The sequence below is a fragment of the Salmo trutta genome, chromosome 26, assembly GCF_901001165.1.
Source record: "Salmo trutta chromosome 26, fSalTru1.1, whole genome shotgun sequence".
In the NCBI taxonomy this organism is placed as follows: Eukaryota; Metazoa; Chordata; class Actinopteri; order Salmoniformes; family Salmonidae; genus Salmo; species Salmo trutta.
The window spans coordinates 2149197-2264316 of NC_042982.1; the positions used below are offsets into that span (position 1 = coordinate 2149197).

At 42.0% G+C, this 115120-nt stretch overlaps 1 protein-coding gene across 1 annotated transcript; it reads left to right on the plus strand.

Annotated features, from left to right (window-relative positions):
* The first annotated feature begins 8570 nt into the window (after nucleotides 1–8570).
* LOC115162875 (segment polarity protein dishevelled homolog DVL-3) lies at nucleotides 8571–74211 on the plus strand. Its single transcript, XM_029714349.1, has 15 exons — nucleotides 8571–9107; nucleotides 46326–46395; nucleotides 55198–55325; nucleotides 58044–58198; nucleotides 65811–65934; nucleotides 66526–66619; nucleotides 66742–66811; nucleotides 68939–69078; nucleotides 69833–69909; nucleotides 70575–70642; nucleotides 70858–70998; nucleotides 71542–71673; nucleotides 71783–71950; nucleotides 72175–72390; nucleotides 72555–74211. Exons 1-15 carry the CDS (start codon nucleotides 8947–8949, stop codon nucleotides 72968–72970), a joined length of 2160 nt encoding a protein of 719 aa, XP_029570209.1. The 5' UTR covers nucleotides 8571–8946; the 3' UTR covers nucleotides 72971–74211.
* Nucleotides 74212–115120: the final 40909 nt, after the last annotated feature.

The window sequence follows — 115120 nt, forward strand, 5'->3', positions numbered from 1 at the left end:
ACAAGGTAGGGGTGGTATACAGAAGAAAGCCCAATTTGGTAACAAACCAAATCCATATTATTGGAAGAACAGCTCAAATAAGCAAAGAGAAACGACAGTTCATCTTTACTTTAAGACATGAAGGTCAGTCAATGCGGAACATTTCAAGAACTTTGAAAGTGCAGTCGCAAAAACCATCAAGCGCTATGATGAAGCTGGCTTATGAGGACCGCCAGGAATGGAAGACCCAGAGTTACCTCTGCTGCAGAGGATAAGTTCATTAGAGTTACCAGCCTCAGAAATGGCAAAGAAACCACTACTAAAGGACACCAATAGGAAAAAGAGACTTGCTTGGGCCAAGAAACACGAGCAATGGACATTAGACTGTGGAAATTTGTCCTTTGGTCTGTAGTCCAAGTTGGAGATTTTTGGTTCCAAACGCTGTGTCTTTGTGATACACGGTGTCGGTGAACGGATGATCTCCACATGTGTATTTCCCACCGTAAAGCATGGAGGAGGAGGTGTTGTGGTGTGGGGGTGCTTTGCTGGTGACACTGTCTGATTTATTTAGAATTCAAGGAACGCTTAACCAGCATGGCTACCACAGTATTCTTCAGCGATACACCATCCCATCTGGTTTGTAATGTAGAAAATAGTAAAAATAAAGAAACACCCTTGAATGAGTAGGTATTCTAAAACTTTTGACCCTTAGTGTACTTGGTATTCACATCTCAAAAAATATAAATTAACTTACCACAATTAATTTCAATAGAAAGTTAGCAAAAATAGATTCTGAAACCATGGAGAAGTACATTTTTTATTTTTTTATTTCACCTTTATTTAACCAGGTAGGCAAGTTGAGAACAAGTTTTCATTTACAATTGCGACCTGGCCAAGATAAAGCGAAGCAGTTCGACACATACAACAACACAGAGTTACACATGGAGTAAAACAAACATACAGTAAATAATATAGTAGAAAAATAAGTCTATATACAATGTGAGCAAATGAGGTGAGATTAGGGAGGTAAAGGCAAAACAAGGCCATTGTGGTGAAGTAAATACAATGTAGCAAGTAAAACACTGGAATGGTAGATTTGGTAGATTTGCAGTGGAAGAAAGTGCAAGTAGAAATAGAAATAATGGGGTGCAAAGGAGCAAAATAAATAAATACAGTAGGGGAAGAGGTCGTTGTTTGGGCTAAATTATAGATGGGCTATGTACAGGTGCAGTGATCTGTGAGCTGCCCTGACAGCTAAATACTTGTCTATTTATGGAAAAATCATATTGATTAACTCTTTGGTCACAGTTTACTTACTAATGGCACTGCCTACTCCAGATGATTTTTTTAAATCATATGAGCAAAAAATATTTAATTTTATTTGGAATGCTAAGACAGACAAAATATGAGTTTGGGGGGCTAAAATTATTAAATAATTAAGCTTTAAACTTCTCACTAAAAGCTTCACTCATACAAATTATACTTAAAACAAAAACGGTTCTCCAGCAGATTATTATTAAGGCTCATCCTTTGTTCAAAAATGGCCTTTTTGCCTTTATACGGATTACAACTTCTAATTTCTGACAAATGTAAAATAAAACTTTGTTTTAAAGTATCGCCCTTTCTTAAACAAGCCATACAAAGCTGGTTACAATTTCAGTTTAATCCTCCATAAAAGATAGAACAAATATTACAACAAATGTTGTAAACTCAAATACACTGATTTAATAAAAAAATATACTTTATGGATTTTGTTTTGCAAATTGTATTATATTTATTAATGATATTATGAATAGAAATGGAGGAGTTATCGAAAATATATGGTAATATCTGCTCAATCCAAATTTACAACCAACTGATAGCAGCACTACCACAAAAATGGAGGAGGCAAGTGCAAAAGGGAGAAGGTAGGGAACTTGTTTGCCTGCCATATATTAAAGATAGAAATTGGCTGAAAGGAACTGGCATAAATAGAAAAGGAGGTTGCAAAACAAATGGGAGGAGATTTTCGATGTACCAATTCCATGGCATATGGTACAAAAAAAACGACACTTGATTTAACACTTAAGGTTGTTCAATTATAATATAAAATTCTGGCCACAAACAGAATGCTATATACAGTTGAAGTCGGAAGTTTACATACACTTATGTTGGAGTCATTAAAACTCATTTTTCAACTACTCCACAAATTTCTTCTTAACAAACTATAGTTTTGGCAAGTCGGTTAGGACATCTACTTTGTGCATGACACAAGTCATTTTTCCAACAATTGTTTACAGAGATTATTTCACTTATATTTCACTATCACAATTCCAGTGGGTCAGAAGTTTACATACACTAAGTTGACTGTGCCTTTAAACAGCTTGGAATATTCCAGAAAATTATGTCATGGCTTTAGAAGCTTCTGATAGGCTAATTGACATCATTTGAGTCAGTTGGAGGTGTACCTGTGGATGTATTTCAAGACCTACCTTCAAACTCAGTGCCTCTTTGCTTGACATCATGGGAAAATCAAAAGAAATCAGCCAAGACCTCAGAAAAAAACTTGTAGACCTCCACAAGTCTGGATCATCCTTGGGAGAAATGTTCAAATGCCTTAAGGTACCACATTCATCTGTATAAACACCATGGGACCACGCAGCCGTCATACCACTCAGGAAGGAGACGTGTTCTGTCTCCTAGAGATGAACGTACTTTGGTGCGAAAAGTGCAAATCAATCCCAGAACAACAGCAAAGGACCTTGTGAAGATGCTGGAGGAAACAGGTACACAAGTATCTATATCCACAGTAAAACAAGTCCAATATCGACATAACCTGAAAGGCCGCTCAGCAAGGAAGAAGCCACTGCTCTAAAATTGCCATAAAAAAAGCCAGACTACGGTTTGCAACTGCACATGGGGACAAAGATCGTACTTTTTGGAGAAATGTCCTCTGATCTCATGAAACAGAAATACACTGCTCAAAAAAATAAAGGGGACACTTAAACAACACAATGTAACTCCAAGTCAATCACACTTCTGTGAAATCAAACTGTCCACTTAGGAAGCAACACTGATTGACAATAAATTTCACATGCTGTTGTGCAAATGGAGTAGACAACAGGTGGAAATTATAGGCAATTAGCAAGACACCCCCAATAAAGGAGTGGTTCTACAGGTGGGGACCACAGACCACTTCTCAGTTCCTATGCTTCCTGGCTGATGTTTTGGTCACTTTTGAATGCTGGCGGTGCTTTCACTCTAGTGGTAGCATGAGACGGAGTCTACAACCCACACAAGTGGCTCAGGTAGTGCAGCTCATCCAGGATGGCACATCAATGCGAGCTGTGGCAAGAAGGTTTGCTGTGTCTGTCAGCGTAGTGTCCAGAGCATGGAGACGCTACCAGGAGACAGGCCAGTACATCAGGAGACGTGGAGGAGGCCGTAGGAGGGCAACAAGCCAGCAGCAGGACCGCTACCTCCGCCTTTGTGCAAGGAGGAGCAGGAGAAGCACTGCCAGAGCCCTGCAAAATGACCTCCAGCAGGCCAAAAATGTGCATGTGTCTGCTCAAACGGTCAGAAACAGACTCCATGAGGGTGGTATGAGGGCCCGACGTCCACAGGGGGGGGTTGTGCTTACAGCCCAACACCGTGCAGGACGTTTGGCATTTGCCAGAGAACACCAAGATTGGCAAATTCGCCACTGGCGCCCTGTGCTCTTCACAGATGAAAGCAGGTTCACACTGAGCACGTGACAGACGTGACAGAGTCTGGAGACACCGTGGAGAACGTTCTGCTGCCTGCAACATCCTCCAGCATGACCGGTTTGGCGGTGGGTCAGTCATGGTGTGGGGTGGCATTTCTTTGGGGGGCCGCACAGCCCTCCATGTGCTCGCCAGAGGTAACCTGACTGCCATTAGGTACCGAGATGAGATCCTCAGACCCCTTGTGAGACCATATGCTGGTGCGGTTGGCCCTGGGTTCCTCCTAATGCAAGACAATGCTAGACCTCATGTGGCTGGAGTGTGTCAGCAGATCCTGCAAGAGGAAGGCTTTGATGCTATGGACTGGCCCGCCTGTTCCCCAGACCTGAATCCAATTGAGCACATCTGGGATATCATGTCTCACTCCATCCACCAACGCCACGTTGCACCACAGACTGTCCAGGAGTTGGCGGATGCTTTAGTCCAGGTCTGGGAGGAGATCCCTCAGGAGACCATCCGCCACCTCATCAGGAGCATGCCCAGGCATTGTAGGGAGGTCATACAGGCACGTGGAGGCCACACACACTACTGAGCCTCATTTTGACTTGTTTTAAGGACATTACATCAAAGTTGGATCAGCCTGTAGTGTGGTTTTCCACTTTAATTTTGTGTGACTCCAAATCCAGACCTCCATGGGTTGATAAATTGGATTTCCATTCATTATTTTTGTGTGATTTTGTTGTCAGCACATTCAACTATGTAAAGAAAAAAGTATTTAATAAGATTATTTCTTTCATTCAGATCTAGGATGTGTTGTTTAAGTGTTCCGTTTATTTTTTTGAGCAGTATATAACTGTTTGGCCATAATGACCATCGTTATGTTTGGAGGAAAAAGAGGGACGCTTGCAAGCCGAAGAACACCATCCCAACCGTGAAACACGGGGGTGGCAGCATCAGGTTGTGGGGTTGCTTTGCTGCAGGAGGGACTTGTGCACTTCACAAAATAGATGGCATCATAAGGTAGGAAAATTATGTGGATATATTGAAGCAACATCTCAAGACATCAGTCAGGAAGTTAAACCTTGGTCGCAAATGGGTCTTCCAAATGGACATTGACCCCAAGCATACTTCCAAAGTTGTATAGAAAATTTGAAAATATCCTTTAGAAAATAGCAAGGAGCAAGGAGGCCTACAAACCTGACTCAGTTACACCAGCTCTGTCAGGAGGAATGGGACAAAATTCATTGAATTTATTGTGGGAAGCTTGTGGAAGGCTACCCTAAACTTTGACCCAAGTTAAACAATTTAAAGGAAATGCTACCAAATACTAATTGAGTGTATGTAAACTTCTGACCCACTGGGAATGTGATGAAATAAATAAACTTTGACCCAAGTTAAACAATTTAAAGGAAATGCTACCAAATACTAATTGAGTGTATGTAAACGTAAACTTCTGACCCACTGGGAATGTGATGAAATAAATAAAAGCTGAAATAAATCATTATCTCTACTTTTATTCTGACATTTCAAATTCTTAAAATAAAGTGGTGATCCTAACTGACCTTAGACAGGGGATTTTTACTAGGATTAAATGTCAGGAATTGTGAAAAACTGAGTTTAAATGTATTTGGCTAAGGTGTATGTAAACTTCCGACTTCAACTGTATATGCTTAATTTAGAGTTATTAATGTAACTTTAGTTGTTCTACAAACATTGGGATATATTTTTTAAATGTTTAATACATTATAAGGCTGCATGATGCGAATCTAATGATGATTTGAAAAAAAGTATCTTGAAAGGCATGAGCTCTGCTTTGTTTTTTTGCGCAGGCTGTACACATTTCGTCAGTCTCTCATTCACAATTTGAGAAGCCCTTGATAATGCCTCGAATTTCCCCATGGCATCCGGGTTGTGTGGCCATAATGCACCCTAAACAAACCATGCCTGCCAGCTCCGAGGCTCTCCATCACGTGATCGGGCCTTTCTCACAGGCTACAATTGAAGACGGACACATCCGGCACGGAACTGCGCGTCTCCTTATCCAATTCCGAGGTGCATAGTTTAGATACTGGAAGAACTGTCCACATTTTACTTTTCGTCAGCCAACAAGATGAATAGGCCTAACGAACAGCAAAAGCACTAGCCTATGTCAATCTACTATCCCCCATAGTACAAAAACGTACCTATTCTATTCTGTGCGAGAAATAAATATTCCAAGCATAGTCTGGGACAGTTGTGGGATACGATAGATCCCAAATGAATACAACCACTAGAATCAAACAAACTTTTTTATTTAATGAGGTTGATACAACAGTTCAGAAAGTGTAGCTTAACATTTTTATAAACTATTAGGCTTTTGCTTCACATTATAAGCACAGCAATGCGCACACGGCAGTAGGCTATAAGCACACATGTTGCGTTAGCGAAAAAAACATTATCAAAAGTGACCGTGACCGCAAATGCAATTTTCCATGTAATGCTTTTATTATAAAGGTGCATTTTATGGTGAAAATTATCTTCCCCAAACTTGAAACTCATGCGCTGCTTATGTATGCCAGTTAGGCTCTACACCCCTTGTAAAGCTGATTAATGTGCTTAATTTTTTATTAAGAAGTTGTTAGGCCACTTTAGTTGTGATTCTAACCTTAACAAAACATATAGGCCTATGGGCTAGGCTACATGAGGTGTGCAACTATGATTCGAAAAAGTCAAACAAAAATGTATTGTTTCTTGCCTTTTGCTGGGCATCATTCACAAATTATATAATTCACAAGTAATATGCTAATATTGTCCAACGCATTGTCACACATCAGACTATTCTTGATGTAATCTTGTCTTTACATATACTAAATAATATGTGTGAAATTCGTTTTGATTTAGAATAAACCAAGAATTGGGACCACACAGCCACTCCACTGAATAGCAGACTAATGATTGCTTTGCAATGCTTGCAGTTTGCCACTGATTCCTTCCAAACCACTCATTGTTGAATTTGCGATTTCCAACTTGTTGTGTAATGTTTATGTCCAATGGTCGATGAGCACCAATACGTTTTATCTATAATTTCTCTTCATTATTTCTCTTGGTATGACAAGGATTAAAAAGGATTTGCCAGTAGATTGTCGACTTGATTCATGATGATGATTGCTAGCTAAGATTTTGAAAGTATCAGTCCAATTTTTTTATTTTTTTATTTATTATTTCACCTTTCATTTAACCAGGTAAGCTAGTTGAGAACAAGTTCTCATTTACAACTGTGACCTGGCCAAGATGAAGCAAAGCAGTGCGACACAAACAACAGCACATAGTTACACAATCAAAGCTACTGTAAATATGTGATTTGACATCATTTTATCTGTGGCAAATGACCTTGAGCCTTCTTGAATGGGCACTTCTAATGTAACTCTATGCAGCACCCAAGGGGCTTGAATTTTCGAGCTCTACCCTGGTGGTGACATAGTGTCCCCATGAGTGACTGAACACTGAGCCAATCACGGTGCAATGCCCTGTATTTTCTGCTGGCTTGCCCCACCACCACAGAAAGCACTGCGCTAGGCTGAAACACCTGCATTTTGGAGCTGCCTTACTCAAGAAAACAAAAAAGAGTCCATGTTTGTATGCGGCTCAATGATATGTTTTTTTTATACATTGTTTGCAAACTGATATGTGACACGTATTAACGTGCAGAACAGGAAGGCCATGTTTTTTGTTGCAAGAATTGTGGGGCTCTGCCTTGAATGATGGGTGGCCAACCCTCAACTGCCTATCAACTGCCTTAGTCAATTCTTGATTCTCTGTTTTTTCCGGAATCTTCTAGCTTGGATGGTGGAGGGAACAAAGGGAATGAGTACAGAAGTTATCCAGCCTGCTGACTAAGAAATGTAAATGGACTATGCTTTGCTATCTCTCTATATATGTCTGCCTGACTGCTGAGGGGCAACATAGTCAATGTACTTGCTAGGCTAAGCCTAACTTAGTGAAGACCTTAGGTAATGGTTATTCATGATCGTCTCTGTCTTTACAGTTCCTGAAATATGTCAATGACCTGATGCATGGCCTCTACAGGAGTGCTTAGCCACCCACTCAGTTACCAGTGACCTATTCTGCCACATCCCAGGGAAAGGAGAGAGGAGAACCACCACCTCGTCAAATGTTGTGCACAAATTTGTTTACATCCTTGTTAGTGAGCATTTCTCCTTTGCCAAGATAATCCAACCACCTGACAGGTGTGGCATATCAAGAAGCTGATTAAACAGCATGATCATTACACAGGTGCACCGTGTGCTGAGGACAATAAAAGGCCACTCTAAAATGTGCAGTTTTGTTACAGATGTCTCAAGTTTTGAGGAAGCGTGCAATTGGCATGCTGACTGCAGGAATGTCCACCAGAGCTGTTGCCAGGTAATTGAAAGTTAGTTTCTCGACACAACGTCGTTTTAGAGAATTTGGGAGTATGTCAAATATATATGTGGCCTCACAACCACAGACCACATGTAACAACGCCACCCCAGGACCTCCACATCCGGCTTCTTCAACTGTGAGATTGTCTGAGGGGGTGCTGAGGTGTATTTATGTATATAATGAAGCCCTTTTGTAGGGAAACACTCATTCGAATTGGATGGGCCTGGCTCCCCATGTGGCTGAGCCATCGTGTGAAAACCATAGATTAGGACCTAATGAATTTATTTCAATTGACTGATTTCTTTATATGAACTGTACAGGTCATATAAAGAAATCAGTCAATTGAAATAAATTGTAAAATCTTTGAAATTGTTGCATGTTGCGTTTATATTTTTGATCTATCCGTATTTTCTTAAATCTTCAAGAGTTCAATCATATTGTCTTGCACCAATTTTTTTGTTAATTTCATTCCCAGTCCTCTAGAGGGAGTTTCATTGTAAAGTCGATAGAAGGGGCTATTCTTACACATCGGCGGACAGCTGTTACAACGTGCAGGAAAAGCACTCTCTGACGCTACATAGAGCGCAATCTGAGGCTCATAACAGGCGCAAATTAACCCAAATCCATTATTGTGTAATGAGAGACTGCAACGAACAAAAACAATACCAAGTTGTAACTGTAGATGTCATTTTATTTTAAACGTATTTTATTTGGACACATCAGTCCGCGTCGTGCGAGGATCGTTTAAAGCGCAGCAGAGCGAAGAGTTGACAACAGCCGAGATACAGGCAAGAGGAGACGCTGTGGAAGACCCAGCGCCAGGGAGGCAGAGTGTGGACCCGGGGCTGGATGTACCCGGCCTTACCCTCCCCAGAGGCTCGCCATGGGGGATACCAAAATTATATATCATTTGGACGACCAGGAAACTCCGTACCTGGTCAAGCTGCCCATCGCTGCCGACAGGGTTACTCTTGCAGACTTCAAAAATGTCCTCAATAAACCCAACTATACGTTTTTCTTCAAATCCATGGACGATGATTTCGGGTAAGACTTTTGTGCAAAATAGGCAAAGTAACTTATTTTGCTGCTCTTCTATGTACATATGGGGCGTAGAAGTGGTGTGTTTATCTTTCATGTGATTTATACAGTTGCAAAGATATGATTTTACATTCACGTACTGATTCTCTGCGCCCTGCCTTGCTCTTGTCAATGTCACTTGATAGCCTAGGACTTTAAGGGCGCCTTTACGCATTGCTGAAAATAGCTTTCCCACCAGTGTTTTGAATAGGTTAGAAATATGTTATCTGATCAAATGGAATACATTGTAGTTTCTTTCATGTTGCAAGAACGTCCATTTTGGAAATGGAGGACTCCGGTTATTGGCAGCACTGGCGAGAGGGGTGGGGGCAGTGGTGCGGTTGGAAGTCCGATTTTTTTTTTTTAAGGAATGACCGAGTTGTTCCAAATTGGTGCTTTTCAATTTGTCACATAGCAGGAATTCAGGCTCTCCAAACTCAACCCCCACTAAAAAAAAAACTATGCTTTGGGGAGGTTAGAGGGTGGAAAACCTGTCAGTCGACTGAGTTACTAAAGCGCAAGGCTTTGCGTTTTCTCAGAAGCGCGGCCGGCTGTTCAGATCATTTTCGAGCATAATAAGTTTCTAAGTAGTAAGGAAACGTTGTGCTTGTGTCCAATAAAATGCTTGGCAGAGTATGAACTTGATAGTGTCCATTCCCACTGCCTTTATTTTTTCTTGGGACCACGGAGAAGTTTGACGTGTCAGGCTCTTTTGTGAAAATGAGGTTTAATTTCCTTGCCGTCATACATTTAACCGTCGTTACAGTGTGTGTGAGAGAGCTTAGCTTGAATGTGTCGGAGAGCGATAAAATAAATGTGATCTGTGCTGACGGCAATGTGGCTATTGTAAGGCGCGTTCATTAGGACTTACAGATGTGTGCATGTGATGTTACTATGCGGCCTTGGACTATTTACGGTGAGAGAAAGCAAAAAATCACTCTTAGGATGTTCTTCTAAGCACCTATCGCTTTTTGCATACAACAGAATTGTAGCAGAAATACAAAGTTCAATAATACAAATCAAATGTTATTTGTCACATGCTTCGTAAACAACAGGTATAGACTAACATTGGAATACTTACTTACGGGTCCTTTTCCAACAGTGCAGAGTTAAAGTTAATAGTGACGAGGAATAAATACACATTGAATAGTAACAAATGACATGGCTATAAATACAGTGAGTACCAATACCGAGTCGACGTGCAGGGGTACGAGGTAATTGAGGTAGTTATGTACATATACAGTGTATTCTGAAAGTATTCAGACCCCTTCACTTTTCCACATTTTGTTACGTTACAGCCTTATTCTAAAATGTATTAAATACATTTTTCCTCATCAATCTACACACAATACCCCATAATGACAAAGCGAAAACAGGTTTTTAGACATTTTAGCAAATGTATGAAAATAAATACCTTATTTACATGAGTATTCAGACCATTTGCTATGAGACTCGAAATTGACCTCAGGTGCATGCTGTTTCCATTTAACATCCTTGAGATGGGTTCCATCTGTGGTAAATTCAATTGATTGGACATGATTTGGAAAGGAACACACCTGTCTATATAACGTCCCACAGTTGACAGTGCATGTCAGAGCAAAAACCAAGCCATGAGGTTTAGGAATTGTCCGTAGATCTCCGAGACAGGATTGTGTCCAGGCATACATCTGGGGAGGGGTACCAAAACATTTTTGCAGCACTGAAGGTCCCCAAGAACACAGTGGCTTCCATCATTCTTAAGTGGAAAAAGTTTGGAACCACCAAGACTCTTCCTAGAGCTGGCCACTCGGCCAAACTGAGCAATCGGGGGAGAAGGGCCTTGGTCAGGGAGGAGACCAATGGTCACTCTGACAAAGCTCCAGAGTTCCTCTGTGGAGATGGGAGAACCTCCCAGAAGGACAACCATCTCTGCAGCACTCCACCAATCAGGCCTTTATGGTAGAGTGGCCAGATGGAAGCCACTCCTCAGTAAAAGGCACATGACAGCCGCTTGGTGGCACCCTCTCCTCCGACAGGGTTGTTTTGGGTCGGCCTCTGGAATCAGTTCAAATGCCCTGGGAGGTGCAGACAAAGTCCAGTGTGTGTGCATAGAGTCAGTGCAAGAGAATTAATGCAAAGAAGGGTCAATGTAGGTAGTCTGGGTAGCTATTTAATTAGATATTTAGCAGTCTTGTTTAGCAGTCTTATGGCTTGGGGGTAGAAGCTGTTCAGGGTCCTGTTGGTTCCAGACTTGGTGCCGTAGCAAAGAGAACAGTCTATGGTTGGGTGGCTGGAGTCTTTTTTTTTTTTTTTTTTTTTTTTTTATTATTATAAAAAAAAAAAAAAAATTGGGCCTTCCTCTGACACCGCCTGGTATAGAGTTCCTAGATGGTAGGTAGTGATGTACTGGGCCATACTCACCACCCTCTGTAGCGCCTTGCGGTCGGAGGTCGAGCAGTTGCCATACCAGGCGGTGATGCAACCAGTCAGGATGCTCTCAATGGTGCAGCTGTAGAACTTTTTGTGGATCTGGGGACCCATGCCAAATCTTTTCAGTCTCCTGAGGGGGAATAGGTGTTGTTGTGGCCTCTTCACGACTGTTTTGGTGTGTTTGGACTGTGATAGTTCGTTGGTGATGTGGACACCAAGGAACTTGAAGCTCTCAACCTGCTCCACTACAGCCCTGTCGATGGGGGTGTGCTCGGTCCTCTTTTTCTTGTAGTCCACAATTATCTCCTTTGTCTTGATCACATTGAGAGAGGTTGTTATCCTGGCACCACACGGCCAGGTCTCTGACCTCTAGGCTGTCTCATTGTCGGTGATCAGGCCTACCACTGATATGTCTTTGGAAAATGTAATGATGGTGTTGGAGTCATGCTTGGCCATGCAGTCATAGGTTAACAGGAGGGACCTGAGCACGCACCCCTGAGGGGCCCCCGTGTTGAGGATCAGCGTGGCATATGTGTTGTTACCTACCCTTACCACCTGGGGGCTGGCCGTCAGGAAGTCCAGGATCCAGTTGCAGAGGGAGGTGTTTAGTCCCAGGGTCCTTAGCTTATTGATGAACTTTGAGGGCACTATGGGGTTGAACGCTGAGCTGTAGTCAATGAATAGCATTCTCATGTAGGTGTTCCTTTTTATTCAGGTGGGAAAGGGCAGTGTGGAGTGCAATAGAGATTGGTATTGCAGACTGCGTGAATAAACACATAATAGCACAATTAGTTAGGAGCCCGTAAAACAGCAGCCATTTCCTCCGGCGCCATCATAGACATCACTGTGATGTATTATGGTTACCTTGTTAGCATTTAAACATGAAATCCAAGTCTTAAACGTTGCTATGTTTCAGAAATAGCAACGAAAAATGTGTAATTTGCTTGTCACATTGTTACTTACCTTACACTGTGGTCGAAAAGTAAAGATACCTTAATAGAAAATGACTCACTTAAAATACTACTTCAGTAGAAGTGTTTGGTTTTAAACATACTTATCAAAAGTAAATATAATTGCTAAAATGTACTTAAGAATTTAAATGCATAAATCATTCAAAATTCCTTATATTAACCAAACGGCACTATTTTCTGTTTTAATTTACGGATAGCCAGGGGCACACTCCAGCACTCAGACAATTTAAAAACGAAGCATGTGTATTTCGTGATTCCGCCAGATCAGAGGCAGTAGGATGACCAGTGGTGTTCTCTTGATAAGTGCTTGAATTGGACAATTTTCATGTCCTGCGAAACATTCAAAATGTAACAAGTACTTTTGGGTGTCAGGGAAAATGTTTAGAGTAAAATGTAGATTACTTCACTACATTCCAAAATAAAGTACAAATATCCCCCAAAATTACTTAAGTAAAAATACTTTAAAAAGTACTACTTAAGTAATTTATGCCCCTGACCTTAGAGACCACAAAGTCAGCAAATTTCCACTCCATTCATATGCAGATCCATTTGATTCATAAACTGGCTTGTCTGGCTGTCATGTTTTTAGTTTAACCTGCCCTTCCCTTATCTACACTGAACTAATATCATTTCAGTAGTCCTCTATTATGATTAATCTCACATAGATCATTAGTACACCCTTGTGGTTGAATATATATGTATCTATTGTAGGTCCCAGGATACAACAATGATTAATGTTGAACTAATACCATCAAGGGATACCGAGCAATTTACAACAATGAACACCTTATGAAACGGCTGTGAAAACCAACCTTGCAATATTTCAGATTTAAATATTTAAACTTGGATCTTTTTTTGGTACAGTTGTCATTTAATTTATTTTCACAGATGGTGTGTTGAAAAGAGAGAAAGTGGGTGGGAGGTTCTGCCTGTCACTTGTTTTCAACAGGCAGCCAGTCTTGTAATTGGGACTTGATAAGGGAGAGTGCAAAGTCCAGGCACTGCTGCTCTCTTGGTTCTGAGTGTCTTTTGGTTCTGAGTGTTTGCAGTGCTCGTGTTTTTAGTTAATCTGTGTGTCTCAAATATTACACTACCGTTCAAAAGTTTGGGGTCACTTAGAAATGTCCTTGTTTTTGAAAGAAGCAAAATTGTGTCCATTTAAACTAACATCAAATTGATCAGAACTACAGTGTAGACAATGTTAATGGTGTAAATGACTATTGTAGCTGGAAACTGCTTTTACATTTTTTTTTAATGGAATATCTACATAGGCGTACAGAGGCCCATTATCAACAAGCATCACGCCTGTGTTCCAATGGCACGTTGTGTTAGCTAATCCAAGTTTATCATTTTATAAGGCTACTTGATCATTAGAAAACCCTTTTGCAATTATGTTAGCACAGCTGAAAACTGTTCTGATTTAAAAAAGCTATAAAACTGGCCTAAACACTGTTTAAACACTGTTTCCCATGCTTGTTCAATGAACCATAAACAATTAATGAACATGCACCTGTGGAACAGTCGTTAAGACACTAACAGCTTACAGACGGTAGGCAATTAAGGTCACAGTTCTGAAAACGTAGGACACTAAAGAGGCCTTTCTACTGACTCTGAAAAACACCAAAAGAAAGATGCCCAGGGTCCCTGATCATCTGCGTGAACGTGCCTTAGGCATGCTGCAAGGAGGCATGAGGACTGCAGATGTGGCCAGGGCAATAAATTGCAATGTCCGTACTGTGAGATGCCTAAGACGGCGCTACAGGGAGATGGGACGGGCAGCTAATCGTCCTCGCAGTGGCAGACCACGTGTAACAACACTTGCACAGGATCGGTACATCCGAACGTCACACCTGCGGGACAGGTACAGGATGGCAACAACAACTGCCCGAGTTACACCAGGAATGCACTATCCCTCCATCAGTGCTCAGACTGTCCACAATAGGCTGAGTGAGGCTGGACTGAGGGCTTGTAGGCCTGTTGTAAGGCAGTTCTTCACCAGACATCACCGGCAACAACGTCGCCTATGGGCACAAACCCACCGTCGCTGGACCAGACAGGACTGGCAAAAAGTGCTCTTCACTGACGAGTCACGGTTTTGTCTTACCAGGGGTGATGGTCGGATTCACGTTTATCGTCGAAGGAATGAGCGTTACACCGAGGCCTGTACTCTGGAGCGGAATCGAGGTGGATGGTCCGTCATGGTCTGGGGCGGTGTGTCACAGCATCATCGGACTGAACTTGTCATTGCATGCAATCTCAACGCTGTGCGTTACAGGGGAGACATCCTCCTCCCTCATGGTACCCTTCCTGCCAGCTCATCCTGACATGACCCTGCAGCATGACAGTGCCACCAGCCATACTGCTCATTCTGTGCATAATTTCCTGTAAGACAGGAATGTTAGTGTTCTGCCATGGCCAGCGACGAGCCCGGATTTCAATCCCATTGAGCACGTCTGGGACCTGTTGAGGGCTAGGGCCATTCCACCCCAGAAATGTCTTGGAACTTGCAGGTGCCTTTGTGGAAGAGTGGGGTAACATCTAACAGCAAGAACTGGTCAATGAGGAGGAGATGCACTGCAGTACTTAATGCAGCTGGTGGCCACACCAGATACTGACTGTTACTTTTGATTTTGACCCCCCCCCCCTTTGTTCAGGGACACATTATTCCATTTCTGTTAGTCACTTGTCTGTGGAACTTGTTCAGTTTATGCCTGTAGAATCTTGTTTTATGTTCATACAAATATTTACACATGTTAAGATTGCTGAAAGTAAACACAGTTGACAGTGACAGGACTTTTCTTTTTTTGCTGAGTTTATATACCTTATTTACATAAGTATTCAGACCCTTTGCTATGAGACTCGAAATTGAGCTCAGATGCATCCTGTTTCCATTGATCATCCTTGAGATGTTTCTACAACTTCACTGGAGTTCATCTGTGGTAAATTCAATTGATTGGACATGATTTGTTAAAGGCACTCACCTGTCTATGTAAGGTCCCACAGTTGACAGTGCATGTCAGAGCAAAAACCAAGCCATGAGGTCGAAGGAATTGTCTGTAGAGCTTCGAGACAGGATTGTGTCAAGGCACAGATCTGGGGAAGGGTACCAAAACATTTCTGCTGCGTTGAAGGTCCCCAAGAACACAGTGGCCTCCATCATTCTTAAATGGAAGAAGTTTGGAACCACCAAGACTCTTCCTAGAACTGGCTGCCTGGCCAAACTGAGCAAACGGGGGAGAAGGACCTTAGTCAGGGAGGTGATCAAGAATCTGATGTTCACTCTGACTGAGCTCCAGAGTTCCTCTGTGGGGATGGGAGAATCTTCCAGAAGGACAACCATCTCTGAAGTACTCCACCAATCAGGCTTTTATGGTAGAGTGGACAGACCAAAGCCACTCCTCAGTAAAAGGCAGTTTGCCTAAAGGCACCTAAAGGACTCTCAGACCATGAGAAACAAGATTCTCTGGTCTCATGAAACCAATATTGAGCTCTATGGCCTGAATGCCAAGTATCACGTCTGGAAGAAACCTGGTGCTATCCCTACGGTGAAGAATGGTGGTGGCAGCATCTTGCTGTGTGCATGTTTTTCAGTGACAGGGACTGGGAGGCTAGTCAGGATCTTGGGAAAGATAAATGGAGCAAAGTACAGAGATCCTTGATTAAAACCTGCTCCAGAGCACTCAGGACCTCAGACTGGGCGCAAAGATTCATCTTCCAACAGGACAATGACCCTAAGCACACAGCCAAGACAACGCAGGAGTGACTTTGGGACAAGTCTCTGAATGTCCTTGAGTGGCCCAGCCAGAGCCCGGACTTGAACCCGATCAAACATCTATGTAGAGACCTGAGAATAGCTGTGCGGCGACGCTCCCCAATCAACCTGACAGAACGTGAGAGGATCTTCAGAGAAGAATGGGAGAACCTCCCGAAATATAGGTGTGCCAAGCTTGTAGAGTCATACCCAAGAAGACTCGAGGCTGTAATCCAATGCCAAAGGTGCTTCAACAAAGTACTGAGTAAAGGGTCTGATGAAGGGAAAAAAACTATTATACATTTTAGAATAAGGCTGTAACGTAACAAAACGTGGAAAATGCGCTGTATACAGATCTCGGGTGTAAATGGGAAGGTGCACAGCACAGAAGGAGCAGACAAGACCAAAAAGACATGAGAACAAGCAGACAAACGCTCCAAAATGAAAAATGCAATAAAAAAAATTTGATTCTGCGATACAGGCATTTGGAATATCGCACAAATACATACATTTGAATTAATCAAATGAATTTGATATATCGCCCAGCTCTATGCACTTCTCTCATTTAATTGGGCCTATGTAAATAAATAGGCTATGTGTTTAAGGTTTTGCTGTATGTAATGCCATAGGCAGCGTGCTTTATAGCCCACAGACAAATTTAACAGGTGAACATCAAGACAGTTGATCTTTTACTTTGAAGTATGTATGCTACTATTGTATGTAACCTAGTATTTATTCATTTCAATTTGTTTTGAGTGGCCTAGACAATGTTTCAGAAATCGTGGGCAGTCCAGCATATTTAGTTTGGGGGGAAAGTTGATGCAAAACATTGTTGAATTCAAACGTTCTGCTAACCGATCGTTTTCCATTTCAGAATCTGTCACAGTCCTTTGCCAAATACAGCATAATTTATTTTATTTTGCCTACACACTAAATAGACTGGTATCTTTATGTGAAATATTTGACAGTATGTATAGGCTACAGTATTGCTGTGCGATGGGAGCGTGACATCATAAACCTATTTAATCTGAGGCTATACTGAGGCAGGACATGAACAAAATATTCAACAACAATTTGTCCTTTGCATAGAAGTGTGGGCTCTAGCCTACTTTTAAATTGTTTCCAATATGCAATCAATCTTGCGGAATGTGCGGACAGGCACTCGCTATAGGCAGCATACATGTTTACCGTAATTTCCGGACTATTAAGCGCACCTGAATATAAGCCGCACCCACTGAATTTAAAAAATATATATTATTTTGAACATAAGCCGCACATGTCTATAAGCCGCAGGTGCCTACCGGTACATTGAAACAAATTAACTTTACACAGGCTTTAACGAAACACGGCTTGTAACAAAAAATAAAAAATTAGCAGTAAGCTTTAGTTGTCTTTTTGCCCTGAGTCAATTCCTCACGCTGCTGTTTCCAACGTCTTGTCATCGACTCATTAAGACCAAGCTCCCGTGCAACAGCTCTATTTCCTTTTCCAACAGCCAGATCAATCGCCTTCAATTTGAAAGCTGCATCATATGCATTTCTCCGTGTCTTTGCCATGATGAGGGTGACAAAATGACTACCGAAATCAGAATGATGGGAAGTTTGAGAGCGCTCGATTTAATCTAAACAGTAAACAAAAAAGTTGTTTGACCTTAACCCGTTCGGCAATTTCATTGGTCTAATGAAAGCTTCATGACGCCAAAAACTGAGCACGTCACAGAATGTTTTTTTAAAATTTTTTTTTTAATTTAAAGCGGGAAAAATCTATATATTAGCCGCGTCATTGTTTAAGCCGCGAGGTTCAAAGCGTGGTAAATAAGTTGCGGCTTATAGTCCGGAATTTACGGTAGTTTGTTTAGATATTTTGCAGAGACTTTTTCATTCTGCCCACTCCTCTGCAGAAATGTGATTTTAAATATGCCATGGCTCTTTCTTTTACAAACTGCCAAATTATACTGCAAATAAAGGACGTTGCTAACCAGGTTTCCATCTAACATTTTTATGCGAGTTAAGTATGTCGGATAAAACATTTCACGACAGGCCTGATGGAAATTACTCATTTGTCGGAAGACTTTCCAAATGTCGACAAAACAAAATGTGCTAGACAAAGGTGGGATCATTTTTTGTCGCAAAAATGTATTATGCGAGAAATGGTCGGCGGATAAGCATAGTAGGCGCAAATATTGATATAATATGTGCCTCCTGAGTGGCGCAGTGGTGTAGAAATCCTGGTTTGAGTCCAGGCTCTGTCGCAGCTGGCCGCGACCAGGAGACCCATAGGGCGGCGCACAATTGGCCCAGCGTCATCCGGGTTAGGGGAGGGTGGCGAAAAGGCAAGGTGGTGAGCTTGATTCTCCTTTCCAATGAATATCGAGGGTATTATTTTGTTGACATGATGATCGATGCTTGGCTGCCATTTTGACAAATTAAAATAATCTCGCTCTTTTGTCCATAATAATCTAGTCATTTAGGCTATACCCGCACTGCATCTGCGAGCTATTGACTAGAGCGCACGTGCCAATAACAGAGTGGTCACATTCTCTATATAACGCAACATCTTTAGTGACAAAACCCATCAGTAAACCCATTTAACTAGTGTTTTTTATTTTTTATTCGGTACATAGGAATTTAACCCCAAAAGTTATTATGTGCACTACGTCATCACGCACAGACTTTTTTTTAAAATCCGGAACAAGTGAATTTGATGGAAACGCATCTCTGGTTGGAATATGCGCATATTTTATTGATGCGGATTTTAGAATATTTGGACAGTTTTACGACAGGTCTGATTTGATAACGGTTTATAAATATCTTTTTTTTACATTTGTATTCTTTTGAGAAATGGTGCACGTAGATATTTGGTGTGAACTTTACGCAATGAAATTGACTCTGGGTATAAATGCAGCCCCTGGCCTTTTCTATTCTCTCTGTGTGTGTCTTTCTTTCTTTAAGGAAGCTGACCTACTTTCCTGTTTTTTATTTTCTTGTCCTCACCTCTTTCTTCTCTGTCTACATGAGACTATTTGCATATTAGATGTGTGAGCATGTACTGGGGAATATGTTAGCTGTGTCTGGTCTCTGTGGATTTTTAATCGGTCTCTCAGTCCTATTTGGGTTGTTCACGGCTGGGAAGATAAAAGGATGCAGACTCTGAACCTCTGAGATTATTACCCTCCCTTCCTTTTCCCCCCTTTCAACTCTCTCCCTTCCCTCCTGCTGTCTTTCCCATCCCTTCAGTCTCTCTTTCATCCTCCCTCTTTTTCCTAGCACTTCCCTTCTCCCTCTCTCCATCCGTGTACAGTATATCCAGAGCAGCATCTGTCTTATGTCAGTAGTAAATCTAATCAGGGAGGGCTATGAAGATGCAGGGCCTAGTTATTAGAGCTTCACTGCTTTGCTACATCAGTGGAGCAGTCTGCACCTGCAGACCTGGATGGATAGATAGATAGATAGATAAACCAGTCAAACAACCCATAGCACGCTGTCCTGTGTGGCACAGTTTGTAGAGCATGGCGATTGCAACGCCAGGATCATATGTTCCATTCCTGCTGGGGCCACCCATTCCAAAATGTGTGCATGCACTACTGTAGGGTACTATGGAAAACAGATGCTAAATGGCTTATTATTATTATTATTATTATTATTATAACCCACAGCAGAGGCCATGAGGTTACACATGGGTGATGGCTATTAGCTGGTGTCCTAAAATAATAAAATGTGACTTTTTCCTTTGTTTGTCATTCTGAATCAAGCAGTTTTACAATCAGAATTGCAATGAGGGTAATTGAAATACAATAGTTACAAAATAACATTGTGTAGTTAATTTTGACTTTAAAGTGCCAATGTAATAAACCACACGTTCATGTGTCCTCTTCTTGTCTTGGTATGTGTGACTGGGAGAGTGTGTCTATGCAGATGTGTTGCCTGAGTTCCATTTGTTGTCCTTTTGGTGTTGTGAGAGGTCCATGGGACCTGACCAGGAACAACTCCGCTCTCTATTTATATAGGCTATCAAACCCAACTACGGATCAATACTACTATTTTTTCAGGTCATGTCAGTTGGTGAGGAATCAGGGAGGAGAGGCCGTAGAGGACAGAGGTTGTTGGTGGAGGGTTTCAGGGACAAACCAAGAGGAGCAAAGGGATTGAGAGAAGGAGAAGGGTAGTTGGGATGAGAGGAAACGTGTGGACCGAACCGAAGATGTCTGGACATCTTGTGAGACAGACGTGTGATGAGAAAGGTTAAGGTTAGGCAGAGAAACATGTACTACGATCCAATATCCATACAAGCATACTACTTACAATGCATGCCCAATACATTACTTCATTCTAAGTAGTATGCTAGTGTTCATATTGATCACCCATGGGTTGTTGTGTCATCCATTGACATGCATTTAGAGAATGATCCAGCAGCGTCAAGGTAAAAATGTATGTAAAATCATGGTGAGTTTATGTAATATAATCTGTGTTTTGATGGCTATGGCTTGTGCTGCTGTGGGATTAGTGCTCACTCAGTGCTAGAACAATGGTAAATCCTGTGCTGCTGCTGGATTAGTGCTTCTGACCTCTTTTACAAGTACATGGAGGCCCTAAACCTCCCAGCATATCAGTGGGTTCAGAGGCTGAGTCAATGTCAATGGAGAGTTAATATCCCTCACCGCTGCTGCTGTTAACTTGGAGTCACATGTAATCCCATGGACACACACATTAACACACACACCGATTTACGTGCACACGGCTCACGCACAGTTTGCTCTTCTGCTGGTCTTATTCTGGAAATAGGAGAAACGGAGCGAGTGAGTGTCAAAGAAAGGGAGCATGAGATGGAGGAGAATCTAGATGAGACATAGAGGGGGAGAAACAGAAGGAGGGAGAATGAGATCACAGCTTGCTCAGGCACAGGGGTCTCAGGGTAGTGAGAGAGAAAGTGAATGGGGGATAATCAGTTCTTAAGCATCTAATTTCATCTGCCTGCCCCATGTAATTTAGGCAGCAGTAGCAGCCTGTGTGTGCGCATCCATGTGCATATTGAAAACCTTGCTGGGGCACTTTGGAGTTAATTAAAACATGTTTCATGTCATTGTGTGGCCTCACTCAGTCGCACCGTTTTCTACCTATTACAGAGGTGAATATGCAGATGTTGTGTTTGAATCATGGCTTTGCATGAGATGAGTGCTAGAGATGCAGAGAGGAAGGGAGACAGAAGCAGAGGGAGAGAATGGTAGTGGGAGGCAGAGAAGAAAAGCATTAAAAGAGTAATCGAGATGCAGAGGGAGGGATGGATAGAGATGCAGAGAGATTATTATTATTATTATTATTATTATTGTTATTCCAGTGCTTAATAAAATTATCCGCAGGGGATGGCCACCACCGCTTGGGACAGCCATAGGGTGCTTCCTAAATGGCACTTTATTCATTTCACATTACATTACATTTGACTCGAGCCCTCAAAAGTAGGGCACTATGTAGGGAATAGGTGCCATTTAGGATTTAGCCCCAGAGTTTCTGCATTACACACACACACTGTGTTCTTCGTCTCTTCGTCCGCTAGGACAAATGGTAAACTCATTATTCAAAGCATCTTTGTCTGAATAAATCTCCAGGTGTGTGTGTGTGTGTGTGTGTGTGTGTGTGATATAGTAGAGTTCCTGTCAGATTACAAAAATATATCGATGTGCTATCTTCATTTTAAGTTTCTCACAGCAGGAAAATAATCCTGCAGCAACAGGAAATGTGAATTTGATTTGAATTATTATGTGGATAATAATTCATGGACACTTTTTTTTTTGTATTGGTTTATACACTGAACCAATATATGAACACAACATGTGAAGTGGAGGTCACATGTTTCATGAGCAGTTTTTTTTTTTCTTCCATACGCAGAACTTTTTTCTGTCAAATGTTGTACATAAATGTGTTTACATCCCTGTTAGTGAGCATTTCTTCTTTGCCAAGATAATCCATCCACCTGACAAGTGTGGCATATCAAAAAGCTGATTACACAGGTGCACCTTGTGCTGGGGGGCAATAAAAGACCACTCTAAAATGTTCAGTTGTCACACAACACAATGTCACAAATGACTGCAGGAATGTCCACCTAAAGCTTTTGCCAGAGAATTCAACGTTACCTCCTCTACCATAAGCTTCCTTCAACATCATTTTAGAGAACTTGGCAGTACGTCCAACTGGCCTCACAACTGCAGACCACATGTATGGTGTTGCGTGGGCGAGTGGTTTGCTGATGTCAACGTTGTGAACAGAGTGCCCCATGGTGGCGGTGGGGTTATAGTATGGGCAGGCAACGGACAATGAACACAATTTAATTTTATCAATGGCAATTTGAATGCACAGAGATGCCATCAATCAAATGTATTTCTAAAGCTCTTTTTTACATCAGCAGATGTCACAAAGTGCTTATACAGAAACCCAGCCTAAAACCCTAAACCGCAATCAATGCAGATGTAGTATCACGGTGGCTAGGAAAAACTCCCTAGAAAGGCAGGAACCTAGGAAGAAACCTAGAGAGGAACCAGGTTCTGAGGGGTAGCCAGTCCTCTTCTGGCTGTGCCGGGTGGAGATTATAACAGTACATGACCATTTAAGGCCAGATTGTTCATAGATGACCAGCAGGGTCAAATAATTATCAAAGTGGTTGTAGAGGGTGCAACAGGTCAGTGCCTCAGGAGTAAATGTCAGTTGGCTTTTCATAGCCGAGCATTCAGAGTTAGAGACAGCAGGTGCAGTAGAGAGAGCGAGTCGAAAACAGCAGCTCCTGGACAAGGTAGCATGTCTGGTGAACATGTCAGGGTTCCATAGCCGCAGGCAGAAACTGGAGCAGCAGCATGACCAGGTGGACTGGGGACAGCTAGGAGTCATCAGGCCAGGTAATCCTGAGGCATGGTCCTAGGGCTCAGGTCTTCCGGGAGGAGAGGGAGAGAATTAGAGGGAGCATACTTAAATTCACCCAGGACACCAGATAAGACAGAATTACACCAGATATAAGACTGACCCTAGCCCCCCGGCAAATAGACTATTGCAGCATAGATACTGGAGGCTGAGACAGGAGGGGGCGGGGGACACTGTGGCCTCGTCCAACGATACCCACGGACAGGGCCAACCAGGCAGGATATAACCCCACCCACTTTGCCAAAGCACAGCCCCCACACCACTACAGGGATATCAACAGACCACCAACTTACTACCCTGAGACAAGGCTGAGTATAGCCCACTAACCCAGGCCCTGTAGCCCCCAGCATCACTCCCATTCCCCAGGCGCTATCATTTGGAGACTTCTGTAACTGTAAAAGCATTGGTTTCATGCATGTTAACATTAGAAGCCTCCTCCCTAAGTTTGTTTTATTCACTGCTTTAGCACACTCCGCCAACCCGGATGTCCTAGCCGTGTCTGAATCCTGGCTTAGGAAGGCCACCAAAAATCCTGAAATTTCCATCCCTAACGATAACATTTTCCGACAAGATACAACTGCCAAAGGGGGCGGAGTTGCAATCTACTGCAGAGAGAGCCTGCAGAGTTCTGTCATACTATTCAGGTCTGTGCCCAAACAATTTGAGCTTCTACTTTTAAAAATCCACCTTTCCAGAAACAAGTCTCTCACCGTTGCCGCTTGTTATAGACCACCTTCTGCCCCCAGCTGTGCCCTGGACACCATATGTGAATTGATCGCCCCCCCATCTACCTTCAGAGCTCGTGCTGTCAACGTGCCCTCTAAATACACCTCTACTGTCTTCAACCAGGATCTCAGCGATCACTGCCTCATTGCCTGGGTGCATAATGGGTCCGCGGTAAAACGACCACGCCTCATCACTGTCAAACGCTCCCTAAAACACTTCAGTGAGCAGGCCTTTCTAATCGACCTGGCCCGGGTATCCTGGAAGGATATTGACCTCATTCCATCAGTAGAGTATGCCTGGTTGCTCTTCAAAAGTGCTTTCCTCTCCACCTTAAATAAGCATGCCCCATTCAAAAAATGTAGAACTTAGAACAGATATAGCCCTTGGTTCACCCCAGACTTGACTGCCCTTGACCAGCACAAAAATATCCTGTGGTGTTCTGCATTAGCATTGAATAGCCCCCGTGATATGCAACTTTTCAGGGAAGTCAGGAACTGTCAGTCAGCAAGTTTTTTTTTTTTTTTCTTTCAAACAAATCTATAATAATCGATCATTTCAATTAGAGGTCGACCGATTTTAATCGGAATGGACGATTAATTAGGGCCGATTTCAAGTTTTCATAACAATCGGTTATCGGTATTTTTGGCCACCGATTTGCCTATTTTATTTATTTTTATTTATTTTTTTTTGTCTTAAATATTATTTTTTACATTTATTTAAAAAATTGTTAATTTTTTTGTACATTTTTTTTTTTTTTTTTACATAAAAATAGAAGATGTATTTTCATTGAAAAAAAATAATAAATAAAAATACTTTTTTTTTGTTTTTTGACACCTTTATTTAACTAGGCAAGTCAGATTAAGATCACATTCTTATTTTCAATGACGGTCTAGGAACGGGGGTTAACCTGTCTGGGCCAGTGGGACTTGCGTCCCACCCTAATCAACAGCCAGTGGAATCGCGTCGCGCTAAATGCAAAACCTCATAAATGCTATAACTTCAATTTCTCAAACATATGACTATTTTACACCGTTTTATAGATACACCTCTCCTGAATCGAACCACGTTGTCCGATTTTCAAAAAGGCTTTACAGCAAAACATTAGATTATGTCAGCAGAGTACCCAGCCAGAAATAATCACACAGCTATTTTCAAAGCAACTAGCATGCATCACAAATACCCAAAACACAGCTAAATGCAGCACTAACCTTTGACAACCTTCATCAGATGACACTCCTAGGACATCATGTTACACAATACATGCATTTTTTGTTCGATAAAGTTCATATTTATATATAAAAACAGCATTTTACATCGGCGCATGACGTTCAGAAAATCTTTTCCCTCAAATGCTTCCGGTGAATTAGCGCTACAATTTACAAAATTACTATTCGAAAACATTGTTAAAATGTAATATTGTCATTCAAAGACTTATAGATTAACATGTCTTGAATGCCATCGCTTTGCCAGATTTAAAAATAACTTTACTGGGAAATCACACTTTGCAATAAACGATGTGGTATGCCCAGAAAAAAAGTCTAGGCTATACATGTTGGAGCCAACTTGGAACGATCAACCATCAAAAATACTATTGTAAATAATACCTTACCTTTGATTATCTTTATCAGAAGGCACTTCTAGGAATCCCAGGACCATAACAAATGTAGTTTTGTTCAAAAAAGTTAATAATTTATGTCCCAATAGTGTTAGCGCGCTCCGAAGGCTAGTGAAAATGTACCGTGTGCGTCTGACTTGTCGTCAGGAATGAGCAAAAAATATATATTTAAGTTCGTTCCAACATGTCAAACGTTGTATAACATAAATCTTTAGGGGCCTTTTCAACCAGGGCTTAAATAATATTCCATTGGGACGGTTGCATTGTTTTTCAAAACGTTTCGGAAAGGGAGAGTAGTCATGGGCGCCGACGTCACAATGGTAATGGCCCATCCCCTGTGACCAAGTGCCACAGCCTCTCTTTGGGTCAGTTACTACCATAGGAGACTCAAACCACTTTGTAAAGACTGGGGACATCTAGTGGAAGCCATAGGAAGTGCTAAATGATTCACAAGCACCTGTGTGTTTCAATGGCAAATGTTTGAAGTGATATCCACACATCAGATTTCAGTTTCCTGTCAGGATTTGTCTCAGGGTTTTGACTGCCATATGAGTTCTGTTATACTCACCGACACCATTCAAACAGTTTTAGAAACTTTAGGATGTTTTCTATCCAAATCAAACAATTATATGCATATTCTAGTTACTGGGCAGGAGTAGTAACCAGATTAAATTGGGTACGTTTTTTTATCCGGCCGTGCAAATACTGCCCCCTATCCCCAACAGGTTCTGCCTTGTTCAGGGGGGATTCGTTTTTGCAACCTTACGGTTACTAGTCCAACGCTCTAACAACCTGCCTTACATTGCACTCCACGAGGAGCCTGCATGGCAGGCTGACTACCTGTTACGCGAGGGCAGCAAGAAGCCAAGGTAAGGTGCTAGCTAGCATTAAACTTATCTTATAAAAAACAATCAATCTTAACATAATCACTAGTTAACTACACATGGTTGATGATATTACTAGTTTATCTAACGTGTCCTGCGTTGCATATAATCGATGCGGTGCCTGTTAATTTATCATTGAATCACAACCTACTTTGCCAAACGGGTGTTGATTTAACAAGCACATTTGTGAAAAAAGCACTGTCGTTGCACCAATGGGTGGGTATAATTTGTGGAACGTTCCAACAGGAATCTGTTCCAAAAACTTCGTAAATAACAAGGTTGCCAAAAAACAACGCATACAAAGTTGTATAGCGGCAGAATAAGATACCGGGTAGTGAGTGGTCTATTTCATTGCGTTTTTCAGTCATCACGTTTATTCTGAAAAATGTCTGTCCTCACTCTGGTTGCCTATGGACAACCCCTTCAAGCCTATCAACTCCCGAGATGAGGCTGGTGTAACCGATGTGAAACGGCTAGCTAGTTAGCGGGGTGCGCGCTAATAGTGTTTCAAACGTCACTCGCTCTGAGACTTGGAGTAGTTGTTCCCCTTCCTCTACATGGGTAACGCTGCTTCGAGGGTGGCCTATAATAACTACAACCTAAAACTTCTTACCTGGGAATATTGAAGACTCATGTTAAAAGGAACCACCAGCTTTCATATGTTCTCATGTTCTGAGCAAGGAACTTAAACGTTAGCTTTTTTACATGGCACATATTGCACTTCTACTTTCTTCTCCAACACATTGTTTTGCATTATTTAAACCAAATTGAACATGTTTCATTATTTATTTGAGGCTAAATTTTGATGTATTATATTAAGTTAAAATAAGTGTTCATTCAGTATTGTTGTAATTGTCATTATTACAAATATATAAATAAAAAACAAATCGGCCGATTAATCGGTATCGGCCTTTTTTGGTCCTCCAATCAGTATCGGTATCGGCGTTGAAAAATCAAATCATAATCGGTCGACCTCTAATTTCAATAAGCGTTTTTCAAAGGCTGGCTATGCTTTCCACCTGGCTACCCCTACCCCGGCCAACATCTCAGCACCCCCTGCAGCAACTTGCCCAATCACCACCCGCTTCTCCTTCACCCAAATCCAGACAGCTGATGTTCTGAAAGAGCTGCAAAATCTGGATCCCTACAAATCAGCTGGGCTAGATAATCTGGACCCTTTCATTCTAAAATTATTGCAGAATTGTTGCAACCTATATTACAAGCCTATTCAACCTCTCTTTCGTATCGTCTGAGATCCCCAAAGATTGGAAAGCTGCCGCGGTCATCCCCCTCTTCAAAGGGGGAGACACTAGACCCAAACTGTTATAGACCTATATCCATCCTGCCCTGCCTTTCTAAAATCTTCGAAACCCAAGTTAATAAACAGATCGCCGACCATTTCGAATCCCACCTTACCTTTCTCCACTATGCAATCTGGTTTCTGAGCTGGTCATGGGTGCACCTCAGCCACGCTCAAGGTCCTAAGCGATATCATAATCGCCATCGACAAAACAGTACTGTGCAGCCGTCTTCATTGACCTGGCCAAGGCTTTCCACTCTGTCAATCACCACATTCTTATCGGCTGACTCCATAGCCTTGGCTTCTCAAATGACTGCCTCGCCTGGTTCACCAACTACTTCTTAGAGTTCAGTGTGTCAAATCGGAGGGCCTGCTGTCCGGACCTCTGGCAGTCTCTATGGGGGTGCCACAGGGTTCAATTCTCAGGCTGACTCTTTTCTATGTATATATCAATGATGTCGCTCTTGCTGCTGGTGAGTCTCTGATCCACCTCTACGCAGACGACACCATTCTGTAAACATCTGGCCCTTCTTTGGACACTGTGCTAACAAACCTCCAAACAAGCTTCAACGCCATACAACACTCCTTCCGTGGCATTCAACTGCTTTTAAATGCTAGTAAAACTAAGTGCATGCTCTTCAACCGGTTGTTGCCCGCACCCGCCCGCCCGACTAGCATCACTACTCTGGACGGTTCTGACCTAGAATATGTGGACAACTACAAATACCTAGGTGTCTGGTTAGACTGTAAACTCTCCTTACAGACTCACATTAAGCATCTCCAATCCAAAATTAAATCTAGAATCGGCTTCCTATTTTGCAACAAAGCCTCCTTCACTCATGCTGCCAAACATACCCTCGTAAAACTGACTATCCTACCGATCCTTGACATCGGCGATGTCACTACTGCGACCTGTATGCTCTCGTTGGCTGGCCCTCGCTTCATATCCGTAGCCAAACCCACTGGCTCCAGGTCATCTATAAGTCTCTGCTAGGTAAAGCCCCGCCTAATCTCAGCTCACTGGTCACCATAGCAACACCCACCCGTAGCACGCGCTCCAGCAGGTATATTGCACTGGTCATCCCCAAAGCCTGGATACACGGGATATGGTCACTAGCGTAACCAGGAGGAGAGGCCTCATTTAACACAGTAAATTCATCAGGCTTGAGCCATGTTTCAGTCAGGCCAATCACATCAAGGTTATGATCAGTGTTTAGTTAATTGACTATGACTGCCTTGGAAGTGAGGGATCTAACATTAAGTAGCCCTATTTTTGAGATGTGAGATCACAATCTCTTTCAATAATGACAGGAATGGAGGACGTCTTTATTCCAGTGAGATTGCTAAGGTTAACACCGCCATGTTAGTTTTGCCCACCCTAGATCGAGGTACAGACACTGTCTCATTGATGAGATCCTGAGGCCAATTGTCATGCCATTCATCCACCTCCATCACCTCATGTTTCAGCATGATAATGCCACAACGATCTGTACACAATTCCTGGAAGCTGAAAATGTCCCAGTTCTTCCATGGCCTGCTTACTCACCAGACATGTTGCGTTTTTATATTTTTGTATAGTATACATTTTTTTGTTAGGGCAAATCAAGTCTGACATTTTTAAGTGGAAATTACAAACTACAGAAGCCTTTTTAAACCTTGAATACACTACAAGTTAGCATTTCCTAATTCGGAGGAATATTCTGTGCGGCACATCAGAATGATCAATTTAAGATCACAGATCTGTATAGTATTTTTACACACATCCAAACGTGGCTCAGGAGAAGGACAAAACTAGGTCAGGTAAATGTCTACTCACTGTTTGCTGCTCCCTTTCTTAAAACGCACGCACACAGATGGACGGACAGACAGACAGACGCACATCACATCATGTGTCCAACAGAGGAAGAGAGTCCGATATATACAGCCATGGCACACCTTCTGTCTGTGGATGTCCATCAGAACCTTGGGTGTGTGCGCCTGTACCTGCTCATGATTGTCTACTCTTGTTTGTACTCGTGTGTAAGACATGTTTGTGTAAAGGATTTCAGTTAAGTGTGGAAGACATTTTAAATGATGTATTAAACCAGACATACTTCTTTCTATTCAAATGTTTTCTTTTTCTTATATGTTATGCTCTTCACCTCTAACAACTATCTAAACAGCTGTCTGTCTCCCCTTCCTCTTAGTGTTTTTTTATGGCAACAGGGTTCACTTGGAGTCAGTACCTTTTCAGGGAGCAGCTGGGGAGGGGCTAGGGGCGTGGGTGAACTTTTTGTAAGTGTGTGTTAATGTTTGAGAGATGCACTGAGACAAATGTGTGATATTGTGAAGACTGGTGTGTATTGTTTCACAGTATTATTCCAACATCATAGTGTGGAAATATTTACTGAGTGTACAAAACATTAGGAACACCTGTGCTTTCCAGGTGAAGGCTATCATCTCTTATTGATGTCTCACTTGTTAAATCTACTTCAATCAGTGTAGATGAAGGGAAGGAGACCGGTTAAAGAAGGATTTTTAAGCCTTGAGACATGGATTGTGTATGTGTGCCATTCAGAGGATGAATGGGCAAGACAAAAGATTTAAGTGCATTTGAACGGGGTATGGTAGTAGGTTCCAGGCGCACCGGTTTGAGTGTGCACCTGAACTGCAACTCTGCTGGGTTTTCACACTTAAGTTTCCCATGTGCATCAAGAATGGTCCACCACCCAAAGGACATCCAGTCAACTTGACACAAGTGTGGGAAGCGTTGGAGTCAACATGGGCCAGCATCCCCGTGGAACGCTTTTGACACCTTGTAAAGGCCATGCCCTGACAAATTGAGGCTGTTCTGAGGGCAAAATGGGGTGCAACTCAATATCCTAATGTTTTGTTCACTCAGTGTATATAAAATACCGGAAAATCACATTTTTGACTGCACTGGGCCTTTAAGAGAAATTCCTGTGTCTCATCGGCCGGGTCATGTTCATTTTGCACAGAACAGAAGAAAATGACTGAAATGGAGTTGTATTGTCCAGTAAGAGCAGCTTAATTTCATTTTCTGATCATCTTTTTAAAACAGCTAACGTTGTATGCCCTAATGAACACTACCCTGGCCTCCATGTAGGGAGTAGGTTATTATGTAAAAGCCACAATCTGTAAGATTTTCAGTCCTTTCAACTAATGTAATATACTGTTAATTTATTTTCAAGAATTACTTGTAATTTGTAAGAATGTAATTGACTTTCTCCATTGTTTAGATTTTCGCACGTGCCCACTCTGATGGTACAGTGGGGTCCGAAATTGACACCCTTGATAAAGATGAGCAAAAATGAGTGTATGAAAGAAATAATTCAATTACTGAGCTATATTGTATGCTAAAAATGGGAAATTACTTTATATTAATACAATTGCTCATCGAAAGAGTTTTCGTTAAACAAGTAATGGGTTTTTTTCCTCAAAAAGGAGAGGGTCAAATTGTTTCAATTCCTTTCATTTTTACCTAACCTTTGCAAGGATAACGGCATTGAGCCTTTTATAGTTTTGTGACCAACGTTTTATTTTTGTGGGGGGGTTACAGGTAAAATATTTAAATTCATATCAATTATTTCCCACATTGTGCATGTGAGCTGCCACTCAGAAGAAAACGTATTAATTAAAGTATGGCAGTGCTAGCTGCCAGCAGTAATCGTCTCTGATTATGAGATTCAAGGAGCTATGATCATAAGTAACATCCCAGCTAACAACTAAAGTTGTGGGAACGTTTGAGAACGTTCCTTTTCCTTCTCATTAGGTCGTTAACGTTTTAATAGGAATGTTCCGGTGATGTGCAAGGAATGTTTCCAAGAGACTATTCCCTTAATGTCAAATAGAACTTACTCAGAACTTGGTTACCATGTTCTCAGAACTTAAGATATTAATGTTAGAGACATATTTCATGGGAACGTTGCAAGAACATTCATGTGTCCAGTTTTCTGTGGGTTAGGATAATTTTCCGTCAACGTCCCACAGAACATGGTTGCCATGTACTCAGAACATAACATATTTATGTTCTAGACACGTTTCGTGGGAACATTGCAAGAAAATCTATGTGTCCAAAGATACATTTTTTTTTTTTAAACTTTATCTTACTGTTGCCGAGACAATCAAGGCCCTGATTGGTGAACCTCTGATCCGTTCATAGCTCTTTGTCTGTTGGCAAGGTTAGGGATGAGCGCACACACAGTGCTTTTAATATAGTGTTTTCAACTTACATATTTGGCATACATGATTACATTGCATGGTCATTTTATACAGTAATTATTATTCATCATGTTCTCACCTGGGCTTTGAACTCAATACCCTTTTTGTTCACCATTTCCTTGTCCGGTATCAGTTAATCTGACTCTTCTCATCATTGATTTGATTTACTTATTTTAGCAATTGAAGGGGGCTATCTGTATGTTGGTGGGGCATATTAACCTGTTTTAATGATACACGAAAAATAGGGGAGGGTTGTAGAGAATCGAAGGACCATGAGTGTAATAAGAAATTTTAGGTGCTGGCGTAAGGCCAGTAGCAACGACAAGAAGGTCCGGTCAGAACAAGGATGAGGCGGATGTCCAGGTTAATGGGAGTTTAATGGAAGAAGATTTACACATACATCTGATCACTCATGTCAAGTGAGAACTGACATTGACTATGTGGTCGTTTAGATGCACGTGTAACAGTATAGCTTCCGTCCCACTCCTCGCCCCTACCTGGGCTCGAACCAGGGACTCTCAGCACACATCAACAACTGCCTCCCACGAAGTATTGTTACCCATCGCTCTACAAAAGCCGCTGCCCTTGCATAGCAAGGGGAACAACTACTTCAAGGTCTGAGCGAGTGGCGTCACCGATTTTGAAACGCTATTAGCGCGCCATTTCACGCAAGCCATTTCACACCGGTTACACATGCACAATTAAACATCAGACACAGGGATTCAGTCCACAGGAGAAAAAGTTCAGCATGAGGGAAAACACGTTTCTGACCACACAGCGTGCTGGGGTCATAGATCAGCTGAAACTGAAGTTTACATAATGCAGCTTTAAAGCCTTAATAACACTGCCATCAAATCACCAATTGTATTTCTGAAACTGACATTTACACAACATGAGCTACAAATATATACAGTACCAGTCAAAAGCTTGGACACATTCAAGGGTTTTTCTTTCTTTTTATGAAATAACACATGGAATCATGTGGAACGTCAATGCTGCAGAATTTCTTTGGTACCCTTCCCCAGATCTGTGCCTCGACACAATCCTATCTTGGAGCTCTACGGACAATTCCTTTGACCTCATGGCTTGGTTTGTGCACTGACATGCACTGTCAACTGTGGCACCTTATATAGACTGGTGTGTGCCTTTCCAAATCATGTCCAATTAATTGAATTTACCACAGGTGGATTCCAGTCAAGTTATAGAAACATCTCAAGGATGATCAATGGAAACAGGATGCACCTGAGCTCAACTTTGAGTCTCATAGCAATACTTATGTAAATAAGGTATTTCAGTTTTTTATTTGTAATAAATTTGCAAAGATTTCTAGAAATCTGTTTTTGCTTTGTCATTATGGGGTATTGTGTATTGATTGAGGGGAAAATGATTTACTCATTTTTTTTATTATTTCACCTTTATTTAACCAGGTAGGCCAGTTGAGAACAAGTTCTCATTTACAACTGCGACCTGGCGAAGATAAAGCAAAGCAGTGCGACATAAACAACAGAGTTACACATGGGACAAGCAAACGTACAGTCAATAACACAATAGAAAAAAATGTATATACAGTGTGTGCAAATGTAGTACGATTAGGGAGGTAAGGTAATAAATAGGCCATAGTGGCAAAATAATTACAATTTAGCAATTAAACACTGGAGTGATAGATGTGCAGAAGATGAATGTGCAAGCAGAGATACTGGGGTGCAAAAGAGCAACAAAGAAAATAACAATATGGGGATGCGGTAGTTGGGTGGGCTATTTACAGAATCATATGGCTGTAACCTAAGAAACTGTGGAAAAAGTCAAGGGGTCTGAATACTTGGCGAATGCACTGTAATTGGTTTAGGTTTTTCATTTCAATGAATGTCATGGAGCAAATCCTCCCTTTGCTGCAGTGTCCCGGTTACTGACTGGAAGGAGGGTGGATCTCGAGTGCTATTTTGACAGCTTCAAAGTGGAAACCAGGTGGATCAGTTGAGGTAAGAAAGTTGTTAAATTGGATATAACAATGTTTTATCAATAATGTGACTTGAAAGACTAAATTATTTTGTTAATGTCTATTTTGTTAATGTCTATTTTGTTAATGTCTATTTGCAGCAACCAACATTTGAATAATGTTGGTTGCAATGCTGTTTGAAGAAGCAGCAGGTAGCGTTAGCTGTCATTCTAGCTAACTAGCTATCCTTTCCTTCCTTTTCTGAATTTGTGGCAATTTTTTTTCTAGCTGGCAAAATAAGTGAGCTAGATTTTCTTTGTGTACTGTCATATGTCGATAACATAGCTGAGTTTCTCGCTGGTATGAGCTAGTAAATATCCTAAACCTAGACAGTGAAAGCTGCAAGCTAAAACCGGGGTGAGGGAACTGGAGGAAAGAATTTAGGGTGTTCACCCATAAAAGTATGAATTAATTCAAGGTTTGTAGAAATATGTTCATTCAATAGAGAATTGCGTCAAAAACAGTGTTTCTATCATTGTTTCTACCATTTTTGATTCAAAGGTTACTCTGAGAATTTAGAGTGTTTCGAGTGAATGGAACAGGCATGATCAAAAAGTTGTCACTGCTCAATAGAACTCTGTGGCACTCCTCCATGGCAGAACAGCGCTAACCTCAGACGTCATCTGACAAGTTAGTGTCTGCAAGTTCGTGAGTGAACACATGGGCTTTTTCTAAATTAAAATCCACAGAATGAAAAACAAAATAGGGACTAAATATTTATTTACAAAGCTAACAGACTTAATTTCAATATCCACCGACCCCGAAGACACACTGTTCCTGTTTTCATGATGCATTTCGGAGTATTTCCCTTTAAATCCCCGTAGAAACGGCCACGCTCAAAGTAGATTGATCGCCAATGAAAGCCAAGGATGTGGAGATTAAAATGACAAGGGTATTAAGTCCCAAATTGTAGAGTAATAGTGAAGATGTCAAAACTATGAAATAACATATATGGAATCATGTAGTAACCCAAAAAGTGTTGAAAAAATCTAAATATATTTTATATTTGAGATTCTTCAAAGTAGCCACCCTTTGCCTAGATTGCAGCTTTGCACACTTGGCATTCTCTCAACCAATGCATTTCAATTAACAGGTGTGCCTTGTTAAAAGGTAATTTCTTTCCTTCTTAATGCGTTTGCGCCAATAAGTTGTGTTGTGACAAGGTAGGTGTGGTATACAGAAGAGCCCTATTTTGGCAAAAGATCAAGAACAGCTTAAATAAGCAAAGAGAAATGACAGTCCATCATTTCTTTAAGACATGAAGGTCATTCATTCCAGAAAATGTCAAGGACTTTGAAAGTTTCTTCAAGTGCAATCGCCAAGCCATCAAGCGCTATGATGAAACTGGCTCTCATGAGGACCACCACTGGAAAGGAAGACCCAGAATTACCTCTGCTGCAGAGAATAAGTTCATTAGAGTTAACTGCACCTCAGATTGCAGGCAAAATAAATGCTTCACGGAGTTCAAGTAACAGACACATCTCAACATCATCTGTTCAGAGGAGACTGCGTGAATCAGGCCTTCATGGTGGAATTGCTGCAAAGAAACCACTACTAAGGGACACCAATAAGAAGGAGAAAGTTGTTGTGCCAGGAAACACGAGCAATGGACATTAGACCGGTGGAAATCTGTACTTTGGTCTGATGATTCCAAATGTGAGATTTTTGGTTCCAACCGCCGTGTCTTTGTGAGACGCAGAGTAGGTGAACGGATGATCTCCCCATGTGTGGTTGCCACCGTGATGCATGGAGGAAATGGTGTGGGGGTGCTTTGCTTGTGACAGCCAACAAGTGCTCAACAGCCAACATGCTAGCCTTCTTGGCAGAGTTGCAAAGAAAAAGCCATATCTCAGACTGGCCAATAAAAATAAAAGATTAAGATGAGCAAAGAAGAGACAGCCACTGGACAGTCAACATTTCAGGACTTGTGAGGCGTCTGTTTCTCAAACTAGACACTCTAATGTACTTGTCCTCTTTCTCAGTTGTGCACCGGGGCCTCCCACTGCTCCTTCTATTCTGGTTAGAGACAGTTTGCGCTCTTCTGTGAAGAGAGTACTACACCGTGTTGTACGAGATCTTCAGTTTCTTGGCATTTTCTCGCATGGAATAGCCTTCATTTCTCAGAACAAGAATAGACTGACAAGTGAGAAGGAAGGTCTTTGTTTCTGGCCAATTTGAGCCTGTAATCGAACCCACAAATGCTGATACTCCAGATACTCAACTAGTCTGAAGAAGGCCAGTTTTATTGCGTCTTTAATCAGAATGACAGTTTTCAGCTGTGCTAACATAATTGCAAAAGGGTTTTCTAATGATCAATTAGCCTTTTAAAAGGAATAACTTGGATTACCTAACAAAAGGTGCCATTGGAACACAGGAGTGATGGTTGCTGATAATGGGCTTCTGTATGCCTGTGTGGATATTCCATAAAAAATCAGCCATTTCCAGCTACAATAGTCATTTACAACATTAACAATGTCTACACTATATTTCTGATCAATTTGATGTTATTTTAATGGACAAAAAATGTGCTTTTCTTTCAAAAACAAGGGCATTTCTAAGTACCGTTCAAAAGTTTAGGGTCAGTGTATATACAAAAGTACAGTGCATTCGGAAAGTATTCAGACCCCTTTGCTTTTTCCATATTTTGTTACTTTATAGGCTTATTCTAAAATGCATTAAATAAAGAAGTAATTCTGAACAATCTACACCACCCCATAATAACAATGCGAAAACAGGTTTTTAGACATTTTGGAAGATTTATTACAAATTAAAACAGAAATACCTTTATTTACTTAAGTATTAAGTTCCTTTTCTATGAGACTCCAAATTGAGCTCTGGTGCATCCTGTTTCCATAGATTTTCCATTTTTTATTTCACCTTTATTTAACCAGGTAGGCCAGTTGAGAACAAGTTCTCATTTACAACTGCGACCTGGCCAAGCTAAAGCAAAGTAGTGCGACAAAAACAGAGTTGCACATAAACAAACGTACAGTCAACACAATAGACAAGAAAAATATAATATAAAATCTATGTACAGTGTGTGCAAATGTAGAAGAGTAGGGAGGTAGGCAATATGGAGGTGAAATAATTACAATTTAGCATTAATACTGGAGTGATTAGATGTGCAGATGATGATGTGCAAGTAGAGATACTGGGGTGCAAGAGGGTAAGTAATAATATGGGAATGAGGTAGTTGGATGTGCTATTTACAGATTGGCTGTGTACAGTGATCGGTAAGCTGCTCTGACAGCTGATGCTTGAAGTTAGAGGAAGATATAAGTCTCCAGCTTCAGTGATTTTTGCAATTCGTTCCAGTCATTGGCAGCAGAGAACTGGAAGGAAAGGCGGCCAAAGGAAGTGTTGGCTTTGGGGATGACCAGTGCAATATACCTGCTGGAGCAGGTGCTACGGGTGGGTGTTGCTATGGTGACCAGTGAGCTGAGATAAGGCGGGGCTTTACCTAGCAAAGACTTATAGATGACCTGGAGCCAGTGGGTTTGGCGACGGATATGAAGCGAGGGCTAGCCAACGAGAGCAGACAGGTCGCAGTGGTGGGTAGTATATGGGGCTTTGGTGACAAAACGGATGGCACTGTGATAGACTACATCCAGTTTGCTGAGTAGAGTGTTGGGGGCTATTTTGTAAATTACATCGCTGATGTCAAGGATCGGTAGGATAGTCAGTTTTACGAGGGCATGTTTGGCAGCATGAGTGAAGGAGGCTTTGTTGTGAAATAGGAAGCCGATTCTAGATTTAATTTTGGATTGGAGATACTTAATGTGAGTCTGTAAGGAGAGTTTACAGTCTAACCAGACACCTAGGTATTTGTAGTTGTCCACATATTCTAGGTCAGAACTGTCCGGAGTAGTGATGCTGGACGGGCAGGAGGGTGTGTGCAACAATCGATTGAAGTGCATGCACTTAGTTTTACTAGCATTTAAAAGCAGTTGGAGGACATGGAAGGAGTGTATGGTGTTGAAGCTCGTTTGGAAGTTTGTTAGCACAGTGTCCAAAGAAGGGCCAGATGTATACAGAATGCTGTCGTCTGCGTAGAGGTGGATCAGAGAATCACCGGCAGCAAGAGCGACATCATTGATTATATACAGAGAAAGAGTCAGCCCGAGAATTGAACCCTGTGGTACCCCCATAGAGACTGCCAGAGGTCTGGACAACAGGCCCTCCGATTTGACGCACTGAACTTTATCTGAGAAGTAGTTGGTGAACCAGGCGAGGCTGTCATTTGAGAAGCTAAGGCTATTGAGTCTGCCGATAAGAATGTGGTGATTGACAGAGTCGAAAGCCTTGGCCAGGTCGATGAAGAAGGCTGCACAGTACTGTCTTTTATCGATGGCGGTTATGATATCGTTTAGGACCTTGAGCATGGCTGAGGTGCACCCATGACCAGCTCGGAAACCAGAATGCATAGCGGAGAAGGATGGTATTCAATGGTCGGTAATCTATTAACTTGGCTTTCGAAGATTTTAGAAAGGCAGGATGGATATAGGTCTATAACAGTTTGGGTCAGGGGGTGCTGAGATGTTGCTGAGATGTTGGCCGGGGTAGGGTAGCCAGGTGGAACATCATGGCCAGCCTTTGAAATATGCTTATTGAAATCTATTATCATTATCTAATAATGTTTCTACAACTTTATTGGAGTCCACCTGTGGTAAATTCAACTGTTTGGACATGATTTGGAAAGGCACACACCTGTCTAAATAAGGTCCCACAGTTGACAGTGCATATCAGAGCAAAAACCAAGCCATGAGGTTGGCGACAGGATTGTGTCGAGGCACAGATCTGGGGAAGGGTACCAAAACTTTTCTGTAGCATTGAAGGTCCCGAAGAACACAGTGGCCTTCTTTTTTTTTTTTTTGAATATTAAAACATGCAATCTACTTGCAGTGAAGCCACTCAACATCTACATTACATTTTAATCTAACAGACTCCCACCCAGAGCAACGCACAGAAGCAACCAGGGTCAACGCCCTGCTCAAGGGCACGTCGACAGATCTCACACAAGGTCAAAAACGGGGACCCCAACCAGCGACCTATCAGCCACTTGCCCAAGCTCCCAAACGCCAGGCCACCAGCCCTTCAATATCCCATACACAGTTCTCCAAGAGCTTCCCCTCAACCATCCCTCCCCCCCAAGAAAAATGAAATAATTCCTCTCCCCACGCTCATTACCCCCCCTCCCCTACAAGCCCCCATCCCCCAATGCACCAACAAAAGATAAAAAAGAGAGACAAATGGAAACAACAATACAAAAAACAAAAGATCTCAAGGACAACAAATATCATAACACTGATTATGTTTGAGTGCATATATGGCAGTATTTACGTGTGTCCATGCATGTGTGCATTTGAATGAGAGTGTGTGTGTGTGTATATACATGTGTACAAACACCTGCGCGACATCAGCCTCAGGCAAACGGACATGAGCTGTAACAACACTGCCCATCAGTTCATTTAAACTTAATTTTTGTTTTGTTGTATTTTGACTTATCTTTTATCCTCCATTTTTAAAGGGAAAAAGTTTGGAACCACTAAGACTCTTCCTAGAGCTGGCCCCCTGGCCAAACTGAGCAATCGGGGGAGAAGGGCCTTGGTCAGGGAGGTGACCAAGAACCTGATGGTCACTCTGACAGTGCTCTGTGGAGATGGGAGAACCTTCCAGAAAAACAACCATCTCTGCAGCATTCCACCAATCAGGCCTTTATGTTGGCCAGACGGAAGCAACTCCTCAGCCTGCTTGGAGTTTGCCAAAAATAACCTTAAAGGACTCTCAGACCATGAGAAACAATATTCTCTGGTCTGATGAAACCAAGATTGAACTCCTTGGCCTGAATGCCAAGTGTCACGTCTGGAGGAAACCAGGCACCGCTCATTAACCTGGCCAATACCATCCCTACTGTGAAGCATGGGGGTGGCAGCATCATGCTGTGGTGACATTTTTCAGCTGCAGGGACTGGGAGACTAGTCAGGAAAATATCAATGGAGCAAACAAGGTACAGAGAGATCCTTGATGAAAATCTGCTCCACAGCGCTCAGGACCTCAGACTGGCACAAATGTTCACCTTCCAACAGGATAACAATAGGAGTGGCTTTGGGACAAGTCTCTGAATGTCCTTGAGTGGCCCAGCCAGAGCCCGGACTTGAACCTGATCAAACATCTCTGGAGAGACCTGAAAATGGCTGTGCAGCGACACTCCCCATCCAACCTGACAGAGCTTGAGAGGATCTGCAGAGAAGAATGGGAGAAACTCCCCAAATACACGTGTGCCAAGCTTGTAGCGTCATACCCAAGAATAATCAAGGCTGTAATCACTGCCAAAGGTGCATTAACAAAGTACTGAGTAAAGGGTCTGAATACTTATGTAAATACATTTGCAAATATTTAAAAAAAATTGTTTTCGCTTTGTCATTGTGGTATTTTGTTTAGATTCATGCGGGGGGGAAAAACTATTTAATCCATTTTAGAATAAGGCTGTAACATAACAAAATGTGGAAAAAGTCATGTTCTGAATACTTTTCTGAAGGAACTGAATGTATATGTATTTATTATTATTATTAGGTCTATCATTTTGAAATTCTCTCTCTTTCTATAGGACAGTGGGGTGGACTGTCGGCTCTCAAACCTTCGTGAGGAGGACACTGTAGAAGTTGTCCCCACGGTGACAAGGACTGGCAGGGACAACATGCTGCTGAGGCTGAAGAAAGGGCTGAGGGACAATCACACCCTCACAGGACATACCCTCACAGCCCAGGTGAGCACGATATGATAAGCCAGGGTAACAGAACACACACACAGGACAGGAAGGTGAACATTGTGGCGAATAATCAACATTTGGCTAGCCTGGTCCCAGATCTGTTCATCCTGTTGTATGATAGTTGTCATGCTATGTTACCATAGAAGTTGGCTATACATAGGAGTTGGCTATGTGGCACAATCTGTTGGAAGACCACACTAACATTTGGCTGAAAGTCAGAGCAGAAAGAGTGAAACTTAAATGTACTTGAGGACTACTGTAGAAATCATTGGCTTTGTTACAGGAAAGATAGAAAGGAGAATAGGATGTGGTTTGTTTGAGTAGCACCTGAATGCGAGGGCAAGCAGTTATGCGTAGTAGGGGACCAAAATTGTTGTAGGTTGAGGCACTCCAGATAGTGTGATTCATTGCGGACAGAGGCACTAGTAAAGGTAACTGTCAAATATGTCCACACTGATGCCCTCTCTATGGATTAGGATGCCATTTGGAACGCAGCCCTAGCATTGAAATATAATAAACCTTTGTTCCTCCTGTGCAGGGTGAACCTGGCGTGGGCTACACTGAGCTGACAGAGGAGTGTAGGGCAGCCCAGCCCCCAAAGGGACTCTTATTATATTTATACAAGAATTCCTCTGTGTTGCCTTAGCAATAAATCTCTCTCTACTACAGGAGCTGGGTCGTGTCAGAGGTCTGGCTGTCAAACAGACTGAGATCCTGAGGAAGGCATCCCACGAGCAGATGGCTCAGTATGTCCAAACACATGATGCAAATATTAAAGAATATACTCCATATTGATGTTGAATCAAATAGATTGACCACTTTGCTCAGACTGGTTTCTCTTCACTTGCAGAGAAACAGAATATGTGCTTCCAAGATCAGGCTGGTTTAGGGAGGTTATATAAATACATTACGCTTGATGCCATGCCAACTGATGCCTGTCCCCCTCCCCCACCCCTCCAGGTGTAAGATACTGCCCAGCGTTGCTCCCTGTCCAGATCCATTTTGATGAGAATATCCCTGAGATGAATGTTGTATATAATGGCTATGATGGTTACAGGTTTGAATGAGACAATGTATTCCTCTAACCTTATTCTTTCAATAAAGTTTTTGTTTCATTAATATTATATTACTTGTTTGTCTTTCCTTATCAAATGTAAGACTAAATGCTATTTGTAATTTGTTTTGGTGCAGATTTGTGTTTAAAATACTACTATCCAGATTAGAAAATGTCTGATCAAAGATCATGCCATAGAAAAATACCTTCGGGCACTAAAACAGCTGTAACTTGTTCACAGTAAAAGGTATTTATACTCATTAATGCAGGCAAAGGTCATGATCAATGTTCCCTCTAAGCTGCTGGCGTGCAGTAGCCCCGAGACTGCCGCACAGCTCCCCCTGGACTGCCGCACAGAGTGACCGGGAGAAGCGCGAGATTGAACTTCACTCAACTTTCTAGAGTTTTCCCCGTTAACACCGTCAATGTTTCCCTTTACTGTGGCAGTTGTGATCGAATCAAAGCAATATTAGCCACTTTCAATGCAACATACCGAAATAAAAATAACTATGCAAGAGATTTTGTTGTAGCTTATCGATTCTATTGCGCAAGTCTCCAGTACTGTGCGCAAACCGGTGCGCCGTAAACCAATCAGAGCAGCAGTAGTCCTACAGCGCATTTGGAAAATATTCAGACCCCTTTACCTTTTCCACATCTTGTTACATTACATCCTTATTATCCTACACAATACCTCATAATGACAAAGCAAAAACATATTTTTTTTAAACATTTTTGCAGTTATTCAAATTAAACTATTACATTTACATAAGTATTCTGACCGTTTTACTCAGTACTTTGCTGAAGCACCTTTGGCAGCGATTACAGCCTTGAGTCTTCTTGGGTATGATGCTGCAAGCTTGGCACACCTGTATTTGGGGAGTTTCTCCCATTCTTCTCTGCAGATCCTCTCAAGCTCTGTCAGGTTGGATGGGGAGTGTTGTTGCAGAGCTATTTTCAGGTCTTTCCAGAGATGTTTGATCAGGTTAATGTCCGGACATTCAGAGACTTGTCCCGAGCCACTCCTGCGTTGTATTGATTGTGTGCTTAGGATCATTGTCCTGTTGGAAGGTGAATCTTTGTCCCCAGTCTTAGGTCCTGAGCACCGCTCTGGAGCAGGTTTTCATCCAGGAACTTTCTGTACATTGCTCTGTTCATCTTTCCCCTCAATCCTGACTAGTCTCCCAGTCCACGCCTCTGAAAAACATCACCACAGCATGATGCTGACACAACCATGCTTCACCATGGGGATGATGCCAGGTTTCATCCAGACGTGACGCTTGGCATTAAGGCTAAAGAGTTCAATCTTGGTTTCATCAGACCAGAGAATCTTGTCTGAAAGTCCTTTGGGTGCCTTTTGGCAAACTCCAAGTGGGCTGTGATGTGCCTTTTACTGAGGAGTGGCTTCCGTCTGGCCACTACCATAAAGGCCTGATTGGTGGCGCGCTGCCTAGATGCTTGTCTTTCTGGAAGGTTCTCCCATCTCCACAGAGGAACTCGGGAGCTCTATCAGAGTGACCATTGGGTTCTTGGTCACCTCCCTGACCAAGGCCCTTCTCCCCCGATTGCCCAGTTTGGCCAGGCAGCCAGCTCTAGGAAGAGTCTCTTGGTGGTTCCAAACTTCTTCCATTTAAGAATGGTGGAGGCCATTGTGTTCTTGGAGAACTTCAATGCTGCAGACATTTTTTTGGTACCCTTCCCCAGATCTGTGCCTCGACACAATCTTTTCTCGGCGCTCTACTGACAATTCCTTCGACCTCATGACTTGGTTTTTGCTCTGACATGCACTGTAAACTGTGGGACCTTATATAAACAGGTTTGTGCCTTTCCAAATCATGTCCAATCCATTGAATTTGGAGGCGAAAGAAACGCACACCTGTTTAGGCGAGGTGCTGGCCAGCAGAGTAGAACACTTGAAAATGAAAAGGAGCGCCACACACTAGGAGCTCAGATGCAATAATTGAATAACCAACGTTTCGACAGACAAGCTGTCATCAGAGTAGACAGCATGATGAAGACAGCTTGTCTGTCGAAACGTTGGTTATTAGGTTATTCAATTATTGCATTTGAGCTTCTAGTGTGCTTCTCTCCTTTTTTTTGTTATCAATTGAATTTACCTACCACAGGTGGACTATAATCAAGTCTCATAGCAAAGGGTCTGAATACTTACTAAATAAGTTATTTCTGTTTTATAATTGTAATAAATTTGCAAACATTTCTAAAAACCTGTTTTTGTCATCTCATTATGTGTAGATTGGTGAGGATGTTTTTTTAAATTTAATTTAAAGTCTAGGGGTCTGAATACTTTCCGACTGCACTGTATATGCAAATAGAACGTGTACATTTCTAGACATCTTTGAAAAGCGAGTCGGGGAAAGAGCTTTTTTTGGTCTTAAGGGGCAGTGTTGTATTTTGAGACTGACTTGAATAAGCTAAGTAGCCAATAGACAGAGGGTAGCATAATTTCTCTGATTTTCTGTAATAATGGAATGGGAATAATAATGGGTTTATTTTGTAAAGTTATTTCTTGCATCAAAACAACACAACATTTTCAGTCACCTTGTCTGAAGGACAAGTGCATAACAGGTTAATGTTAAGCCAGTATGTTTTTATTTTTTTCAAAAGTGTCATGGAATGTAGGCCTAGATTGAACACCACACATTGGCTGCTGCTGTAGGCTGAATGATAGAACAGCTATTTCCATGTTAAAATGTTATGGGATGCATTTTGTACACTGTTTTTGATGGTAGGCCACTCTAGTATGCCTACATTATGATCATATAGCCACACTATCCTACTTGGCCACTGTTAAAACTGTAACTTAAAGCGGGTACAGCCTCAGTCTTCACAGTAAACGCACGCTGGAAGTTGCACAGAATTTTCAGAATGTTCAAGTTCGCGCTCAGCAGACCTGAAATTTGCTCAGTGCCGATCCAGCAAGAAATTGAATATTTCGCTCAGGCTGTAAAGGGTTAGTTTGCGTTGTTTGCAGGTCATGAAGTTGTTACTCTGTCACATTGGCCGCTGTCTCCAAACTTTCCGCTTTAGTTGAGTAGTTATCCACTTTAGAAGTGAGCACTGCAACATATTCATTTTCCGGTTTTAATTGCAAGTCGAGGGCAGAGGTAATTTCCTGATGGTAGCGGTCAACTCTTTCTGTTGTCGGGTGTTGAGAGCCACCGTGTTCCCACAGGTGAATTGTGAACGGACAGATTATGCTAGCTGCTGGAGCGAAATAGAGCTGCTAGTTGTTCCTTATAATACAGTGAACGTCCCACATCTTAATATGGTGTTATGTTGACAATTATTTGAAAGTAAACCTGTTAACTCATATTTTGCAAAAGAAAGCCATGCATTTCAATGCATGCCACCGGAACCGGAAGTTCTGTTTTCAATACCTTTCAATACTTCACCTTGCGAGGATAACAGCACTGAAAAAGGCTCGGTGCCATTATCCTCACAAGGTGAGGTATTGAAAACAGGGGTGTCAATAATTTGACTGCTACCTTTGTGATTTTGATGTTAAACAAAACCTCTTTGAGCAATTGTACTACTATAGAATATCCCAATTTTTGGAGCATTCAATATAGCTCAGTATTTGAATATTGAATTTTATGGTCATTTTTGCTCATCTTTATCAAGGGTGTCATAATTTCAGAACACAGTGTATACATTCACTGGACAGTTTATTAAGTACACCCAACTTGTACCAGGTCGGACCTCCCCTTCGCCTCCATAACAATCTGAATTCTTCTGGGCATTCTTCAAGGTGTCAGAAACATTCCATAGGGTTGTTGGACCATGCTGACATGATGGCATCAAGCAAAATGGACGGCGGTACACTTATGCTGCGAATAGCCCATTACATCTCATCCCAAAGATGCTCTACTGGGTTGAGGTCTGGGGACTGCGCAGGCCACTCAAGAAAACTGAACTCGCTGTCATGTACCAGGCAATGTTTTTCCACTCCTCAATTGTCCAGTGTTGGTGATTGCCTGCCCACTGGAGCCACTTCTTGTTTTTAGCTGATAGGGGTGGAACCCGGTGTGGTCGTCTGCTGCAATAGCCCATTAAAGGATTGACGAGTTGTGCGTTCCGAGATGCCGTTCTGCACACCACTGTTGTACTGCGCCGTTATTTGTCTGTGACCGGCCTGTTAACTTTCACGATTCTTGACCTTCTCCCTCCACTTCTAACATCAACGAGCTGGTTTCACCCACAGACCGACTGGATGCTTTTTGTTTGTCGCGCCATTCTCGGTAAACCCTAGACACTGTCATGCGTGAAGTGCCCTGGATGCCGACGCGCCTGGCACCGACGATAATACCACTCTCAAAGTTGCTTAGCTCACTTGTTTTTCCCATTCTATCGCTCAATCGAACAGTAACTGGATGCCTGTCTGTCTGCATTAGATAGCAAGCCACAGCAGTGACTCAGTCTGTAGGAGCAAACCAGTTTCGTGAACTGGGTGGTGTACCTAATATACTGGCCTAGGGTATTTTTTTTTTATACACATTGCTGAGGTTGCCTTTAATGTTGTGATGTGTGTAACCCGGTGGATTTTGACTCTATTCTTTTTCCCCTCAGGGTGGTGAAAGAGGAGATCTCAGACGACAATGCCAAACTGCCCTTTTTCAATGGCCGAGTCGTGTCATGGGTGAGCAACTGTTCTTTATGTTTATCACCGTCATCACCTATCCCCATCTCAATTCCACCGCAGTCTAGTGTTTTTCTCTCTCTCCCCCTCTATTTCTCTCTCTCTCTCTCGCTCATTTCTGCCAGTCCATTTTTTTTGTTCTTTCCATCTGCCTCCCTCTTGCTCTCTTTCTCTTTCTCCCTTTCTCTTTCTCCCTCTCTGTCTTTCTCTCTGTATATCTGCATGACCCCTCTGTATGCAGACGTCCCTCATCAGTGTTGAGAAGAGGCCCGTGTATGTGTTCACTTCACTGCAGTGTGTCACCAACTGCATCACCCAAGTGCTAGATATTGTATGTTAACACTCTCAACACTTGAAATACATCACACCGGGGTGTTACTGTATGTAAAAGTTACATGACGGTGTAACTCACAACTATGATCAGAATTGAGCCGTAACACACTACTGGATAGGATGCGTGTGTGGAATTGTGGATTGAGAGGAGCAGAGTACGTATGTGTGTCTAGTTCGTGTGTGTGTGTGTGTGTGTGTGTGTGTGTGACTGTTTACTAGCTAGGGAACAGCCAACAGACTTGTTTAATTGAGTTTTGGTAGGATCTGTTTTGGCTTCAGTTGGTTCGCTCATTTGGGAGCTGTGTGTCTGTGCTGCTGTGTGTTGGCAACTGTGTGTGGGGATGCCTTTGTGGATGCATTTGTGATTGTACAGTTGAAGTCGGAGGTTTACATACATTTAGGTTGGAGTCATTAAAACTCGTTTTTCAACCACTCCACATTTGTCTTGTTAACAAACAATAGTTTTTAACATAATGACCATCGTCATGTTTGGAGGAAAAAGGCTTGCAAGCCGAAGAACACCATCCCAACCGTGAAGCACGGGGGTGGCAGCATCATGTTGTGGGGGTGCTTTGCTGCAGGAGGGGCTGGTGCACATCACAAAATAGATCAAATCAAATGTAATTCGTCACATACACATGGTTAGCAGGTGTTAATGCAAGTGTAGCGAAATGCTGGTGCTTCTAGTTCCGACCATGCAGTAATAATGGCATCATGAGGAGGAAAATTATGTGGATATATTGAAGCAACATCTGAAGACATCAGTCAGGAAGTTAAAGCTTGGTCACAAATGGGTCTTCCAAATGGACAATGACCCCAAGCATACTTCCAAAGTTGTGGCAAAATGGCTTAAGGACAACAAAGTCAAGGTATTGGAGTGGCCATCACAAACCCTGACCTCATTCCTATAGAACATTTGTGGGCAGAACTGAAAAGGCGTGCGTGAGCAAGGAGGCCTACAAACCTGACTCAGTTACACCAGCTCTGTCAGGAGGAATGGGCCAAAATTCACCCAATTTATTGTGGGAAGCTTGTGGAAGGCTACCCGAAACGTTTCACCCAATTTAAACAATTTAAAGGCATTGCTACCAAATACTAATTGAATGTATGTAAACTTCTGACCCACTGGTAATGTGATGAAAGAAATAAAAGCTGAAATAAATCATTCTCTCTACTATTATTCTGACATTTCACGTTCTTAAAATAAAGTGGTGATCCTAACTGACCTAAAACAGGGAATTTTTACTAGGATTAAATGTCAGGAATTGTGAAACTGAGTTTAAATCTGTTTGGCTAAGGTGTATGTAAACTTCCGACTTCAACTGTATGTGTAGTTAGATGGTTGTTGACATTCATTTGTATACTTTCTGTTGTGCTGTAGAAACCGAAGTCCATCGATTTCTTCTCCTTTATAACACTCACTAACCTACACACTCACTCACCTACTCTCACTTCCCTACACTCTCACTCACTTATTCACTCACATACATACATTCTCTGTGTTCCACAAGTTAATCTCTGTCCAACACATGCACACTTCCACATCCAAATCCATTCATAGTCATGCACAGCAGCCTCTTGTGTGGAAATCCCATCTAATCCTAAAGAGAGAAACAGGAGGAGGCTTTTCATATCTCTCCCTCTCTCCCTGCTTCTTTCTCTACAGCTCTCATTCTCTAGCTGTCTGTCCATTTGCCTGTCTGTGTGCCTCTCTCTCCCAGAGAGGCAGAAAGACATTGGTTGACATACATAACATATAAAAAAGTATGGACAACCTTTCAAATTAGTGGATTTGGCTATTTAGGCACACCCTTGCTGACAGGTGTATACAATTGAGCACACAGCCATGCAATCTCCATAGACCTTTTCGTGTTCTGAATCACACATAAAACAGTTGATACATTTTAAACTGCTTCCTAATTATTAGTGTTTACAAAGCCCATTTAAATCTCACCCATTATCTCTAGTCTTTTTAGTGAGAGTAATCAGGCCTCACCAGAGTGTCTGAACAAAGGTCACAGGTCATTCAGCCCCATTAAGTGAGTGTTTCTTTCCCTGTACCTCAGACATTATTTAAAGATATTTCAATAATTTCAAACATTTTGTGTATCAGGTTTACATTGGATTTTTCAGTACGTTTTTTATCAAGAGAATTTACATGTGTGCAACCAAAACTCTGACAATAGATAATTAAGAAAATGTCATTTGTGTGCCCTTCAAGGTGCATTCTTTCTAACCAGTGAAAAACCCTCTAAAACCAAAAATAAAATGACCCCACACAATAAATCAGTATTAACACCACTAGAAAATATTCAATAACAAGTAAAAACAAACAAAATGGCCAGGCCTTACTTAATTTGGGGCCCCTTTAACAGCTGGATTTGTGTACCTTTATACTAACTCCCAAGGCACCTGCCTCAGAAAGCATTTCAAAGGGAGAGATACAGAATCATTGATAATACTTGTAAAAAAAAAAACTTGGTAGAGGACATTCCATCAGTCCTGGAAGAAAGAAAATAAACATGCTCTTAGTTTTCACTATCTTAAATTTTAATCAGTCCTACTGCATCTTGGGCAGGAAGTTTTGATAAAACCATGCATATACAGAATTGTACTTCAGACACATCAGATGACACGGTTTCCCATAAAGCTTAATAGGCACCTTCTGAAGTAAACAATCCCAGAGCCCCTCTCTTGTAATCTTAATCGGTTTGACCTGTTGCATTGACATACAGTTCTGTACAAACTGTCGCTGGGACATAAACTAGTCAAAATATGAAACCTGTTGTTCAACAAATCTGCTAGGACCTTCAAAATGTTGATGCTGGTTTATCAGCTCAATATTCGCTACTAAAAACATTTATTTGAATCTGCTTCAATTCTGGACACATTTCCACGCAATGGAAACAGATTGTTTTAGATGACATTACCTTCTTACTTAGATCACTGGTGCTACCCAAACTATAGAATTGATTAATAATAATTGGGAATTGTCAACTACGTGTCTTATTCAATTATTTATACCTCTGTCCCAAATTTTCCCACTGTGTCCCTTACAGCCTGTTTAAGTTCAGTTAGTACTGGCTGCTATCTATTGTTCCACAAGAAACTTATCTCTAACCCAAACACCAGATGGCGGCCTCTAATTTAATATCAGTCCCAATGCTCTGTTCATCATGTGACCTTGTATTGAAACATTTACTATTCAAATTACTAAGATATTGCGTTATTAGAGTGCTACCTGAAAGCCATTTAATATTACAATTCACTTTGTTACTTTCACTAGTCTCTATATATATCTGTTTCCCTCAACTAGGACTCTCAAACAATGTTCTTCTTTTCCCCCTATTGCAAGGTTTAAAACAAAACAAACATGATAACTTTCTCCATATTGGAAGGCATTGTTTTATTTGAGTCTACCCTAACATGGTTACTCTATATATTTATTTCACATTTCTGTTCACATATTCACTTTCTGCTTCATACTTATTTAATCTCTATTATTTTAAGATTAACATGTATTGCTCTGAATTTATAAAATACATTGGCCAATTCAGAAGGGAAGAGAGACACTTTGGAGGGAGCTTCTTTTTTAATGTAGCTCTCAAGACCAGTCTCTTTCTGGGATCAACTTTCACAATAACTGGGCTGGCACTAGCAGTCCCCTGCAGATGGTGTGCTCTGTCCCTAATAAGTCTGGCACCTGAGACAGCATAGACAGGGAAATAGAGGCAGTTTCGATTTTGCATACTCACAAATTGGTTTAGAACATCATCATTTGGGATATCAGTGAAAACTCCATCGGGAGTACAATACATTTTAGCCTTAAGTTTAGTTAACAGAAAATCATGTTCAACATTCATTGGTTCTATTTCTAGTTTTATTGGTTAGGGGTATGTCAAGTCCTCTACCTTTACCAAAAGTGGATATACACCAAACTTTGTCTGAGACTCTATTTCCCAGACCATTTAGACAGTCAAACAATGCTTTAACTTTATCAAATGATCCAGAAAGTGACCACTCTGAAAATTTCTCAGAATACTTTTTACACCACTTACATACGTCTATGTGTGGGTGTGCAAGTTGTATATTATTGTTATTTTTCTCCATTGCTACTTTATCAAATCTCTAGTAACCCAGTATACTTTTCTTCACCAATTCCGCCTTTAGACGAGTGTGCTATTCATACAGGGGTTTATATATTTACTAAAGTTGTTCTATTTAACGGCATATTCGAGAATAGTACTTTCTACTTTCATATCTCTCACATACACAGATTCCCTATATAACGTTACAGATCATAAATGCCTACAGACATCCACACCACTCATGTGCATCAATGACTCTAAATGCCTACAATAACACTTTGTGCTATTATCAGTGGTTCTCAGACCCCATAGACTATCGTTAGACACGTGCTATTAATAGTGGCTGCAGACAGACGTAGACGCTTCTCTTATAAATGCCTACAGACAGATGTCAGCGGGGCATGGTACCGTTACTTGCCCTCGCTCTAGTCTTCTCTCTAAGACTAGCTCTAGCTTTCTTCTGTCATATGTATCACGGCCAAGGTTCCTCTATAGTCTCTACAATCACCATATTCTCTACAGTATCTATAGTCCCTGATTATCCATAGTCCCTATAGCATCCATAGTATCCATGGTCACTATAGCATCATTGTCCCTACAGCATCTATAGTCCCTCAGTATCAATAGTTTATACAGTCGTGGCCAAAAGTTTGGAGAATGACACAAATATTAATTTCCACAAAGTTTGCTGCTTCAGTGTCTTTAGATATTTTTGTCAGATGTTACTATGGAATACTGAAGTATAATTACAAGCGTTTCATAAGTGTCAAAGGCTTTTATTGACAATTACATAAAGTTGATGCAAAGAGTCAATATTTGCAGTGTTGACCCTTCTTTTTCAAGACCTCTGCAATCCGCCCTGGCATGCTGTCAATTAACTTCTGGGCCACATCCTGACTGATGGCAGCCCATTCTTGCATAATCAATGCTTGGAGTGTGTCAGAATTTGTGTTTTTTCTTTTGTCCACCCGCCTCTTGAGGATTGACCACAAAATCTCAATGGGATTAAGGTCTGGGGAGTTTCCTGGCCATGGACCCAAAATATGGATGTTTTATTTCCCCGAGCCACTTAGTTATCACTTTTGCCTTATGGCAAGGTGCTCCATCATGCTGGAAAAGGCATTGTTCATCACCAAACTGTTCCTGGATGGTTGGGAGAAGTTGCTCTCGGAGGATGTGTTGGTACCATTCTTTATTCATGGCTGTGTTCTTAAGCAAAATTGCGAGTGAGCCCACTCCCTTGGCTGAGAAGCATCCCCACACATGAATGGTCTCAAGATGCTTTACTGTTGGCATGACACAGGACTGATGGTAGCGCTCACCTTGTCTTCTCCGGACAAGCTTTATTCCGGATGCCGCAAACAATGGGAAAGGGGATTCATCAGAGAAAATGACTTTACCCCAGTCCTCAGCAGTCCAATCCCTGTACCTTTTGCAGAATATCAGTCTGTCCCTGATGTTTTTCCTGGAGATAAGTGGCTTCTTTGCTGCCCTTCTTGACACCAGGCCATCCTCCAAAAGTCTTCGCCTCACTGTGCGTGCAGATGCACTCACACCTGCCTGCTGCCATTCCTGAGCAAGCTCTGTACTGGTGGTGCCCCGATCCCGCAGCTGAATAAACTTTAGGAGACAGTTCTGGTGCTTGCTGGACTTTCTTGGGCACCCTGAAGCCTTCTTCACAACAATTGAACCGCTCTCCTTGAAGTTCTTGATGATCCGATAAATGGTTGATTTAGGTGCAATCTTACTGGCAGCAATACCCTTGCCTGTGAAGCCCTTTTTGTGCAAAGCAATGATGACGGCACGTGTTTCCTTGCAGGTGACCATAGTTGACAGAGGAAGAACAATGATTCCAAGCACCACCCTCCTTTTGAAGCTTCCAGTCTGTTATTCGAACTCAATCAGCATGACAGAGTGATCTCCAGCCTTGTCCTCGTCAACACTCACACCTGTGTTAACGAGAGAATCACTGACATGTCAGCTGGTCCTTTTGTGTCAGGGCTGAAATGCATTGGAAATGTTTTTTGGGGGATTCAGTTAATTTGCATGGCAAAGAGGGACTGCAATTAATTGCAATTCATCTGATCACTCTTCATAACATTCTGGAGTATATGCAAATTGCCATCATACAAACTGAGGCAGCAGACTTTGTGAAAATTAATATTTGTGCAATTCTCAAAACTTTTGGCCACGACTGTATAGTCATAATTGCTATGGTCCCTATAGACTCTATAGTCTTGCCGCATACATATAGAATAACACACACACTTTCAAGTAGAACTTATTATCCAAATTTAAATCACTTAACTAATATTTCTTAATATCAAAATTTAAAAATGTATTATCCAAATTTCAATCACCTTTATAGACACATTTCAACCCTGTTATTATCCCAATTTCAATCAGCTTAATACTTTCCACATTCACACAACTTTCACGTCATCATTCTCTACACTCACACAACTCACATCCACATTCACTTCACACTGTTACTTGACTTAGGACTAGTGGTATCCTCCTCCACTTTTATGTTTTGTTTTATACAAATTCATTTAAATTGACTTACTGAAATCAGAAGACATGTCCCTCAATTGTTTGCGGATGATGTGTCTCCTGGGAAACTCACAGTAAGTGTCTGGTCTGGGCGGGTCTCGTCCTCTTTTGGTCAGACAGGAATTTCCCTCACGTTTCATAAAATGTGCCACCTGTTTTCCTAGCAGACCCCCACTAGAAAGCTCCACAGGCAGAATCAATCATTCGGTTCATGACAGCAAATTGTCGTGGAAATTCTACACAGGGACACTTGAAGTCAATCTTAAATTAATCATTGTTTATTATCAGCATGCTGGAGAGGTTCCAACCAACTCAATGCACCAAGTACACATGTCGATAAGGAGCTCTATTGGGGCAGTCCCATTAGATTTCTTATATACTGCAGACAAGTTATATTTGCATGATTTAGCTTATTCATCATTCATAATTAATTAATCATTAAAGTTTGCTTCATTCATGTGACCGACCAATAGTGGTTCATCCATGTGACAGACCAATACCTCATGAGACCTTGAAACTGAGATATCTTTCGTTCTCAAAACAAGGGTCTGGTCGTACTGCCAAATTGCAGATACTGATAGTGAGGAGTCGTTCAATCAGTCACATGCATGAACACAGAAATTGGTTAATAGAAAAGAATAAACATAGAACACAGAAATTGGTTATTAGAAAAGCACAAACGTAGAACACAGAAATTGGTTATTAGAAAAGCACAAACAGAACACAGAAATTGGTTATTAGAAAAGCACAAACATAGAACACAGAAATTGGTTATCAGAAAAGCACAAACGTAGAACACAGAAATTGGTTATCAGAAAACCACAAACGTAGAACACAGAAATTGGTTATTAGAAAAGCACAAACGTAGAACACAGAAATTGGTTATTAGAAAAGCACAAACGTAAAACACAGAAATTGGTTATTAGAAAAGCACAAACGTAGAACCCAAATTGGTTATTAGAAAAGCACAAACATACAATTGTCCATCATAAGAGCAAGGGTGTGTGTGTGTGTGTGTGTGTGTGTGTGTGTGTGTACGTCTGTGTAAATGATGGACTGTATTTGTGTCTGTCTTGTGTCCACCTAGTCAATGAGCACATTTACAATTCCGACAGACTGTTACGCATACAGACTAATTCCCAAAATCATGACTTTGTTACTTACAATCTGAATGTGTCTCAAATTATGCCCATTTCCTCATGTAGTGCACTACTTTTGAATAGAGCCCTAGAATCAAGTTAGTAGTATAATGACAAACATAGGATTCTGGTCAAAAGTAGTGCAATATAATGGGGAATAGGGTGTTATTTGAGGTTTGTCTAAACCCCTTCACCTCTCTCTTTATCGTTATCTTACTCTCTCACTTTCTCTCTCTCAATTCAATATACTTTTTAGACATGGAAAGTTAAAGCACTTACAGTGTATTCGTAAAGTATTCAGACCCCTTGACTTTTTCCACATTTTGTTACGTTACAGCCTTATTCTAAAATGGATTAGGTGGACTCCAATCAAGTTGTAGAAACATCTCAAGGATGATAAATGGAAACAGGATGCCCCTGAGCTCAATTTCGACTCTCATAGCAGAGGGTCTGAATACTTATGTAAATAAGGTATTTAGTTTTTTTGATAAATTACCAAACATTTCTAAAAACCTGTTTTCACTCTGTCGTTATGGGGTATTGTGTGTAGATTGATGAGGGGGAAAAACGATTTAATCCATTTCAAAATAAGGCTGTAATGCAACAAAATGTGGTAAAAGTCAAGAGGTCTGAATGCACTTTATATTGTCAAAGTAAACACAAGGAATAATAATACTCTTTCTCCCCAGTTGGTGTCAGCAGATGGTTCTCACGGCGGTTCAGATGGGGGTTCTACGTGTGCAAACAGCCAGGCAGAGCTGCCACTCCCTTTGGAGAGGACCGGTGGCATCGGAGACTCAAGACCCCCCTCTTTCCAGTCAGTATCTGAAAAGTGGTGTGTGTGTGTGTGTGTGTGTGTGTCTGTGTGGCTAGTTGATCCATCTGGCATAGAGATGGGTAGATACTAGTGACAGTTCAAACTCTATGCCTTTGACTGTCAGGGGTTGTTAAACTCCAGTCCAGCAGGGCTACAGGGTTGCAGCCTTCTGTTCTATCCCAGCAACTACACACCTGATTCTGGGCTGAACAAAATCCTGTGCTTCTTGTATATTCAGTAACAGAGGTAGAGACCTCTGTCCTCTTGCCAGCCCCCCCCCCCCTCACACACACACATACACAGTTTTGTATTGCTATCCATCCAAAATCCTATTTTCCCTTACCCTTAACCTAAGCCTTACCTTAACCCTAAACCTAACCTTAACCTCTAACACTAATACTAAACCTAATACTAAACTAAACTGTAACCCTAAACCTAACCCCCAAGCCTAAAGTAGCATTTGTCCTCGTAGGGATCGGCAAAATTTCCCCAAAAGGATAGTTAAACAAAAACACGCACTAATAGCGACCAGGCTCCATTTACTTTAAACCTAATCAACCTTCCCAGACATCTAATCAGACATGCCAATAAATGTTTCTCAGCGCTTCTATTGATCATTGTGGCGTTGGCTTAGCTATGGTGAGGTGTAGAGCTAAATACTTACTGTGTGTGTGTGTCTGTGGCTCTGTGTGTGATTTCCTTATATGCATTTTTCATTTTATCCAAATCAAATCTAGTTTCTGTCTGTCTGTCTGTCTGTCTCTGTCTGTCTGTCTGTCTGTGTCTGTCTGTCTGTCTGTCTGTCTGTCTGTCTGTCTGTGTCTGTCTGTCTGTCTGTCTGTCTGTCTGTCTGTCTGTCTGTCTGTCTGTCTGTCTGTCTGTCTGTCTGTCTGTCTGTCTGTCTGTCTGTCTGTCTGTCTGTCTGTCTGTCTGTCTGTCTGTCTGTCTGTCTGTGTCTCGATCGATCGATAGATCACCACTCTGTAATGTGTATCTGCTGCATGCGTGTGCACACTGTGTGTGTGTGTGTGTGTGTGTGGTTGCGTACATGCATGTATATGTGTGCGCATGCATGCACGAACACATGCGTGTATGTGTGCATAATAGGATGTGCATGTGAGCGCTGCAGTGAGCCATGTTGCCGTAACCAGTGCTGACCAGCAGAGGGAAAAGGCTGTTCTCTCTGTGTTGTGGTTGTCAGATAAAGACCTGCCCAGCTGGCTGATTTAATATTGCCATCTAGTTCTCAGGGGGTATATACACTGCTCAAAAAAAATAAAGGGAACACTAAAATAACACATCCTAGATCTGAATGAATGAAATAATCTCATTAAATACTTTTTTCTTTACATAGTTGAATGTGCTGACAACAAAATCACACAAAAATAATCAATGGAAATCCAATTTATCAACCCATGGAGGTCTGGATTTGGAGTCACACTCAAAATTAAAGTGGAAAACCACACTAAAGGCTGATCCAACTTTGATTTAATGTCCTTAAAACAAGTCAAAATGAGGCTCAGTAGTGTGTGTGGCCTCCACGTGCCTGTATGACCTCCCTACAACGCCTGGGCATGCTCCTGATGAGGTGGCGGATGGTCTCCTGAGGGATCTCCTCCCAGACCTGGACTAAAGCATCCGCCAACTCCTGGACAGTCTGGTGCAACGTGGCGTTGGTGGATGGAGCGAGACATGATGTCCCAGATGTGCTCAATTGGATTCAGGTCTGGGGAACGGGCGGGCCAGTCCATAGCATCAATGCCTTCCTCTTGCAGGAACTGCTGACACACTCCAGCCACATGAGGTCTAGCATTGTCTTGCATTAGGAGGAACCCAGGGCCAACAGCACCAGCATATGGTCTCACAAGGGGTCTGAGGATCTTATCTCGTTACCTAATGGCAGTCAGGCTACCTCTGGCGAGCACATGGAGGGCTGTGCGGCCCCCCAAAGAAATGCCACCCCACACCATGACTGACCCACCGCCAAACCGGTCATGCTGGAGGATGTTGCAGGCAGCAGAACGTTCTCCACGGGATCTCCAGACTCTGTCACGTCTGTCACGTGCTCAGTGTGAACCTGCTTTCATCTGTGAAGAGCACAGTGTGCCAGTGGCGAATTTGCCAATCTTGGTGTTCTCTGGCAAATGCCAAACGTCCTGCACGGTGTTGGGCTGTAAGACCATGTTCCCCCTGAGAACTAGATGGCAATATTAAATCAGCCAGCTGGGCAGGTCTTTATCTGACAACCACAACACAGAGAGAACAGCCTTTTCCCTCTGCTGGTCAGCACTGGTTACGGCAACTTGGCTCACTGCAGTGCTCACATGCACATCCTATTATGCACACATACACGCATGTGTTCGTGTATGCATGCGCACACATATACATGCATGTACGCAACCACAGACAGTGTGCACACGCATGCAGCAGATACACACACACACACAGACAGGCGCTCACGTTCTCTTTGTAGCTAGCTCCCGGCATGCTCTGGTGAGGCTGACATTAAAACACACTGACATTCTGATACCAGCACTTGACACTTAAACGGCAGGGGTCTGGAACTTGCTGGTCTATCATCTGTCAAACAGTTGTGTGTAGGAGAAGGGAAAAGAGACAAATCTTTTTTAAATATAATCCCTTTGAATAAAATGTTTCTCTTTCATCTCTTCCTTCTTTTTTACTCCTCCTTTGACTTTTTTCCCACCTGCCCATCAGTGCGAACGCTGCTGGCAGTCAGGACAACCTGGACAACGAGACAGAGATGGAGTCGGTCGTGTTGGTACAGAGAGAGAGGGAGTGGGAGAGAGACCGGGGCAGGGAGAGGGAGAGAGAGAGGCCGCGATGGAAAGAGAAAGACACTCATGACCATGGTAAGACTTGGTCTGTCCATCTGCCTTCATTCCTCAGCCTATCCCACTTATACTCCATGGGCCAGCTGAAAAATGTGTCCAGTTTGATGGTATTAAGGTTTGATGGTATTAAATTGTTCCCCACAAGCCCCTGATCAAATTGATATATGATAACCCCTTTCTATGTGTTTAACACCTTTATATATCTTGTTGTATGGGAGTTGATGCAATAGAATGTTCACTCGCTGATAAAATAATGTAGAGACAAGTTGGAATGTTAAATGGTTGGATCTCATCTTAAAAACCATGGGATTTGGTCTTTTTTTGCTATCACATCTAATGATTTAACTAGACTGACTCATCATTGAAAAAACAATGTTACAAATAGCAGAACTGTTTTAGGGAAATTAGTCATACTGGGAAATAATAGAGGAGGCCAAGTCCCACCCAATTAGAATTCCAGACCTTCTTTCTGCCATGAAGCAAAAAAAAACCCTGCTTATTCTTTTATGGGATCTATTGGGGAATTTTTTTTATAGACTTTTACCAAGTCAATAATTATCTGGGCACAATTTGTAATTTTCATGAGTTATATACTATTTGGAATAACGATGTTATTTTTTTTTTTTATCTGGATCTATGCCCTTTATATTCCCTCGTTGGTCTATTTTTTTAAAGGATATTTTCAACCTGCAAGGGCTTCGTTCCTTTCAAGATCTGAAAAGCATATTTTCTCCCTGGATTTGGTGTCCTCACTATATAGTAGTTTAGTGACTCATAATATAAAAAATTGACCTTTTATTGAGGTCAGGGCGAATGACCTAATAAGTGCAGGGTTTGAATGAGATTTGACCACAAAACGCCCCCATTAGCTACTGCACATGCAGCACCTACTCTTCCTGGAGTCCACATAAAATGTAATGTTAATGTAACCACTCTGTAATGTTAATGTAACCACTCTGTAATGTTAATGTGACTGCTATGTAATGTTAATGTGACCACTCTGTAATGTTAATGTGACTGCTATGTAATGTTAATGTAACCGCTCTGTAATGTTAATGTAACCACTCTGTAATGTTAATGTAACCACTCTGTAATGTTAATGTAACCACTCTGTAATGTTAATGTCACTGCTATGTAATGTTAATGTGACCATTCTGTAATGTTAATGTGACTGCTCTGTAATGTTAATGTGACCACTCTGTAATGTTAATGTGACTGCTCTGTAATGTTAATGTGACCGCTCTGTAATGTTAATGTGACTGCTCTGTAATGTTAATGTGACCATTCTGTAATGTTAATGTGACTGCTCTGTAATGTTAATGTGACCACTCTGTAATGTTAATGTGACTGCTCTGTAATGTTAATGTGACCGCTCTGTAATGTTAATGTGACTGCTCTGTAATGTTAATGTGACCATTCTGTAATGTTAATGTGACTGCTCTGTAATGTTAATGTGACCACTCTGTAATGTTAATGTGACTGCTATGTAATGTTAATGTGACCATTCTGTAATGTTAATGTGACTGCTCTGTAATGTTAATGTGACCACTCTGTAATGTTAATGTGACCGCTCTGTAATGTTAATGTGACTGCACTGTAATGTTAATGTGACCGCTCTGTAATGTTAATGTGACCACTCTGTAATGTTAATGTGACCACTCTGTAATGTTAATGTGACCGCTCTGTAATGTTAATGTGACCACTCTGTAATGTTAATGTGACCGCTCTGTAATGTTAATGTGACCGCTCTGTAATGTTAATGTGACTACTCTGTAATGTTAATGTAACCACTCTGTAATGTTAATGAAATCTCTGTTTCTTAATGTGACTATTCTGTCATGTTAATGTCACCACTTTGTAATGCTAATGTCACCACGCTGTAATGCTAATGTCACCACTTTGTAACGCTAATGTCACCACTTTGTAATGCTAATGTTCCACTTTGTAATGCTAATGTTCCACTTTGTAATGCTAATGTCACCACTTTGTAATGCTAATGTCACCACGTTGTAATGTTAATGTGACTACGTTGTAATGTTAATGTGACTGCTCTGTGTAATGTTAATGTAACCACTCTAATGTTAATGTAACCACTCTAATGTTAATGTGACTACTTTATGTTAATGTTACTACTTTGTTATGTTAATGTAACCACTGTAATGTTAATGTAACCACTCTAATGTTAATGTGACTACTTTATGTTAATGTGACTACTTTGTTATGTTAATGTAACCACTGTAATGTTCATGTGACTAATTTGTAGTGTAAATGTGACTACTCAGTAATGTTAATGTGACTGCTCTGTAATGTTAATGTTACCACTATGTAATGTTAATGTGATTACTCTGTAATGTTAATGTGACCACTCCGTAATGTTTTTATTTGTTTTAATAATTTTTTAGGGGTGGATCAGCTTTAATCTTGCAGATAGATTGTAGCTTCCATCAATGTAATTGTCTGCATCACTTTCAATCCCCCATATATGTTTTTTGCAAATGTTTGTATGTACAGTTGAAGTCGGAAGTTTACATACACTTAGGTTGGAGTCATTAAAACTCGTTTTTCAACCACTCCACACATTTCTTGTTAACAAACTATAGTTTTGGCAAGTCAGTTAGGACATCTACTTTGTGCATGACACAAGTCATTTTTCCAACAATTGTTTACAGACAGATTATTTCACTTATAATTCACTATATCACAATTCCAGTGGGTCAGAAGTTTACATACACTAAGTTGACTGTGCCTTTTAAACAGCTTGGGAAATTCCATAAAATGATGTCATGGCTTTCGAAGCTTCTGATAGGCTTATTGACATCATTTGAGTCAATTGGAGGTGTACCTGTGGATGTATTTCAAGGCCTACCTTCAAACTCAGTGCCTCTTTGCTTGACATCATGGGAAAATCAAAAGAAATCAGCCAAGACCTCAGAAAGAAAATTGTAGACCTCCACAAGTCCGGTTCATCCTTGGGATCAATTTCCAAACGCCTGAAGGTACCATGTTCATCTGTACAAACAATAGTAAACAAGTATAAACACCATGGGACCACGCAGCCGTCATACCGCTCAGGAAGGAGACGCATTCTGTCTCCTAGAGATGAACGTACTTTGATGCGAAAAGTGCAAATCAATCCCAGGACAACAGCAAAGGGCATTGTGAAGATGCTGGAGGAAACAGGTACAAAGTATCTATATCCACAGTAAAATGAGTCCTATATCGTCATAACCTGAAAGGCTGCTCAGCAAGGAAGAAGCCACTGCTCCAAAACCGCGATAAAAAAGCCAGACTACGGTTTGCAACTGCACATGGGGACAAAGATTGTACTTTTTGGAGAAATGTCCTCTGGTCTGATGAAAGAAAAATAGAACTGTTTGGCCGTAATGAACATCATTATGTTTGGAGGAAAAAGGGGGAGGCTTGCAAGCCGAAGAACACCATCCCAACCGTGAAGCACGGGAGTGGCAGCATCATGTCGTGGGGGTGTTTTGCTGCATTAGGGACTGCTGCACTTCACAAAATAGATGGCATCATGAGGCGGAAAATTGTGGATATAATGAAGCAACATCTCAAGACATCAGTCAGGAAGTTAAAGCTTGGTTGCAAATGGGTCTTCTAAATGGACAATGACCCCAAGCATACTTCCAAAGTTGTGGAAAATGGCTTAAGGACACAAAGTCAAGGTATTGGAGTGGTCATCACAAAGCCCTGACCTCAATCCCACAGAAAATTTTTGTGCAGAACTAAAAAGTGTGTGCGAGCAAGGAGGCCTACAAACCTGACTCAGTTACACCAGCTCTGTCAGGAGGAATGGGCCAAAATTCAGTGGCAGCACGGCTGGCCCTTCGATGTACGAAGAGAGCTAATATTAATAACATGCATGTCAATCTCTCCTGGCTCAAAGTGGAGGAGAGATTGACGTCATCACTGCTTGTATTTGTGAGAGGTGTTGACATGTTGAATGCACTGAGCTGTCTGTTTGAACTACTGGCACACAGCTCAGACACCCATGCATACCCCACAAGACATGCCACCAGAGGTCTCTTCACAGTCAGAACAGACTACGGTAGGCACACAGTACTACATAGAGCCATGACTACATTGAACTTTATTCCACATCAAGTAACTCATGCAAGCAGTAAAATTAGATTTAAAAAACAGATACACCTAATGGAACAGCGGGGACTGTGAAGCAACACAAACAAATACACGATAACTTACGCACTATACACACACGTACACATGGATTTTGTATTGTAGATATGTGGTAGTAGAGAAGGGGCCTGAGGGCACACACTTAATGTGTTGTGAATGAATTGTAATGTTTTAAAATTGTATAACTGCCTTAATTTTTATGGACCCCAGGAAGAGTAGCTGCTGCCTTGGCAGCAGCTAATGGGGATACATTGTAAATACAAACATTATTGAGGGTTCTGGCAATGTCAGACCAATCCAATAGAGCCTGTTGATGGTCATATTGGAAAATGTGTACCCTATGGATAAACCAGCAATAGCTAGGCATCATTGTTTAGACATTTCCCAGCTTTATGTAAAGTTTGGTGCACTCATTATGAAGGCATTTTGAGAAAATGGGTTACCTGTACTTCTTTGCTCAATGTTATCCATTCCTATGGGATTTCATATAGAATGCAATGTAAGGGGTGAGTTTCACATCACATTTCTTGATGTTAACAATTTATAGAATCATAATTTTTATCAATAGACATCAGTGAATGTGAGTTTTAATGTAAAATGAAACGACTTCGCAATTCAGACAATTTTTTTAACTTATTTTTACCACTATTCTGGTAATATTTTGCTAAATGAATATAACTGACATACTTGGGCCATCATTTAGTTATCATTGTAACACACGTTTTAAGCAATTGTTGGTCTTATTACACCAATTATTTATTCAGTTATGGTCATGCAAAATCAATGCAGTTTATCCCCATTTAATAAGTTAATGGCGGCCATCCTGAAAATAGGCTGCTGGGACTGATTATAGGCAAAATCTACTATCACTGTATGGCAAAAAAAACTTTCCCAGTGGGTCCCTTGTTCTGTGTGAAATTTGGTGTAGTTATCATGTAGGGTACCATGTGATCATAGAGTCCATCCCAATACTGCCCATTCTGTCTCGATGTACCCCAAAATGCATACATGTATTACCTTTGAACCCCCCAAGGTGAGCCCACAGATGTCATTACGAATTCATTGGATTCATACCTTAGTTATTGTTGTATTATGAAGTTAATAATACTGTATATAAATTACCTTAGTATGAGAAAATGTCATCTCAATCCTGTTGGCCCAACTCATTGTTTAGGTGTCATAACATATAATAATACAGTGATAACCACATTTTAGCTACCTTCGATAAGTGGTAATCATACCAAAATATAATCCACAGAATCAACATTATACTTTTTTTATTTGTTTAAATAATTTTTATTTTACCTTTATTTAATTAGGCAAGTCAGTTAATAACAAATTCTTATTTTCAATGACCCTAGTGGGTTAACTGCCTTGTTCAGGGGCGGAACGACAGAGTTTTACCTTGTCAGCTTGGGGATTCGATCTTGCAACCTTTCGGTTACTAGTCCAACACTCTAACCACTGGGCTACCTTCCGCAACAAAGTGGACAAATGTGGCCCTCTGGCCCATGGACTATTATGCCCACCAAAAAATAGAATTCCTTTCTCACTACTAGATTTTATATCATATCCAGTATCCCTGCATATATTGACACAGAGCACTTTTGATACTGCCATTTATTATTGGAGGAATAGGAGGAGGTTGCTCATGGATGCTGATCTAGAATTGTTTTTGCATTCTCCTTAAAAACTCTTAACGATTGGCCCCTTTTTTCAATTTTTCCCTAAAATGACATACCTAAATCTAACTGCCTGTAGCTCTTTCCCTGAAGAAAGGATATGCATTTTCTTGGTACCATGTGAAAGGAAACACTTTGAAGTTTGTGTAAATGTGAAAGGAATGCAGGAGAATATAACACATTAGATCTGGTAAAATATAATACAAAGAAAATAAAAAAAACGTTTTTTTGTATTTTTTTTGTACCATCTTTGAAATACAAGAGAAAGGCCAACATGTATTATTCCAGCCCAGTTGCAATTCAGATATTGGCCACTAGATGGCAGCAGTGTATGTGCAAAGTTTTAGTCTGAATCAATGAACCATTGCATTTCTGTTCAAAATATTGTATTAAGACTGCCAGAATTTGCCTAATTTGTTTATTAATAACTGTTCATGTTCAAAACTGTGCACTCTCCTCAAACAATAGCATGGTATTATTTCACTGTAATAGCTACTGTAAATTGGACAGTGCAGTTAGATTAACAAGAATTTAAGCTTTCTGCCAATATCAGATATGTCTATGTCCTGGGAAATGTTTTTGTTACTTTCAACTGCATGCTAATTGCATTAGCCTACGTTAGCTCAACCGTCTCGCAGGGGACCCACCAATCCTGAAGAATATTTATTTTAAAGGATGTTGGGAGAGTAAGCTGATCCTCGATCTGTGCCTAAGGGCAGGGTTTGAATCATGGGTGGCCATATGTGTTATTTTGATGTTGAAGGTCCAGTCCACTATTTTTAGGGCACCTGACCCCAAAGAGTCAATGGGTGAACCTCAAAGGTTTTTCCTCGATTCCTTGCATCCTCTCTCCCCGCCTCCTCGAAATGTCAGAGGGGGGCGAGGTCTTTACTCCAATGCTCTGTAAACGTCACTCTGACACTATGAAGTAGGCAAAGAAAGGTTGTGAGAAATCAAAGAGAAGTGATTCTGAACCTTGAGCAGAGCCATACTGAGGTGGCCTGGTTACACAACCACCATAGTTGAACCATGTTGAAAAGAAAATATCGGAACCAGCACAGTTTAGTTCAGGTCGGCACATTGTGTGAAAAGGTAATTATGTACTGTGTGACATCATTGATATTGTTTGTTTTTTAAAATTATTATTTTACCCCTTTTTTGTGGTATCCAATTGGTAGTAGGTTTTTCTCTGTCTTGTCTCATCGCTGCAACTCCCGTACGGACTTGAGAGAGGCGAAGGTCGAGAGCCATGCATCCTCCGAAACACAACCCAACCTAGCCACACTGCTTCTTGACACAATGCACATCCAACCCGGAAGCCAGCCGCACCAATGTGTCGGAGGAAACACCGTACACCTGGCGACCTGGTCAGCATGCACTGCACCTGGCCCGCCACAGAAGTCGCTAGTGCACGATGAGACAAGGATATCCCTGCCGGCCAAACTCTCCCTAACCAAGACGCTGGGCCAATTGTGCGTCGCCCCATGGACCTCCCGGTCGCAGCCGGCTGCGGCAGAGCCTGGGCTCGAACCCAGAATCTCTGGTGGCACAGAGATTCTGGGTTGAACCACTGCGCCACCCGGGAGGCCAGAGTATTGATATTGTTATTAGGACACACCATAGCAAAATATTTTGCTTACAAAAAAAACTGGTGTTTTGAAAAATAATTTGTGTTTCTTATTGGACAAGTCCAGGTACTCCCTTCCTATTTCAGTCCTTTTTCTTCCATTTGGTGCCTACTGAATACTACCCGGTTGACCTCCTCTCTTCCGCTTGTCTGGCGTCCTCCTCAGGTGGCAGGTTGAATGGTCACACGCGTCCGGAGCTGCCGGGCTACGAGAGCTCGTCAACGCTGATGAGTTCTGAGCTGGAAACGACAAGCTTCTTCGACTCTGAAGACGATGATGCACCCAGTCGGTGAGCACCACACACAAACACTGATGAATCAACAAAATATGGCTTTTAATTATCTCAGTAAGGGGACTAAATATCCCCAAACTTGGCAAATCAACTACAGCCACCATAAATAAAAAAATCATGTTGGGTTGTATTTTGAGTGGAACCTCCCTTTAACACGTAGAGATCACCTCAAGGTTGTTCATTGCTGCCAATGTTGGTTGCAATAGGCCCTGAAGGGTTAGAGCCAAGAGGAAGTGGTAGGGAGGGGATTGACTACTCATTCATTTATACTCACACTCACATACATGTACCCAAGACACAAAGAAATGTGTTCTCTCACATGAAAAAATGGACCACGTTGCGCATCCACTCGATGTATACACTCTACATGATCGCTAACAATTCTTATTTAAGCTCCCACACATCATATGCTCTAGAAAACCCACACTAAATACTGTTGTTTTTCTCTTTCAGCTCAATGGCCACATTTATGGTTGGCTCAAATGTATGGAATCACATGCAGCAATTTAACCACTGGCAGATGAGTGTGCGTTGTGTGTCATGACACCGGAGTGAGTAATGTCACCTCTGTGATGTCATCACCCACAGGTTCAGTGGCTCCACGGAGCAGAGCACGTCGTCGAGGCTCGTGAGACGACATCGGCGGCGACGGCGGAAACCCAAAGCGCCACGGATGGAGAGGGTAAGACACACACACACAGACCACATAGATGCCAGTTTGCTTTGTGTTCAGTGGTCCTTGTGCATGTCCTCACCTCGATCTCTTTCAGTCATTCCTCTACTCCTCCCTCTCTTTCTGTCCAGTCGTCCTCTTTCAGCAGCGTCACAGATTCCACCATGTCACTGAACATCATCACTGTCACTTTAAATATGGGTGAGTAGTACAGTTAGCCTATATCTGTATAAAGTATATAAGTTTACATCTATATGATATATTATATACAGGGGGGAGAACAAGTATTTGATACACTGCCGATTTTGCAGGTTTTCCTACTTACAAATCATGTAGAGGTCTGTAATTTTTATCATAGGTACACTTCAACTGTGAGAGACGGAATCTAAAACAAAAATCCAGAAAATCACATTGTATGATTTTTAAGTAATTCATTTGCATTTTATTGCATGACATAAGTATTTGATCACCTACCAACCAGTAAGAATTCCGGCTCTCACAGACCTGTTAGTTTTTCTTTAAGAAGCCCTCCTGTTCTCCACTCATTACCTGTATTAACTGCACCTGTTTGAACTCGTTACCTGTATAAAAGACACCTGTCCACACACTCAATCAAACAGACTCCAACCTCTCCACAATGGCCAAGACCAGAGAGCTGTGTAAGGACATCAGGGATAAAATTGTAGACCTGCACAAAGCTGGGATGGGCTACAGGACAATAGGCAAGCAGCTTGGTGAGAAGGCAACAACTGTTGGCGCAATTATTAGAAAATGGAAGAAGTTCAAGATGACGGTCAATCACCCTCGGTCTGGGGCTCCATGCAAGATCTCACCTCGTGGGGCATCAATGATCATGAGGAAGGTGAGGGATCAGCCCAGAACTACACGGCAGGACCTGGTCAATGACCTGAAGAGAGCTGGGACCACAGTCTCAAAGAAAACCATTAGTAACACACTACGCTGTCATAGATTAAAATCCTGCAGTGCACGCAAGGTCCCCCTGCTCAAGCCAGTGCATGTCCAGGCCCGTCTGAAGTTTGCCAATGACCATGTGGATGATCCAGAGAAGGAATGGGAGAAGGTCATGTGGTCTGATGAGACAAAAATAGAGCTTTTTGGTCTAAACTCCACTCGCCGTGTTTGGAAGAAGAAGAAGGATGAGTACAACCCCAAGAACACCATCCCAACCGTGAAGCATGGAGGTGGAAACATCATTCTTTGGGGATGCTTTTCTGCAAAGGGGACAGGACGACTGCACCGTATTGAGGGGAGGATGGATGGGGCCATGTATCGCGAGATCTTGGCCAACAACCTCCTTCCCTCAGTAAGAGCATTGAAGATGGGTCGTGGCTGGGTCTTCCAGCATGACAACGACCCAAAACACACAGCCAGGGCAACTAAGCAGTGGCTCCGTAAGAAGCATCTCAGGGTCCTGGAGTGGCCTAGCCAGTCTCCAGACCTGAACCCAATAGAAAATCTTTGGAGGGAGCTGAAAGTCCGTATTGCCCAGCGACAGCCCCGAAACCTGAAGGATCTGGAGAAGGTCTGTATGGAGGAGTGGGCCAAAATCCCTGCTGCTGTGTGTGCAAACCTGGTCAAGAACTACAGGAAACGTATGATCTCTGTAATTGCAAACAAAGGTTTCTGTACCAAATATTAAGTTCTGCTTTTCTGATGTATCAAATACTTATGCCATGCAATAAAATGCAAATTAATTACTTAAAAATCATACAATGTGATTTTCTGGATTTTTGTTTTAGATTCCGTCTCTCACAGTTGAAGTGTACCTATGATAAAAATTACAGACCTCTACATGCTTTGCAAAATCGGCAGTGTATCAAATACTTGTTCTCCCCACTGTATATCTAGTGACTTATGCCTTGACTTAAAGATTCAAAGACCACACACTGGGCACAGACGTCAGCTTAACGTCTAATTTTGATTTAGATTTGGTTGAGCTGTCAACTACCATGAATTTAACCTGAAATCAACAACACATTTCACCATTTCACCAGGATTTAGGTTAAAAGTTGGGTGAAAAAAAGACTAAATGCCCTTTCCACATTGTTTCAATGTCATCACATTGTTTTTTGGGGTTGAATGACGTGGAAACAATGTTGATTCAACCAGTAGATCAGAACTCCTTCGCCGAGAAGCTTTGTGAATACGAGACCAGAGGCCAAGAAGAGACCAGAGGCCTCTCCCTTTTTGAAGAGGGATTCATACTTCTCCTTCACTCTGTAGTGAAGGTATCCTTTTTTTTGTTCAACACTCTTTCTTTCTCTTGTCATTACTTATCCTTCCTCCTCTCCTCCTCCCTCCGTGCAGAGAAGTATAACTTCCTGGGCATCAGTATTGTGGGTCAGAGTAATGAGAAAGGAGATGGAGGAATCTACATCGGCTCTATCATGAAGGGAGGGGCGGTGGCCGCCGATGGACGCATCGAGCCTGGAGACATGCTGCTGCAGGTGTGTGTTAAGAGTGTGTATGTTTAACAGTGGTGGGAAAAGTACCCAATTGTCATACTTGAGTAAAAGAAAAGATACCTTAACAGAAAATGACTTAAGTAAAATTAAGTCACCCAGTAAAATACTACTTAAGTACCACAAGTAAATGTAATTGATAAAATATATTGAAGTATCAAACTATAAATCATTTCAAAATCCTTATATTATGCAAACGAGACTGCACAATGTTGTTGTTTTTTAATTTACAGACAGCCAGGGGTACACTCCAACACTCAGACATAATTTACAGACAGCCAGGGGTACACTCCAACATTCAGACATAATTTACAAACAAAACATTTGTGTTTAGTGAGTCTGCCAGATCAGAGGCAGTAGGGATGACAAGGGATGTTCTCTTGATAAATGTGTGAATTGGACCATTTTCCTGTCCTGCTAAGCATTCAAAATGTAATTTTGGGTTTCAGGGAAAATGCATGGAGTAAAAAGTACATTATTTTCGTTAGGAATGTAGTGAAGTAAAAATGAAGGTAAAAAAAAAAAAAGAATAGTAAAGTACAGAAAGTACAGAAACGATTTAAGTAGTGCTTTAAAGTAGTTGTACTTAAGTACTTTATTCCACTGGTGTTTAAGTGACAAGATAGTGAGAATAAGAGGGATGGTTTGAGGTCTTGAATTGGACTTGTTTGGTAGGATTGCCTGCTTTCTTTCTCTCCCTTTTCTACATCCCCCATCTCTCATTCCCTCTCTTCTCCAGGTGAATGACATTAACTTTGAGAACATGAGCAATGATGATGCAGTAAGAGTACTGAGGGAGATTGTGCACAAGCCAGGGTAAGGAGCAGTCTCTCTCACACTGAAACCTACACGCTGATACGTACTGAGGATCACACAGTGATGATGCAGTAAGAGTACTGAGGGAGATTGTGCACAAGCCAGGGTAAGGAGCAGTCTCTCTCACACTGAAACCTACACACTGGTACGTACTGAGGATCACACAGTGATGATGCAGTAAGAGTACTGAGGGAGATTGTGCACAAGCCAGGGTAAGGAGCAGTCTCTCACACACTGAAACCTACACACTGGTACGTACTGAGGATCACACAGTGATGATGCAGTAAGTGTACTGAGGGAGATTGTGCACAAGCCAGGGTAAGGAGCAGTCTCTCTCACACTGAAACCTACACACTGGTACGTACTGAGGATCACACAGTGATGATGCAGTAAGTGTACTGAGGGAAATTGTGCACAAGCCAGGGTAAGGAGCAGTCTCTCACACACTGAAACCTACACGCTGGTACGTACTGAGGATCACACAATGATGATGCAGTAAGAGTACTGAGGGAGATTGTGCACAAGCCAGGGTAAGGAGCAGTCTCTCACACACTGAAACCTACACACTGGTACGTACTGAGGATCACACATTGCTTCTGGTATGTTTGTGTGTGTGTTATAAACAGTGTGTTAACTGAGTGTCTGCTGTGTGTAATTGTTGACAGTCCTATTACTCTGACTGTGGCTAAGTGCTGGGATCCTAACCCTCGAGGATGCTTCACACTGCCGAGAAGTGAGTACTCATGTTATTAGATTTAATGACTTTTTAAACACTTCCTCAGATGGATATATTTTCCTCTTGGGAAGATCAAATGTCACCTCTAAGATTTGACATTCTTTCATTTGCTTTCATGGGGGGAAAGTCGATGTAAATGTGTTTTAGCATTACTTAAAGTCTTCGAGCTAGATCATGTTTCACAGAGACGATACACCCCTTTCTCTGTGTAGGTGAGCCGATCCGTCCCATAGACCCTGCTGCCTGGGTGTCCCACACTGCAGCAATGACAGGGGCGTACCCAGTGTACGGTACAAATCCTTCTATGAGCACCATCAGCTCCTCCATGTCAAGCTCCATCCCTGAGACTGAGCGTAAGTCACCCCTCCCTTTCCCTCTCCACCCTCCCCAGCAGGCAAAAGTTGGCATTGGACAACCTAATTACAAAAGGTTGTGGTTGAAATGTGGTTGTGACGTCAGTTAACCAGATTACAACCAGATAAAAATGTAATTTTCACCACGACATCGACCCCTGGTGGAAAAACACATTTTGGTAGTTTTTTGGTCAAAGCAACGTCAAGATCACAATCAGGCAAGATGTATTTTTCTGGTCTCTAAAAAGACATGTAGAAAAACATGTCCTGTTTCAGTCAGTATAACCTGACCATGATGACATAACAAATAAAATAAATGCCTGCTGGGTCGCTGCACGACCGCCACTTCTGCTTACCTCAATTCCCTCTTGCTGCTCCTGCTGAATGAATGAAAGGCTCCCTTTGTGTTTCCCAGTGGACGAAACTGGTTGAAATAATGTTGTTATGATGTAATTTCAACCAGTTTTGCTCAGTTTTGCCTGCTGGGTTGTTTCACTACTGTAGCTATCTGACTGTTGCTCTCTTTCCTTCTTTCCCTCCCAGGGTTTGATGACTTTCATCTATCCATTCACAGCGACATGGCAACAATTGCCAAAGCGATGGCCAATCTAGAGTCTGGCCTGGAAGTGCGAGACAGGATGTGGCTCAAGATCACAATCCCCTCTGCCTTCATAGGTATTCTTTCTCTCTTTACTCTGCTCTCTTCTGTCTGTATTGTCTCGCTTTCATAGGGTCTCTTGTTAAGGTCTCTCTCACCCTCTCCATCTGTCTGTCTCCATCCCAGGCTCGGATGTGGTGGACTGGCTCTACCATCACATGGAGGGCTTCACTGACCGCCGTGAGGCCAGGAAGTACGCCAGCAACCTGCTGAAGGCCGGCTACATCCGGCACACCGTCAACAAGATCACCTTCTCTGAGCAGTGCTACTACATCTTCGGAGACCTCTGTGGCAGTGAGTCTTATTATCTCTTTCTCTTCCACAAGATGGCTTTCTTTATGACTCTTCACCTCTCCTTTACTCTTTCTTCTTTAACAACATATATTTATATTGAAGTTAAGAGTAATGTTTATCTTTTTTACTCCTTCCACCTATCCTACTTTCTCTCCTCTCCCTCGTCTTCTCCTCTACTCTCTCCCTTCCCCTCCTCCCATTTTCTCTCCTCCCATCTCTCTCAGATATGGCTAACCTCTCCCTGGGAGACCACGATGGGTCGAGTGGGGCGTCCGACCAGGACACCCTTGCTCCCCTGCCCCATCCTGGGGCTGCCCCCTGGCCCCTGGTCTTCCCCTACCAGTACCCCATCCCACACCCCTACAACCCACACCCTCTGCACGAGCCCCCCCGAAGCCAACCTGGAGGGGGTGGCAGTGCAGGCAGCCAGCACAGCGAAGGTGAGATGCTCCGGTACACATAGACACACGCGGAAACTAACAGAGAAACACGCGCAGAACTGAAACGCAAACCAAATGTCTGGACTGACATACACACATTAATACCCTGTGTAGTCTTTAAACCTGTAACTCTCAACCTCTCTCCCTTTCTCTCTCCTTTGCAGGGAGTTGTAGCAGCGGGTCCAACCGCAGTGGCAGTAAGAAGGAAGCAGCTGCTGGGGGGGCAGGCGGTGGGGAGTCCAAGTCGACAGGAAGCGGCAGCGAATCAGAGCTGAGGAGGGAGAAGCCCCCCAGCGAGCGCTCAGTGGTGGTGCCCCTTAGCGAGCACAGCATGCGCAGCACACACAGCCTGAACAGCTTGGCCCAAAGTGTCCACAGCACCCACTCCCACAGAGGTAGCCTGGTGTACGGCCCCCCTGGCCTGCCGGCCCAGCCCCCGCCCTCCCTACCCACCACGGCCCCCCCTGGGTCGCCCCCGGGCCGAGACCTAGCCTCTGTGCCCCCCGAACTCACCGCCTCGCGTCAATCGTTCCGCATGGCCATGGGCAACCCCAGCGAGTTCTTTGTCGATGTCATGTGATGTGTCCGTTAGGTGATCCAGAGGGCGGATCCTCACTGCAGGTGTTCAGAACTTCCTGGTATGGAGAGAAAGGAGGTGGAGGAGGAGGAAAGGATATAGAGGCTAAGAGAAAGACAGGTGGTTCTGAGAGAAACGTGGGTGTAACTGCATAGCTCTTCTTCAGTCTGTCGCCAGTTCTGTGGCACCTGTACTTTCGTCAGTGAAGAAAATCGGAGTGGATGCAGCTCTCTCTCCTTTGTCCCCATTAAATAGACAATTTTGTTAATGTTCTTTTCCACATCAGTTTGTGTGTGTGTATATGAGTGTGTCAATATGTGGTTGGAATGTTTTCTTTTTGTCATTTTCTCCCGTCCCACTCAACTGTCATTGAATCTCTGTGGACCCTCCATTGCAACCCCTCTTTAAAAATCAACACAGTCCATTCTAGATGGGAGGAGGCTCCGAGAGAGAGCGAGAGACTGTGGACATCCTATTAAATTACTTTCAAAAGTTTTTATCTATCTATCTATATATATATATATTTTCTATACTGTGGACAGGGTCGTGTTCATTAGGGCATGCAACAGTTTTAAAACGTTTAGCAACAGGAAACTAAAATTAGCATTTCTTATTGGAGAAATATGTTCAATTCAGGAAGTAAATTGAAATTCCAATTCACATTTTTTCCACATAGATGAGCTTTGATTTCAGTTTACTTTCCGAATTGAAATGGAATTGACCCCAACCCTGGTGTCGTGTAATATATTGGTGCAAGTTTCAGCTTGTATACCCTTCATCTTACAATATTGATTGCACTGATTAGTTAGAGCGGATTATGATCACAATTAACATGGCTGCTGCTTAGTGTACAGCAATGAGAAGTACCATTACATCTGTCAGATATGATAGACCTAACAAATGTATACCTATATGCATGGACTTGCAGTACATATTCGCTTTGATTGGAATTTGGACAGAAACGTGATCAATTCCCAAATTAATGTTGAAATATGTCTATCCCTCTTAATTCCTTTTCATCTATGCTTTCTAATTTTCTCTATCTCTCTCCTTATATACAGATAGCTTCTGAGAAACTCAATATGGAAAGATGGAAAATAAAACCGTTTTTTTTCAGACGTTCATTTGAGTGAACATTCCGTTTCGCCCCACTGTGCAGCGCAGAGAAGACTCACAGAGAGAACCACCAACATCCTTAACACAGTCCTGGGACCTGGGTCATGTTCATTAGGCACCAAACGGAATAAAATAGACAGAGGGACTACTTGAACATATTTCTCCAATAAGAAATGCTCATTTTAGTTTCCTGTTGCTAAACGTTTTAAAACTGTTGCATGCCCTAATGAACACGACCCTGTCCACAGTATAGAATATATATATATATATATATATATATATATATAGATAGATAGATAGATAATGAACACGACCCTGTCCACAGTATAGAATATATATATACATTTTTTTTAATAGTAAGTTAATAGGATCTCTACAGTCTTTCGCTCTCTCTCTGAGCCTCCTCCCATCTAGAATGGACTGTGTTGATTTTCAAAGAGGGGTTGCAATGGAGGGTCCACAGAGTTTCAATGACAGTCACCCCAACACAGGGCCATTTTAGTAAAGGAAAGTTGAGAAGCCTTATGTTGCTTATGTTTCTTCATATCTCTCAATACATTGCAATATGTTAGTCTTTTTCCTCATTAACATCAACATTCTGTATCATTTACTGTATTAACGTCTCCTACCTTGTAAACCTTACATTTATTACATGAAAAACAAACAAAGGTTTTTTATTTATAAACATAGTTTTATTGCCTAAACATGAACATGTTGTGTGGTTTGTCATTTCTGGAGGTAATGTTACTACGCTGCTGGTGTTTTCACATTTTGTGGTTAACATTCAGAGTGTCCCAAATGGCACCCTATTTGCCCTGGTCAAAAGTAGTGCACTACATAGGGAATAGGGTTCCATTTGGGACAAATGCCCATTGTTTAAAGTGGGTCTCTTCTGAGAACTGGCACTTTTCATGCTCTACTGCTTATGACATACTAATTGAGTACCGGCACCTCTTATACAATACTGGCTATAAAATACGAAACCTGGCACGGTTAAATTATAGCGAGTACTACCGGCACCTTTTTAATTCCACTACAAGCACTGGTAACAATCCAGGTATTTGCTGCATGGAGAAGCATGATTGGTGACCAGTATTCTGAATTCCATTTGGAGCCCTATTCTTATCCACTGGGCACACAACTTCTTTTCAATGTGGATAATTGGGTAATACAAAACATTAGGAACACCTGCTCTTTCCATGACATCCCGTCCGAATAGGGCTTATAAGTTTTACTGGGCAGCTCAGGTAATGTAATTATGTGCACAAGCACATATCCCCACATCTGTGATTTTAGTCCTGTCCGAATCTGCCATGTCGGTAATTTTTATTTTATACCCTGACAGCTTGGCTGTTGAAACGTTGGTTATTAAATTATTGAATCCGAGCTCCTAGAGTGTGCAGCTCTCCTTTTTATTTTTCAAGGTTATTATCCCTGGTGCGTCACCAAGTTTGGGTAAGAACATGGGAACAAATTGATGCCTAAAACAAAGCACGTGGCATACAGATAGTTTTTTCACATATCAACTTTCCTAGTGCCATACTTGAAGTGGACGATATTGTGCCAATGAATAGATAATTTGCCAAATACGTCAGTTAATTAAATGTCTGCATAGGTTACAGTTCATGGTTCTTAAGGATGTGCATGATTATTTTGACTTTCTCCAATATTAGGCCATCCCTAGACATTTGAGGCTTTCATCATAATGAGGGGAATTTTTTTTATTACAGGGTCAATTTGGTAAAACTAATCCTGTCCGAATCGTCCACTGGAAAAACTGACATGCTGGTGAAATAATGACGTAACCGATGTTCTAAAGTAATACTAGTCCCATGCGAATAGGCCTAGACTGACCAGGTAATTCCACTTATAGATGTCACTTTTTAAATCCATTTCAATCAGAGTAGATGAAGGGGAGGAGACGGGTTAAAAAAATGATTTTTAAGCCTTAAGACAATTGAGACATGGATTTTGTATGTGTGCCATTGAGGATACGATTTCAGTCCCTTTGAATGGGGTATGGTAGTGGCTGCCAGGCGCACCGGTTTGAGTGTGTCAAGAACTGCAATGCTGCTGAGTTTTTCATGCTCAACAGTTTCCTGTGTGTATCAAGAATGGTCCACCACCCAATGGACATCCAGCCAACTTGACACAACTGTGGAAAGCATTGGAGTCAACACGGGCCAGAATCCCTGTGGTATGCTTTCGACACCTTGTAGAGTCCATACCCCGACAAATTGAGGCTGTTCTGTGGACAAAAGGGGGTGCAACTCAATATTAGGATGGTGTTCCTAGTATTTTGTACAATGTATATTCACCCCTCAAAAAGACAGCCAAAAGTTAGTTGAATTTCCGATGTGTGATCACTATGCTTTCAACCATCTAAAAAGCACAATCAAATTCCAATGGAAAAACAATTTGACGTTTTGTTAAGTTGTCAACCAATTGTCTATCACTGCACTTTCAACCATTTAAAAGTACAGAAAAGTTCCAATGGGAATACAATGTCAGATATTTTTGTTTATTTATACAACAGATTGTGTTATCTCCGTGTTTCATCTAATAGCAGGACCAAGTGACCTGCATTGTAGTTGAGATTACACTCAAAGTACATGGTGCAAGTGATCAATGCCGTTTGAGATTCTGTGCAGATTATTACAGCAATTGTGAAGATCTGCGATGACCTTTGCATATGCTATCTTGAACATGCACACTTTATACGATTACATAAGACATTTGTTACTAATTTTAAGGTTGAACGTTACATTAGTTTGTAATAAAACTATTTACTGTATTACAAAGGTAATATTGAATTGTGTTTGGTTGACAACACAACCAAATATCAATATTTAAAGGAGATGTATCTACTGCTTGGATATCTGTGCCACTGACTTAATCTGGCTTTAATTCAACTTTGTCTACAGATAAAAAAAAAAAAAATTGTTGCATTCACGACTCAATCTCAGCCCCCCAAAATTTGAATGTACTTTAAATAAAGTTTGATTTAATTTAGTCCTATTCTTTAAGTTTAACTAACAAACACATTTAGAATCTCCTGGCTTCCACACATATCCTACCATCCACTGATACAGACCTTTGGAAAATATACATTTTTACAAATCTAATAAATCCATGTAATGTAGCTTACACCTTCACAATAAATCTATTATTTATTTTAGACAGGTCTAAAGAAACATGATATGAAGAAAATGTAGTCTATGTCAGAAGAACAGAATAGCATACTCTGAGTTGTCCTTATGTTCGTCCTTGATCTGGCTATACCAAATGGCTGTGGGATACACTAGTTCATTTATCAGACAAGATTTGCTTAGTATTCTGTGGCATTTTATATTATTTTATAGTTTGAGGAATACAATTGAGCAAAACTGAATAAAATAGAAAGGTTATTTTCTCCAAACGATTTGAGGGAGTGCGCACATGCAGCTATTCTGTGTTGAGCAGTTAATAAAGAAACAGGTACTCCTATATGCTTAATTTAGAGTTATTTACGTAACTGCAGTTGTGATACAAACATTGGGCTATATGTTTTGATGTATAATACATTCTGAGGCTGCATGATACGACTCTAATGACGGTTTGAAAAAAGTCACATGAAAGGCATGTCATATATAGCCCAATGCTCTCCTTTGTTTTTTGCGGAGGCTGTACACTTCATCAGTCTTTCGTTCACAATTTGACAAGCACTTCATATTGCCTCGAATTTCCTGGCTGGCATCCCTGTTGTGTGGCCGTAATGCCCCCTAAAAAAATCCATGCTTTTTGAGGCCAGTGACCGTTGTGCCCTTGGGCTGAATATAATTCTCTTCTCCCGGCTGCGTGCTCGAAGCACTTCCCACTCACATGGCTCTCTGTCACGTGATCGGGTCTTTCTCACAGGCTACAAGTGAAGACAAACATCGGGGACGCAACTGCGCGTGTCCTTATCCAATTCAGAGGCGCAAATTGAAGATATAAGAAGAACTGCCCACATTTACTTTGTCAGCCAACAAGATGAGTAAGCCTAATGAACAGCAAAAGCACTAGCCTATGTCAATCTACTATCCCCAATAGTGCAAAAGATGACCTTTTCTATTCTGTTTGAGAAATGAAAATTACAAACATAGTCTGGGACGGTTTGTGGGAGGCGAAAGATCCCAAATTAAAACAACCAGTAGCATCCCCCAAACAATTTTACACAGTGAGGCTGGGGCAACAGATCAGAACGTTGATCTCAAAAATTTTGATAAAGTATTAGGCTATTTCTTCACATAAGCTCAGCAATGCGCAAACAGCAGTATGCTAAGCATGAATGTTCCATTAGTGGGAAAATAGTATTCTCAAAAGTGACCACAAATGCAATTATGCATGTAAAGCTTTTATTATAAAGGTGTATTTTTATGGTGAAAATTATCTTCCCCAAACTTGAAACTCACGTGCTGCGTACACTACTGGTCAACATTTTTAGAACACCTACTCATTCAAGCGTTTTTCTTTATTTTTACTACTTTCTACATTGTAGAATAATAGTGAAGACATCAAAACTATGAAATAACACATATGGAAACATGTAGTAACCAAAAAAAGTGTTATTTGATATTTGAGATTCTTCAAATAGCCACCCTTTGCCTTGACAGCTTTGCACAAGCTTGGCATTCTCTCAACCAGCTTCACCTGGAATGCTTTTCCAACAGTCTTGAAGGAGGTCCCACAAATGCTGAGCACTTGCTGGCTGCTTTTCCATCACTCTGCTGTCCGACTCATCCCAAATCATCTCAATTTGGTTGAGGTCGGGGGATTGTAGAGACCAGGTCATCTGATGCAGCACTCCATCACTCTCCTTCTTAAAATAGCCCTTACACAGCCTGGAGGTGTGTTGGGTTATTGTCCTGTTGAAAAAGAAATGATAGTCCCACTAAGCCCAAACCAGATGGGATGACGTATCGCTGCAGAATGCTGTGATACAGGAGCCATGCTGGTTAAGTGTGCCTTGAATTCTAAATAAATCAGACAGTGTCACCAGCAAAGCACCCCCACACGATAACACCTCCTCCTCCATGCTTTACAGTGGGAAATACACGTGGAGATCATCCATTCACCCACACCGCGTCTCACAAAGACACGGCGGTTGGAGCCAAAAATCTCCAATTTGGACTCCAGACCAAAGGACAAATTCTAATGTCCATTGCTCATGTTTCTTGGCCCAAGCAAGTCTCTTCTTATTATTGGTGTCCTTGAGTAGTGGTTTCTTTTCAGCAATTTGACCATGAAGGCCTGATTCACAGTCTCCTCTGAACAGTTGATGTTGAGATGTGTCTGTTACTTGAACTCTAAAGCATTTATTTGGGCTGCAATTTCTAAGGCTAGTAACTTTAATGAGCCTATCCTCTGCAGCAGAGGTAACTCTGGGACTTTCTTTCCTGTGGCGGTCCTCATGAGAACCAGTTTCATCATAGCACTTGATGGTGTTGGAGACTGCAATTGAAGAAACTTTCAAAGTTCTTGAAATGTTCCATATTAACTGACTTTCACGTCTTAAAGTAATCATGGACTGTCATTTCTCTTTGCTTATTTGAGCCGTTCTTGCCATAATATTGACTTGAAACAATTCAGTATTTCAGTTTGGGGCATGTTTGTTTACCATTTGGAAAAAAACATCATGAATGAATTTCCAGACAGTTTCCACATCAGGAATAAGCTCAATCTTGCTCCAGTCAAACTAAAACAAATCATGAAAGAAAGGCTGCTCATTAAAACTCGTACAATTTCTCTTACAAATAAAGTGTGGGTTTGTCGTAGGAACCTTAGTATTTCTAACAACAACAACAGCACAATGGTCACTTAAATCACTTCTAAAAACACCAACTGCAGAATATTTGTGTGAAACATTTGTCAATATCAAATCAATCAGGGTAGATTTCTCTGGACATTTGAGATTTGGGCGGGTGGGTGAGTTAATCAACTGGGTAAGATTCATAGAATTACAAAACATTTTAAAATCAGACACTGGCTTTAACCAACACCTGTTGAGATCACCAATCAAGATCATTTCACTGTAAAGAAGTTTAGACATAAGGTGTATCAGAGAAGAAAATGCATCACCGAGAGCAGAGGGGGGGTCTATAACAGCCAATCATAGTTATAGAGAGCAGAGGGGTGTCTATAACAGCCAATCACAGTTATAGAGAGATCCTTTGAAACCTCAATATTCAAAGCAAGAAATTACAACTGTTTACATATAGTTTCAGACTTTGCCACATTTACAAGGAATTTTGTCTTTACATATATAGCCACACTCCCACCTTAACTCGATCAGTGAGATACACATTGTGACCATTTATACAAATATCCTTATCAAGAACAGACTTGCTGAGTCAGGTTTCAGAAAACACAATTACATCAGCTTCAGTTGATTTAGCCCAAATCCTAACCCCATCAATTTTTGACAACAGGCTACGTACATTTAAATGAAAAATACCAAAACCAGATCGAGATTTAAAATCATCAGAGGGGGTTTGGAGACATTGCAAAAAAATAATAACTAGGCACTTCGGTTTAATAACCTTGCACAGCTTCTCTTTTTTAAGAGACCTACTGCAAACAAATTCTACAAGTGAGTTTCCAGACAATACAAAACAGTAATTTGGCATTGGCACTTGGACGAGTGGACAGAGTGAAAAAGAACGAGTTCCCGCAGACAAAATGTCTAATGGACGGGAGAGCACATTGTCAGATGTACTCACCCAGCGACAATGTTCGTTTTCTCCAGAGTTCAGTAAAGTCAGTGCACAAAGCAATACCACGAAAATTGTCATTTTCTCTGAGAGATGTAACAAAGAGGCCAAGGAAAGGTAAGGGGAGAGAGAGACTGGGTGTATGTATGAGTCTGTATGTGAGTGTGTGCATAGATTGGGTGTGGGGGTTGATTGAGAGAATGGGTTGGGGATTGTTGAGCTGCCAGGCGGAGGGAAGAGGAGCAGCTTGGGCGAGACACTCCAGGGAGGAAAGCTGATGATAGAACCCAGGCCAGCCAGAGAGAGGGTTACTTTGGTAAACTTCAAGTAAAAAAATACAAACAAGGAAATTGTAGATTTACTCCAGCATAAATGAATAGGTTAGTAGGTTAAAATATACTAGTCACAGACAAATGACTTGACATGTTGCCATCTTGGATTACTTATTTTGTTTAAGGGGAGTTCTCTGAACAGTCATTCTTGTGATCGCACATTGGTAATAGTCAGTGACAAAACTCAAAGATGAGCTTGGTTAAAACCCTGGATGCGAGACCAAAGCGTAGCTGTAGATATATCAATTATACAGTAGGAAGTGCTGCCCAGACAGTTTTTTTTATTGATAGTAGATATGTTGAAGATCTGACAGTTTTAAAGGTACAAATTCAACTTATTTTATAAAAGGTTTGTTGATGTTGACATTTGGTTACCATGACATACTACTGTGGTTGAAATTTCACGCTCCAAACAGTTGATAACGTTTTTCAAATGCAATGCATTTTCCACGTTGTTTCCACATCACAATAATTTGACCAATTACGTTGAAACAAGGTTGATTCAACCAGTTTGTGCCCAGTGGGTAGACACTTCTGTAGACCTGAAAAAAATTGGATAAGTGTATCCAATATAGTGTTGCAAAATTCAAGGAACATTCCCAACCTCTCAAGGTTTTCCAGAATTCCCAGTTGGAAGATATTTTGGAATCAGGAGGATTCCTGGAACCAGGATTTCTAGAAAACCAGGGAATATTGGGAAGAGTCATAGAGTCAGATGTTTATTGACCCAAACAGGGGACAGGCAAAAAAACAGGTCAAAGGCAGGCAGAGGTCTGTAATCCAGGGCAGAGTCAATATTTGCATTTACATTTACATTTAAGTAATTTAGCAGACGCTCTTATCCAGAGCGACTTACAAATTGGTGCATTCACCTTATGATATCCAGTGGAACAACCACTTTACAATAGTGCATCTAAATCTTTTAAGGGGGGGGGGGGGTTAGAAGGATTACTTTATCCTATCCCAGGTATTCCTTAAAGAGGTGGGGTTTCAGGTGTCTCCGGAAGGTGGTGATTGACTCCGCTGTCCTGGCGTCGTGAGGGAGCTTGTTCCACCATTGGGGTGCCAGAGCAGCGAACAGTTTTGACTGGGCTGAGCGGGAACTGTGCTTCCTCAGAGGTAGGGAGGCGAGCAGGCCAGAGGTGGATGAACGCAGTGCCCTTGTTAGGGTGTAGGGCCTGATCAGAGCCTGAAGGTACGGAGGTGCCGTTCCCCTCACAGCTCCGTAGGCAAGCACCATGGTCTTGTAGCGGATGCGAGCTTCATCTGGAAGCCAGTGGAGAGAGCGGAGGAGCGGGGTGACGTGAGAGAACTTGGGAAGGTTGAACACCAGACGGGCTGCGGCGTTCTGGATGAGTTGTAGGGGTTTAATGGCACAGGCAGGGAGCCCAGCCAACAGCGAGTTGCAGTAATCCAGACGGGAGATGACAAGTGCCTGGATTAGGACCTGCGCCGCTTCCTGTGTGAGGCAGGGTCGTACTCTGCGAATGTTGTAGAGCATGAACCTACAGGATCGGGTCACCGCCTTGATGTTAGTGGAGAACGACAGGGTGTTGTCCAGGATCACGCCAAGGTTCTTAGCACTCTGGGAGGAGGACACAAGGGAGTTGTCAACCGTGATGGCGAGATCATGGAACAGGCAGTCCTTCCCCTGGAGGAAGAGCAGCTCCGTCTTGCCGAGGTTCAGCTTGAGGTGGTGATCCGTCATCCACACTGATATGTCTGCCAGACATGCAGAGATGCGATTCGCCGCCTGGTTATCAGAAGGGGGAAAGGAGAAGATTAATTGTGTGTCGTCTGCATAGCAATGATAGGAGAGACCATGTGAGGATATGACAGAGCCAAGTGACTTGGTGTATAGCGAGAATAGGAGAGGGCCTAGAACAGAGCCCTGGGGGACACCAGTGGTGAGAGCGCGTGGTGCGGAGACAGATTCTCGCCATGCCACCTGGTAGGAGCGACCTGTCAGGTAGGATGCAATCCAAGCGTGGGCCGCGCCGGAGATGCCCAACTCGGAGAGGGTGGAGAGGAGGATCTGATGGTTCACAGTATCAAAGGCAGCAGATAGGTCTAGAAGGATGAGAACAGAGGAGAGAGAGTTAGCTTTAGCAGTGCGGAGAGCCTCCGTGACACAGAGAAGAGCAGTCTCAGTTGAACGCCCAGTCTTGAAACCTGACTGATTAGGATCAAGAAGGTCATTCTGAGAGAGATAGTAGGAGAGCTGGCCAAGGACGGCACGTTCAAGAGTTTTGGAGAGAAAAGAAAGAAGGGATACTGGTCTGTAGTTGTTGACATCGGAGGGATCGAGTGTAGGTTTTTTCAGAAGGGGTGCAACTCTCGCTCTCTTGAAGATGGAAGGGACGTAGCCAGCGGTCAAGGATGAGTTGATGAGCGAGGTGAGGTAGGGGAGAAGGTCTCCGGAAATGGTCTGGAGAAGAGAGGAGGGGATAGGGTCAAGTGTGCAGGTTGTTGGGCGGCCGGCCGTCACAAGACGCGAGATTTCATCTGGGGGGGAGGGGGAGGAGGATTCAGGAGGGAGGAGAAGGTAGCAAAGAGCTTCCTAGGGTTAGAGGCAGATGCTTGGAATTTAGAGTGGTAGAAAGTGGCTTTAGCAGCAGAGACAGAAGAGGAGAATGTAGAGAGGAGGGAGTGAAAGGATGCCAGGTCCGCAGGGAGGCGAGTTTTCCTCCATTTCCGCTCGGCTGCCCGGAGCCCTGTTCTGTGAGCTCGCAGTGAGTCGTCGAGCCACGGAGCAGGAGGGGAGGACCGAGCCAGCCTGGAGGATAGGGGACAGAGAAAATCAAAGGATGCAGAAAGGGAGGAGAGGAGGGTTGAGGAGGCAGAATCAGGAGATAGGTTGGAGAAGGTTTGAGCAGAGGGAAGAGATGATAGAATGGAAGAGGAGAGAGTAGCGGGAGAGCGAGAGCGAAGGTTGGGACGGCGCAATACCATCCGAGAAGGGGCAGAGTGAGAAGTGTTGGATGAGAGCGAGAGGGAAAAGGATACAAGGTAGTGGTCGGAGACTTGGAGGGGAGTTGCAATGAGATTAGTGGAAGAACAGCATCTAGTAAAGATGAGGTCAAGCATATTGCCTGCCTTGTGAGTAGGGGGGGAAGGTGAGAGGGTGAGGTCAAAAGAGGAGAGGAGTGGAAAGGAGGCAGAGAGGAATGAGTCAAAGGTAGACGTGGGGAGGTTAAAGTCACCCAGAACTGTGAGAGGTGAGCCATCCTCAGGAAAGGAACTTATCAAGGCGTCAAGCTCATTGATGAACTCTCCAAGGGAACCTGGAGGGCGATAAATGATAAGGATGTTAAGCTTGAAAGGGCTGGTAACTGTGACAGCATGGAATTCAAATGAGGAGATAGACAGATGGGTCAGGGGAGAAAGAGAGAATGTCCACTTGGGAGAGATGAGGATTCCAGTGCCACCACCCCGCTGGCTCGATGCTCTAGGGGTATGCGAGAACACGTAGGCAGACGAGGAGAGAGCAGTAGGAGTAGCAGTGTTATCTGTGGTAATCCATGTTTCCGTCAGCGCCAGGAAGTCTAGGGACTGGAGGGTAGCATAGGCTGAGATGAACTCAGCCTTGTTGGCCGCAGACCGGCAGTTCCAGAGGCTGCCGGAGACCTGGAACTCCATGTGGGTCGTGCGCGCTGGGACCACCAGGTTAGAGTGGCAGCGGCCACGCGGTGTGAAGCGTTTGTATGCCCTGTGCAGAGGGGAGAGAACAGGGATAGACAGACACATAGTTGACAAGCTACAGAAGATGTTACGCTAATGCAAAGGAGATTGGAATGACAAGTGGACTACATGTCTCGAATGTTCAGAAAGTTAAGCTTACGTTGCAAAAATCTTATTGACTAAAATGACGAAAATGGTACAGTACTGCTGGCTGGTGGAGTAGGCTAGCTAGCAGTGGCTGCGTTGTTGACTTTGTTAGAACATGTAGTTGGCTAGGTAACCTCGATAGTTTCAGTACTACACCTTGTTATGATACAAAAGCAACTTTGTAGCTAGCTAACATAATACTAATCAAGACGTTCCTTTGTAATGTATTTAGTTTCTACAGTGCTGCTCGTCGGTAATAGGTGGCTACTTTTGGAAAAATGGCGTCGCGGGGGACGGAAATAGCTGGCTAGCTAACCTCGATAATTACTAAACTACACAATTATCAACCTATGACAAAGACAACTATGTAGCTAGCTAGCTGACACTGCACTAGTCAAATCGTTCCGTTGTAATGTATTAGTATCTACAGCGCTGCTAGTCGGTAACGGTTGGCTTTAGCAGTGGGTTTGATGATGAATATGGTACAGAACAGCAGGCTCGGGGTCAGGACCGGCAGAGGTTCGTAAACGGGTCAGAGTCAGGCAGGTACAGAATGGCAGGCAGGCTCAGGGCAGACAGAATGGTCAGAACCGGGGAAACTAGGAAACAGAACTTGAGAAAGCAGGGAGATGAGAAAACACGCTGGTAAGACAAGATGAACTGGAAACAGACAAACAGAGAACACAGGTATAAATACACTGGGGATAATGAGGAAGATGAAACACCTGGAGGGGAGTGGAGACAAGCACAAAGACAGGTGAAACAGATCAGGGTGTGACACCAGCAGTTACGAGTCATGACGGCAGTTAAACTCCACAACTGTTTAGTCACAGTAATTAGGCTTCTCCAAGCACTGATGCTGCTTATGGTCATTAGTAGCCTACCAAACTTGCTAACTGCCTGGTACTCAGCACTCTGTCCCTCTATTCACACAGACATCATTGCAAATGTAATAAAACATCTAATAAAACACTTCATGAGAGCCCATGAGCTCATTTTGCGTAACATTTCTATAGGCTATGCAATTGCGTGAGAGTTTTGGTGGCCTCTATTAAAAAGAGGATCCCATCAGCTTTCTATAGGCTAGGCTTATTTTATTTATCAACTTTCCTAATATTAAGCGCATTGTTTCGCTTTACAAGGACAGCGGAGTCAATCACCACCTTCCAGAGACACCAGAAACCCCACCTCTTTAAGGAATACCTGGGATAGGACAAAGTAATCCTTCTAACCTCCCCCCCTCTAAAAGATTTAGATGTACTATTGTAAAGTGGTTGTTCCACTGGATATCATAAGGTGAATGCACCAATTTGTAAGTCGCTCTGGATAAGAGCGTCTGCTAAATGACTTAACCTCTCTGGGGTATGTGGGACGATTTCGTCCCACCTACGTAACAGCTACTGAAATTCCAGTGGCGCGATTTTTGAATCGTTAGAAATACTATTACTTCAATTTCTCAAACATATGACTATTTTACAGCTATTTAAAGACAAGAATCTCGTTAATCTAACCCCACTGTCCGATTTCAAAAAGGCTTTACAACGAAAGCAAAACATTAGATTATGTCAGCAGAGTGCCCAGCCAGAAAAAATCAGACAGACATTTTTCAAGCTAGCATATAATGTCACACAAACCCAAACCACAGCTAAATGCAGCACTAACCTTTGATGATCTTCATCAGATGACACACCTAGGACATTGTGTTATACAATACATGCATGTCTGTTCAATCAAGTTCATATTTATATCAAAAAACAGCTTTTTGCATTAGCATGTGACGTTCAGAAAACGCATAACCCCCGGCAAACTTCCGTTGAATTTACTAACAGTTTGCTAAATTACTCACGATAAACGTTCACAAAAAGCATAACAATTATTTTAAGAATTATAGATACATTACTCCTCTATGCACTCGATATGTCCGATTTTAAAATAGCTTTTCGGATGAAGCACATTTTGCAATAATCTAAGTACATAGCCCGGCATTACAGGGCTAGCTATTTAGATACCCACCCAGGTCAGCCTCCACCAAAATCACATTTCCTATAAGAAAAATGTTCTTACCTTGCTTGTTCTTCATCAGAATACACTGCCAGGACTTCTACTTCAATAACAAATGTTGGTTTGGTCCCAAATAATCCATCGTTATATCCAAACAGCGACGTTTTGTTCGTGAGTTCTAGAATGCTTCTTCACGGTCCCGCGCATGGCGCATTGGCGTGTCAAAAATGTCTAAATATTCCATTACCGTACTTCGAAGCATGTCAACCGCTGTTTAAAACCAATTTTTATGCCATTTATGTCGTAGAGAAGTGATAATATTCCGACCGGGAGTATGCATTGAGCCTAAACAGCCGAATAAAATTTCTCCTCAGAAGCGACTCATGCACGCGCATCATTCAAAGGTCCTCTGAGCATCCACTTACAAAAGGCGATAATCTGTTTCAACCTGAGGCTCCCTCGTAAACCTTCAGGTTTTTCGCGGGCTCTGAGAGCCTATTGGAGCCCTGGGAATTGTCACGTTACAGCTAAGATCCTTACTTTTCAATAAAAAGATGCAAGACGCACGACTCCTTGTCAGACAGGGTACTTCCTGCTTGAAACCTTGTCAGGTTTTTGCCTGCCATAGGAGTTCTGTTATACTCACAGACACCATTCAAACAGTTTTAGAAAATTCAGAGTGTTTTCTATCCAAACCTGAACAATAATATGCATATTCTAGCTTCTGAGTTGGTGTAGGAGGCAGTTAAAAATGGGAACATATTTTTTCCAAAATTCTCAATACTGCCCCCTAGCCCAGACAGGTTAAATGTAAAAATGTAAATGTTACAACAGGTCTATAGCCTACCTGGCTGACATGAAAATGAACCACGGGAAAAGCATCCTCCATTCGCTATTTAAGTGCATAGATTACATGTATTTTTTCCCCCATGCCCCCGTTGTGAGACAGGTGCATGATAATGGTCCATTCTAAATAAAAATGTATGTCACGTATATTATTTAGTATATGTAAAGACAACATTAAATTAAACACAATTTACAGAAATACTCATCATAAACTTTGATCAATATAGAAGTGTTATGCACAGAATTATAGATACACTTCTCCTAAATGTAACCGCTTTGTCAGATTTCAAAAAAGGTTTACAGCAAAAGCACAATTTGCAATAATCTGAGTACAGCCCAGAAGACACCAATAACAAGCAAACAGAAACCCGCCATCTTGGAGTCAATAAAACTAAGAAATTACATTATAAATATTCACTTACCTTTGATTATCTTTATCAGAAGGCACTCGCAGGAACCCCAGCTCCACAATAAATGTTCGATAAAGTTCATATTTATGTCCAAATAATCAATTTTGTTCGCGCGTTAGCTTCACTATCCAAATCCACAACGCGCACACTTACTTAGTCCAGACGAAAAGTCAAAAAAGTTATAGTTTGTAGAAACATGTCAAACGATGTATAGAATCAATCTTTAGGTTGTTTTTATCATATATCTTGAATAAAATTCCAACCGGACCTATACGTTCTCTTTAGCAGTGAATATGAACTCAGCTCGCTCCCAAGTCCTTGCGTGTGACTGAGCCCATGCCTTATAATGGGACACCTACTTCCTTGTGCTGTTATTCCCATCAAATTCACCATAGAGTCTTCAAACACCGTTCTAAAGACTGTTGACATCTAGTGGAAGCTTTAGGAAGTGCAAAATGAACCCTAAGTCACTGTATACAGTCAAGGCAATCACTTGAAAAAACTACAACCTCCGATTTTTCACTTCCTGCTTGACTTTTTCTCAGGTTTTTGCCTGCCATATGAGTTCTGTTATACTCAGACACCATTCAAACAGTTTTAGAAACTTCAGAGTGTTTTCTATCCAAATATACTAATAATATGCATATTCTAGTTTCTGGGCCAGAGTAGTAACCTGTTCAAATTGGGTACGTTTTTCATCCGGCCGTGAAAATACTGCCCCCTAGCCCCAACAGGTTTTTAATCATAGCCTCAATTTTGTCCCGCACTTTGGATATCGTTGCGGAGAGTCCCTGTAAACCTAGATTCAGATCGTTCAGGCAAGAAAAAACATCACCCAGATAGGCCAGTCGTGTGAGAAACTCACCAGCAGCTGTGCCAGGCCCGCCACGTCTGTTGACTCATCCAGATGTAAAGCATAAAATTCACTGGCTTGTATGCGCAGCAGTAATTGTTTCAAAATGTCTCCTGCCATGTAACTGACGTGTCGTGAAACAGTGTTGTTTGATGGAGGCATTGTCTGTATCATGTTTTTGCCCATTTCCCCGAGCATTGTCCCAGCCATATCCGTGGCAGCAGGAAGAAATAAGTCATCCACAATAGTATGGGGCTTGCCTGTCCTAGCCACTTGGTAGCTCACCATATAAGACGCTTCTAGCCCCTTCTTATTCATGGTATGTTGCTTTTATACATGTCTTACTACTCGAAAGTCATCTTAACTCCTGTGGCTTATTTTTCAAATTGGCATGTTTCGTTTCTAAATGTCTGCGCAAGAGTGAAGGTTTCTCACGAGAGAGTAACAGTTAATGTGATTGGATGTTAATTATTTGACTAGGCTACCTGTATTTGACATTGTGTTGTTATTTCGCTGAACACTAGATGGTTTCATTTTATTTTTGGCAGTGAAACGAGGCTACTCAGGCGAAAAAAAAACATTACCCAAATGTATCGCTCTGTTGGAAAATGAACTGTTTGAAAATGTGAACCACATTTTTATTTGGCGTATCCCCGACGGCACTGCGGTACGCATACCCCAGTTTGGGAATAGCAGAACTAGAGGATGGAAGCTCAATGGGTGTAACTTTGTTGACAATTTCGATACCTTCGGGAAAACAAAACACATTTCATAAGGAGGATGGGATCCGCTCAAATAATTTGGGTTCCTGGATCCTTTCACAGCATTATAAGGCTGCGTTGAGACAGTGACTTATCAATGACCCAAGCCCAGCTCAGTTAATCCCTACCATTGTGTCGCTGAGTCATCATAATGCTTTAGCAAATGCACATTATACTAGGGGCGTTGGTAGACACGATGTAAGTAACCAAATGTATGTCCCTCTAACTGCCCTGAATGCCTCTGCTGATCCTACAGCTATTGTATGCAGCAATCATGTGCCTATGAGCCAGAGTTATACTGTTAGCACTGAGGCGGTGTGCCCTAGTAGGAAGTCCACTGTGTGCAGCTCACCCTTCACTAACATAAATAACATGTGAATATCCACTTCTGCTAAGCTTCCCAGTAAAGCAATGAAAACAAGCATTTCAGAAAAGTGCTGAAAGTAGCCCACGTTAACATACATAGCTTAAGAAACAAGGTTTGTGAAATTAATAATTTGTTAGTAACAGATGACATTCATATTCTGACAATATCTGAAACTGATATGGCTACAGGTTCATCTGCCTCACCTAAAGCCCATTCTTGTGGGAAGCTGCTATTGACCACCAGGTGCTAACAGTCAGTATCTGGATGACGTGTGAAATGCTTGATAATGTATGTGATATCAGAGAGGTATATTTTCTGGGTGATTTAAATATTGACTGGCTTTCATAAAGCTTCCCAGTCAATAAAAAGATTCAAACTGTAACTAGTGCCTGCAACATGGCTCAGGTTATCAGTCAACCTACCAGGGTAGTTACAAACAGCACAGGAATGAAATCAACAACATGCATTGATCACATCTTTACTAATGCTGCAGAAATGTGCTTGAAAGCAGTATCCAGATCCATCGGATGTAGTGATCACATTATAGTAGCCATATCTAGGAAAACCAAAGATCCAAAGGCTGGGCCTAATATAGTGTATAAGAGGTCAAACAATGCATTTTGTAGTTATTCCTATGTTGCTGATGTAAAGAATATTTGTTGGTAATGAAGAGCAAACAGACACGGCACTTTACACATTCATGAAATTGCTTATCCCAGTTACTAATAAGCATGCACCCATTAATACAATGACTGTAAAAACTGTTAAATCCCCATGGATTTATGAGGAATTTAAAAATTGTTTGGTTGACACGGATGAGGCAAAAGGAATGGCAAATAAGTCTGGCTGCACTACCGATTGGCAAACGTACTGTAAATTGAGAAATCATGTGACTAAACTGAATAAAAAGAAGAAGGCACTACACTATGAAACAAATATAAATGACATAAAGACTGAAAGTAAATAGCTTTGGAGCACCTTCAATTACATTTTGTGAAAAAAGGCAAATTCAGCTCCATCATTCATTGAATCAGATGACTCATCACAAAACCGACTGATATTGCCAACTACTTTAATGATTTTAATTGGCAAGATTAGCAAACGTAGACATGACATGCCAGCAACAAACACTGACACCACATCCAAGTATATCTGACCAAATTATGAAAGACCAGACTTGTCATTTTGAATTCTGTAAAGTGAGTGTGGAAGAGGTGAAAAAATGATTGTTGTCTACCAACACTGACAAGCCACCGGGGTCTGACAACTTGGATGGAAAATGACTGAGGATAATAGCGTACGATATTGACACTCCTATTTGCCTTATCTTCAATTTAAGCCTACTAGAAAGTGTGTGCCCTCAGGCCTGGAGGGAAGTAAAAGTCATTCTGCTACATAAGAATAATGAAGCCCCCTTTTCTGATTCAAATAGCCGACCAATCAGCCTGTTAACAACTCTTAGTAAACTTTTGGAAAAAATTGTGCTTGACTAGAAACAACACTATTTTACAGCAAACAAGCCGACTTTCAGCACACTATAGGGAAGGACATTCAACAAGCACAGCACTTACACAAATTACTGGCTGAGAGAAATTGATGATAAAAAGATTGTGTGGGCTGTTTTGTTAGACTTCAGTGCGGCTTTTGACATTATTGATCATAGTCTGCTGGAAAAACGTGTGTTAATGGCTTTACAAACTCTGCTATATTGTGGATAAAGAGTTACATGTCTAACAGAACACAGAGGGTGTTCTTTAATGGGAGCCTCTCCAAAATAATTCAGGTAGAATCAGGAATTCCCCAGGGCAGCTGTCTAGAGCCCTTCCTTTTTTCAATCCTTACTAACGACATTAAACTGGCTTTGAGTAAAGCCAGTGTGTCTATTGTGAGGGAACAATTATGTATTCACCTTATTTGTTGGATATGTAACAATTATTTACTTAACAAACAGTAAGATATTTCTGTCCTGCTAATGCTGTGTTTTATGGTCTCCACTCTAGCACCCTGCAGCTAATCTGGGAGTATAGTTTTACTAGAGATAGCTAGAGCTGACAATTGATTGATATCTTAGTGATAAAAACCAACAGTCACATTCCATTCTATGATTAGTGGTGCATGTGAAACATATGTCTCTGGTCTGATTAACCCTGCATTCCATAGACAAGATATGGTGTATGTTTAGCCGAAATAGAGATGGCCTCGAGGAGCAGAACAAAGGCCTCAGTATTCCTAATTATCCAGGCATCTGGGAAACTAAGACAAGGTGGGGTTAAAAATAACACCAGAAGCAGATAACCAGGAGATGAACCCAGAGTGGCTTATGGTGCCCCCCAATCTATATGGGAGGGGTGGAACCAAGCATTCTGGTTATTAGCTATATAAACTGTGCATTGTCTGTAAAGGGATGGCTCTCAGCCTAACAGTCAGTCAAGACTGTTGGGCTGACGGTTTCAGTATTGCAATAATGAATCAATATTAAATAAAGATGATTATTTGAAGAAATGACCAAGTCTCTCTCAGTACTGAATTTCCATGAGACTATGTATGCGGATGACTCAACACTATACACGTCAGCTACTACAGTGACTGAAATAACTGCAACACTTAACAAAGAGTTGCAGTTAGTTTCAGAATGTGTGGCAAGAAATAAGTTAGTCCTAAATATACAAAAGAAAAGCATTGTATTTGGGACAAATCCTTCACTAAACCCTTAACCTCAACTAAATCTTGTAATAAATAACGTGGAAATTGAGCAAGTTGAGGTGACTAAACTGCTTGGCGTAACCCTGGACTGTAAATTGTCATGGTCAAAACATGTTGATACAACAGTAGCTAAGATGGGGAAAAGTCTGTCCATAATAAAGTGTTGCTCTACCTTCTTAACAACACTATCAACAAGGCAGGTCCTATAGGCTCTAGTTTTGTCGCACCTGGACTACTGTTCAGTCATGTGGTAACGGTTTTGACTTGAGGTTATTGTTTATAGGGATGCCAGGTAGGTTGTGCCTACCAGAGAAACTATTGATTTCTCCTTTTGGTTTGGGAGGGAATGAGTCCCATCTGGTCCGTCAAGTCTACACCAATACCAAGGACTCATGTAGAAGTCAGGATGGCCATACACTTTTCATTAACCCTTAAAACATTGGAAATAACTTCAAAACAACTGTATTATTTTGCGTGGGTTGTATTACCAACATAAATGATCACACACACACATAATAATATAACAAATAATGAGCTCTGGTTCCTCCAGAAAAGTCCTGTACCTCGGGCCTAAAAGAGTCCAGTCCTGTAAAGGAGTTCAGGGAACTCAAGTGACCTTAGTCACGCAATGTTTGTCCATTCATAAAAGTGTAGTGTAAACCCAGTCTCAATCATACAATCAAAATATCAACTCTTTTACCACGGAAGCATAAAGCGTATCAAATCTCAATAAGTCTTCAACTACAACTGACCACATAAATCATCACGGTATACATCATACCAAAACAAATGAAATACCATATACAAAAAGAGACTCTGGCTGTTGGTGATGGCTGTTGGTGATGGTCTGGCTTGGGTGTCTGTTTCTTTCTCTGTTCATATTGCTGTTGGCATTCTCTGTCCTTCTCGAACTGCTGTCCCAGTCGAACCAGTCCATCGATAGTGGTGACTCTTTCTCAGAGTTGACTGGCTAGTATAGGGTTGATCGTCAAGATCAACTTAATGACCTCTTCCTCCTCAATGCCAGGTTTCCACTTTCTGCACAGGGAGTGGTAACTGTATGCAAAGTCACGGATACTCTCTTTCTCTCTTTGCACTCTAATCCTGACTCTGTCTGCCAGCTCATCGGTGTAGTCCTCAGACAGAAATGCAGAGGAAAACTTGGCCTCAAAGTCAGCCCAGGAGGTAGTGGTGAGACGTGCCATATCCCACCAGTCTCGAGCTGTCCCATGCAATACATTCCTTAATGTGGCAAGGAGTTCGTCAGCCAGGGGATTGAGGGCAAGAAAGTCACGACATCTTTCCAGATACATTAGCGTATCAGGACTGTCATCCTTTTTCCCCAAAGGTGGGAAATTGCAATTTAATAGGCATCGCCCCCACATGACGTCTACTCAAATCACCATGACAAAAAGAGCTAGGAGGGATTGAGGAAGTAGAGGGTGAGGGAGTTATCAAACCATGAAAATGAACACCAGGATGCATGGAGGATTGCATCCTGCAAGGGGTGGCTGCAGCATGGCCTTGTCTTGGCTGTTCTGAGGTGACATTTTGGCCCTCAGTGGTCTGAACAGAAGTGGACACCAGAGAAGCTCTGTGCAAGGAGTTGTGCCTAATGGAGGCCATGTCAACAGACATGTCATCCAACATTTTACCACATTTAGAGAGCTCTGTCTGCAAGTGGTCTACAGTGTTAACCAGAGGAGAAAAAACAGAATTAACGTCCTTGAGGACCTCAGTGTGGTGATGTTGCAGGCGCCGTTGGAGAGTGGCAGTGAGTTGGTTTCGTTGGTAGTCAAACTGCCTGTCCATGGCACCAGTAATTTCCCGTCTTCCACTCTCACTGAGCTCTGTCAGCATATGGGTTAGAGTGATCAGTGAGTTTCTGAATTCCATTGCACTCTGTTGTTGCTCTTCACTCAGACATTTGAATTTATGATGGATTAGAGTTTGGAGATGTTTTTGAGTCTGACACATATCAAGGATGTCACCTTGAAGTTGTAAGATTACAACCTCTGGAGATAAACCAGACAATGGAGGAAGGTTGGGCGACAGAGGGAGGGCTAGCTCAGTACTTCCACACAGATCCATGTCAATAAGTGGGTAACTAGTTAGACCTCCTGTGGCCTGTGGTCCAGACCGAGCATTCAGATTCCCAGGGCTCTGGCCTCGAAGCGAGTATAGAAGTAGCTTAGCTCGTCCAGTAGGCTCGTGTCACTGGGCAGCTCTCGGTTGTGCTTCCCTTTTGTAATCTGTAATGATTTGCAGTCCCTGCCACATCTGATGAGTATCAGAGCCGGTGTAGTATGACTCGATCTTAGTCCTGTATTGATGCTTTGCCTGTTTGATGGTTCAAGGAGTCCCACTCCTTGAAAGCGGCAGCTCTAGCCTTTAGCTCAGTCTGGATGCTGCCTGTAATCCATGGCTTCTGGTTGTGGTGTGTACGTACGGTCACTGTGGGGACAACATCATCGATGCACTTATTGATGAAGCCAATGACAGATGTGGTGTACTCCTCAATACCATTGGAGGAATCCCGGAACATATTCCAGTCTGTGCTAGCAAAACAGTCCTGTAGCTTAGCATCTGCTTCATCTGAACACTTTTTTATTGATCTAGTCACTGTTGCTTCCTGCTTAAATTTTTGCTTTGTAAGACGGAATCAGGAGGATGGAATTATGGTCAGATTTGCCAAATGGAGGGCGAGGGAGAGCTTTGTATGCATCTCTGTGTGTGGAATATAGGTGGTCCAGAGTTCTTTTCCCTCTGGTTGCATATTTAACATGCTGATAGAAATGAGGTAAAACGGATTTAGTTTCCCTGCATTAAAGTCCCCGGCTTCTAGGAGTGCCGCCTCTAGGTGAGCGTTTTCTTGTTTGCTTATGGTGAAATACAGCTCATTCAATGCTGTCTTAGTGCCAGCCTCTGACTGTGCTGGTATGGTAACAGCTACAAAGAATATAGATGAAAACTCTCTCGGTAGGTGAGTGGTGAGTAATCGCAGTCCTGACGTCTAGAAGTTATTTTCGGTCATAAGAGACGGTAGTGGCAACATTATGTACAAAAAGACTAAAAAATAAGTTACAAACAACGCAGATAAACAAACAAAAAAACACAATATTTTGGGGGCACGTAAAACCTCTGCCTTTTGCTCCAGCGCCGAGCTGTCTGTTTTAATGATGGGCACACAGCTCAGACACCCATGCATACCCCACAAGACATGCCACCAGAGGTCTCTTCACAGTCCCCAAGTCCAGAACAGACTATGGGAGGCACACAGTACTGTATAGAGCCATGACTACATGGAAATCTACTCCACATCAGGTCAGGTCATCATCAAATATGCACTATACAGACACGTGCACATGGATTTTGTGTTGTAGATATGTGGTAGTGGAGTAGGGGCCTGTGTTACTTGTGTTACTTTTGTTCCACCCATCTCTCCTGTAACTTCTCCCAGGCTAACACCCAAGAGTAGCTAGCATGATAGTTGAAACTTATGCTGTTATTTATAGATGGGTTAAGAAAATTACATTTTTGGAACTTTAAACTAAACATAACTCTACAACTGAAAAACCCTTCACAGGGTCCATATATTTACCTACATCACTCACTTTTTGTTGACAACTTGGCGAAACATGGTCTGTCTGGGCAGTTTTTTTGCAGGGCGCTTGATCTCTGCATTAAGGACGTGCTGACTTCACTACGTCGTCTTCTTCTTTGGGATTGAATTGGCGGGTCGCATCCAACTTAAAGGTGCATACAATGCCACCTACTGTACTAAAGTGTGAGGCCTGTCACGGCCTACCTACAGTATATTCAATTTAACATTCCTGTTCCTAAAAGGAAAAACTTGCACCACCAATTAACCCTACACCTACAGTATCAATCAATCAATCAATCAATCAATCAAATGTATTTATAAAGCCCTTCTTACATCAGCTGATGTCACAAAGCGCTGTACAGAAACCCAGCCTAAACCACAAACAGCAAGCAATGCAGGTGTAGAAGCACAGTGGCTAGTAAAAACTCCCTAGAAAAGCCGGAACCTAGGAAGAAACCTAGAGAGGAACCAGGCTATGAGGGGTGGCCCAGTCAAAAGCAGTACCAGTCAAAAGCTTGGACACACCTCATTTTTTCAATATTTTGACTATTTTCTACATTGTAGGAAAATAGTGGAGACATCAAAACTATGAAATTACACATATGGAATCATGTAGTAAGCAACAAAAGTGTTAAACAAATCAAAACATATTTTATATTTGAGATTCTTCAAAGTAGCCACGATTTGCCTTGATGACAGTCCACTACAGGTTACCTTCAACTGCCCCCAACTCCTTTCTCACCCACCCTGTAATCACAAATGGATCCACCAAAAGGCAAGGGTCCACTTTCTCCAAAAATTGCATTCCTACAGGTCCAGATTCTTCTTTATCATGTCTGATGCCATTCTTCCTCAACACACATCTTCCCACTACACTCGGCTCTTCTCCTTCTTCCTTGCTGTCGATAATCACATCTATCCGTTCACCGCGCTCTTGCAGTGCTCTGATGGCGTTTCTCCAAAGCCCAACTTCTGTTCCTTCGCCCATTTTACAAGTCTGGCTATCTCTGACCTCTCCATGCTTCCTTCACCTTGCACAATTTTTACCACACGTCCTGCCAGCCCCTACCATCTTCTCCATCTTCTTCTTCACTACGTTATTCTAGCTTCTGTGTTATCTGAGAAAATTTCCGTGTTACCTTCGCCCAATGTTACTTTCGTCCAGGCTCTCCCCTACATCTTGGGGTTGTTGTAGCTTGCTTGCTAGCTTATTCCATTCCCAAAGTCATGCTACATCCGAGGGGGCCAGTTCGTTTTACATAGCCAGCTATCTAAGTGCACCAGGCTATCTTTGTTTATTTTCGTCTACTAGCAACATAACATGACAAAACAAACTATTTTGGCACTTTAGTACCGACTTACTAACCAATTCATCTCCATCACCAAAGCCGCCTGCAGTCCTGCTGTAGTAACCCAGCTGACAACAAACATTCCCACAACTTTAGAAAACATTCCCTCTCATTAGGTCATTAGCCAACATTTTCATAGAAATGTTTCCGTGATGAGCAAGGATTGTTTTCAAGAGACCATTCCTTTAATGTCAAAAATAACTTATCCAGACGTGGTGTGGTGGTTAATTTCTGTATTATCAAATGAGGAGAGACAAACGTATCACACAAGTCAGAGTTATACTTAAACTAAATCTTTATTAGTGAGAGCTTTTCAATAGCAATGGCTGGTCGACGAATCACCCTCAGATGATTGGTTGAGAGCCCCGAGACAAAAGTACAAAGGTATTTTATAGCTAAGATACACCCCTTTCAACCTACATGACGAACAACAGATATATAGAATGGGTCACAAGGTTAAGATTTGGAGGAAAGATACCTATAATTCATAGCAGACAGTATCTACTGTAAAAACAGTCATCTTTGTATAGAGACCAGGGTCTGGCCCTGGGGTTCTCTCCCTGGTACCATATAGAACAGAAACATTAACTCATGCTCTGGAATGTGGTCTCTTTAGGTTTTATCACCCAAAGACATCGTAAATCTCCTGTCAGTGTTATCTCCCAGAGGCCCATCCTCAGTAGAACACACACAATAGTTATAAGAATACTCTATTCTGTTGCATAAAACAACCATTTGATGCAATAAAAGTATTATAACATAATCTTGCAATTTTCCACCATAGTGGTTACCGTGTTCTCAGAACTTCACATATTATTGTTCTAGATATGTTTCATGTGAACGTTGCAAGAACATTCATGTGTCCATGTGTCTAGGATAATATTCTGTCCCACCAAACATACACAGAACATGGTTGTCCTATTCTTAGAACATAAGAGATTAATGTTCTAGACACATTACATGAGAACGTTGCAAGAGCATTCATGTGTCCAGTTTCGGTGGGTTAGTAGAATATTCCATCAACGTCCCACCAAACATACACAGAACATGGTTGTCATGTTCTCAGAACGTAAGCCTTTAATGTTCTAGACACATTAAATAAGAACGTTGCAAGAACATTCATGTGTCCAGTTTTCTGTGGGTTAGGAGAATATTCCAGCAACGTCCCACCAAACATACACAGAATGTGTTTGCCATGTTCTCAGAATATGAGATATTAATGTTCTAGACACGTTAAAGATAACATTGCAAGAACATCATGTCTCCAGTTATCTGTGGGTAAGGATTATATTCCATCAACGTCCCATCAAACATAAGATATTAATGTTAAAGACACATTTCATGGGAAGGTTGCAAGAACATGTGACAATTATTTATATAGTTGGGCACTGTCCAGAAGAAACCCTAGTCCCCCCCCACCCCCCAGGCACTTGTGTAGATCTGAAAAAACATGATATTTGTAAGCAACATGGTGAATGCACTTTGAAGTAAATCTCAGCTCTGTTAGAAGTACACTCAAGAAAAACCTTTATTGATCATAGTAACTCAGGAGTATCATTAAAACAGGTTAATATGCCCCACCAACAATAGACAACTACACAGAAAGCCCTTAGATTGTTCAAATAAGTAAATCAAATCAATGATGAGAGAATTATCAAATTAACTGGTAACTGACACAGCAAGTGGCGTAGCAGGAATATCTGAATGCTGAGAACCAAGAGGTTGTGAGTTAAAATCCCAGGTGAAGAAATGTTGAATAATAATAACTTATTTTACCTTTATTTAACTAGGCAAGTCAGTTAAGAACAATTTCTTATTTACAATGACCGTCTACCCCGGCCAAACCCAGACAACGCTGTACCAATTGTGTGCCGCCCTATGGGACTCCCAATCAGGTTGTGATCCAGCCTGGAATCAAACTACGGTCTGTAGTGACGTCTCTAGCACTGAGATACAGTTCCTTAGACCGCTGCACCATTTGGGAGTTGTATACATTACTGAATACATGCACAATGTAATCATGTGTGTCAAATATGTAAGCTAAAAGCACTGTGGATCTCTAACCTTGCCAAGAGACAAAAAGAGTACCAATCAGTACCTTTTTTCTATATAGTGCATTCAGAAAGTATTCAGACCCCTTCCTTTTTTCAACATTTTGTTTACGTTACAGCCTTATTCTAAAATGTTCTAAAACTACAAACTTTTTTATTCTAAAATTCAAAAAAAATTTTACAATCAATTGATTCAACATTATTTGGAAAGGCACACACCTGTCTATATAAGGTCCCACAATTTTTTCAGAGCAAAAACCAACCCATGAGGTCGAAGGAATTATCCGTAGAGGTCTGAGACAGGATTGTGTCAAGGCACATATCTAGGGAAGGGTACCAAAAACTGTATGCAGCATTGAAGGTCCCCAAGAACACAGTGGCCTCCATCATTGTTAAATGGAAGAAGTTTGGAACCACTAAGACTCTTCCGAGAGCTGGCCACTTGGCCAAACTGAGCAATCGGGGGAGAAGGGCCTTGGTCAGGGAGGTGACCAAGAACCCGATGGTCACTGACAGAGCTTCAGAGTCCCTCTGTGGAGATGGGAGAACCTTCCAGAAGGACAACCATCGTTGCAGCACTCCACCAATCAGGGCTTTATGGTAGAGTGGCTAGATGGAAGCCACTCCTCAGTAAAAGGCACATGACAACCCGCTTGGAGTTTGCCAAAAGGCACCTAAAGGACTCTCAGACCATGAGAAACAAGATTCTCTGGTTTGATGAAACCAAGATTGAACTCTTTGGCCTGGATGCAAAGCGTCACGTCTGGACGAAACCTGGCACCATCCCTAAGGTGAAGCATGGTGGTGATGGCATCATGCTGTGGGGATGTTTTTCAGCGGCAGGGATTGGGACACCAGTCAGGATCGAGGGAAAGATGAACAGAGCAAAGTACAGAGAGATCCTTGATGAAAACCTGCTCCAGAGTGCCCAGGGCCTCAGACTAGGGCAACGGTTCACCTTCTAACAGGACAAAGACCCTAAGCACACAGCCAAGACAACGCAGGAGTGGCTTCAGGACAAGTCTCTGAATGTCCTTGAGTGGCCCAGCCAGAGCCCGAACTTGAACCCAATCTAACATCTCTGGAGAGACCTGAAAATAGCTGTGCTGCGACGCTCCCCATCGAACCTGACAGAGCAGAGAAGAATGGGAGAAACTCCCCAAATACAGGTGTGCCAAGCTTGTAGCGTCATACCCAAAAGGACTCGAGGCTATAATCACTGCTAAGATTCTTCAGCAAAGTACTGAGTATAGGGTCAGTAAATGTGATATTTCAGTTGTTTTTTAGTTTTTTATAAATTAGCAAAATTGTCTAAAAACCTGTTTTTACTTTGTCATTATGGTGTATTGTGTGTAAATTGAGGAGAGAGAAAAAAACGATTTAATACATTTTAGAATAAGGCTTTAACTTCTTTGGGCTAGGGGCAGTATTTTCACATCCGGATAAAAAACGTACCCGATTTAATCTGGTTACGACTCCTGCCCAGTAACTAGAATATGCATATAATTATTGGCTTTGGATAGAAAACACCCTAAAGTTTCTAAAACTGTTTGAATGGTGTCTGTGAGTATAACAGAACTCCTATGGCAGGCAAAAACCTGAGAAGATTTCATGCAGGAAGTGCCCTCTCTGACCATTTCTTGTCCTTCTATAGCCTCTTTATGGAAAATAGAGGATCTCTGCTGTAAATCTCTGCTGTAAAATAGAGGATCTCTGCTATCTACTCAGAATATTGCAAAATGTGCTTTCACCGAAAAGCTATTTTAAAATCGGACACCGCGATTGCATAAAGGAGTTCTGTATCTATAATTCTTAAAATAATTGTTATGTTTTTTGTGAACGTTTATCGTGAGTAATTTAGTAAATTCACCGGAAGTTTTCGGTGGGTATGCTAGTTCTGAACGTCACATGCTAATGTAAAAAGCTGTTTTTTGATATAAATATGAACTTGATTGAACAAAACATGCATGTATTGCATAACATAATGTCCTAGGAGTGTCATCTGATGAAGATCATCAAAGGTTAGTGCTGCATTTAGCTGTGGTTTTGGTTTTTGTGACATTATATGCTAGCTTGAAAAATGGGAGACATTTTTTTTGAATAATCACACGATTATTTCTGGCTGGGTACTCTCCTGACATAATCTAATGTTTTGCTTTCATTGTAAAGCCTTTTTGAAATCGGACAATGTGGTTAGATAAAGGAGAGTCTTGTCTTTAAAATGGTGTAAAATAGTCATATGTTTGAAAAATTGAAATTTGGGGATTTTTGAGGAGTTTGTAATTCGCGCAACGCTCTATCATTGGATATTGGCGAGGCGTTCCACTAGCGGAACATCTAGATGTAAGAGGATATCTTCCATTCATTTGGGGCTGGGGCTCATAGGTTAATTTATACAACACTAACTACGTTTCCATCCAACTATTTCATGCGGATTAATTACTTGACACACTAAAGGGCTGATGGAAACATGAAATGCCGGTACAATTTTATAAATGCCTACAGACAATTTGTTTGTGTGTGTCCTGAAATGTATTATGCAAGAAATAGCAGTGGAATGCATGCAGTTGATTAGGCTGCAGATTAAATAAATGATTATGAACTTCACAGGATTGTGAATGTGCAAGGTGATGAGCTTGATGCTCCTTTCTAATAAATATTGAGGGTCTTATTCTGGTGACATGATGGTCGATGCTTGGCTGCCGTTTGACAGATAATATGGCTCTTATCCATAATAATCTCATAGACAGCCCAGGCCCACTGCATGTGCGAGCTGTTGAGTAGAGTGCATGTGCCAAGACCAGAGTGGGCACATTTGCTATATAACGCAACAGTTTGTGACAAAACCATCAGTAAAGTTGAAAATGCGATGGAAAACCATTTCACTTTTATTTTTTCCCGGTAGATGGGAATATAACTGCAAAAGTATTTTTTTTATGTGCACTACGTCATCACACACAGCCTTTTATCCACAAAAAGTATGTTTGCTGGAAACATCTCTTATGGGAAAATGTGCATCTTGTTTTATGCAGATTTTAGAACATTCGCATGAAAATCTGTTACAAATTGGATGGAAACCTTCCTAATGTCTTAAAGTGAGCAGTTAATGTGTAACATATTTTGGAATGCTGTTCCTTTCATTCAAGGTTTACAAAATGCCATCATCTAATTTCCCCATCAATCTCCCTATCCACTATTTAAACTTACAGGCTGCAAGTCAATGGACTTTCTGGTCTCATTGAAGCTGGGTCGGAATGTCTTCCTGACCATCTTGTAGACTGGTGTGGGGAGGACCACTGTCAGAAGTCTTAAAGCGATGTCACCTTGTATCTGGAGAGAAGAATGTTTAGTGAATAACTTGATTGTTTCAGGCTAAAAATAAATGAGCATCTGAGGCACCACCTGCAGGGTCATTTCAAACTATACCTGCACTTCAAAGAGAAGATCTTGGGCCTGCTTCTCTCTGGGCTGGCGAAGCAAAGTTCTTTGTCCTTGAAGAACGTGATCCAGTGAGTTTTCCCAACAGTCCAGATTTTAAAATGTCGAAGTCCTGAGCATTCTGTAGTTATTAAGCAGAAAATATATTTTTATATTTAACCTTGTTTTGACAAACAAAAACATACATTGACAAAAAGAAGAGAACATTTACATACATATCCACAAACCTTAACCTCTAGAGGATAAAATCACGTTAACGGGATTGGTTGGACAACAACCAGTGAGATAGCACGGTGCGAAATTAAAAAAAAAAAAATCTCTAAATTAAAATTCAAGTATTATACGGCATTTTAAAGATACTCTACTCGTTAATCTACGGCATTTTAAAGATACTCTACTCGTCAAAAAGGCTTTACGGTGAAAGCAAAACATTAGATTATTTTAGCATAGCACATTAGCAAAAAAATAAAAACAAGCCATTTTCCTAGCACGGATAGCCGTCACAAAACCAGATATACAGTTAAAATTAAGCACTAACCTTTGACAATCTTCAACAGATGACACTCCTAGGACATAATGTTAGACAATACATGCATTTTTTGTTTGATCAAGTTCATATTTATATACAAAAACCCAATTTTTACATTGGCGTGTGATGTTCAGAAAATGTTTTCTCCCCATAACACCCGGTGAATAGGCACATTTAATTTACAGAAGAACTCATAAACGTTGACAAAATCTATAACAATTATTTAAAGAATTAGAGATAATCTACTCCTTTATGCAACCACTTTGTCAGATATACAAAATATATTTACGGAAAAATCATTGTTCAATAATCTGAGTTCAGAACTTAGCCTTCAATGCTAAGCTATACAGTTAGCCTACAACCACGACGTCGACAAATCTCAAAAAATATGTTCGAAATATTTTCTTACCTTTGATGATCTTCGGCGGAATGCACTCGGAAGGGCACCCACTTCCACAAGAAATGTTAATTTGTTCTGCAAAGTCCATCATTTATGTCCAAATACGTCTGTTTTGTTGACCCATCCAGAACACTTTACAATGCCATGTGGCGTGGACGCAAATCCATAGACGAAATGGTCAAAAGTTCCATTACCGTTTCTAGAAACACGTCAAACGATGTTTACAATCAATCCTATAGGGTATTTTTTACGTAAAATTGCGATAATTTTACAACCGGGCAATAGGTATTCATCCCAGAAGAAAAATAAAAAACAACGAAGTCACGTGCAAGCGCGTCATAAGACACCTGTCCTCAGACTGGCCAGTGATTGACTGAAACACAATTTTCTGCCCGGTAACAGGTGACGGATGAAACCAGTTCCTAAAGATTGTTGACAGCCAATGGAAGAGTTAGGAGGTGCAACGTAAATCCTATGTCACTGTAGTTTTTCAAGGGATTCAAAAGAAAAACTACATTTCTAATTTCTCCCACTTCCTGATTACATTTTTCTCTGTTTTTTTGCCTGCCATATGAGTTCTGTTATACTCACAGACACCATTCAAACAGTTTTAGAAACTTCAGAGTGTTTTCTATCCAAATCTACTAATAATATGCATATTCTATTTTCTGGCCCAGAGTAGAAACCTGTTTAAATTGGGTACGTTTTTCATCCGGCCGTGAAAATACTGCCCCCTAGCCCCAACAGGTTTTAATGACTCAAATGTATTCTGTATTCACACCCAATGCTGTTTCTAATGATTGAGAGACTCTGACTTCAAATTGTGTTATGTTGTAGCCAGACAAATAATAACTTTTCCATTACAGCTAATCAATAGTCTAGCTAACACCTAACTCATGAAGTCCTCCTGACTTGAGTCTAGAATGGCTCTTTGATGTTGTCAGCACAATGCATCGATAATGACGGGGGCCGTGCTTTTACTGGTTGGCTGTCCTCTGTGTCGTTCTCACTCAAACAGCCACAGCCACACACAGCCTCTGAGCACCGCCCCCTTCTATTACAATAGTTGGATTTTCAAATCCAAACAATGAGAGGTCTCAACCCAGAGGGGAAAAAAAACATTTGAGAGAACCAATCAAACCGTTGTAATGACTGTCGTAGAGAGGGGACCAAAGCGCAGCGTATTGACTGCTCATGATGAAATGTATTTTAACACAGAACACTAAAGAAAATAACAAAAGCGAAAACGATCAGCTCACAGTTCTGTCAGGTACATAGACTAAACAGAATACAACTACCCACAAACACAGGGGGAAAAAAACCCTACTTAAGTATGATCTCCAATTAGAGACAACGAGGACCAGCTGCCTCTAATTGGAGATCATCCCAAAAAACAACATAGAAATAGAAAACTAGAACTAAACATAGATATAGAAAACATAGAAAAACACAAAACACCCCCTGTCACGCCCTGACCTACTCTACCATATAAAATAACATCTTACTATGGTCAGGACGTGACAGTACCCCCCCCCCAAAGTTGCAGACTCCGAATGCTCCTAAAAAACAAAAGGGAGGGTAGGGTGGGTAACTCCTGTTTATGGCGGCTCTAGTGCTGTCCACATAACCTTATCCTCCAGCAGAGGAGGCGGCTCCGGTTCGGGGCGTAACCTCCGCTCCACCTGCTGATCCCTCTGCTTTAGTACCACCGGACCGTGGATCGTCGTCGAAGGAACCGGACTGTAGATCATCGCTGGAGGTTCTGGTCTGCAGGCCGCCGCTGAAGACTCTGGGCTGCAGGCCGTCTCAAGAGGTTCTGGGCTGCAGGCCGTCTCAAGAGGTTCCGGGCCGGGGATCGTCGCTGCAGGCTCCGTGCCATGGATCATCACTACAGGTTCCACGCCATGGATCATCACTGGAGGCTTTGTGCCATGGATCATCACTGGAGGCTCTGTGCCATGGATCATCACTGGAGGCTCTGTGCCATGGATCATCACTGGAGGCTCTGTGCCATGGATCATCACTGGAGGCTCCGTGCCATGGATCATCACTGGAGGCTCTGGGCCATGGATCATCACTGGAGGCTCCGGGCCATGGATTATCACTGGAGGCTTCGTGCCATGGATCATCACTGGAGGCTTCATGCCATGGATCATCACTGGAGGCTTTATGCCATGGATCATCACTGGAGGCTTCGTGCCATGGATCATCTCTACAGGCTTCGTGCCATGGATCATCCCTACAGGCTCCGGGCCATGGATTATCCCTACAGGCTCCGGGCCATGGATTATCTCTGGAGGCTTCGTGCCATGGATCATCCCTACAGGCTCCGGGCCATGGATCGTCACTGGAGGCTTCGTGCCATGGATCGTCACTGGAGGCTTCGTGCTATGGATCATCTCCAGGCTTCGGACCATAGATCATCACTGGAGGCTTCTTTCGTGGAGCTGGAGTAGGTCTCACCGGACTAGGGAACGTCGCTGGGAGTTCTGGACTAGGGAACGTCGCTGGAGGCCAGGTGCGCGGAGCAGGCACAGGGTATACTGGGCCGTGGAGGCGCACTGGAGGTCTGGAGCTTATGGCTGGCACAACCCGTCCTGGCTGGATAACCCCCGTAGCCCGGCAAGCGCGGGGTGTTGTAACAGGTCGCACAGGTTTGTGCTGGTGAACTGGGGGTACCGTGCGTACAGCTGGCGTAGGATAACCTGGGCCGAAGAGACGCAACGGAGACCAGGAATGCTAAGCAGGCACAATCCTTCCTGGATAAATGCTAACTCGACTAAACAACCGACTGACTAAACGACTAAGCGACTGACTAAATGACTAAACAACTGACTAAACAACTGGCCGACTAAGTGACCGACTAAACAACTAAAGGACTGACTGACTAAAGGACTGACTGACTGACTGACTGACTGACTAAAGGACTGACTAAAGGACTGACTAAAGGACTGACTGACTGACTAAAGGACTGACTGACTGACTGACTGACTAAAGGACTGACTGACTGACTAAAGGACTGACTAAAGGACAGACTGACTGACTAAAGGACAGACTGACTGACTAAAGGACTTACTAAAGGACTTACTAAAGGACTTACTGACTGACTAAAGGACTGACTGACTAAAGGACTGACTGACTAAAGGACTGACTGAATGACTGACTAAAGGCCTGACTGACTGACTAAATGATTGACTAAAGGACTGACTGACTAAAGGACTGACTAAAGGACTGACTGACTGACTAAAGGACTGACTGACTAAAGTACTGACTGACGGACTGACTAAAGGACTAACTGACTGACTAAAGGACTGACTGACTGACTAAAGGACTGACTGACTGACTAAAGGACTGACTGACTGACTGAAGGACTGACGAAAGGACTGACTGACTAAAGAACTGACTAAAGGACTGACTAAAGGGCTGACTGACTGACTAAAGGACTGACTGACTAAAGGACTGAATGACTGACTAGCTAAAGGACTAACTGACTGACTGACTAAAGGTCTGACTGACTGACTGACTGACTAACTAAAGGACTGACTGACTGACTAAAGGACTGACTGACTGACTGACTAAAGAACTGACTGACTAAAGGACTGAATGACTGACTAGCTAAAGGACTAACTGACTGACTGACTAAAGGTCTGACTGACTGACTGACTGACTAACTAAAGGACTGACTGACTGACTGACTAAAGGACTGACTGACAGACTGACTAACTAAAGGACTGACTGACTAACTAAAGGACTGACTGACTGACTCACTGACAAAAGGACTGACTGACTGACTAAAGGACTGACTGACTGGCTAACTAAAGGACTGACTAACTAAAGTTAGTGTGTTATTCTATATGTATGCGGCAAGACTATAGAGTCTATAGGAACCATAGCAATTATGACTATTTAAACTATTGATACTATGGATGCTGAGGGACTATAGATGCTGTAGGGACAATGATGCTATAGTGACCATGGATACTATGGATGCTATAGGGACTATGGATAATCAGGGAATATAGATACTGTAGAGACTATGGTGACTGTAGATTCTATAGAGCAGGGGTGGGAAATTCCAGTCTTCGAGGGCTTGATTGGTGTCACAGTTTTTCCCCAGCTAACACATCTGACTCCAATAATCACCAAATCATGATCTTCAGTTTAGAACGCAATTTGATTAATCAGCTGTGTTTGCTAGGGATGGAGAAAAAGTGTGACACCAGCCAGGCCCTCGAGGACTGGAGTTGCCCACCCCTGCTATTGCGAAACCGCGGCAGTGATACATATGACAGAAGAAGGCTATTCACTAGTCTTATGAGAAGACTAGAGCAAGGGCGTAACAGTACCATGGAAAGCACCGCTGACAGCTGTCTGTAGGCATTTATAAGAGAAGTGTCTACGAGGCCTGCAGCCACCACCAATAGCATGTGGTGTTATTATATATGTATGTGAAAGATACATATGGTGCATAGATGCACTTGGGGTAGTAAGGGATATTACAGAGAGTGTTTGGGAATAGTAGTAAGTGAATGTGTAGGATAGAGTTGTGTGAGTGTGGAAAGGATGTGTTAAGCTGATTGAAATGTTGATAATAAGAGGATTGAAATTTTGATAATAAGAGATTGAAATTTAGAATAATTATTACTATTAACTCCTGAGTGAATGAGAGCTGTCAGGGGACTGGCTTCGGTGTGAAAAAGGTAATATGTGAGATTACTGAGTGTGTGTCTGAATGGATACCCCAACCAATTATGTGATCTATAACGTTACCTACGGTTATTATATATGTATAGGAAGTAACAGCAAGATAGTCTTAGGAGAAGGCTAGTGTAAGGGCAGAGGCCCCACTGGCAATTGTCTCTAGGCATTTATTAGAGAAGTGTCTACGTGGTCTGAGAACCACTGACTAGTCTTAGGAGAAGGCAAGCCAGAGAGGCCACACTGACAATTGTCTAAAGGCATTTATAAGAGACGTGGTCGGAGAACCACTGGAACCATTGAAGACACATATGGTGTTGATCTGTAACATTATAAATGGGAATCTGTATATGTGAGAGATGTGAAAGGAGGAAGTACTATTCCCAAATATGCTGTTAAATAGAACAACTAGTGAAAATATCTAAACCCCTGTATGAATAGAACACAGAAGCAAGAGCTCAGGGAGCTTGTCGATCAGAACATGGTGGTGTTATCCGAGAAGCCAGGCTGCACAACCCTCAATGAACACCACATCCCTACCCGGCCCGGGGAAACGGTACGAAAGAGGCCATATCGGATTCCGGAGGCCCAAAGGAAGGCCATGAAACAAGAAGTGGAGGCTATGCTGAGGATGGGGGTCATTGAAGAGTATCACAGTGCATGGTGCAGCCCCATGGTGTTGGTGCCCAAACCGGACGGTAGCCTCCGCTTCTGTTATGATTTCCGGGGTGTGAACAAAATAAGCTTATTCGACGCCTACCCCATGCTGAGGGTGGACGAGCTCATCGACCGATTGGGAAAGGTACATCAGCATCCTTGACCTGACCAACGGATATTGGCAGGTACCGTTGGCAGCCTCCTCCCGGGAGAAGATGACGTTCTCGACACCTGACGGTTTGTATCAGTACCGGGTGCTCCCGTTTGGTCTCAATGGAGCCCCGCCCACCTTCCAGCGACTGATGAACAGAGTGCTTCGACTCCACCAGCAGTACGCAGCGGCATATCTGGATGATATCATCAGGCGGTGCTGGACGTGTTAAGACAAGCCGGGTTGACCGCAAACCCCAAGAAATGCAAACTAGGTTTCGAGGAGGTGGAGTACTTGGGGTCCAGACGGGTGCATGTGATACGGGACTAGGGGCTGTTCTGTCCCAGATACACAATGGGGAGGAGCACCCCATCATGTACATCAGCTGAAAGCTGATACCGAGAGAAAAAAGTACTCTATTGTTGAGAAAGAGTGTCTAGCGGTGAAGAGGGTACTAGACACTCTCAAGTATTACCTGTTAGGTACCCACTTCACCCTGGTCACGGACCATGCTCCCCTGGTCTGGATGGCCAGGGGAAAGGACACAAACGATCGGGTCACCAGGTGGTTCTTGTCCCTTCAATGCTTCTCTGTTGCTGTTGTGCAGACAGCAGGGGCGAAGCATGGAAATGCGGATGCCCTATCGAGAAGGGAGACATACATTGCACTGATGACAGTCCCCTCCCCGACAGAGCTGGGGGGGAAGTAACGGTGTACAGCAGGTCAGCCACCTGGGGGAGACTCGTCGAGGCCTGGTGACAGACAGTGTATACATCATGAGGCGATGGCTCCATCTGCTGGATCTGCCAGATCTCGACCGGTTCTCTGGCCAGGACTAATTGGGGCTGATTGGGAGTTTGTGAGTAATCAAGGGCTGATTGCTCACCAGCTGTGCAAGGCCCATAAAGCTGCCAGAAGGGCAGCACACAGGGAGAGTGGGGGAAGAAAGGACTCCCGTATAGTTGGGGAAGGTTACAGAGGTAACAGGAGTGAGTGCAGTTTTGATCCTGACAGGATACAGCAAGACCCGGAGCCCAGAAGACAGTATCCCGGAGAGGGTCTCATGGGGGAGATCTATCCTTTTCTTTTTGATTTATTATTTAAATAAACACCCTTGAAACCGAGCTAATCCTACTCTGTCCGTGTCTGATCTGTATAAACGTCTTGACCAAACCCCCTGGTCTGCCATACTTCTGTTAATCTGGTTAATCTTAAAATAATAGACATTTAGTAAGTGTGAAGCAGAAGTGAATATCCAACAGAAATGTGAAATAAATATATAGAGTGACATTGTTAGGGTAGGCTAAAATTAAAACAATGCCTTCCAATATGGAGAAAGTTATCATGTTTGATTTGTTTTAAACCTTGCAATAGGGGGAAAAGCAGAACATGGGTTAAGAGTGATCTGTGTATTAGCAGTATAGATTGAAAAGGTCTTCCTATTGGGAAGAAGGTTCCTAGTTGAGGGAAACAGACATTGAGACTAGTGAAAATAACAAAGTGAGTGGTAATATTAGTGGCTTTCAGATAGGACAAAGATCGTACTTTTTGGAGAAATGTCCTCTGGTCTGATGAAACAAAATATAACTGTTTGGCCATAATGACCATTCGTTATGTTTGGAAGAAAAAGGGGGAGCCGAAGCCGAAGAACACCATCCCAACCATGAAGCACGGGTGTGGCAGCATCATGTTGTGGGGGGGCTTTGCTGTAGGAGGGACTGGTGCACTTCACAAAATAGATGGCGGAAGGAAAATTATGTGGATAAATTGAAGCAACATCTCAAGACATCAGTCAGGAAGTTATAGCTTGGTCGCAAATACGTCTTCCAAATGGACAATGACCCAAAGCATACTTCCAAAGTTGTGTCAAAATGGCTTAAGGACAACAAAGTCAAGGTATTGGAATGGCCATCACAAAGCCCTGACCTCAATCCTATAGACAATTTGTGGGCAGAACTGAAAAAGAGTGTGTGAGCAAGGAGACCTACAAACCTGACTCAGTTACACCAGCTCTGTCAGGAGAAATGGGCCAAAATTCACCCAACTTATTGTGGGAAGTTTGTGGAAGGCTAACCGAAACGTTTGACCCAAGTTAAACAATTTAAAGGAAATGCTACCAAATACTAATTGAGTGTATGTAAACTTCTGACCTACTGGGAATGTGATGAAAGAAATAAAAGCCAAAATAAATCATTCTCTCTACTATTATTCTGACATTTCACATTCTTAAAATAAAGTGGTGATCCTAACTGACCTAAGGAATTTTTACTGGGATTAATTGTCAGGAGCTGTGAAAAACTGAGTTGAAATGTAATTTGCTAAGGTGTATGTACATTTCCGACTTCAACTGTATCAATCCTGTACCATGGAATCGGTACATCAAAAATCTCTTCTTAACTATTTTGCAATCTGTATGGCACAGTTGTCCACATCCTGGTAATCAAATTAAACTGGTATACTTTCCTATTTATGCTATTTCTATTCCTCCGCCAGTTTTGATCCTTTATATTGGGCAGACATACCAGTTCCCTACCTCCTCCCGCTGCCACCTGCCTCCTCCATTTTTGGGGTAATGTTGTAATCAATTGGTTGTAATCTTGGATTGAGCAGATCTTCCCATACAATTCTGATAACTCCATGAAGGACATAACACTACCATTCCAATTTACAATATAATTTAAGAACAAAATACCCTTTTCAAACATCTTTCCCATAAATACAGGTATTTTATCAACCAGCACATGTGAGTTCAGCCATAATATTTGCTGTAATATTTGTTCTATCTTTTCAGGGGGATGAAATTGAAATTGTAGCCAGCTCTGCAATGCTTGTTTGAAAAAGAGAGATACTTTGAAAAAAGTATCATTTTCAATGAATCGAAAATGAGACATGGCAATCTGCACAAAGGCGCAAAGGCCATATTTAAACAGTGGATGAGCTTTTCTTAGTTATCTACTTGAGAAACATTTAAGGTTCAAGTAAAACTTTTTAATAAGTGAAGCTTTTAGAGAGAGGTTTAGTGCTTTTATATTTCATAATTTCAACCCACCTAATTCATATTCATTATATAGATATGCACGCTTAATTTTCTCTGGTTTAGCGTCCCAAATAAAGCAACATATTTTTTGATCATATGATTTGAAAAACGAATCATTAGGAGTAGGCAGCGCCATAAATAAGTGAGTAAACTGAGATATGACTAAGGAGTTAATCAGGGCAATTTTTCCATAAATAGACAGGTTGCAGAATCTTGTCTATTCAAATTCATTGTGGAGAGCTTATTTATATCTTTTGTGATATGAATACCAAATATGTCTACTTCACCATCAGCCCACTTTATAGGTAAACTGCAGGGTAATGTAAAAGTTGTATTTTTTTTAAAGATCCAATACGTAATATTGTACACTTACCATAATTAGGTTTTAGTCCAGAGAGTAGAGAAAAGTTATCTAGATCCTCAATGAGACATTGCAGGGATCTAGCTTGCGGACATAATATAAAACTTGAGTCATCGGCATACATGGACAGCTTTGTTTTTAAGCCTTGGATTTCTAATCCTATAATGTTGTTATTGGATCTGATTTTAATAGCTAGTAGTTCGATGGCCATAACGAATATATATGGTGACTGCGGACACCCTTGTTCAACTCCTCTTGACAATTCAAAACTCTCTGAGAAGTAGCTGTTATTTACTATTTTACACCTGGGGTTGCTATACATTATTTTTTACCCATTTTATAAGAGAATTACCGAAATGGAAAAAATCCAGGCATTTATAAATAAAATTCAGTCTTTATCAAATGCCTTTCAAAATCCGCTATAAATACCAGGCCTGGCTTCTTAGATGTTTCATGACGTTCTATTATTTCTAGTAGTTGTCGTATATTATCTCCAATGTATCGTCCATGTAAAAAACCTGTCTGATCAGGATGAACAATACCTGGTAAAACCCTTTTAATTCTGAGTGCTATGCATTTTGCTAGTATTTTTGCATCACAGCATTGATGGGTTCCATGTAGAACCATTTCCACAGAGGGTTCTACATGGAACCCAAAAGGATTCTACCTGGAAACAAAAATTGTTCTATCTGAAACCAAAAAGGGTTCCCCTATGGGGACAGCCGAAGAACCCTTTTGGACCCCTTTTTGTAAGAGTGTAGTGTAAGTAGATCCAATTGAAATAGCACCGTTTCTAATAATATGTTTGTAAAGCAAATAAAATCCTATTTTAACTCACCTTTTTTTCCAGGTGCAAAACCCTTGTGTTCTGATTCAACAGACACCTCACTTGGTGATTCATGTAAAGTTTTCTCCCTCATTGTAACGACTGCCTTTAGAGAGAGTGGACCAAAACGCAGCGGAGTTAGTGTTCAACATATTTAATGATTGCCAGAACACTATTCAAACAAAAACAAGGAAACAGACAGCCGAACAGTCCTGTTGGAAATTACGCTACACAGAAACAATTACCCACAAAACCCCAACGGAAAAACATGCACTTATGTGTGACTCCCAATCAACAGCAACGAACTTCAGCTGTGCCTGATTTGGGAGCCACACACGGCCCAAAACAAAGAAATACAAACACATAGAAACAGAACATAGAATGCCCACCCAATGTAACACCCTGGCCTAACCAAAATAAAGAACAAAAAACCCCTCTCTATGGCCAGTGCGTTACACTCATGCTCAGTTGCAGAGAAGAAGAAGAGATTTTCCAATTACACCCATTGGTTGTTGCTTTTGAACAAGATAATATTTTGTTTCTTTATTGCCTCTTCACATATACACTACATGACCAAAAGTATGTGTACCCTTCTTGTCGAACATCTCATTCCAAAATCATGGGCATTAAAATGGGCACTCTTCTGGGAAGGCTTTCCACTAGATGTTGGAACACTGCTGCGGGGACTTGCTTCCATTCAGCCACAGGAGCATTAGTGAGGTTGGGCAAATTAGGCCTGGCTTGCGGTCGGTGTTCCAATTCATCCCAAAGGTGTTCCATGGGGTTGAGGTCAGGGCTCTGTGCAGGCCTGTTAACCTCTATGGGCTAGGTGGGACGCTTTCTCAAACATATGACTATTTTACACCATTTTAAAGACAAGACTCTCGTTAATCTAACCACACTGTCCGATTTCAAAAAGGCTTTACAACGAAAGCAAAACATTAGATTATGTCAGCAGAGTACCCAGCCAGAAATAATCAGGCACCCATTTTTCAAGCTAGCATATGTCACATAAACCCAAACCACAGCTAAATGCAGCACTAACCTTTGATGATCTTCATCAGATGACACTCCTAGGACATTATGTTATACAATACATGCATG

What these genes read in the sequence shown, in the direction of transcription:
- LOC115162875 (XM_029714349.1), top strand. Translation starts at nt 8,947, where the DNA reads ATGGGGGATACCAAAATTATATATCATTTGGACGACCAGGAAACTCCG. An exon ending in GACGATGATGCACCCAGTCG is followed by an intron (nt 65,935 to 66,525) that starts GTGAGCACCACA and finishes CATCACCCACAG; the next exon opens with GTTCAGTGGCTCCACGGAGC. An exon ending in CACTGTCACTTTAAATATGG is followed by an intron (nt 66,812 to 68,938) that starts GTGAGTAGTACA and finishes CCCTCCGTGCAG; the next exon opens with AGAAGTATAACTTCCTGGGC.